This window comes from Canis lupus, chromosome 27 (assembly GCF_011100685.1).
Source record: "Canis lupus familiaris isolate Mischka breed German Shepherd chromosome 27, alternate assembly UU_Cfam_GSD_1.0, whole genome shotgun sequence".
In the NCBI taxonomy this organism is placed as follows: Eukaryota; Metazoa; Chordata; class Mammalia; order Carnivora; family Canidae; genus Canis; species Canis lupus.
In genome coordinates, this window is record NC_049248.1 from 14,332,719 (window position 1) to 14,458,709 (window position 125,991).

The 125,991-nt window shown below is 38.6% G+C and overlaps 7 protein-coding genes across 27 annotated transcripts; 2 read left to right on the top strand and 5 right to left on the bottom strand.

Annotated features, from left to right (window-relative positions):
* Window positions 1-7,828: 7,828 nt before the first annotated feature.
* On the bottom strand, window positions 7,829-8,366 carry H4-16 (H4 histone 16). Its single transcript, XM_038576140.1, has one exon. It carries the CDS (start codon window positions 8,299-8,301, stop codon window positions 7,990-7,992), a length of 312 nt encoding a protein of 103 aa, XP_038432068.1. The 5' UTR covers window positions 8,302-8,366; the 3' UTR covers window positions 7,829-7,989.
* A 3,844-nt stretch (window positions 8,367-12,210) lies between these two features.
* On the top strand, window positions 12,211-12,918 carry H2AJ (H2A.J histone). Its single transcript, XM_038576872.1, has one exon. The coding sequence runs from the start codon at window positions 12,338-12,340 to the stop codon at window positions 12,725-12,727; it is 390 nt and encodes a 129-aa protein (XP_038432800.1). The 5' UTR covers window positions 12,211-12,337; the 3' UTR covers window positions 12,728-12,918.
* Window positions 12,919-25,762: 12,844 nt separating this feature from the next.
* WBP11 (WW domain binding protein 11) lies at window positions 25,763-42,800 on the bottom strand. Its single transcript, XM_038576873.1, has 12 exons — window positions 42,640-42,800; window positions 40,551-40,662; window positions 40,052-40,083; window positions 39,151-39,244; window positions 35,634-35,830; window positions 34,428-34,561; window positions 34,020-34,219; window positions 33,255-33,446; window positions 30,559-30,660; window positions 29,840-30,133; window positions 28,665-28,847; window positions 25,763-27,650 (listed from the first exon to the last, which is right to left on the bottom strand). The coding sequence occupies exons 2-12, from the start codon at window positions 40,612-40,614 to the stop codon at window positions 27,217-27,219; spliced, it is 1,926 nt and encodes a 641-aa protein (XP_038432801.1). The 5' UTR covers window positions 40,615-40,662; window positions 42,640-42,800; the 3' UTR covers window positions 25,763-27,216.
* On the top strand, window positions 42,336-73,616 carry C27H12orf60 (chromosome 27 C12orf60 homolog). 17 transcript variants are annotated; one of them, XR_005379896.1, is made up of 4 exons: window positions 42,338-43,382; window positions 47,630-47,714; window positions 69,307-69,456; window positions 73,472-73,616. XR_005379896.1 is itself a non-coding variant. In XM_038576875.1 (3 exons), the coding sequence occupies exon 3, from the start codon at window positions 55,492-55,494 to the stop codon at window positions 56,221-56,223; it is 732 nt and encodes a 243-aa protein (XP_038432803.1). In that variant the 5' UTR covers window positions 42,473-43,382; window positions 47,630-47,714; window positions 55,468-55,491; the 3' UTR covers window positions 56,224-56,410. The 17 variants fall into 17 exon arrangements, 11 of the variants coding, with proteins under 11 accessions (XP_038432809.1, XP_038432808.1, XP_038432811.1 ...); XR_005379899.1 differs by lacking the exon at window positions 69,307-69,456 and having other exon boundaries at window positions 42,336-43,356; XR_005379897.1 differs by lacking the exon at window positions 69,307-69,456.
* Window positions 44,681-53,153, bottom strand: SMCO3 (single-pass membrane protein with coiled-coil domains 3). Of its 3 annotated transcripts, none has more exons than XM_038576888.1 (3): window positions 52,831-53,153; window positions 48,869-48,962; window positions 44,681-45,990 (listed from the first exon to the last, which is right to left on the bottom strand). In XM_038576888.1, exon 3 carries the CDS (start codon window positions 45,972-45,974, stop codon window positions 45,297-45,299), a length of 678 nt encoding a protein of 225 aa, XP_038432816.1. In that variant the 5' UTR covers window positions 45,975-45,990; window positions 48,869-48,962; window positions 52,831-53,153; the 3' UTR covers window positions 44,681-45,296. The 3 variants fall into 3 exon arrangements, with proteins under 3 accessions (XP_038432816.1, XP_038432814.1, XP_038432815.1); XM_038576886.1 differs by having other exon boundaries at window positions 48,869-49,088; XM_038576887.1 differs by lacking the exon at window positions 48,869-48,962 and having other exon boundaries at window positions 52,831-53,152.
* On the bottom strand, window positions 53,174-72,642 carry ART4 (ADP-ribosyltransferase 4). Of its 3 annotated transcripts, none has more exons than XR_005379895.1 (4): window positions 71,833-72,642; window positions 69,090-69,798; window positions 62,215-62,514; window positions 53,174-53,203 (listed from the first exon to the last, which is right to left on the bottom strand). XR_005379895.1 is itself a non-coding variant. In XM_038576874.1 (3 exons), the coding sequence occupies exons 1-3, from the start codon at window positions 72,016-72,018 to the stop codon at window positions 62,423-62,425; spliced, it is 987 nt and encodes a 328-aa protein (XP_038432802.1). In that variant the 5' UTR covers window positions 72,019-72,642; the 3' UTR covers window positions 61,886-62,422. The 3 variants fall into 3 exon arrangements, 1 of the variants encoding a protein (XP_038432802.1); XR_005379894.1 differs by lacking the exon at window positions 53,174-53,203 and adding an exon at window positions 56,365-61,403; XM_038576874.1 differs by lacking the exon at window positions 53,174-53,203 and having other exon boundaries at window positions 61,886-62,514.
* Window positions 73,617-109,814: 36,198 nt separating the features above from the next.
* Window positions 109,815-113,187, bottom strand: LOC100856382 (matrix Gla protein). Its single transcript, XM_038576142.1, has 4 exons — window positions 113,030-113,187; window positions 111,545-111,577; window positions 110,630-110,705; window positions 109,815-110,199 (listed from the first exon to the last, which is right to left on the bottom strand). Exons 1-4 carry the CDS (start codon window positions 113,088-113,090, stop codon window positions 110,058-110,060), a joined length of 312 nt encoding a protein of 103 aa, XP_038432070.1. The 5' UTR covers window positions 113,091-113,187; the 3' UTR covers window positions 109,815-110,057.
* Window positions 113,188-125,991: the final 12,804 nt, after the last annotated feature.

Below are 125,991 nucleotides of genomic sequence, written 5' to 3' on the forward strand. Positions count from 1 at the left end.
TTAATTACACACATATAAGCATATGGGACACTAGTATAAATATGTGCCATTTGTGTCTTTTCAGAAGCAGAAGTCAAGCAGCATAGGTTGTAGCTATAACGTTACTACTAATTGGCTATGGCAGCTTGAGGATTATTCAAGGGACATGAATCTGACAAACGACAAAACACAAGAGTGATATTTGCACACTATTTTTAATGAAGTGTTAGAAGGAACTGATAATAGATTTTGCTTTGAAAATATAAAGAGGTCCAAGAAGAAATAAATATTTCTCCAATGACTTAGGGATAAAGAGGAATCAAAAAGATGTTAAAGAGGAACAGATTTTGCTTTCAGTCTCTCCGTGCTTGAGTAGTTTATAAGCTAGTCAGAACTCCCAAACTAGAGTCAGTGTTATCTTTTTTAATTGTCATAAAATGCTGAGAGGTAGGGACACCTGGGTGGCTCAGACACCTTGAGGGTCTGCCTTAGGCTCAGGGCATGATCCCAGGGTGCCAGGATCAAGTCCCGCATTGGGATGCCCGCAGGAAGCCTGCTTCTCCTCCTGCCCATGTCTCTGCCTCTCTCTCTCTTTGTGTCTCTCATGAATAAATAAATAAAATCTTAAAAAAAAATCCTGAGAGGTATTATTGCCATGTTATAGATGTGGAAAATGAAACTCAGATTTGTTAAGAGACTTACCCAAAGTGAGTATGTGGTGTGATGCTTACTGGAACTTTCTGGTTGCCCCACAACTGGTAACAAGGGGCCCCACTAAATTCCAGGTCTTTTTAAAGTGGGAAGGAAAGGGAAAATACAAACCATCCCATTCCCACTCCAGATCTACTGATCTAGCCTAGCCAGCCATGGAGGAAGGGAAAGTTGTTGTTGTTGGTTTTAAAATTTATTTATTTATTTATTTCAGAGAGAGAGCACACAGATGGGAGAAGCAGAGGGAGAGAATATCAAGCAGATTCCACATTGAGCAAAGAGCCTGGTATAGGTCTCAAACTCACAACCATGAAATCAGGACCTGAGCCAAAACCAAGAGTCAACTGCTCAACTGACTGCACCACCCAGGCACCCTGGAAGGAAAAGTTTTTTATAAAGTAAGACATGGAAGCTTTAAGTAGACTCGACTTTAAATGATTGCGAGTAACCAAAACGTAATGGAATCTTTTCAAGATATGAGGTTAAAAGACAGAGAATGGATAGCATTTTCACAGTTATCTCCTAAATCGAAAATATTTGATAAACCAATTACATCTGTGGGTGGGAAGTGGAGCAGTTGTCCAGGATCCTTTAAGAATCTCCACACAGAAATACATATGTGTACCAGGTTCATCAAACAATTATAAACACAAAACTGGAATGGGAAAGATACTACTTAATAGAGGTAAGAATAACCAATGGAAAATATTCAAAGCTACACATATTATGAACAAAAATTACCTGTGGGTTATAGTATTTTATGAAGATGTCAGAAGATGTTGGGTGAATCTTCTTTTGTTGTCTCAGAATTGATCACTGGGGCCACTAGGAGCTCAGTTGTGGATAAAAAGGCATCAGTACCTCAAATTCCAAAGACATGATTGCGATCAGAGGTTGCCTTTCCAGGCTTACTAAAAGGAGGCCAACTCAGCTCCACCACCAGAAAGCCACTTCTCCATTGGGGAGACAGGAATAATCACAGTTATGAGTTATCAGTCCGGAGAAGCATTTTACAGCTCTTTTCTCCTCCCTCCTTAGAGGATCCTGCAAGAAGAGAATTAATCTCCTATTCTGGACAGACATTTCCACAGGCAATCAACTTACTGTTCTGCCAACAGCTACCAAAGCAGGAGAAAAAAGAAAAGTGTCCACCAATGGTAAGGTTGACGGAAGGGATGGCAGCGGTTATCACCTTTGGGCTACAACCTGAACCTTGACCCGACTACCTTCTTTCTCTGAGAGCTGAATTTAGAAACCACTGCAAAAATCTTATTTTATTATACATTTAAGCAAGACCTGGCATAATTTAAATGCTAATGATTATATTTAGAATGCTTACCTCCCTTCTGGGTCTCCCACTGTAATTCAGGGACTCTTTTTTCAAAGGGACCGTTGGCATGTCTACTAAACCCCTTTACACTCTTATCTCTTACATGTGAAATGTAAGCTAGGTAGGAGATACAGACAAAGCTATTTTGATAAAAGTATATATAATCTATAGATGATATCATATATAGTAGAGTCTAGTAGTGTGAAAGATATATTCCTCTCACTTGTAGTCTACACATACACATGTACATGTGTATATGTATCCTTTCCTTATGTAGTATAGAACCTTCCCATTAATTCTCCAGTCATGGGGCACCTGGGTGGCTCAGTTGGTTGAGCAACTGACTCTTGGTTTTTAGCTTAGGTCGTGACCTTGGCGTCATGGGATCAAGCCCTGTGTCGGGCTCCCCATTCAGTGGGGAGTCTGCTACTGCCCCCCACAACTTTCGGCTCACTCGTGCTCTCTCTCAAATAAATAAGCCTTTTTAGAAAATCCTCTAGTCTTATTATGTTTGCAAAACTTCATTTCAAAATGAAATATTTTTAAAATACTGTTTTAATTATGAAGTATACTTGTAGAAAACATGGGAAATAGAGCAATATTTAAAGATGAAAATTTAAAAAATAAAGATGAAAATTTAAAAACATCATAAACCTCTACCCATTGATAACCACTTAACATGTTGGTAAAGGGAAAGATCGACTGTAGTGTTTTACAATATCAGTAATATGCTAAATGCAGTTTTATATCCCATTTTGAAATTCTTATACACATATTCATGCTTTCTTATTTGTGCTTACAAGTAAAAGACTTGAAAATAAATGTTTCTGAATGTAGAATACTATCTATAGCAGTAATAGCTCTGGGGTTGGTAACAGAAGATGCATGAACAATAACAGATTTCCAGGTTAAGAAAGAGACTTTAGAAATTATCGAATGATATTTAAAATATTTAACAAGTCATTATGATAAAGTCATTGATCAGAATGGACACTAGGCACAAATAATTGGTTTGTCTCCACACTTGTATGTCTGAGTATTACTCCTGAATAAGAGAAGACAAAAGCCTTGAGAAGCCCAATAATCAAAGGTCACACGATATTTGGCAACAAAACTATGACTACCATCTAAGCTCAATTTCCTGACCAGAGTTTTTCCTGCTATATCCAGTTGCCTCCCTATATGAAAGCTTTTTGAAATGTGTAAGGTGCTATTTAAGTGCACATTCTAATTAATATTATTAATATGGTTAAACAAATACATAGAAATTAGTATCCAACCTCTAAGGTGCTATTAGGGAGAGCAGTGAAGTGTTTTTCATAAAGAAATCTGAAAATTCATATGGCTTTTATTATAGATACACCACTTAATATAAATTCTTGCTGAAGGCAATATTCTTTAACTTTTTGTATATATTTAGTATTTCACAGTAATGTGATGTAAAATTTTAATTATAATTGTTCATATCATGAATAAAATACCTTTTTCTAAGTTCTCTGTAAATTCATCTTGACTTAATATTTAAAGAAATAGTTAGCAAAGTGTTTTTTTTCTTTCTAATTTTCTTTCTCCAGCTAACTCATTCTTACATGTACCTGTGAATTATTCCACTTGTAAGTATAATAAATATAGCACAGGTTTATTTACTATGTTTCCTGGCTATGTAGTCTGATAGAAGCAAACCTGATACATTTTCAAGAAACAGTTCAAAGATTCGTATTCATTGGATGACGTTTATTGAACACCTGCTTTGTACAATGCATTCAGCTAGGTGCTCAGTATAAAGGGGAAACAAAATAAGGTCATCCTTGTCCTGGTGGACCTTAAGGTCTAAAACATCAAAAACAAACAAATAAACAAACGAACAGCAACCACTCTGAAATACTACCATGGAGATCACCTACGGTACCAGAGCTTTGGAGAGCCTACATCACAAACATTCTCCATCAACATCGTTCTGGAAGGAGACATGTTCTGTTCATTTGATCTTATCTGCCAGCCAAATGCATAATAATTATCTCTCTGTGAAACTATTACAACAAATTGTAAAAGAAGTAGGAAGTGCTATCCGGGGGAGTTGAGCTGTTAATACATCCTGTTATCCCTGATGCATTTATCATATGAAAGTGGACATTTGAAACCATAAGCATAATACTGTTAGGAGAGCTCTACAATAGCTGTCACAGGACTTCACTCTTGCCTGTGCCTTTCTGGGGCGGTTCTTGAGCATTCAGATAAATCACGGACACTTCAGTTTTTCACTTGCACAACTACAAATGAGATATTAATATCTACCAATATCTGAAGGATGATGAGCTGTAATAATAAAACTTGTACAGTTTGTCAACTTCCTACTAATCCACACTCGCATTTTTGTGTCGTCCAACTCTGCAACTTCTTCCCCCATCAGTCCTCTAATATACTTAGTCTGTGGCTTACCTTTTGAAATTGAGTTAAAAAAAAAAAAAAAGAAATCGAGTCAATCTCACCATTGTTTAATGGTATTGAATACAGTAGTATATTTTCTATTAACCAGGGTAATCAGTCAGAAAGAGAGAGCTAATAGCCTCAGATAGCCCTTTGTTATGGTCCCATGACACTATTTCTCCTCTTCATACTATTTGACACATTGCATTATATTTACTTACTTGTTTGTATCTCCCACTAGACTTAAATTCTGTGAAGGCAGCTAATATTTATTTTGTTCACCATTGTGCATCATTATTTCTCTAATGCCTAATGTATCTGGCACAGATAAAGAGCTTGTTCTATATTTACTTAATGAATAGATGGATGGACAATATTGCAGTGGACTCTAGGACTCTAGGACTCCAGGACTCTCTAGGACTGAGTCCTAGAGAATGGGGAGCATACACATATCCCCAGCATCTAGCATGTTGCCTAGAACTTAATAGATATCTGTGAATGTTCTAAATTGAAATGAGGAAGTTGGTCAAGCTCCTTCAGATCAAAGATTTTCAGATTGATGGAACCTTTAACAGTACATGTTATCAGTTTCCAGGTAGTTGAGCACTATCCCATGAAATATAAAAGTCAGACCAAATTGAAGTTAAGGCCTGCAATAATAGTTCTTTGAAACTATCTGTGAGGTAAAGCTATATCTGGTGTTAAAAGTTTAAATCTGCCAGTTTTATTCATTTTATGAAATCTGGATGAAGAAAAACTATTCCCAAAGGCTTATGGTTTTCCATCTAGCATCTTTTTGCGATTTTAAGTGAGGAAATTTCATTTCTCTCAAATATAAATATTCTGTATATTAAATGAATAATAAAAGGCTAATATAATTTTCAGTTGAAGGTCACATTGCAGGATTATTAAAGGAAAACACAACCTTTAATAGTTGTACTAGGAATAATTTTGTATAGAATAGCTCAAGACAAACTTGCATCCATTTAAGGAGTTGCCTTTTCTTATTATAAGGAACTAAATCAGTATAAATTATATTTAAATGAACTCTTCTACCTCTGAGGCCACTTTGCTCCTTGTGCTGCTTAAATTATTGCATATATATATGTTCTTTATCCCCCTCTCCTTTATTTTACTGAGAAGGTAATGGATACCGTAAATTCAAAGCGTATAGTACATGCTCACCTTTCTTTCTTTCTTTCTTTCTTTCTATTTATCAGCTCATTCTGATTACCAAATACTATCTCACTATCATTTTTTCATCCACCCTCTTGTCAGTGTGCATTTGGCTTCTTTGTTTTTGCTACTTTAAATAGTTCTAAGGAAAACTTTTTTTTCCCCCGAAGGAAAACTTTAGTGAACATGTGTCCTGATGGATAAGTGCAATAATTTCCCTTAGGTAAACACCGAGGACTGGAACTGCTGGTTTAGCATATATGTGAATGTATCTTTAAGTTCACAAGATAACCTTTTTATTTCAAAAATAGTTGAATGTATATTCCTACTAGCAATATAAGAGATTTTTGTGCAGCACTTGCTGTTGTGACTTAAGTTTTTACCAATCTAGTGAAGGCAAAACTGTATTTCATGGTTTGCCATTTCCTCCTGACTAATCTTCATCCTTAATATTTTTTTTAATTTATATGAGAGGAAAAAGCAAGCACAAGCCAGGTGGGAGGAGGGCCAGAGGGAGAGGGAGAACCAGACTCCAGGCTGAGCAGGGATTCCGGGGTGGGGCCCAATCCCAGGACCCGGGGGCCTGGGTTGCTCAGTGGTTGAGTGTCTGCCTTTGGCTCAGGGTGCGATCCTGGGGTCCAGGAATCCAGTTCTGAATAAGGCTCCCTCCAGGGAGCCTGCTTCTCCCTCTGCCTCTTTCTGCCTCTTTCTGTTTCTCAAGAAAAATAAATAAAACATTAAAAAAAAAATCCCAGGACCCCAAGACTATGACCTGAGCCAAAGTCTGTCCGGCTTAACACACAGAGCCACCCAGGTGCTCCCTTAATAATTTGATTCATGTTAAACTGGAGATTTAATAGGTACATTATCCATCTATCCATCTACTCAAATTCACTTATTCACATTCAACAAATAGAGAGGCACAAAAGTGTGCCAGATTTTGCTGTTTCTTTTTAAAGCATCTGAGTTTTTTCACTTGGATTAAAAGAAAGCAGAGCTTCTGGGACGGTCTCACTGCCCTAGAGAGTTAATTAATACTAGAATCACGAACACACTTGAGTCTTTATGGAATAGGGGAAAGTACTTGGACGTGAAAGCTCAGCAAAAGGGCCAAGAGGTCTCCATGGCAGAAGCAGTGTCACAGAAGGGCTGCGGTCAAAGGGTGCGGTATCCAACAGGGTTGGGATCAAATCCTGCCTCCAGTTTACACCCCCATGACCAGTTTCTTTGTCTGTAAAGTAGTAATAATACTGCATTAAGTTTGCTAGACAATCAAACGCAGCAATGGAACACAAAGTGTCCCGGGGTGCCGGACCCCCAGTAACGGTAGGTCAGCCTCGGCTGAAGGAATGCTAGACATTTCGGAGCTCGGTTCCCGCCTCGCCCGCTGGGGCCCCTGCCGGCAGGCGCCTGGGCAGAGCGCTGGGCAGGACCCGCGACCGCGCAGCTATCTCGCCCACAGCATTTTCGAGTTTCTCCCTCCTACGGCCCCACGGGCAGCTCAGCTGCGACCGGGTCCCACGACACGGTCTCCTGAGCAGCAGCAGGATGCTGCCCCGCGCGGCCGCCGCACCGCGAGCGCGCTCCTGGACCTCCGCGGGCAGGGGTTCGAGCGCCGCCGCCGGGGACTCGTGCGGGTACGCTCCCCCCCGCCTGCAGAGGCCGCGCGCTAGGCCCCGCCTTCGACTTCGCCCGCCTTTGCCTCCTTCATTTAGCGTCTGAGCTCGGGTCACCTCCTACTCAAACGTCAGCAAAGACAAAATATTCGCGTTCGGCAGCACCCCGGAGCGCCGCACTGGGCCAGGACGCGGCACTTTCCGCGCCAGCCCGCTCCCGCCTTCTAAGGGCCCGGGCCACGCGAGGAGCCGCCCCCTCTGACGCGCGACCTTCCCATCCAATCGGAGGCAGCATCTGCTAGTCCTAATTTGCATAGGAGCCCTTATATAGGCTCAGGGACCGAGCCCGCGGCTCCGTGGAAGCCCTGCGCTCCCCACCAGCGCTCGTGGTCTGGGAATTCCCTCTTACCCCAAATGCAACCCGGAGCCAAGGCAGGAGCCCAGTCTGCGTGCGCACAGGGGAGCGTGGTCTCTACGTGGCACCGCACTTTCCAGGCTACGTCGCTGCGAGCGGCGCTGGGTCCCCATTCCGAGTCCTGCCGCTCACACCTCCCCCTGCGGAGCCCCGAGCCCCGAGCCCGCCGCCTGCAGCCGCCCGCAGCCCGGGGCGGGAGCTTCCACGGCCCAAGGCAGGGCGTGCTCGAGCGCCCCTACCCCCGCCCAGCAACTACAGGTGCCAGCTCTTTCCCTGACGTTCTGGGGGCCCTTAAAAGGGCCTTTAGGAGTCTGGAGGGGAGCGGCAGACGCGGCTCAGCCGCCGAAGCCGTACAGGGTGCGGCCCTGGCGCTTGAGCGCGTAGACCACGTCCATGGCGGTGACCGTCTTGCGCTTGGCGTGCTCCGTGTAGGTCACCGCGTCGCGGATCACGTTCTCCAGGAACACCTTGAGCACCCCGCGGGTCTCCTCGTAGATGAGCCCAGAAATGCGCTTCACCCCGCCTCGGCGGGCAAGCCGGCGGATGGCGGGCTTCGTGATGCCCTGGATGTTGTCCCGCAGGACCTTCCGGTGGCGCTTGGCGCCTCCCTTGCCCAGCCCTTTGCCGCCTTTCCCGCGCCCGGACATTCTGGCAGCTCGGGAGCAGCCGAGGGCCGAGGAGCAGGCAGCTGGCGTTCGGGGCCGTGCAGACCGCGGCTTATATTTCCTGGTAGCGGACCTGTTTGAAAACCTCAAGGAAGTGGGCGGGGCTCGAGGCCCCAGGAGACTTTTGTCCTTCCAATGGCCAGCGAGGGAGCCGTAAGCGGGACAAGACTGATTTTTTTTTTTTTTTTTTTTTTTTTTTTTGTGCTTTCTGGGAGAAACTTTTTAATTTTTGCCGTAAAATGGAGGGAAAAGTCACTGGAATGTATATTGCGTTTTGTCAACCCCTAAATCAAAAGAAGCCAGATCCTATGCGCGCTCGTTTCCTCTCTCCCCTCCCTCCCATCGCCTCCCACCCCCATCTCGCGCGCGAATTCTAATTATTTTTCAAAAGGATCGCTTCTCTTCACAATACCATTCCTAGACTAATATGAAAATAAATAGTAACCAGAAATGCGTGACATCTTGTTGGATTTCAAAGCAATTGTTTTACACCTTTTCTTTCATCTGTGGATCTTCAGTCAGTAGTGGGAGGGAGAGGAGATTTTTTAATACATCTCTTTTTCTCTTTTTGTGACCCCCGCAGAGAATTAAAATTATTTTAAAAAGTCTAACCTTACTCCTTCCTCCCTCCCCTCTCCCAGACTTTTTTCCCTTTCAGCGGCTTGTGCGCCATTTGCAGATTATCTGGCCTCCTGTGTGCACCCCCATTCCCCCAAACCCGTGCATATTTGCTTTTCAACCAAGTAACGATTTCTATGGTAATTTAGATGAAATATTGTAAACTTCTTCTCACTGCATTCAAACCCGAGGTTCTCACATCTCCTTACAAATTCAAAGCTCTTAAAATAATAGATGCCTCCACGGTAGCTTTGAAGAGTGATTTGTACTGCAAATCACCCATTAGGAGGCTCTCCATCCTTTTTTAAGAGAACCCCTGAACAAAAATGAAACTTTCAGTAATGTCACCGTTCTAGGTTACAGGACTCTGTCTTCCCAAAAGGGTTTACTGCAATAAAAGGCACCAGTATTTAGAGGATGATTCGTAACTCTTTCTCAGGCACTTAACATCTGAAGGAGGGAATATTACTAAATTCTGCTCCCTGGCAGGAGGCCTGAAAGATAAGCCTTTCCAGAAAAGTTTTATAGTTAATATTTATATGTGTGTAAATGCTTATAATTTACCCATCCTTACCCATCTGCACAACACAGAAAGTCCTCCTTTATTAAAGAGGGGAGCCTGGGTGGCTTATTCCATTTAGTGTCTGCCTTTGGCTCCAGTTGTCATCCCACAGTCCTGGGATCCAGTTCCACATCAGACTCCTCTCTCAGCGGGGAGTCTGCTTGTCCCTCTCCCTCTGCTCTCTCTCAAATAAATAAATAGAGTTTTTAAAAAACAAAGATAAAAGAGTCCTCAGAAGGGTGCTTGGGTGGCTGAGTTGGTTAAGCCTCCCACTCTTGATTTCAGTTAGGTCATAATCTCAGGGAAGTGAGATGGAGACCCAACTTTCACCTTCAGCAGGGAGTCCATCTGTCCCTCTCCAGGCACCCTGCTCCTCCATTCATTTGCCCACCCACATGTGTGCTCTCTAAAATAAGTAACTCTAAAAAAAAATAATAATAATAAAGCCCCCAGAATACTGTTTGTATGGCTACAAAGAATCCTAAATAGTCATATTGTACTATGTGATTTTTCATCTTTGACTCACAGGGAAGAAGAAAAAAGTCTATCAGATCTGGAAGAGATCAGAATTCTAATAAAGCGTAAATTGATTATATTTATTAAGACTAAAAAGTCATGGTTAGAACATTTTCTTTTTTTTTTAAAGATTTTTATTTATTTATTCATGAGAGACAGAGAGAGAGCGGCAGAGATATAGGCAGAGGGAGAAGCAGGCTACCTGTGGGAAGCCCCATGCAGGACTCCACCCAGGACCCCGGGATCACCACCTGAGCTAAAGGCCGACGCTCAACCACTGAGCCACCCAGGTGCCCCTAGAACATTTTCAAGTTAGAAATCCTTCTTGTTTACAAAAATAAAAGGAAAAAGTGTCCAAAATAATAGTAAAAATAATTGTTAAAAGTTTTCCTTGATAGTAAAAATTTAAAATTTACAAAGCTCATGTCAGAAACATGTTAATAACTGCATCAGACATTTGTATGTCATTTATTCAGTTTAGCAGTTACTAGATGCTTACTAAAGTATTTAATCTTCAAAATTACATTTTGGGATAGATACAGAGCTTATCCAAGGTCAGCTGGTAAGTGTGGTAGAGCCTGCATTTGGACCAAGGCAATCTGGCTCCAGGATGACTTAATTATGACAATATGCTGTTTCTCAACTCTAAAGACGTTTGTTGAGTTCCTACTATACATAGGCTAATCATTTTTCTAGGCAGTAAGGCATGTACAAAAATCACTGAAAATGTGATTTCATTGAAATGAAGTATTTATTAGGATGGTGGGAGGGTAAATTTTACCTTTTTTTTTTTTTTTTTTTAATTTTACTTTTAAACCTGGGCAGCTCAGTGGCTGAGTATCTGCCTTTGGCTTAGGTCGAGATCCTGGGGTACTGGGATCCAGTACCGTATCTGGCTCCCTGCAGGGGACCCTGCTTCTCCCTCTGCCTATGTCTCTGCCTGTCTCTCTGTGTCTCTCTCTTGAATAAATAAATGAATCTTAAAAAACAAAACAAACAAAACAAAAACAACCTTACTTTGTTCCAAATGCTCTGGCTCTGCAATTTAGGTAAGGACGGTTGCTACTATTCTTTTGTCTTTTTCATGACCTCTGAGCGCCGCAGGGGCAGTAGAGAGCTGGAAAAAGGGACCACCGAGTGCCACCACAATGTCTTAGGCGACCTTATTTACCTCGGGGCTCCGAGTCTCCGTGGAGAACATGGTCAGCCCCGCAGTGATCAATAAGGAGGAAGCCAAGGCCCAGACTTTGTGTCTCAGAGACTGATCCTGCATCCTCCCCCTGGCATCCAGAGACTTTTCAGGCTCACAACGTCGAACACAAGAGACGTTGAGTTCTGGCTACGCGAGCTTGTTCTGCAGTCTGTGAAGAAAGCATTCGCGTCTAGTGCAGCGCTCTAGTTCCGCAGAAGCGAATACTGGCAACCTGGGAGCGGCAGGGCACGCGGGGAGCCCCGTGTCATTTGGTCTGGTTGAGAAAGTTCAGGTGGCCAGTCCCAGGCACCTTTCGGAGCCAGCTCTCCACACTGCTGGGCAAAGGGAGCATCTGGGCTTGCAGGAGACAGGCGCTGGTTTAGAGAAATGGCAGGCAGAGGAGCACTGTTGCCCCCCACCCCCACCCCCCCAAGCGCGGTGTCTGGAGTCAGGTTAACTAGCTGCTAGGATGCTGCTGTACTGTACGGTGCGAGGAAATCCGCCTCGCGGGCAGGGCACCGTGGGGAAGGAAGTGGGGCTCAACTTGCGGCCTCAGGTGCTTGAGGCTTTGGTCGCTTGAGTGCTTTATACTTGTACGGGGTAGCTCTTCCGGAGTTTGCAGTTTCTTTCTTTTTTTTTTTTTTTTAATTTTAAGTTTGATTGATTGATTGATTGATTTATTTATTTATTTATTTATTTATTTATTTATTTATTTGAGTTTGCAGTTTCTTAACCGTGGTTCCTTAATTCTTAAGACGTCCTTTTCCTAGGAGCGAACTTGGACCCTGAAACCTCAGGAGCCGGTGAAGTCAACGGAGGCTCCGGATGCGGGGCGCTGGGGTCCCGGGCATTCATAGGAGAGGCTTTGTAAATGAGGGCTGGGAGTTTGCTCCTTTGACTGGACAGAGCTGGAGAAGGAGGTGCCTCTGCCCGGAGCGCTGGTTGGGAGCGGAGCCTGCTTGTCATTGGTCCCAGAGCCCCAGATGTCGCTGCGTCCAATGGGAAGGCGCTGCCCAGTGTCAGCAAAGTGGCAGAGGCAGTTCCGGCGGGGTACGTTGCAGTGAGCCACTCGCTCAGACCCCGCGGCTGTGTCTCCCGCCCTCGCAGGAGTTGTAGGCGAGGAGGTAACCATGTCTGGTCGCGGAAAGCAGGGCGGCAAAGTGCGGGCAAAGGCCAAGTCCCGGTCCTCCCGCGCGGGCCTGCAGTTCCCGGTGGGCCGAGTGCACAGGCTGCTGCGCAAAGGTAACTACGCGGAGCGAGTGGGCGCCGGGGCGCCCGTGTACCTGGCGGCGGTGCTGGAGTACCTGACGGCTGAGATCCTGGAGTTGGCCGGCAATGCCGCTCGTGACAACAAGAAGACCAGGATCATCCCGCGCCACCTGCAACTCGCCATCCGCAACGACGAGGAGCTCAACAAGCTGCTGGGGAAAGTCACCATCGCGCAGGGCGGCGTCCTGCCCAACATCCAGGCCGTGCTGCTGCCCAAGAAGACCGAGAGTCAAAAGGCGAAGAGCAAGTGACCCTGACGCCGCCACAGGGGAGCTGGCTTCCCCAGCAAGGGCTCTTTTCATGGCCACCCCGCAGTATTCTTTTTTTTTTTTTTTTCCCCCCCAATATACTCGATGTCCTGGAAGGCTGGCGCGATCTAGTGGGGAGGTGGGTGGCAGGGGGCCCGCGGAGTCCGAGGCCAATAAAGTCGGTGAAAATCGTGTGGTCGAGAGAGCTATGTAGTGTCGGGGACCCTCCGGATGACCCGGGGGGCGACCAGGAGACCTCTGGAGCAGGTACTGGGGGGTCGGTTTCAGCCGCTTGTGGACTACTTGGGTCCGCACCCCCGAGGTGTTTTGTGGGCGGATGAGCGGGACCGCGGGGGGCGCACGGGCTGGAGGTGGGCAGAGCTGGGATCCCCTCTCGCCTTAAAGCAAAGGAGGGGCAGAGTGGGGTGCGCGTGCGGGGGCGGCAGGGGGGTTGTTTGTACGTCTCATTCCCAGGGCCTTCACTCTCCTGTCCTGTCTGGGCTGCTCCGGAGGACCCAGTTCCGGAGACGCAGTGGGGGGTTAGCTGGTGTCAAGCAGGAAGTTGGCTCCCTGACCGTACTTTTCAAAAGGTGGAGTAACTTTCCGTCTTGGAAAAGTAGACAGTGTCAACAGATTTTTTTTTCTCAGCCTGGTAGCTGTCGTGTTTTCATGTTTTGGATAGCAGGTTATTTTAATATACACGTTTATGTGCACATTTCTTTAAAATGAAGGGAACATCCAGTGATATGTATAATACAGAAGCATGAGTCATGAGTAAATTTGTTCCCCCAACACCCATGTTGCATAACAGTGCAGTGTCTTTAGTCATGAGCTACTTATGCTTAGGAGCTTTTTAAAAACGATTTTCTCATGATGGTCTTGTCCCCATCATACTATACTTCTTTGGAAATGTAATTAGTTTGATTTTGCTTCCTAACAACAAAAAACTTGCTTGAATGCTCTTAGGTTCCCCCACTGGCCTGGAGTAATGACCTCATTCCAACAGTCCGATAGGGGTCGCATTGCTTAGTTGTACCGCAGTGCTTTAGTAAACGTGAAATAAGGATAAATGACCGAAATGCAGGCAGTAACACATTTCAGATCAGGAATCCACTTTTAAAAAGTTAAACACTAGCCATCCTGTTCTGTCCTTAACTGATCCTTCCATTTCACCTTTTCCCACAAGTTTCATTAAAGCCCACAGGGCCCACAAGACAGGTTCCAGTTCTGATCTCACATCTTTGGAGTCATCCTTCCTATGAGTCAGAGTTAAAGTCTTCCTGAAAAACATTATGGTATTTCTTCATCCTTAGTAATGGGTGGCCCTTTTTCCCACACGGGCTTTCTTTATTTCTTCCCCAATATTTATTGAACTTTTAAATATGCCATGTACAATATTAAGGTGATGGGGGAGTACAGCTGTGAATAAGGCCAACTAGATTTCCACTCTTTTGGAGCTCACTTCTTTTTCTTGGTACCTGAAGACAGGCAGAACAATGAACAAATAAATAATATCAGAGAAAGGATTCACCTTCAGCTTCCATTGACACTTGTGTCTCTCTGCTGTTTGTGCAATGAATGTTGGGATTATTTCTCCCACATGGTCATCTTTTTTGAGGTATACAAAGATCAGGCTACACACACTTCTGTTAGGAGTCAGATTATCGCCCCCATATTCTGGAGACAATAGACCCCAAGGGTACCATGGGCAGGTGCCTAGATATCCACAGCTATTTACTCCACTCCTACCTTCCATACAGAAAGCTTCTTCATATGTGAAACAGTCATAACACCAATTTTGAGGACAGATTGTTCGTTTATATACACATTAGGCATATATGTATAGATATATCTATATCTATATCTATCTATATCTATCTATCTATCTATCTATCTATCTATCTATCTATCTATCTATAATGGAGATAACCAGTGCTGGTTTTGACGTTTAAGTCTTAATTTCCTATAAGATTTGGGGGGCCTGAAAGATTGATCCCAAAATGGTGACAAAATAAAAACAAGGGCCACCAGACATTTATAAGAAAAAAAAAAGCAATTTTTCCTTTCCCTCTGAAGATCACAGGAGTCTATCTAACTCTGTTAACCTGAAGAGCAAAACAAGCAAAATATTAAGTACAGTGACAGCGCCCTCCCCACGCCATCTCCACTGCCCTAAGGATTCTGTTTCTTCTCAAATACTTTTCCTGCTGCAAGGCTCAATCAGTCTCTCACGATTTCTGTTGCACCATTTCTGTTTTGGATGGTTTTTAAAACCTGAATAATTTATTGGCAGTTAAAAATGCATACCTCCTGCAAGATCAATGCAGCCTGCGATCCTTGATGAACAAACAGTTCTTGCCAACATATGATTGTTAATTTAAAAGGACAGTATTGCTTCAAGCACAAGACCACATAGAAGAAGACTTAGAGCAGAACTGTGTGGGATATGAATTCTGATTTTTTTCTAATGCATTTGTAATCCATAGTTGTATTTATAGACACATGTACTCTTTCCTGCCAAGATAGGCCATTCATATGGCAGGCTGTGACTTGGGCAGGATTTGTGCTTTGCTTTTCCTGTGGGGCCAGTCTTGTCTTTGTGTCTCTGAGAACTGGTCTGTTTAGTTTTGCCTGCCTGGAATCAAAAGGTTTAGTCTGTCCCCATAATTTGTGATGACTGGCTTACTATATGCAAGCTTCACAAATGCCCTTGCAATGTCATATAACATGGTGCCTAAGGACTCCAGCTCTCTGGAACAAGACTTAAGTTCACATCCACTCTGCTCCTTATTAGATGATTTGGGAAATGTTACTCAATTTCTTTAAACCTCAGTTTTATTTATTAAGTGGGCATAATAGTAGAGTTTATATCAGTGGATTTTGCAGAGGATTCATTGAGTTAATGTGAATTAGGGCATTAGAGTTTCCCATGTAGAAACATGCTCAGCAAATAGTAATTATTCTTATTTCCATGTTCAACTGGATTTTGAGTGAGTTGCAATAATTATGGGACCTACCGAAATAGAAAAGCATGGCATTCTAGCAATCCTATGGCTTTTCTGATAGCAAGCCATAAAAAACATTTAGTGGCTCTTTTACCAATGACAAGACTCCACAACTCAATCTATAACAGGAAAGAGAGTAATCAATAGCTAAAGCTTATTAACCATTCAGGTGAAAACCTTGATTTGCATCCCTCCCTCCAGACAACCTAGTTCAAGATTAATGGCTTAGGTACAGCCACGCAAGTTTAAAAATGCAACCTTTTTTGTTTAACAATTTATTGAGTATATATTATGTGTGAAACCTATTATGATTGCTGACCAGCTGTTCAGAAAAATGACTATAATATAATACAAAGATTATTACAATATAGCAGGCTACATTGTAAAGAAAGGGAGATACCCAGGGCGTTACAGTAACAGGGAATGGAGACACTTGTATTAGCCTCCTGGGGAGAATGGCACCTGAGACAGGTGTAGGTGTGCCAGTTAGCCTACATTGCTAGACTGTTCTGGGCAGAGAGGCAGCACACACCAGGCACAGGAGTCAAAGGATGATGGCTGCAGCTGGATGTGAGAGAATCTAGGGGCTAAGGTCTTTTGGGAGTCAAAACTAAAAATAGGCAGTGGATAAAATCATCCAGGGGGAATATACTTGCATAGAACCTATGTATAGATGTGTAAGCAGAGATATCGAAAAAAAAAAAGCTCAGCTGAAGAGGGGACATGGGAGATCTAATGGACTGGCAGAGGAAGGGGAGCCATGGACGTGGAGGGAGGACATGGCCTGAAGACTTCTCACAGCTTGGATCCCTGCACTCCTGGACACCCCCTAATTTGCTTATATTTTGCTGTATAATTAGAAAATGTTCTTTAAAAGTTATTACCTTCTATCCAGGCAATGCTGACAGGCTGGCTTAACTTACTAATGGTGATGGAATGGATATACATTTTTACCCTTTGTGCTTTTACTTTACACATACAGAAACCAGGGGCATATACAGTGACAAGAGCATTGTTTTACAAAGCTGAGAACAATGTTGGTAAAGAACCCTTTAAAAATATGTCCTTTATTATCATAACATTTAGTTGAATAGGGTTTTTTTTAACCTGCTTTAATTTTATTTGAATTTTTGCTATTAATTTAAGTAAGTTTTACTTTTAAAGAAGTTATAGAAACAGTGATGACTTACTAATTCATAAAACGATGTAATTAACTAGGTAATTAATTTACTTTCTTAAGGGAAGGTATATTGCTTATAAGTATCATTTGTAGAAAGTTACAGTAAGTTTTATTGAGGCATAATTGATATAACATTTTCAGGTGTATAACGATGATTTGATATTTGTGTATAAGTAGTTAATATCTGTCACCATTCATAATTACAATTGTTTTTCTTGTGATAAGAACTTTTGAGATTTATTCTTGTAGCAACTTTCAAATATGCAATACAGTATTGTTAACTATAGTTACCATGCTGTACATTACATCTCCATGACTTAATTATTTTATAGCTAGAAGTTTGTACCTTTGACTCTCTTTACCCATTTTCCCCAACCCTCCCAATACACTCCCCCAGCTCTGGCAACCACCAATTTGTGGTCTGTATTTATGAACCTGGTGTGTATTTTTTTTTAAGTTCCATATATACATGAAATCATACAGTATTTGTCTTTGTCTGGCATATTTCACTTAGCATAATACCCTCTAGGTCCATCCATGTTGTCAAAATGGCAAGATTTCATTATGACTGAATAATGTGTGTGTGTGTGTGTGTGTATGTACCACGTTTTCTTTATTCTTTCATCTATTGATGGACATTTATGTGTTTTTCATATCTCAGCTATTGGAAATAATACTGCAATGAACATAGGGGTGCACATATCTTTTCCAGTTAGTGTAGTGTAGGTATTTTCAAATGTTTAAAACAAGAGAAATTTGACCAGGACAAATTGAAATTTTTTAAAATTAGCTAATGTTTGTTTCCCAAGGGAGGGAAATGGAGTTAAGAGGAACAAAAACAAAACAAAACAGAACAACAAAAACAAACACAAAGAAAAGAAAAGAAAAGCCAACTGGCTTACTGCAGATACAAAATAACCACTGTAAAGCTTTACTTTGTTTTCTCTAGAAGGAGAGGGAAAAAAGTTTAGGTGTTGAAAAGCAGATTTTAACATATACATACAGAAAAGAGAATGGTAGCACATTTGGATAGTAACTCGGGTCCTTGATAATTTTATCAAGCCATGCAGTTAAAAAGCCAATACTGCTTAACTCCAATGTATGGAAACAAAAGAGCGATAAGCCCTATACTAAGTTACCTATTTTTTAAAGGCAAATCAGACCAATGATCTGCTCATGAGGGTTTATCTGCTTTTGGTTTTAAAGTACTTCTCAAATGAACTATCTTGTTCATGTCAAAAGCCCAGGTGGTACCTGCAACTCTAAAATATCCCTGGTGAAATTGTGTTTTTCAGGGAGAGAGGTGTACAAATTTTTGTTAAAATGAGAAAATATGAAGGAAGCAAATGATTGGCCTGGAAGAGGTGCAGTGTTAGATTGTGATGGCTAGGAAAAATAATATGGTTTATAAAAATGGGTAATTTCTGGTCCCCACAACTTGGAGAGTGGCCAGTCATCACTGATCATAGGCCCAGACAGACAAAACTAAATGGACCAGTCCGCTGAGACACAAAGACAAAATGAAGCCGAACTCTTTACCTGATTTAGAAATGGTGACCCCAAGCAGTTTGTCCTATGGTTTCTGGTCTTAAGAGAATTGAATGCTTCATCTCTCGAGGGTTAGCATGAAAGCAGACTTATCAGACTTATGTCCACTCTCTCCCATGGACTTTGCCTCTTAGGACAACACAAAATACCAAGCAAGCCAACAAGCAATGAAAGCAGAGAACAGAAGACCAAAACCAATTTTATTGAAGAACACTAATGTGAACAATCAAAAAAAAAAAAATTCCAAGAGCTCTTATTCAAAGGGAAATAAAATTAACTCAACACTGAAGCTTTAACAAAATATAGGAACTCAATTCAGCATGAACTTATCTCCAGGCCCTAAGCAGGTGGCACCTTATCCATAGAGACTCACAAGGGGTCTCAGATGTACACAGTCTTACCAAGTTGAGAGTCTTGGTCCTAGCAGTGGGAGCTTTAGCTGAATCTGTATTTTTGTCTATGCCCTTCAGCCAAACACCACGAGGAACACACTGGTAGTTGAGCAAGTTGGATTTTTGCTTGCAGAATGGGAGACACATACTGTGGGGAAATGTGGGGTGTCTCACTGAGAGGATATTAGGATTTATTATAGGTTTCAGTTTGTGATCATTGGTGTAGGGGCTTTGTATAGGATTGCATGTGGGTTGGGTAAGTCTGTGGGTTGGGTAAGTCTGATTTGGTAACTTAATACATCTAAATAAGATGTAAGGAATGTAGTGAGACTGTAGCTGTCATTGGTGAATCTGGCTAATGTACATTGGGCTGTTTGGTCATTTTTGTGATTTGGATAATGCTAGTGGTTTTGTATTCAGACGTGATTATAGAGTATTCTTGTTTTTGTTTGATTTTTCATGGTCCAGAATGGCCTTGTCTGGTGTTGATGTTCTATGAAGTTATGTTCTACAGAACAGCAAGGTGTAGCTGTCAAGCCAACTCCTAGTAGCACCAAGGCCTGGCTGATAGTCGAGGCCAATTACAAGCTATCATGGGCTGCTTTCACCTTTCTCAATAGCTAAAGAATGAAATGTGACACCCAGAAGAGAGCTTGCTGCACCATCTAAGTAGATAAGAACATCTCAAGATAAATGTTTGCAGTGTCCAAGCACCATCAAAAGAGGGAGCTACTGACTATGGGTATTTCATTTACATAGTTCAAACATCCAAATCCTCTAACAACATCCCCTTGTTTTCATGTTCGTCAAAGAACTTTTTATCTTGAATTTAACTTTTTGCGTGTGTCTTTGTATAGGTTGTGGTTTCTTTAACATGATAATCCATGTATTGCTAATAATAAATGATGCTTTAAATTTAAATGATATTTGTATATACCTATATATGTTTTTTATGTATTTAAATGTGTATATTAAGTAAATGCCATGACCTCACTTTCTTCCCGTCTTCCAATATCCTGCTCCCCATTGCCCAGCCCAAATACAAATCAGTAAGTTATTCTGATTTGAACTCATGTCAGAAAAAAAACATTAAACTCAATAAAAAAATCTAGACATTTATTTATAAGCTTGCTAAGCCTCTGTTTTCTTATGCATTAAAAATAGGATAATCACATCCATGCCTATCATAAAGCAGTTAGGGAAGAGTGCATGGTAAGGGCTCAGTAAGTTCCTGTGATTGTTATGTTCATCACTTTACATCTTCTATGTGGCTTTTCTCTTTCCCTTTTGTATTACCCTGTCTCTGAGTCAGTGTTTATGATCCATATTACCTACCAGCCTGCTGCACTTCATACTTTCTCTGCCTATTTCAGGTTCCCATAAGGTTTTCTCCCAGGGACCTCAACCTGAGCCTGTTCCAATCTAGACCAGTTCCCTTCCTTCTACTTCCCCCTTCCCTAGGTCTGAATTTCTGTTCTGATCATTGGATACTCTGGGCAAGTTATTTAATCATTCTGTGCCTTGATTGACACATCTGTAAAATGAAGGAAATGACAGTGGCTGCCTCACTCGGATGTAGTAAGGACTGAACAAATTCATGCACAAAAGGCAGAAGGCGTTCCAAGAATGCCTGGCACACAGTAAATGTTCTGTAAGTGTTAGCTGTTGTTATTATATGTTTCCTAATAAACTGGCACACCCTTTATAAGTCCCCTGAATATTGTCAGTGCCATGCCACCAAAGCTGTCAGCTAGTGATTCCGTTCTTATTTCTCTTTCTGCCTCATCCCCTATGTCACATGGATTATTCAGGATTGGGCTTTCTGTCTCTGAACTAGATCTTCAACTCCTCTCCTCCACCCTCCTATGCTAGTCTGAGTGGTCTCCTCTTGCGTACCCCAGCTCTGGTCTTTCACCCTGCAGCCAGACTATTCCCTGCCTCACAAAGCAAATGTTATTCTGGCAAGCACATTATATTTCCCATGTGCCAAACGCTACTCTGAGAGTTTTATGATTTAACTCATTTGTTATCTATGTTCAATGACTTTTCCTTCTTTCATATGTTATTTATTTATTCCATAAATCTTATATTTATTCAATAAATCATGAGCTCAATCAGCCAGGGTCTTGCCAGGAAACAGATGGCATGCCCAAATATGGTGATTTGAAAAAAGTGTAATGATGGGATTATTTACCATGATGGGAGGAGGGTGCAGGGCAACTGCATGGAAGAGTTACTGACAGCTGGGCTCCACTATCACTCCTATGCTTGATGGAGTGAAAGGAAGGAGTGCTCACCAGATCTGGTAGGAGGTTGTGTGGAGGGAGCCTGCATGACAGGAAAAATGGAGGGAGTCTAATCTAAGACAGCCAGTAGGGAGGGGCCAAGGGAGTCATTCCCACGGCCTCACTTTCCTTCCTTCCTCAAAGCTCCTGCTTCTCATCAGCCAGCCCAAGTGAAAGCCAAAAGACAAAAAGGACCCCTTGATGCAATCGCTACAATTCAATTGCCTGGGGCCATAGAAGAGTGGAAAAGTGTAAAGTGGAGTTCATGGGGACCAGACCTCTAGGTAATTCAAACACAAAGTGAGCAGGTCCCCACTGCCATAGGGAAGAATGTTAACTGGGCCTTGCCTGGCAGGATGAAGGTCACTCCCTCATAAAACCCTTGACCTGCAGATTGCCAGCAAGAGCAGAGAAGATGAGATCTCTGTGTTCCTGAAACTTTCATAAGAGCAGACCTTGAATGAAGTTATGAAACCTGGAGATTCCAGCCTGTTCTGCCACTTTTCATATATATATAAAAAATAGTGTAGAGTTCACACTACAAATACATATGCATATATATGTATATATAAAAATATATATACACACCACTCACCATCCATATAAAGCTACGTCCCATCTCTTCCAGCAGCAGAGGTAGAGGCAAAGGAACTCACACCCACTCTTCTTTGCTTCAGCCCCTTGAATAGAACTAGCCCCATGTTTAATCTAACTGCAAAGAAGGCTGGAAACTGTAGAAGAGCCATTAGAAAATTTTAGTGAGTACCACTGTCTGTCAGGGTTTCTCAGAGCATTTTTTGCTCACCTCCTAGTTCTGAGCTTTGTTTTATTTAATGTACTGCTGACATGGAGACTGCCAGTCAACCAGGGTTCTCTTGAGATCTTTTAAGAACAAAAATGACTCCCTAAAAAACCTTTTATCATTAGCTAGGGCACATAAGCTAACTGTGCCTAACCGGTTGCCTGGAAGAAGCAGCTTGAGAAATACTCCATTTGTTTTTGTCAGAGAAATCGGTGCTAATAATTTTGTGACTAGGTTTTGACAGAAGGCTGGGTTTTCTTCACACTCAGTGATAGATGTGTCAGTTATGGATTTATTGCCTCTGAGCTCCACATTCTAACTTCAGTACTTGCTCTGTGAAAAGAGGCAGAGTTCTTTTAACAATTTTTCCATTTTGGTAAGTATGCTGGTCTCTCTCAGTAGAAGGTATGGGAGCGACTTCATAGGAGGAAGGGATATGTCTTGCTGGCTCAGGCTGCTGGTGGTAGTGGTGGGTAAGCAGTGAGGTGTGAGGACATCAGGTGGCCATCTGTCCCAGCCACGTGTCCACAATGCATGGTCTGTCTGTGACCTGGCAGCCCCAGCTCAGTCTGGGGACTACCTTCTTACAGCCTCCCACCGGGAAAACACTCTCCAGGCCTCTGGATTTTAGCAGTGCCCAGACTCCCTCTCACACCAACCCCCCAGAGCGGATCTCTTATGGTCCTTTCCTTGAGGTCAGGGAGTGTGACGGGCCACCTGCCTGCAGTGCAGAGTTCACACTACAAAGGCAGCATTGAGTCAATGTGACAGAGACTCTATGGCTCACAAAGCCCAAAATATTTACCATCTGGCCCTTTATACAAAGTTTGCTGATCCCTGTCCTAGTTGAAAGAAGAAACAAATAGAAATACAAAATAAAAAACCAAATTAACATAAGTCATCTATCTAAATAATTGTTCTAATTTTTCTCCAGAAATGTGGCATTTTCATGTTATTCTTTACTTTTTAATGTTAACCATAAGTTTTTTCTCAAACATGTGTGTTATGAATAAATTCTCAGAGTACAAATATAGATTTTAAAATAGGCCCTCCTGTGATCTGGGTTACTCAGCAGTACAAATGGTTGTAGGAGATGCTGGATTTCTACATTATCTGCACTTTGATTCTCTTTATCACTCAAAAAAGCCAGCAAATATTATTTGAAGGTATGGAGTTTTTTTGTTTGTTTGGGGTTTTGTGTGCAGTATGTTATGCCTAAGTATGGCAACCTTTAATTTTTCTTGAGATTCTATGATATAAATGCTACTGGATCCTAATTTTCCTTCCCAATATTGCTATACAAATCCTTAAAACACTTAAAAAAATTTTTTTCGGGATCCCTGGGTGGCGCAGCGGTTTGGTGCCTGCCTTTGGCCCAGGGCGCGATCCTGGAGACCCGGGATCGAATCCCACATCGGGCTCCCGGTGCATGGAGCCTGCTTCTCCCTCTGCCTGTCTCTCTTTCTCTCCCTCTCTCTGTGACTATCATAAATAAATAAAAAAAATTTAAAAAAAAATTTTTTTCTTAACAGTATTCTTTAAGTGTTAATTCTCCTAGTTATCAGTTCTCCTACTTATTCTCCTAACTTATCAGGTAAATGTGATAGAATTCTTACTAAATAAGGATTCATTATGGTAAATTGCAATAGTAGCTTATTTTTAGGCTTCGATGCCTAATGGTCTGTTTGAATAGGATAATAGGTCAAGGAAAACATGTATTGGGGAAGTGGTGGTCTTTTGTTTGCAAACTTATTTTTTTTTTAAACATAATGTTTCCTCCTTGGTTGCAGCAAGGAGCTAACAATTAAGGTAATTTGTTAACCTTTAGAGAAAACATTTCCATTTTTTTTTTAAGTTTGCACCTTTTTTTTTAAGATTTTATTTATTTATTCATGAGAAACACAGAGAGAGAGAGAGAGGCAGAGACACAGGCAGAGGGAGGAGCAGGCTCCATGCAGGTAGCCTGATGTGGGACTTGATCCCGGGTCTCCAGGATCACACCCTGTGCCGAAGGCAGACACTAAACCGCTGAGCCACCCAGGGATCCCCAACATTTCCATTTTTTTAAAAGCTTCTTTTAAAGGCTTTTAAAGCATAAAAAGATTATAAAGGTATGATGAATTATATCTTCACTGGCACACAGCATATAATAGCTGTCAGATTTTTTTCCAAGTTTTTCATGAGCACAGGTTAAGTAAAATAAATTCTTTAAAAAAATAGCATTGGTAAATACTGTATTCAAGGTATGAGATGGAAGTATATAGATGTTGAGGCTTATCTCTTGAAATTTCTATGAGGATCCCGAGGATAGGAACATCTGATTTTGCTTGCCACGGTTTTCCCAGCACCTAGCTCACATTAGGAGCTCAGAGACTATCTGCAGAAGTTTATGATGTGCATGCCTCCCCAAACCCTCAGGTAGCTCATTCCATCAATCACTCTTCATTCTCCAACCTGTCCCTCCTTCCTTGATCTTAAGCCTCAGCAAACTTGCACATGCTGATTGAGCAAAACCCCTGTGCTTGCTCAGTCCTTAGCCACCTGCTCCGTCCTATCTACTTTCCTTCACAGCCACACTCATAGGCATTCTTAGAAATAAGAGAACTGTGGTAGGGAGACAGTTATTTTGGTCTCACAGAAGTCCCAGCTCCGACCTTTGCTAAAAGCTCTTAATTCCAGGAATGTAAAGAACAGAAAAACTTCCCCACAGCTCACTTATACCTGAACCCAGGACTCGGTGGATAGAAATTATGTACAGCTCTGCTCAGTGAAGGTTTTAACTCCAGGAGTGCTGCAAGGCCTGTCCTCCAAACCAATCCTGGTGGATGACCATTTCCACGTATTAGACCTGCTGCAGTTGGAATTGAAGACAAAACATGAGTGTGCAGTTCCATATGGGGTGGTGATTGTGGCATCTTGTGGCCTTAAGAATTACTTGAAGTAAAAAAGAGTTTAAGAAAATATTAAAAAATACCTCCCGAATCTGTATAAACAAAGCAATGTTTTATAAGGGGCACAAATTGGAATGTGCAAAAAAATTAGAATCGAAACTAAACTGACCTTTGGATGTCATCTAAGGCTTTATGCTGATTCCATGCCTTGGCAGACTGTTGTGAAAACGACTTTAAGGGGCAATTATTGTATAATAAAATGACACTGAGAAGGAAACAGTATTTATCCATATTATCTGATTAAAGATTTTTACCAAGCTTAACATTGATCCAAGCATTTTTTTGAAATCACATGTGAATTATGATCATGACAAATGCCGACTCAGAACCTATCCAAATTTTGAACGGGTTACCCTTTCCTGCAAATAGAGGTAACATACAAATGTGCCAGATTTTACAGCTGACATTTCAGAAAATAAAACTAGCGATACTAGGAAATGACTTTATGATAAACTGAACAGCCTAATAAATGTGAAAACAGAAATCTCAGAAAAAATATAAACTTCAAGCAAGAACACTAAAAAATATTACAGACCAAATACCAAATAATTGTTTACATTTAAAGTATAATATTGACTTAATGATGATAGAATGGTGTTCCATTCCTAGCATCTAAATGATCAAATATTCAATTCACTTACTGGTTATACTAAATGACTATACTGAAAAAAAAAAAAAAAAAAAAAAAGCCCAGGGCACCTGGGTGGCTCACTAGGTTAAGCATCTGCCTTCGCCCTGGGATCAAGCCCCAAATCGGGCTCCATGCTCACAAAGGAGCCTGCTTCCCCCTCTCCCTCTGCCACTACCCCTGCTTGTGCTTTCAGGGTCTCAAATAAATTCTTAAAAAAAGAAAAAATCCAAAATGACCTATAGACTGGTTTGACAAGACTTGCTTTAATCTGAAAGAGTAATTTCCAAGAAAAGTTTCATACACAAAGGATCTCAGAAGAGAAATCTAAAAATCCATCAAGGAATCACTTGCAAGAAAATAAAAGCCTTATCATATTATTGTACTATTTTTTTTAGGATACCACCAATTTTTGATGACATGGGATCATGTGACAGGTATTTAAGATACAAAGTAAGAATAGGTATGTCTAGTCTAAACTCAATGCACACATTGTCTCACTGTGCATGTGTATCTTTGTTCATAAAATATTCATACTTTGGGCCACTGGCTAATTCACACAACTCCTTTAGCTTCAATACTCTCATCTATAAGATGGAAAAAATATCTGTGAAAATTATTAGGATTACTGGCTAGCTGAACTAGCTATTAAAGCACTTTTTAAAGAAAATGATATCAATGTAAATTAACAATATTGAGCATTCTTCATTTTGTCTTTTAATAATAAAAGCTCATAAAACTGACAAATTCAATAAAATAATAGTAGTCACCTTCTCTAGCTATCTAATAATTTAGACACGGTTTAAAAGAAGCTTTTCCCATCACTAAGCTCACAAAGCTCTGGAAAAGTAAATAATCCTTGAGAAGATTCATGTTCTATACAATAAATAACCTTTCAATTTCTCCAAAGCCAGTATAATCCCGAAGGAAAATAATTCTTTTCTTTATCCTTAAAATTTAAAACTTAGTTTTAACAATATTTTCAATAAGATTCTTATTCTGTACCAGCAATGGCAGTTCCCTAAAACAGATTTTAAATCCTTGCTTCTTTTCTGCCCCTAACACAGATACCATATTTATATATCATCACTAACACAGAGGATATCTTGGTGTAGAACATTTATTTATTTATTCCACGAAACACTCAAAGTTTAGGTCAGTGGGAAATAATTTTAATCAAAGAATTGTACATTTTCTTCCCACATATCTTGCTTTGTATTAGGAAATGACATTGCGATCCATTTCACTAAAATATTACAAAATATTTACAAGAAAATATTAAAATAACTCAAACACAAAAGGCAAGATGGGGTAAAATAAACTGTTTTTTTTTTTTTTTTTTCCAGAAATCTCTACTCCAGTGCCCACTGCACACAAGAAGAGAATCAAAACAAATAAGTAACAAGATCCCCTCGATCACAAGTTTCCAAAAAACTGGAGAAGGGGAACAAACCGGATGAAAACGGTGGTATGAAAGGGAATGGATGTTAGCAGCACTGCTTCAATAACCAATTTATTCTGAATGAAATAATCCTCTCTTATATGCAATAAATTCTGAACAAGGCTAAACTTTAGGATATTCCTTGAACTGAAATTTAAAAATACCCTGACAGTGAAAGTCGCTCTTTCACTAAGTTTAGTAAGAGCCTCTTTCCCCACCAACCTCTGGTATGAACAGAAACGCTCTGGCATTAAGAGCTGTCACAGTAGCCCTTCCATCTCTTTCATGAAAGCTTCATAAACATCATCCTTGGTCTGAACGGAGACAGGAACAGATGGACCAGATTTGGGAGCTGCTTTGGCAAGAGGCACAGCAGAATCATCCTCTGACTTTCTTTGGGGAGCAGCAGCAGCCCCTTTATTCTCCCGACGTACCCTTAATGCCGTGGGCACGAATCGAGTAATCTCTGCCTTGGGATTAGTGATCTGTGGCTTGGCACTGATGGTTGCTGTGGCTTTCTTCTCAATGGTGGCTGCGCTTGTATCATCCGCCTTGGGTCGCTGAATCAAGTTGGGTGGAGCACTTAAAACCCCCGGGTTGGGCAAGGGAGCTGGTGGGAAAAGCCCAGGTGGGGCAGGTCCAAGTGGAGGCACCAAAGGTGGGCGCATCATGCCAGGACGAGGTGGAGGGATGCCTAAATGAAGGAGAAAACAGGCAGGTGAACACCATGAGAAACAGAGGCTGACAATTTTTTAAACATGGGCAATTTACAGAAAACAAGCTGAAACTATGATGCTCAGGAATAGATTGTGATAGTAAGGAATATTTTACTGTGAAATAGTATTCACTTTCAGTCTATACCCCTGTACTTAGGTTTTCTTCCTGAGTAATGCACTGTCTTACAATACAAAGTCGACAACACTAACTGGTTTCAAGTATGATTTCAACTCTGAAAGCCCAAGACTCTACTCTAGCTGTATACTAGACATGTTATCAAGGCCAAGGTTGGGAGTTACATTCTCATGCATTATTTACTGATTTCCACACCATTCCTCCGCTGAAAAAGGTAACCCAATGGCCAGGAAATGAAATTTTAAACATCAAAGGACATGAATGTAACTAATCATGGTATGTTACCATCAATGGAAAAGAATTCAAGTCCTTTGATGGTTCAGACACCACCACTGTCATTTACCCAAAATTGCAGATTTGATTTTCTTCAAATGCCACTTTTAAGACTGAATAAAAATGCCAAATTTCGTGGAATCTAAGATACTATTGCTTATATAGACTCATAATTATTCCAGATACCATGGAGAGTCCAAGCTGGGGAGCTTCAAAGGAGGCCTTCACATTAGACTGGGACAGTGTAATAAACCAGAAATACACTGGTACACTATGATAAAAGCACATGGAAATGTGCCTTGTAATTTCAAACTTTAAGTTGGTACATATACTTAAGAAATATATGGAAATACATGGAATGACTTTATAATTGTCCCCCACCCCCACAAAACACACTACTCAAATGGAGAATCCAGTGCAAATACTCTGTGGAAGAACTCAACTTCAACCCAGGCCAAAAGCTGTTAAAAAACATCATTTTAGGATACCCTTTGACTTCAGGATATTGGTATGTGAAAATATGTCTTAGAGCAAATGAAATATATAATAGTTAAATTTTTGTAGTAGAAATTAAAAGCTTCACCTGGAGGTGCAGGGGGAGGTAGCCTTGGTGGGGGTCCCCGAGGAGGAGGGCCAGGAGGCAGACCTGGAGGTGGACCCGGGGGAGGGCCAGGGGGTCGGCCTGGTGGTGGGCCTGGAGGCAAAAGTCGGGGTAAAGGCCCCCGGAGTCCTGGCATTCCAGGGGGCCTCAGGAATGGAGGAGCTCCTGAAAAGAGAAAAATGACAAACTAATGTAAGAGAAATACATACCAAGTCGTAACTGGTATAAAGATAACTCGAATGTGGTCTGACTTAGCATTTTAACTTGAAATCAGGTAACTTCAAAAACTGATCAAAACACAGGTGGAAAAAGAATTCACTCAACAAATATCTGAGCACCAGAGATAGAGTGCTAAACTTGTTATGGATCATTTCTCTTTATTTCCCAGTACTGATAAAAAATACAGCTTTTTTTAAGCACAGCTCTGCTGGGCTAGAAACTGAACAAAGAGGAAAAGATTTTTAAGTGGGTTCAAAATAAGCTGAAAATGGATTATAAAGCAGAATGCTTTAAGCATTCCCCCTGAAACACAGGAAGATATGTAGGCAAGGATGACAGAAGATGACACAGGAGAGGTAATGTGCTTTGCAACACCAATCAAAAAGGGATGAACTCAAGCGAAGAAAGAAGAAAACCTAACTGGCCAACTGTAGGATGAAGGATTATAAAATCATAAATTGCCAAGTTCAAACTTCAAAACAAACTTCTCATTCTTATATGCCAAAGATTATATTAATACTGATCCCTTTTGTCTCTAAAGACTGACTTCCAACAATTCCCAACCAAGGAAGGATGCCTGATAGTATTTACTGCATCCTAATCTCATTAGCTATCAATTTTGAATTGGGTCAACTTGTCATTAAAAATAACAGTACTAAAGAAACCCCCAGGTTCAATACTCCTGTTTCTGCCTGCTAACCTCAGAGCTACAGAACCCTGCAAAGAGAAGAGCTTTGGAGGAAAAGAGGGCTGTCAGAAGTACTATGAACTGTGAACAGTGGTATAGGAATAAGTAAATTGTACTATCCTTTATCTCCTAGCGACTTATACTAGGAAAAACAAAACATCACTACTAATAGATATTTTCGGAATGACTTCGTCACTCTAATCACAGGTAGACTTAGTTAATTATTCACAATATATCAGTGTTTACTTACCTGGAGGTGGTCCAGGAGGAAGGCCAGTAGGTGGTCCAGGTGGCCGTAAAGGTGGAGCAGGTGGTGGTCCAAGAGGAGGTGGTCCTGGCATAGGAGGTGCTTGTATCTGAGAAGGAGGAACAGACTGTGGGGGAGCTTGCTGCTGTGAAGAAGTAGTAGATGTGCCGTCAGAAAGAGATTCCTCTTTATGCTGTTTCTGTGATTGCTTTTCTGCTTCAGAATCATCAGAATCATCTTCGTCATCATCCTCTGAAAATTCTTCTACTTCTCGTCCTTCCTCAGGGATTTCCTGACCTAGAAGAAATTTTAAACCAGGTGAAATGGAGTTGATTCATTTTTTACAGCCTGCAAAATAGCAATGCCTGCAGACACATGCTCAATTAAGTGCTTTTTAAAAATTAACAAGTAACTACCCTTCTTTAATAAACTAGATGTGAAGGAATCAAGATAGTATTCTACTCATCTATGCTACTGGAGCAGTGAAACAAGCCTGGGCTTTAGAACAAGACAGACCTGGATTTAAATGCCAGTTTAACCACTTACTAGCTGGGTAACTTTGGGCAGCTTAGTCTCCAAATGTCTCCAAACCTTAACTTTTAAAAACAAGGATTTATTACTTACTTCAGAGTTGTTGAGACACTAAATAGGAAAATGTATGTAAAGGAAGTGGCAGGAGGAAATACTCAAAAGGTGATTTCACTCTTCTTTCCCTGTCTTACCTGCCATTCGAAGCATCATGGCTTGAAGAGGAGTCAGCTCCTTCATGTTCTTCTTTTTCTTCCTTGATTTTCCAGGCATATCTGCAAATCTTACACTCAGACCTAAGGGGTAGAGGGAGAGAATAGGGTGGATTAGAACAACAAAACTCAGCAAATATTTCCTATATAATGTGATAAAGCACTAGATAGGATGCTGCTCACTATTTGGCAGAAGTTAAGTATAGAAAACAGCCATATAAAGAAAGTATAAGAAGTGCCAACTGGTGGTAAACATGTTATTGTGATTTAAAATCTATAAATTTCAAAAACTTAAAGAATACCATTAACATCTTTATGCCAGTAAAACTGAACACCCAGATAATAGACATGTCTTTAAAAAAAAAAAAAAAATTCTAAAAATTGGCCACAGAAGTGTTAAGACTACAACACATAAAATTGAAATGGTAGTTAAAAATCTATTTTTAACCTGGCCCAAATAATTTTATAAAGAAGTTCAGCCAAACATTAAATTACAGAAATTTCCTATAAAAGGGAACAGAAAAGATGGAATGCAATCCAGAACATATGAAGCTAGCACAACCTTGATACCAAAACTAACCAATTGTAAAATACAATTGACCACTGAACACAGGTTTGAACTGAGTGGGTACTTGCACAGTGGATTTTTTTGTGATACAGTACAGTACTGAGAGTGTATTTTCCTTAAAAATTCTCTACCTTACTTTATTGCAAGAATGTAGTATATAATACATGCAACAACAAAACGTGTTAATTGATTATTCATGTTATCAGTAAAAAATCTGGTCAACAATAGCTATTAGTAGGCTAAACTGTGGGGGACTCAAAGTTATACACAGATTTTTGATTGTGCAGAGGGTCAGTGTTCCTAACCCCCATGTTGTTCAAGGGCCAATTTTCTAACCACATTGAATCCAACAGTGCTTTAAAAGAAACACATCATAAACATATAGGGTTGGCCCCAGAAATGCAAAATAAGGTTGAACATTAGAAAAGCCATGAATAGAATTCATTACAGTACACAACTTAAAATCCATAACATCTCAACAGATGCTTATAAAATATTTATAATAAAAATTATTAGCAAACTTGGAATAGAAAGCACCTTTTTAACCTGACAAATCAGGCTATCCACTAGACACTATTAAATTAAACATCATGCTAAATGGTACGAAATTAGGAGCAGTCTTAGTTGGTAAACATTTACAAAGTTCCACGTGGGCAGGGCTTTAGTTTTATCTATTTTGTATTGTTGGTCTAGGAAAATTCCTTACATATAGTAAAAACTCAAATTTTAGTTGAATGTCAAATCACAGGATAGCCACTTTCAGCACACATCCATTGATAAGTATGTAGAAGTAAAACAAGTTGGCAGAAAAAAAGAAAAATGAGGCAAAGGATCACACGATGCCAGAGAAAAATGAAGCTGCTGTGGCTCTAAGAACTCTGTACTTTCTAGTACTAGCTCCTATATAAGTCGTCTATAATTTTTGTTATGAGCTCCATCCACCCCTTTAAGACAGCTTTTTGGTTTGCAACCACGATTCTTATGAAATATCAAAGCAAAGACTTGTCATCACTTCAAATACAAACATCAGTAGTATTACAAATACATAAATATGCTGTTGTAGACTACAAAAAACAATTTTGCTTTATTTTTAAAAGATCTTATTTATTTTAGAGAGAGAGCAAGCACATGTGAGCACTTGCATGTGTGAACAGGCGGCTGGCCTTGATCCCACAATCCTGAGATCATGACTTGAGCTGAAATCAAGAGTCAGATGCTTAACCCACTGAGCCATGCAGGTCCTCTGACAAAAATAATTTTAAAAGAAACTCAAAGACTGCAGAGGTGTGGCAGATTATACATTTTGTATTGCTCAGTATCTATCATGATGCTTAAACTTATCTTGATGAATGCCTTAACTACTTTTTAAAAGTACACATAACTCAGTTTGATTTATAATAATCAAATGGACATATATCATATATTATGGGTACTTCCATTAAATCATGAGTCTACTTGCAGGTGTACCAGAATTATAATTATGGTCTGGTTGATGTGAGACGAAATGAACATAGAAATTTAAATGGCTCCAGATAAAAACATTTAAGTAGGGGGAATCCCTGGATGGCTCAGCGATTTAGCACCTGCCTTTAGCCCAGGGTGTGATCCTGGAGTCCCAGGATCAAGTCCCACATTGGGTTCCCTGCATGGAGCCTGCTTATCTCTCTGCCTGTGTCTCTGCCTCTCTCTCTCTCTCTGTCTCTCATGAATAAATAAATAAAACCTTAAAAAAATATTTAAGCAGACTTACCAAAAAAACCCCAATGATATGGATATGGCTTTCTCAATCAACATAGTTACGTGGTTATTCTTTTGTTCCTATACAGACCCACAAGAGCCCATCTGTATGCTGTTGAATAGCTCTTTTTCTCTCAAAGTGAACTTTATTACATAGACTTCTTTATCACATACTCTGCTTAACTTTTTTCCCCTCACAAATGTCCACTGAGGACTATGTATCAAGAACTTTTGAGTTTTTTGATATAAAGATGAATAAAACTATGACCCTTCTTTTCAAGGTGCTCACAATTACTTTCACAGATACACTAATAAATCAGGACCTTCATCTTGTCTGCTACTATCAATACCATGAACTTTCATTTGCACATACCTGACTTCTTTTCTTCATTGTTGTCTCTCTCGTTATCATCACGGTGCACAAATTCATCCCCTTCACTTTCTCCATCTGACCTGTCAGTGTCACTGTCATCAGTACTGTCATCATGCTTATCTTGATCCATGTCCTCAGGATATCCGTCATCTTCACTGGTGCTGGAAACATCATCATCATGACCCCGTTGAGCTGAAAAGGGAGAAGGGAGCAGGAAACAAGATGACTGGATCCTCCACTTCATGGTATACCAAAACACAGAAAACTGCTAACTCAGAATAGCTTCATTATTTAAAATGACTCTGTATGTAATAGTTCTTCATATAATCTGACAATATTTCCGTTTGGTAATAGTTTTAAAATCTTTTTGATAATGTAAAATATTTAAAAAGTTTAAATTTGAAAACAAATTCTACTTAGAAACTGGTATACACACACACACACACACACACACACACATCAATGACTATATACAATTATGCTCTGGTGTGATAGCAATAAAACTGAAAAGGAAACAGGTATCCAAGGCTTAAGGAATCTCAAAAAAAAAAGCCTAATTTAAAACACAATAAATATTTCTGTACTTCCTAATGTGTGTTGGTTTTTCTTGGGTAAATTCTATGATTTATCCATCTGTTAGTAAGTATATGTAATCATGATTTATCTCCTAAGTTCTGAGGATGGTGAACAAGATGTTAAACAGGACCAACATAAAAAAATGACAGTGGAAAAGCTGCAAGAGCAAAAGGAACAGTCACTCCTTACCAAGTTCTGGGCTATATAACATGTCTTCATCCCGCCTGCGAGGGGGAAGATCTAGGGCAAAGCCCACTTTACGGCCATACATTTGCAAGACTTGAGGAGGTGGTGGACCAGGGGGAGGACCAGGAGGTTTTCTACCAGGGGGCAAACGTGGCACACCATGTCCAAGAAGAGGAAGTATAGAAACTGCCCGTGTCGGAGGTCTGTAAAGAAAATTTTACAGTAATAACATTAGCAATATTTATTTCTTCTTCTAAAATATGTTCAAGGGATTTCTTACCTCACATTTAATCAAGTAAGGCACTGCTTACATTCCCATTGCCTTTTAATTCCCACTGCAATAATTTTGGCAGTGGACAGTCAAAAGGTACTTTTAATAAATATTATTTAATTATGCTACTGCTTCCTCACCCATAGGCTGAGGTCTTTTTAAGGATGGAGGGTGGCTGGGCACCAGGAAGTGGAATGTCCTGGATCAAGATGTTGGAAGGAGCATGTGGCATATCTGGCAAGGGAATACTCTCCACTTCCACATGCTGAGCATTCTGAAACAGAGAAAAATCTTTCAATAGTATAAGAGCAACCCACAAACTCAACAGTTAAAATTCAGTATCTGCGGTTTCATAACCTGGATTTGCTTTCTACCTAACATTAAGTATCAGGAAAAACAAGAATATCAGTATTTGTCAACATTTCCAAAGTCTGTTGATGAATGGAAAGAATCTCTATCACCTTTAAAAGAAACAAAACTCAGCTGCTTTTCTCCCTTACTATTAACTTATCCTTTTGGGTTATGGTTAACTGTTAAAAGTATCTAGCACCAAAGCCATCCTTTTAAATATTCTGTATGATAAATAAGACTTATCAATTAACTTATAAATACTATATATCCAATGGTAGAGCTTGGATTTCTAAAATTAGTCTTTGTTGGATTTCTGCCACATACTAGCTATATGACTAAGCAAGTTCCTTGGTTTCCTTATCTGTAAAAGGGGACCTATACTACCTGCTTTGCAAAAATTATACCATTTGGTTTTTTTACATTTTTGAGACAAAATTCCCAGTGAAATTAAATTCTGAGTTTTGACAAATGCATCTAGTTCACATTTCTTCTCAATCATCCCTAACACTATCCCAAAGCAACCACTGTTAACAAACACTTTCATTCATAGATTAATTCTGCTGGTCCTACAATTTCATACAAATGGAATCCTAACTATGATAGAAATTCAACATGCTTTGAGATTTATCCATTAAATTTTTTTCTTAATTCCTGTTGTTTTGAGTATCAGAGCATTTCTTTATATTGCTGAGTACATTCAATTTTACAAATATTCTAGGTTGTTTATTCATTTTCCTATTAATGGACATCTGGGCTATTTCCAGTTTTTGGCTATTACTATACTGGCAGATGGATTAATTTCTCTTGTATAAATATACATCACTAAGATTGGTTGGTTCATGAGATAGTTTGACAAGAAATTGCCATGATGAAGTTTATTTGATAGGAAATTGCCAAGAGGAAGAAGTTCATCGTGACCAATTCTCCCATTAACAATTTTAAAAGCAAATCTAAATATAACATTTTAGTTTACCTCTCTAGAGAAACTTGATTACCTTGACAGCATCAAAATATTGGCTAAGTTGAGCCCTCTTCTGTTCATATTCCACTTCTAGCTTTCTCAATTCTTTGTAAATGTCTGGATTCTCTTTTTCATAGAGTCGTAGAATACGTTCAAAGGTTTCACGCAGCTTTTTACGCTTGTCTTTCAGCACCTTCTCATTTAACTGTGGTTGCTGCACTGGGTTAAACTCTGAAAGAAAAGAGCAGATATTGAGATTCAAAACAAAGAGTCACTTCATTTAGGGATCAACTAGCTATATCACTTAATAAAATCTCCTTTACGATTATACTTATTTATTCATGAGAGACACAGAGAGAGAGGCAGAGACACAGGCAGAAAGAGAAGCAGGCTCTATGCAGAGGGCCCAATGTGGGACTCAATCCCAGGTCTCCAGAATCACGCTCTGGGTTGAAGGCGGTGCTAAACCGCTAAGCCACCCAGGCTGCCCCATAAAATCTCCTTATATGATAAAGTTTTTAACAGGGATTTATATCTTAAATTTTATTAAATTAAATTTTATTTAATAAAATTTTAAATTTTATTAAAAAGAAGTGCAATAGGTATTTTTTTAAATTCCACCCCTTTAAGATAGCCATTAATTTTACTTTCTTTTCTAAGTCTAATGTCATCTAATTAGTTGATTTTCATCATTACTGTAAATTTTTATTACATAAAAATTACATAAAAATAAATTTTTATTTATGCTAACAACTTGCTATAGTATAGTGAGGCTTCAGCCAGACAGATTAATTATGTCACTTAATTCTGAGATCTTAGGCACTTGAATTCTCTTATGTTTAGCTTCTTCATCTGGAAAATGTGGACATCAACTACTCACAACAAAGCTTTGATGACTAAGTGATCACAAAATATCCTGTGGTGTTTAGCTTGCAGCTTAATTATTTTTATAACAGACTGATATTGTCTAACTACCATATAATTCTTTCTCTTTCCATGTGTTCAACAGGGGGCTTAATTTCAGGTCCTTTACCCCAAAAAGGATTATTAGCACAAGACTCCCGAGCTTGCTTGCTCAATTATACGTGCCTCCCTCTGTTCTCCTCACCAGTGACTGACTCAGAGATCAACTGGCACATGATTCAAGTTGAAACCAGATCATTCTCTGAGACTTTGTGAATGTGAGAGTGTGACGCTCCTTTACAGGAGGGATAAAATAAACCTAGAGTTGTAACCTTGTCTCCCACCAGTTCCAAGCACATATTCTTACTTCCCATCCCAAGCAGTTCATTAGCAATATGCTGAATGAAGCTAACAAGAGAGTAGACCAGGCAGATGAACAGTCTCAATAACCATACCTGTGTTTTCTAGGAAGGCTTCCTTCTGGGATTTTCCAATTATGGGAGTCAATATATGTATTTCTTCTGCCTAAACTAGTTTGCACTGAGCCCTGAACAGTATTCCCTTCTCCCTTTTCCTTTTTTTTTTTTTAAACATCTGGCGTTTATTTTTTTATTACTATTATTTTTTATTTATGATAGTCACAGAGAGAGAGAGAGAGAGAGAGAGAGAGAGAGAGAGAGGCAGAGACACAGGCAGAGGGAGAAAACAGGCTCCATGCACCGAGAGCCCGACGTGGGATTCGATCCTGAGTCTCCAGGATCACACCCTGGGCCAAAGGCAGGCGCTAAACCACTGAGCCACCCAGGGATCCCTCCTTTTTTTTTTTTTTAAACAGATAACAAGTTTAATTATCTTCTTCCCTAAATCCTTTTAACCTAGGTGATTTATTCAGAAGAGGATAGTCTTACATCATACACTATTCTTGGTGTGATTAATGAAAGTGTTGAATGCTTGAGTTTTAATCCCAGTTTGCTACTTCCTAATAGCATGACCTTGAGAAAAGTATACAATCTCTCTGTGCCTGAGTTTCCTCATCCATAAAATAGGTTAATACACCTACCTGAAAGTTGTTTTAAGGATTAAATAGCATATGGAAAAAACGGGTGCATAGCAAAATAAGAGCTCAATAAACCTCCATTACTACTATTATCTCCTTTTAAAACCACATAAATCAATCTGAATTTAACAGGTCATTTAATGTCTTGACACTCTAGGGATAACAATTGCCCACAGTAATATTTATTTATTTATTTATTTTTTAATTTTATTTTTTTTAAATTTATGATAGTCACACAGAGAGAGAGAGAGGCAGAGACACAGGCAGAGGGAGAAGCAGGCTCCATGCACCGGGAGCCCGACGTGGGACGATCCCAGGTCTCCAGGATCGCGCCCTGGGCCAAAGGCAGGCGCCAAACCGCTGCGCCACCCAGGGATCCCGCCCACAGTAATATTTAAACCAGAGGCAACAAATGGGATCAGTTAGAGCTGAACTGGGAAAGATTTGGGATCAAGCAATCTGATCCAGAACTAATTATTAAATAAAATTTAATTTAGCCCAGGCTAAATGCACAAGCTACATTACATTATTAAAAGAACCTCTAACACCATAACCCCACATAACTGGACTTTTTTATTTTTAAAGATTATTTATTTATTTGATGGGGGAGAGGGCACAAGCTGGGGGAGCAGCAGGCAGAGGCAGAGGGAGAAGCAGGCTCCCTGCTGAGCAGAGAGCTCATTATGGGGTCCACTCCCAGGACCCTGGGATCATGACCGGAGCCAAAAGCAGATGCTTAACCGATTGAGCTACTCAGGCGCCCCTGGATTTTTTTTTTTCAACCCATTTAATGTATTATTGAGATCCACTGTACCTTTTTCACCTACTATCTGATCTTTGGCAAACCACTTAAACTGAGTACCTTTGAAAACAAATCTTGTCAAGATCATTTCATTATGCAAAAAAAAAAAAAAAAAAAGGAGCAGGATGCAAAACAATTAAAAATCTCATGTTCTAATGTTAAAAATATTAGACAGGTTGCAATAAAATTTCCTATGGGAACATCACACAGAGAATTCTGAAGCAACTTGGAGGCAAGGATTATCTTGTGTGATTCCAGTTATGACAAAAAGTAGTGATACTGAAGATGTATGTGAAGAAACTAAGTAAAATCATTCAAAAAAATGTGAAAAAATGAGATATCCTAACGATATATATGATATTCTATAAAATTAGATTTTAAGTAGTTCACGATTTCTTCTACCACCTTACTTAGTGGGTCAAGTGTCTTATCTTCTCACTGGAAAAAATGGGGAACTGATAAATTCATGGTAGCCTAACATTTAGATTTACATGGTAGTTGCCAACATTAAAAAAATTAAAAACTCCAGATTTCAGTCTTCTCTCAACAACTAGTTCAAGCTAAATAACAGCATCCATCTTACTCTAGAGGAGATCCCCAGTGTGCAACTGCTCCCCATCATTCCATTGTTTTTCTGATGCTAAAACTAAACCCAAAGTGTCAAATGTCGTCATGCTTTTCTGTTTTTCTTATATCTGTGCTGCTTTACTCATTTTACCTGTTTGCCTGCCTCTGTGTATCAGACTATACCTCTGCTCTAAAATCTAGCCTTTTAAAATAAACTCTTACCCATTTCATCCAATTTCTCCATGTCCCGGATAATCTGTTTGGGATCCTTCATCTTCAAAACTGCAGCTCGTACCATCATGCGCTGTTTTTTGTTCTTAGGAAAAAAAAGAGCACTGTGTTAAAAAATTGGACCTTCCTGAACTTCTACTTCAATTTGCATCAAGAATCTATTTAAAATGAGTTGAACTTCTTGATTTCTGGTCACTTGTTTCAACCACCATAACAAAGCCATGTCATTTTTAGCTCTCAAAAAACGTTTCAACTTTAGACAAAAAGATAATCACTATTTAGTACATGTGCTTTCTAAGGCAAAGAGTTCTTTTAATTTTGTGAGATCTTTAGCAATTACTTAAATTAAGATTTTTTTTGGGCTAAATTCTAAAACTATATATACTAGAGAATAGTTTTACAGGATTTGATGCTAACCAGTGCAATAGGAAAAGTTCAATTAAAAACTATTAAAAATCTGTATTCTTTCAGGTATTAAAGAATGACACTAAAAAGTAAATACTGTCTTATTCTGGGAAAACACTTTGCCACAAACTCAATAGGTACACAATAAGGAAAACAAACCCACAAAGCTACTCAGAATCACATTTATTTTCACTCACTAAATCAGTAGCTTTTAACAAAGTAGTATGCTTTAATAGCGCAATAAAAAATCCTTTCAAAGATATCTATTTAACTCAGTGGGAAAGATAACCAAATATACAATATTAGAATATCATGAGCTTATCTGTAAAGTTATTTCAGTTCAGTTTCCAAGTACAGTATTTTGGCTTAGTAAATTTTATTGTTTGTTATAAGAAGCATAAAGTATCTTTTCTGACAAATAATTGTAAATGTTGTTTTAAAATCCACTAACACACTTAGGGGTAATAGGATGCTTCTGAAATCATACCTTCTTTAATTCTCTCTTCCGGGCTTCTTTTCCTTGAGAGAGACAGAGAAAATATAAAACTTTCAAATCCTGAACACTAGCATTTTCTCTAATTTAATACAAATAATAATTAATGGAGGCTATCCTGTGCATTGCAGAGTATTTAGCAGCATCTATGGCCTCTACCCACTAGATGCCAATAGCAGCCTTTAATTATGTCAACCAAAATCTTAGGAGATTTTTGCTTTAAGTTTCTCAACACTAGTCTGTCCAAAATTTCAAATACAAAAAGAAAGTTTCAAGCCAATTATACTTGGCAAGTCAATCAAATTAAAAGTATGAGTATTAATTTTCTTGCATGTTTAAAGCTTTCATCATGCGCCTACAACACTGGATAACTTTATAAAACTAACCTGACTCCTAGCAACGCTGATTTTATAATTAAGACATAATAGATTCTCCAGTGCTTGCAATTTTTATCACTCCTCTTCTTTATCATTCCACACCAATGGACACTTACGGGCTTGGTCTGTGGGGTTCATAAATTTTCCACTCTTGGTGGATGATGTAGATCTCCGTCCCATGTTGACAACTTATATGGTTTACCGGGCTCATTAAAAAAACAAAAAGCCCTGCAAAGACAAAGACAGAGTTTATTCTTCTGATAATTACAAAATATCTTCCTTCTTATATTACAAAATTTCTTTCTACCAATCTCTTGAAAAGTAACATTCCTTTTGTTTTTTTTTTAAAAAAGGTTTTATTTATTTATTTATTCATGAGAGACACAAAGAGAGAGAGACAGAGACATAGGCAGAGGGAGAAGCAGGCTCCCTGGGGGAGCCTGATGCAGGGACTTGATCCCAGGACCCCGGGGATCACGCCTTGAGCCAAAGGCAGATGCTCAACCATTAAGCCACCTATGTGCCCTAAAGGGTAACATTCCTTTGATTGTTAACTTTTTTTAATGGATCATGGACTAACTCTGAAATTGAAAAAAAAATCACAAACCGCTTTAACAATATAGGATAAACCATGAATATGAAAAGCCATAGTCCTTTTCCTACACCCTCCCCTTGTTTTTATGTAGGGTGAAAGAGGAATAAAAAGGGAATGGGGGGGATCCCTGGGTGGTGCAGCAGTTTAGCGCCTGCCTTTGGCCCAGGGCCCGATCCTGGAGGCCCGGGATCGGATCCCACGTCGGGCTCCCGGTGCATGGAGCCTGCTTCTCCCTCTGCCTGTGTCTCTGCCTCTCTCGATCTCTCTGTGTGACTATCATAAACAAATTAAAAAAAAAAAAAGGGGGAATGGGGTAATGATCTGGGTTCAACAACAAATGTCTCCCTTGTCTCTCCCCATGGAGAGAGAGATCTAATCTAATTCAGATTTAGTTCTAATTCACATGTAATTGTTGACTCGCAAGAGCTAACAACGTAACTAAGAGTGCAAATACTAAAAATGAAAGTATTACACGAAGAAGTGTCCAAAAACGTCAAGACATGAACTATTCTACTAGCACCTACTTGACTCCTGACTTCTATTTTTTTTATGGTAACCGAAAGGGATGACTGTGTTTCAGGGAAAATATCTTGCAAGTCAATATTTTTATTAACCTAAGACACTGCTATTTTACTTCTTTCTCTTATTCCGATTGTTTAACTTTTTCATACTTAACTCTTTTCCAACAATAAAGTTGACAAATTCACCCCCTTTAAAGCAGACTTTTAAAGGGTGTGAAAGGGACGATCATGAGGTCAATTTTTCCAGTAGCCCACACAATTAATTATAATACCCTCCCTTCTTCCTTGAAGATTTTGTCAGAAAAGTTCATTAGTTAACGCCTCTTTCAGCAAGTGCTCAAATGCCTTCATGTCTGCGAAACGCTTCAGAGCTGTTCCAGTGGCAACTAACTGACCCTGTCCAGGGTTTCCTTCTCAGAAAAAGTGGGAGAAGGTGAGAAGGTCGGCGGAAACAAGCGAAATTAATATAAATACAGCCTCTCTTCTTTTTTTTTTTTGATGGCCTGTGATCTTCCTTGCTGTCCCCTCTCAGTTACCCTCGGGCTCCCGTTCTGACCCTCCTCTCCCACAGGTGAAACAAAAAAACAGGTAGGAATTAGAAGAATTTCTACAGGAGACAATGCAGCCCTAGTCTGCACAAACCGCTTTTTGTCTAAAAGAGAAACGATAAGGAAATCGCGCCACAGAACCGGGGCGGGGCGGGGGGAACCCCTATACTGAACCGAAGAGGCCGGGGTTCAAGCGGGATTGAGCCCAGGTCCACCCAGAGAGACAGCGGCACCAGCAACTGCCAAAACCATAGAGACGGTCGATCCTGACTCGAGGAACATGAAGACGTCAAAGCTAAAGCAACCCGCCAACGGGCCGGCAAGAGGCGGCGCTAACCGACTCGGGCGAGCTGCTGCTTCACCGCTACAAGCCGCACCGCTCCGGGCTCCAAGATCCCCCGGCCCCCGACCCGGGAGACCCACGCCGCGGAGAGGAAGAACGGGGCAGAGGGGCCTGGTGTCCCCGAGGCAGCCGCAGGGCCCGGGGCCCAGACGGGAAAGAAAGATGGAGAAACGGAGTGAGACAACCCTGCACACTCACACTTCTGCTGGGTTCCTGGGACTGCGAGAAGCGGGGAGGGAACGATTCTCGGCCTCTTCTACTTCGTAGGGGCCTTCACCTCAGCCTGCCGGTCAGCCACCCAGCCACCGCCATCTTGAAACCTCGCGCCCCTCCGCCATCCTTACGTCACTTCCTATTCCTAAGGACCCAGGATCTTAGCGTTTCTTGGCCCTGGCACCATAGAGACGAACCAAGACCCCCAGGACCAGAGTCTCTTCCGCTCCACATCATACCGTATTGGTTGATTCAGTGCTAAGGGCCCGCCCCCATGGCGCAGAACCGCAGTAATTGACACTTCTTTAGACCAATAGAAAGAAAAACCTAGCGGGTCGGATAGGTGATTGGCTGATGAGAGGACTACTTTGCCTCTCCGACCGAGAAGATTTGACTTAATTTCCGGAAGCTCTTGTTACGGCTGTGCAGGATACCGGCCTTTTCGGGCCAGGGTGCTGTTTTGCGGACAGTCGGCTGGACTTGTTAGTTTTTGTTTTTTTTTTGTTCTTTGTTTTTTTTCCTGATGTAAGCAAGTGTGGTCTCTTGAGAGTGTCTGTCTGAAAACGGATCCCTGAATAACATTTGCTAGTGTGCCTGTTGCGCTTTGCTACCATCACGGCCGTTCCCAAGTTTATAGGCACAACAGAACGTTTGTAGACCTGAGCGAACGAATCATCAGTGCCCGTGTGAAAGTCCCAGATTGTTCGTAAACTATAGATTAATCTACGGTAATCTACAATAAGGGTTTTTTTTTTTTGTTGTTTGTTTTTTGTTTGTTTGTTTTTTGTTTTTTTTGAGGTGGAAATGGGATACGTGTGCAAGTTTTAAATTTACGAGTGACGAGGCTGATGGGTACTGGCTTCTGCCTTTCGGTCTTTACACCAGCGAGGAGTCCTTTAGGGTATCACTGTACCTATGTGCGGATTATCACTTAGGTGCAGTCTTCGTCCTCTTCCTTATGTCCACGACTCTTACCGCCCCCCCCCCCCACCTCTTCCCCTTAAGGGTAAGTTTAAACACTTAACAAATTTGACTTCTAAGAGATACCCTTTGTTGTCACTGATCTTAATATCCCTTATAGGAAAATATGGGAGGCAGAGGTCCGTTCTTAACTATCCTTTATAAACACTCCAAACTATCGAAGGAGATAACACGTTGGTTTTTAACAGCAGAATATTTACATGGTGCGCTTAAACGTTTATAATCAGTTCCTTACCTACACTAGCCTTTGTCTTAGCAAATTCTTGATTTGGTTTTAGGCCGAATCTTGAGTCCCAGAAAGAGCAATAACATGGTCTTGTAGTTCAGAAGTTGTAAGTTAGGTAATTAAAAAAAAAAAAAAAAAAATCAAACTTAATTTTTTTTTTTAATTTTGAAGATGAACTACTTTAGTTTTCCGACTAATTTTGAGAAGCAGTGACAGAAGAGAAAAATGAAGAGTACATCTGAAAAGTTGGTCTTTCATCTAGATTTTTAATTTTTGAGATACACTGAGCTCTTAAAACTTCGAGACATTTCTTGTACCTGGATGCAAGAATCAGCTATAACAAACACATTCTTGCACCAGCAACTTATTAATGATTTTGTAAGTAGAAGCTAAGAGTCACAATGGGAAGTTATTAGTTGGTGAAGGATTTAGAAAGCACTTGTGTGTGCAGATATTAGCTGAACCAGTAGGCCTCCTTAGCCTCTGGATTTTTCTGAAATCAGGTAATTAATGAAATGGGCCACCTGAAGTTTTATGAAGCAGAAACAGCTTCCTTCATCCTGCTGTTGTAGAAAATGAAATGTCATTTTTTTAAAACTCGTGGAGGTAATATATTACGACTCCTTTAAATGGCAAATTCCTAAAAGAGTAACAACTTCTCCCTGTATCCTAAACACATTTTATGCACGTGTAGATGGGATTTGCATGTTTGTTTTTTTTCAATGTCCCAGAGTGTTCAAACATTCATATGAGGGTTATTTAATCATCGCACCACTGTTGGCCAGGGTTGATTGCAATGACAGAAACAGAACCTTTATCTTTTTAGTTTTAGCTTTTATCTCTTAAAAAATCCATTCAAATTTATAAGGTGTAATTAGTAGAAGTTACAGAACCATTGTGTCCTTTTATCACTGAAGTAAATTGTTACAACCCATATGCCAGTGTCTCCCAGTTTATTAAAAATTAGCCTTAAAAACTGAGGGTCAAAATTATGGTAGTATTTCTATTTCACTCAAAGTCCACAGTTAGTGTCTAGGCAGAAGTTACTAAGTACATCCCCTTAGTACTAAATGATGTCTGAAGCTAGTGGTAGAAATAAAACTCTCCTCATTCAACATAAATTTTGATGATTTGGGGAGTTAGAAAAGGGAAAGGTAATCCCCACACCCATAGCATTTAACCTAAAGTTGATCTGGTAGAGCAAAGTAAGAAGCATCCTGGGATATAATCTTTTACCTCTAGCACCAACCAATGTAGGCATTTGTTGTTGATACAAAACTCTGGAGTCTTCTAATTTTAGCATCTCTTAAAACATCTTTCCAAGTTGTTAACTGTATTTCTGTCCATGTTGGAAACATACAGAAAATGAACCTAATCAAAGGAGCAAAACACTATATTGAGAAGTAGAAAACTATTCCAGGGGCACAGTGGCTGTTCATTTCATTTGCTGTTTCACTGTGTTGGTGACCTCAGTAATGGCATGATGATATTTTTCTGAAGCTGACTTGAATTCCACCAGATGCGTCTCATAACTTTTAATGGCTGCTTGAAGCTGTGTTTTCTCCACTGCTCCCAGGATGGCACGGAAGATCATATCTATGCCAAGGCCAAGAACAGCAACTCCTATACTACCAAGGAGAGAAGCACCAATTTGAGCTAACACAGTGACCAACTTGTTAATGATGCCAGTTGTGACATTTGAGCCTACAAGTTTAACAGCGACTGCACTGGCTGCAGAAGTAGCTTCTCCCAGGATGACTGAAATGACCTTTTGTACTATTGCAATTTTCTCTGTTTCCTTTTCTTTAATATCTTGAAGTTTTCTGTAGAGGGTTGGCTCTAGTTTATCTTTTAGGGCTTCATCAACCTTTTGCAATTCCTTTTGGATTTTCATCATGGCTTGGATGATGATATCACAGTTTTCTTTGATGGTCCCATCTCTTTTCATCTCAATGGAGGCCAGCTTGCACCCCAAGTGCATGTTTAAAACCCCAATCAGCTTATTGGTGGCATGGAAGCTATCAGATAGGCAATCAAGTAGCTGCTGGTGAAGACGGTTTACTTCTTGCCTTCTCCGTGGGTTTTCTGGATAGAAGAAGTCACTCTGAGCCATATTTCAGATACAATCTCTGAAAAATAAAGTCGTAAATCCTCACTAAAAATTTTGAAAAATGTCTGCTGTCTGTGTGCATTTGACCATGAATCTTACTTTACAAGTGGAAAAAAGCACTGTGCTAAGGAATTCCTCAGAAAATTCAACAGGTTCTTCAAAACAGTTTTTATGAAACTTAGTTTATATAAATATGGGAAACAATGCAACCTCCTGATGCATTAATTAAGGCACTAATTTTTTGTGGTTGAGAGAAATCCTGGATAGGAAACATGTGTTTATCAAGCATCTGATTAATAATAAATAAATGTGATTATTTCCAAGTCATATTTAATAAGGTTTGACATAGACTGCAGTTTGATATGGTTAGGTCTTGATTACCAATACTCCTTAATTTTCCCAAACCCTAGTCACCATACTGAATAGATCTACCAGATTGATTTCTCTAATATTTGGAGATAAATTAGTAGGGCCAGAAGAATATTAAGATCTCTGAGTTTACAGGGCTATTAATATCTAATTTTGTTTATATACTGTTATCTTAATTTATAATATTCCAGTCACTCTATATGTCTTTACAGGCAAATTATTTGTTCTCTAAGCCTATGGACATTAAAGACAATACACATACTAGAATCTTTACAAAAAATTTTCATGTTAAGCGTATGTATTCAAAATTCTTTAGATTAAAATTCGCTTGGGGAGAGTGAGACCATGGTGCAGGGGACAGTACAGTTATAACTATCTGTGGTCTCCATTTGCAAAGCTTATAACTTAAATTATTTAGACTGGCTTATAATGCACTTGGGCACGATGGAGATTAGTTAGAATTAGCCTTAGTAAGAAGATGATGCCGTTTCACGAAGGTATTAAAAAATAAGTAGCAAGAGTACACCATAGAATGAATAAAATGTATCAGGTAGGAGCCTTGTGTCTGTTCCACTGGCTCAGAGAAAAAAAGCACAAGCATCTTCCGAGTTTATTTGGGTAAAAAAGTTTGAGCCCTGGTAGAACAATGTCACAATATGCATACCTTGAATAGGCTTACTATGTGCCTGGCACTTTTATTTTTAAACTCTTGGGAGAAAAGAGAAAATGAAATCTGTGTGGGAGCTGGCACATTCTCTCGTAAACAACATTCTGATGAATTTGGCCCCTATCTATTCCGAGACCATGGCTGCTAGCCTAGATATGGGGACTCTCATAAGCATGGGATGAAAGAATGAAGATATTTTTCTCTCATGAAACATGAAAATAGCCTATCCTCCAAGTCATAAAAATATAAGTTGGAAATAGAAAGGGGAAACATTTTTTTTTTAAAATGGATTGGAAACATAATCATTTATGTTGTTCAGTTTAGAAAAATGCCTTGGTACCCCTGATAGGATAAACCTTATCATGGTCAGAAATTCATTTTTATCTTTGGTTCAGATCCAGCACACACACACACACACACACACACACATCCACGTGTTACACAAATTTCCACAAAACTGTACTTAGAAAATAATTTCATTTAAAAAAATTGTAGAGGGTTTGTTAAATATTCCCCAGCTCACCTCCTTTGGGTTGCAAACTGCACAAATCTGAACTTTGATTTCTTTGTTTTATCTTCCAGAAATTTTCTATTCAACTTTTTCTCTTTTTTTGACTCCTAGTTCTCAGATATTATCATGAAGTGAAAACTCCAGTTTCTGACTGAGTTTGGAAGACCATCAGCAACATTCCAATTCAGATATTTAGGTGAGAGGAGTCTTTCTTAGCCTGAGAAAGTGTAAAATATCTCTAGCAGCTATCATCTGCTCTTATCTGAAGGCATAGCTTCCAGAAAAGATATGTGGTTCTATTTGCCTAACAAAAGGAGAGATGAGCCTTCCTCCTGAATGAGTAGGTTGAATGCTTCCAAATGGTCAGTTTCTTCCCAGTTAACTCATTGTTTTAACACACCTTGACAAATTAATCATAAAATAAAAAATCAGGATGCTATTTACTTGAAGAGAAAATATACCCAGATCCCACACAGATATAAAAACTCCATTTTCTCTTTCTTTTCTCCCCAGAGTTTAAATAAAATTAAACAAAACTAAATAGGTGAGATTTCTTATTTTTTTAGAAAAGTAATAATGGGACTTTTCTTCCCCAAATATTAAAACATTATAAAAATAATATTTAGTATTGTATAGGTACAAGAGTAGATGGAATCATGGAACAAGATAGTTCTGAAAACAGACCCTTCTATACATTTAATACATAATGAACATAGACTCTCAAATTGATAATAATTGAAATTATTGTTCTATAGATGTTCTTGGCATAATGGGCTAGTTTTGGGGGTGAAAAATTAATTTTAAGAAGTTAGTGTAATGTCTGTAAAAAAATGATAAAACAGCCAGAAGAAAGTGGATAATTTTCAAATGTCTATATGGAGGAGGGCTTTATAAGTTTAAACCCAAAGGAAAAAAAGTCTCTCAAAAATTTGACTAACAAAGATGACCATACCATGTAAAAAGAACTAAAAAGAAATTGGGAAAGGTACACAAAAAATGAAGTATGAATTTCTAAAGACTATTGCTATCAATAAGAAAAACAGTAGTTATCTAATAGCTAAATGAGCAAACAACTCCAGACAATAAAAGAATAGTAGCTAATTAAATTGATGAAAAGAGTTCAATCAAAGATCACAAATCAAACATCCAGCCCTTTTTCAATTATATTTTCTTTCTTTTATATAACCAACCATGGCCCGGCACATGTACTTTTATACTCTTCTTCCCAGTTTCCAGATATCAATCTATAATTCTGTGCCAGTAACAAGTTTGAGTAAGACATCATGATGTGCTCTGAATTACTTTTCAAATCAATGAAAAAGGACTTTTATTTTTCTGAGTTGGACTTACCTTCCTAGCTCCTTTTCTCTTGGTGAAGGGCTTTGGGAAGATTCCTTATGCAAATAGATCTTCAGCAGGCCTGCCAGCTGATACTTTTCCAGTACTGAATACAGTTCAAAATTATTTCCATCGCAAGGATGAGATAAATGTTAGAGAATTAGGTGGGGGAGAGGTAGGATTTGAAGGTGAAACTAATGAATTATTTTTGGACAGGTGAAATTTGAAGAGCCTGGTGAAGGAAACAGTTTAATAATTAAGTAACAATCTATCTAATGGACTAGTCCCTTACTATGTATTAGATAACATGCTGGGCTCTATGGAACACACAAAAATGAAAAGGACATGGTCCCTGCTTTTATGGCATTTTTATCTAGTTAGGTAGTCGAGACAGACTTAAAACGACATGTTGAGTTGAAAGTAAAATGTCCTTTGAAATTATAAGGTTGGTGGTTGATTTGTGCAAATTCAAATTTCAAACAACCCACAAGTTAACATGTATTAACACTAGGGCCATATGGAAACATTTAGTCATCTGGGAAGGTTAATAACTTGTACCCTTATCAAATTGTTACTCTTAATATGTACTTGATATTTATTTATTTATTTATTTATTTATTTATTTATTTATTTATTGATAGATTTATTGATAGATTTATTTATTTATTCATGACACAGAGAGAGGCAGAGGGAGAAGCAGGCTCCATGCGGGGAGCCCGACGGGGGGAGGGGGGGAGCTTGATCCCAGGTCTCCAGGATCAGGCCCTAGGCTGAAGGCGGTGCTAAACCACCGAACCACCTGGGCTGCCCTGTACTTGGTATTTAAATGAGAGGTTATACACCACGTGGAAAAAGTTAGCCTTGTACTGCATTTCCATTATTGCCCATGACAATTTAGCTCTGACTCTCAAATTGCTTACTTCACTCAGCAAAACAAAAGCCTTGCAATTAGTTGGAACCACCTTTCTTGAAGATCATAGCTGTTACCTACGCAAGCCTCAAGTGATGTCTTACCAACAATATATAGTATTCACCTAAGAGGAGTTCTGGGCCATATACTTTTCCCTATCTTACTACATTTTCAGGGATGACCTTTTAAATATCAACTTTAAAATTCAGTCTTTTAAAAATCATTTCTTTTGGGGCACCTGAGTGGCTCAGTTGGTTGAGCATCTGGCTCTTAGTTTTGATTGAGGACATCATCTTCCATTCCTGAGACAGAAGCCTGTGTTGGGCTCCGAGCAGCTGGGAGTCTAACTGTTCCTTTCCCTCTGCTCCCCAACCCCCTCCATGAATAGATAAAATCTTAAAAACAAACAAACAAAAAACAAAACAAAACAAAACAAAAACAAAAAACAAGAATCTTTTTTCCGTGTCCAACACAGAGCTTGAACTCAAGATCTTGAGGTCAACAAGAGTCATGTGTTCTGCCGACTGCGCTAGCCAGGCACCCCTTACAAGTCACTTCAAAGTCACTTTATAAATGAATTTTAAAGATTGGTGCCTACAGGTAGCTAAATGGTATTCTCAATCCATTTCTTACTACTTGCACCTTTGGGTGGTAAATGTGATTTTTACATTATCACGTGATAGTGCTCCCTGTCTGAAAAATTCGCTTTGCACAGTTACCATCCACTTCTGAACTGCAGAGTTTGTACTGTTATTTGAGTATTTTATTGCTATGGTTCATGAAGGCTCTAAAGTGCCCTAGGGCGTGCTGACGGAGAATTGCTGGCCAGCAGGCGGCGCTCCTGTCTCTGGCATGTCTCTTTCACCCCAGCGGTTGCTGAAACAGTTGTGCTTTCTTGTTGCTCTACTTGATTGTGGGTGCGTAAAATTTTCTTTGATGAGAGAGTTCTGTTGCCAAAAGGAAGTTTGGAAATCACATGTATTTTGACTTGTTATTTCAATAAAAAAGAAACTTGTTAATGCCGACACCAGTGGTCAGCCTGGAAATGGAGATTGGAATGGAAACAGAGTAACTTCAAATAGATTCTTAACAAAATTAACCTTGTCAATATTGTTGCAACGAGAAGTCAACATTCTCGAGCGTCTAAGAAATAGTAGAAATATATTGATGATTGTATCTAAAAGTTAAAATTTATGTGATACTATACAGTTATTTTAGATTTTGGGGGGAAAAATGCATTGATTATCACATATTCAAATGAAAAATTCTCAGGATACTTTTGCAAATAACAGTAGCTAAATGTCAAATGTTACAGAAATTTAAAGAGGGAAATACACTTGAGGTGTTTAGAGGAAGCTTCATGGAGAAAGTGACATGTGATCTGTGTTTTGATAGATGATAGAATTATAACATGAAGAAATTGAAAATAAAAGATTTGATTTAAAAAGTACTTTAAAGCACAAGATCAATATAAACACTTGAAAAAAAAAGAAGGAAAAACACCCATAAACCTACCATCTTAATTTTTTTGGTTGTTCCTTTCTAAGGTTTGTTTAAATGTATAATTATTTTTACAAAGTTGTAATAATAGTGTAAATAAAGTTTTCATCTTATATTTATTTACTTAATCATATTTTCAGGTTCCTGATTTTATAATAATTTTATTATACAAAGTATTCTATAAGATATCTACCATAATTTAATAAATACCTAATTGTTTCCCTATCATAATATTGTAGTGGGCCTTTTAATAAACATTTCCCCCCTCCTTTTCAATTATCTGGATTATTTCCTCAAGATAAATTTCCAGAAGAACTATATAATCATTGGGAATTGAAGTTTTTATTACTTTTGATATGTATTGCAAATTGCATTCCAAAAGCTTTTACACCATCATCAAAAATAAATTTTTGTAGAAAGGCACTATGTGTGTTTCAAAGCCAAAGACAGTTCTATTGAATACTGTTATTTTGGGAGGCACAAAGTTACATTTCAAAAAGAACAGTTTTTGCTTTTGTAGAAATACATAGTGAATAGGTCAATGATGAAATGATACCCATGATCTCTGAGATTTGCTTCCAAAAAATCTGGGAGTGTGGAGTAGGGTTAGGGAGGAAATAAGATCAACCTGTTGTCATAATTTTTGAAGCTGGGTTCTGGGTATATGACAGTTTATTATTTTATGATCTCCACTTTTATGTATTGTTGAGCTTTTCCCATAGTGACAATTAAAGAAAGAGAGACAAAGAAAACATGTCTCAGCCTCTAATGTTTAGTCATTAGTGCTCCCTGAGGTTTTAAGCTATTCTGTGCTGCCACTATCCTCACTATCCATGTTGGGTCCAGCTATCCTGCAAAGTTCACTTTATTTGGGAGTTTGGGGATAAAGAATAGATGAAACCAGAAACTTTTCAAAAGAAAATAACAGCTACTAACTAGTTCGGAGAGTCTTCTTTAATTTAAATAAAAACCCTGGCTTTTTTTTTTTTTTTTTAAACCCTGGCTTTTAATTAAAAAAAAAACAAAAACAAAAAGTTGATAATGATGTGATGACACTCTTTCTCATATAAATTCTTCTAAAGAAGATTCCTGACCTTGCCCTCAAGTAGATAACAGTCTATTTGGAGACAGGTGACATTTAAATGTAATTTATAAGGGAGCAGAAACACTATAAATTAGTGAGTATCAGATTGCACATTTCTTTCACTGATGCTGAGTGCTTGTACTGATGTTAGAGACATAAAAAGGAATGTTACAATCCATGTAAACAATACACAGGTGTCATTTTGTCCTTAATCCTTTCTAAATTTGATATCTTTACTGCTTCGTCTTCCCCTCTGACTTAATCAGTCATATAAGCTGTTAATTTTCTTCTTTATCTGGTGTCTTCAGAGAAATAAATAATTACAAGGAAGTGCCAGCACCCCTCCTAAAACAAAGTCATTTTGTGACTTTATCACATTTATGGCTAGGATTGAAGATTAACATGTTACCTCAAATACCCTTTAATCCGGAGAAACAGAATTATCATATCAATACAAGTAGAAATATCCACATTGCTTACCTTGCCGTGTTTCTGAGTTCAGTAGTCCCAGCAGTTGGTTTAGGAGCATTGTTGAAGAGCTTTCTCATCTGGTTTCATCTGGGTGTTTCCATGGAATGTGATGACTTACAGCCTTTGCTAGTCTCTGCTGGGTCCCTCTGCCTGTCTGGTTTATAGCGTACTTCTGCATTCCTAGTTCTCAGAATTCTTCTGTTTCCTGTATTAATATAAAATAAGTATGGGGATCCCTGGGTGGCGCAGCGGTTTGGCGCCTGCCTTTGGCCCAGGGCGCGATCCTGGAGACCCGGGATCGAATCCCACGTCGGGCTCCCCGTGCATGGAGCCTGCTTCTCCCTCTGCCTGTGTCTCTGCCTCTCTCTCTCTCACTGTGTGCCTATCATAAATAAATAAATAAATAAATAAATAAATAAATAAATAAATAAATAAATAAATAAATAAAATAAAATAAGTATGTATGAAACAGTCTAATTTGAAAAACTAATAACACAGTAAAACATTTAATTTTCTGTTCTTTCATGGACGTTAATTGTTGAAAAGTGCTGTACAACTGAGCTAATTCAGTTCAGCGGAGAAGATGGCTCTTTGATTGCAGCTCTCAGCTTCTGGCATTCTGTCTTGTTAGCTATTCCAGATATTAAGTTTCCTTCTAGTTTCTATTGCATTTATACTACATCTGTTGCTGATGCCTCTGTTTACGTTCTTGAAAGAGACAGAAATCCAGATTATTTGTAGCCAAATGCAGTTTTTGTGTGTGTGCTCTTCTTTCCTGGCTAGTTCTGCTCTTTATCACCGTCTCTTATTATGTTGGTGAATGCCCTGATAATAGGAATGCCTTATAGATCAACTTCTTTCTCTTAAAGCTTCTCCTTCTAGATTCTCCTTCTAGATTCTCCTTCTAGATTCTGTTCTCATCCTCATTGTTTCATCTACAGTGGGGACATCTCAGAAGCAGGAAGATCACCCAGTCCCCATAAAACTTTAATGGAAAAAAACACAAAGGTTTTAGAATTGGACAGTCCTTATTTTGTGTACCCCCAAAATAATCACTCTCTAGCCATGTAGCCCTGGGAAAGTCTCTTAATCTCATTTTTTAAATCGGTGTGATATATTAGTTTGTAATTTATGGATTGTCATATGGATCAACTGAGATAATGCATGTAAAGCATTTGAGATAGTGCTTAATATATGGCAAAAACTTACTGAATGGTAGCCATTCTTCTTACATTAATAACAATAATTTCTATTGTTAATGGGTGAGTAGAGGATTCAGAACGGGGACATCAGCTAGGAGATGTGTAAAATCTAAAGTTCTGCTCTATAGTTTTATTTTATTTTTTTAAAGAGTTATTTATTTTTATTTATTTATGATAGACATAGAGAGAGAGAGAGAGGCAGAGACACAGGAGGAGGGAGAAGCAGGCTCCATGCCGGGAGCCCAACGCGGGACTCGATCCTGGGACTCCAGGATCGCACCCTGGGCCAAAGGCAGGCGCCAAACCACCGAGCCACCCAGGGATCCCCTGCTCTATAGTTTTAAAGGAGGACCAAGCGGGGTGTTACTTTACTTTGGCCCAGTGTGTCATTTTGCAATTGACATATCTTGGGCTTACTGTATATGGGCACAGAGGAAAAAAGGGAAGAAGGGTGTGTGGATGGATAAGTAGGATTTCAATAGGTGTGTAGGTAGTAGGGCAGGGAGGAGTTAATGCAGGTGGAGGGAATACTGTGAACAAAGGAGCTAATGTTGTAGAGCATTTTCAGGGAACAAAATTAATCCACTATGCTAGTGGCCCAGGATATATGTGAATGCAGTGAAGGGAAGGGAACTAGTGGAAAATTAAGAGCAGTTTGTAGATTACCTTAAATGCCATGCTAGGAAATTGGATTTTATTCTCTAGGCAACACTGAATCTTTGGAGGTTTTGTTTTTCAAACAAAATACATCTGCTGGTCAGACTTTGCCTGCAAATTGCTAGTTTGGGATCCCTGGATCAATGTTCACAATCCTATCTTTTTGTATCTCCCCCAGACTTCTACTTGTGAACATTAGTTAGAGACGTCAACACTCCCCTCTATAGCAGAAGAGGGTGAGTTACAGTGAAAGTACAGATACATTCTTAGGCAAGACAGAAATCTTGGGAGTCTGCATCAGATGGCCTTGATCATCTTGAAGTGTCATATTCTATCCTTTTGGTCTGCTGTTACCCACCCTTCAGAGTTATCTGAGAATTACTTTATATATTCTGTTCAGGATTTTTGGTTGTACTCAGTGTGCTTGCTCTATCTTAACAGGAACCAGAGCCTTTCTATGTAAGTTTTAAGCCTTATACAATCTTTTCCACCAGATTGGATAGTTATTTAGGGTGATACCTAAGAAAATATCAGCATATCCAATTGAGAATCCAGTACCATCCAAAATCTGATATGTGGCTTAAATTCTTTGAAACATCCCTATTCTGTCTTTTAGTTATTTTTGTTGTTATTTTTATTAAAGCACAGGATCATTTCTGCTTTATAGCCTGTGTGGCTTTCCTACCCTTGACAGTAGTTAATTTCACAGTTAGATTATACTGTCAATCTCTTTATGGCTGACAAATATAATTTAAGTTTTCATCTTTATTACTACTTTATTTTGCAGTACTGAAACATTTTTGTTGGAGAAATGTCTTCAGAATCAGAAGAGGATAAAGCGAGGCTGGTTCAAGCTGCCAAAACATTTTTCCTTCACATGCAAGATCTTGCTGCCTTCACTAACATGCTTATTGAATTGTTTAACAGCACTATGAATACTCAGATCCAGTCCATAACTGTGAAAGAAGATGATAATGCCAAGGATGTCTTTGAACAAATGTTCAAAATTTTTAAAGAGATGCAATCTGTAGTGGAGACAAAGTATGACCAAATGCAAAAGGAACCTTTATATTCCAAGATTGCAACAGCTGTTTGCTCTGTGGTTGAGAATACCACCAATGTAAAGGAGTTGCAGCAGTCAGCTAAAGAAGTGTTCAAAACTGTTCAAACACCAGTCATTCTCTCTGCATTGAATAGTAGTAACATCCTTAGGATTTTGGAATCTTCTCTTTCACTCTTGATGAAATATCCCGTCATGAATCTTCAGTTAGGTGACCTCTATAGAAAAGACACCAAAGAGCAATCAGATGCCAACACATCCAAGAAAAACACAAGTCCGGGTCCATCCAAAATTGGTACAATAGACATCTTGAAAAAATTGCAGGATGCGCTAGAAACTGAGGATTCCAAGAATACCATCAAGTCAATTGCAGTTCAGTTGGAGGAGGTTGTCAAAACAATAGCGCCTATCTTAGAAGTCCTCCAAAAAGCCATAAATACTATGGAAACCAAGGTTTCTGTGCCCAAGAAAGCCAATTACTAGTAGGAGTGCAACAGAACTGCTCATTTCTATCAGAAAATCATTTCGTATCCTGTGAATATTTGGAGTATGTTTTAAGACCTTTGATGCCACAAATGAGTTATGTTAGGACAGAAGTACAAAGAGTAGTCACCCAGTAGACCATTTACCTCAAGTTTTGCTTTATTCAAATAAAAATAATCAAAGAAAACCTACTTGAAATGGCAGTTACTAAAAATAACATATTGTTCAGAACATCAAGGAAATGTATTACATTTGAGGATGTCTCTAAACATTACATATCATCTTAAAGCATAATTAAAATAACCCTAAACTAATTTCTACTCTTAGTAGTCCTATTTCTAGATACTACAGTGAGAAGTCCAGGTAAATGTTAGCATTATCATTAGATAATCTGGCAGAAACTACTGTTCAGGCACAGGAAACATATAAAGTAATTTTCTGCATTTTTAAAAAGATTTTATTTAATTGAGAGAGAGAGAAAGAATGAGCAGGGGTAGTGGCATAGGCAGAAGCAGACTCCCTACTGAGCAGGGAGCCTGCTGTGGGGCTCAATCCCAGGACCCTGAGATCATGACCTGAGCTGAAGGCAGATGCTTAACCAACTGAGCCACCCAGGTGCCCCTACCTTCTGCATTTTTGTCACTCATATACCAATCTCTGTATCATCAGTGCCTTACCTATCATAAGCCATCACTAGATTCTTTTGGTATGACTTATCCAGGAGTAAATAAGAACAATCAATGAAGAGTAATAGTTTTCTTACTTGGATAAGACCAGGGCAAATGGTTTATTCTTGTCTGTCTCCTATTGAGGTCTTATAATTAGGAGCTATTGGAGTTTCAAAAATGGAGGTGCTCTAACCTTTCACAAAGAAAAGACTGTAACACTCATAGAAGTAGGATTTCTGAGATGTGCTTGTATTGGGGAAGGAAGGTTAGACAAATCCCTTGCCTACCAGAAAGTCTTTGGCCCTTATCTATGGGAAAGAGTGTATGCTTTCAAGATGGCCCTATTCTACATGATACCTAACAGGAACTTTGTTGAGAATTTTAAAAAAGCAATGAATAACTCTAGTTCTTTCTTGGAATTTTTCTTCTGAGAATACCTAAGGTTTGTCCTCATTCAAACATGTTCTCATCTCAAGTTTGAAATCTCATTTTCTCCTCTACAAATAAAATATATTTCCCTACACTTAAAAACTAGGCTGAAATATGAAAAACTGAAAGAGAAAAAAAAAAAACTGTGAGCATTTGATGGAGTTGGGGAAGAAGACACTCTGTTTATGTACTTTGAAGTCTACGATGCAGTCACATCCACCAAGGTTGCCACCATGACCTCCTCAGTTGTGGATACTTTGAAGTTGCATTTTTGCTAGCCTGAGTTAGGAGCTCAGCTCCCAAAGCCAAGGCTGTCATTGGAATCACCACTGTAATTTTGAATTAGGAATCTCTTCCTTGCCCCCTAAACAGGAAGACCTTCAGAATGTCCTGTGGCAAGAGCCAAGGGGATTTGAAAGTTTCAGGACTTAGAGGGCTTGAGAAAAGGATGAGTTTCAAGACGTGAACTCTACATTATCTCTCAGCTCCAAAGCTGAAACCTTGCGCATTTGAAATAGGTATCCATTAGTAGATGGCTTATTATTTTTTTTAAGATTGTATTTATTTATTCATAAGAGACATGGAGAGAAAGGCAGAGACACAGGCAGACATAGTCCTGATGTAGGACTCGATCCCAGGACCACAGGATCACACTCTGAGCCGAAGGCAGGTGCTCAACCACTGAGCCACCCAGGTGATCCTCTAGCTGGCTTATTTTGAGGACATTCTTGAACTCTGATTCATTTGCTACTCTGTCCTCAAAAATAAACGTATATAAGTGGGAGAAGGGAGGTGGAGCTCTCGCTTTGTTACTTTCTCTGAACCTGTGTGTGTTCAGGTCCTCACTTGCCTGCTCTTGGTCGTTAGACTGTCCAGGGATATTGCAACAGCTGGGGGAGTCATCTGGAAATGAATGGGACAAGGGCCAGGAATAGTCCTGGGCAGAGTCTTCCTATGAAATGACAGGAAGCATGACTAGTGGCAGTTCAAGTGGGGGGGTCTTCACCACACTTCAATGGGAATGGCAGCTAGTATAGCCCTGTGAGGTTAGGAAGGGCCATACATACTTCAGTCACAGCAGGGGTTTTCAGAGGCAGGTGGCTCCTGTGAAGCTGGCCATCACTGACAGGGCCTCTCAAAGGCCTTGTCTCACCACCAAGGACTTCTAATCTGCCTACTCTGATGACTGCCTGTCTGCTGTTGCTTCCAGCCGGTGGATATACTGGGGGTTTGGGGGGGAATGCACTCTTCTCAAACCTATTACTCTTATTGCATGTGTCTTTCAGATTCTTTATTTTGGGTTCTTCTCGTTGCTGTCAATTCCTTCAGGTTTTGAAAAGCAACCTGGGGGAAGACTCACTAGTTTCTACTTTCTATCTAGTTTCATTCTTCCTCCGCGAGCACAGTGTGACCTCACTGCTTGAATGAAGCATAAGTGAGGAAGAAAAAGTGAACTGCCATAAAGCAAAATAAAAAACACATGGGCATTTACCACAAGAAGATAAGGAAGCCAGTGAGGGAGTCCTGTAATGCTTGTAATACCTTTTTTTCCCATGTTCTATCACTTGCCAATGTTTTGTACATTTTGGCATCTCTGAAAGCATCTAGCTCAATAAATGTTCAATTTTACCAAATGAAGATCTGGTTCATAAACTATAATTCAATTTGATTCAGATCATTGGACAACTCAGGCCAAGAGTCCTGGCTCTCTAAGCAAATCAAGCTCTATAGGAATTTTCTTTCACTGGATTTATTATTTTTTAAAGTGAGAGCAAATAGGGAACTTTGGGACAATCAGATAGGCATATTAGAACACTGAATCAAAGGGACACCTGAGTGGCTCAGTGGTTGAGCATCTGCCTTTGGCTCAGGGCCTGATCCCGGAGTCCTGGAATTGAGTCCCGCATCGGGCTCCCTGCATGGAGCCTGCTTCTCCCTCTGCCTGTGTCTCTGCCTCTCTCTCTGTGTCTCTTATGAATAAATAAATAAAATCTTTTTTTAAAAAAGAACATTGAATCATAAAGATAAAAATAAAACAAGTGAAGCCAGATTATTTTTTCATGTGCACAAGAAGGGAGAAGCATTAATAAAAGTTACTATAGGAGATGAATACTATGCAACTTTAGTGTCAGCCCTTTTAGCAATCCATGTGAATTTATCCATTTTATCTTCAAAGATATCTCAGACTAAAAGCAGAAATTACAGTGAATTTTTTTTGAAACTCATCTCCTAAGATTTCATGAACTTTGAATTGATTTAAATAAATGTCCATTTCACTGGCTACTTGCACAAAAATTTAGGACTATAGGGAGAGATTGAGGGAATGTAAAATATGAATATTCATCCTCAACCCACAAATCTATACCACTCAAGAGAATAACTTCGATCTCTGGAGATTTGCCCTATAAAGCAGCAGCAGGAGGAAGAATTAAGTTATCTTTTCAAAAACCTGGTTATTCCTTTATGGATCATAATCCCATAAGTCATAAGCCTGAAGGGCTTCTTAAACACAGGCCCTGGGTTTCTGATTCTACGGATTTGGGATCAGGCTCCAGACTTCAAATTTCTAACAAGTTCTTAAGGGACACTGATGCTGTGGCTGTAAGAGTCATTTATCTAGAATGTCTTACTCAGAAAATGGATTTCTCATGAAGATCCAATGCATTAGGCTGACTTTTTAGCTTGGGTGGCAATTTCCTCTCCAGTCCACATTACAGCTTCACTCTGTCACACCTATTTCCTGACCCTTATGTACACTGATCATTCCTATATCCTCTGTTTCCTTTCTACTCAGCTCTCTCTTTTCCCTCTGAAGCCTTCCCTTGAGCCTCATTTCCCATAGAAAGCTGTTTCCAACCATAGGACAGTGGGATCTCACTTTTCTCTAAATTTGAAGTACTTACTATTTGTATGCATTTTGGCTCTAAGCGTTTGACACATACCTACACTCACTGTCTTCTTCCTCTCATCTCTCGCTCCCACCTCAGTGTCCCAAGGCCTTGCTCAAATGCTGCCTCTTCCCTGAAGCCTTATTGGTTCTTCCCTTGCCTCAGGAGTTTCTCTCTTGAACTCTTGTGAACAGAAAACTTGACTTGCCCCTTTCTTTTGGTATTCCTCTGTGACTTGTTTGTGTTCTTAATTTCTCCCAAGAGACTGTAAACTCTTGGAAGATCTGGCATATTACATTCAACATTTAATCCCCAAAGTGTTTTGTACATAGTCTGGCTCAATAAGTGCATCTATATGGCACAGAAACAAAATATGCAAGATGTTGGGAGGCTTTTCTCTGCCTCACTAAAGCTCAGAGCAAAGCTTGTTCCCAGAGCCAGGCCCACAGAATTCTCTACTCAGGAGCTACTAACTTGCCAAGGTCCCTGGGCAATAAATCATGTAAACTGTGTCTATGGAAATTATATGCTTGCCTTATTTGGTGTAGAGGCCAATGTAAGCTAGATGATAGAGATGCCCTTGGCCCTATTCTCAAAATGCCATGTAAATAATGACAGTACTAGATGCCTAAATTCTCTACTGGGTGATTTTATGCAGCTAACTCCCCATTGTGTCTCTTCTGTCAAGACACCATCCCTTTAGACATTCCTACTGGGGTCAGATGAACTGATTTCACTTTCATTGTTTATTACTCAAATCTCAGGGGGGCTAAGTAGCATAGACTTTCATAACTCAAAGGATAGATCTAGTCTCCCCCTTTACTCCATTTAGCCCAATACTAGGGTCTTTGGAAATCAGGAGAACAACCCCTGTCACCCCCTGAGGGAAGTAAGAGAATATTCCCAGCTGTGAGGTTTGGTGATTTATACTTCCGTTTGTTTAATTGTTGTCACATAGTGGGGACTTGATATATCTTTGATATTTGCTTGGTTATCAGATTTTTTTCTCCCATATCTTCTCCTTTAAAACCACACACATGGGGATCCCCGGGTGGCGCAGCGGTTTGGCGCCTGCCTTTGGCCCAGGGCGTGATCCGGGAGACCCTGGATCGAATCCTACGTCGGGCTCCCGGTGCATGGAGCCTGCTTCTCCCTCTGCCTGTGCCTCTGCCTCTCTCTCTCTCTCTCTGTGTGACTATCATAGATTAAAAAAATAATAATAAAAAAAAAATAAATCCACACACATGCATGTGCTTTCCTAATAAATGTACCTAAAGTTTTGAAGATGACTTAAAATCCAATTTGCCATAAAGTCCCTCTGTAAATTAACATATGAATTTAAATTCTAAATTTTGTAATACTGTAGAAATAGGTGTGGCATCCCATTACTGCCAGTGAATGAGATTTCACTAACATCTTTTATTAACTTTCCCTTTTATTTCTCAAGTTTTCACATTTCCTCCTATTTGAGACTACACTGGCTTGGCTTTGAATGCTGATTAAAAAATCTCTGAAGAAAATTTGCTTTAATTATTTCTCTGGGGTTTAAAGCTTTTCCATTTGATGAAGAATTTGTTCTGTGCTTTCGAACTCAAGCTTCTCGATCTGTTCCCATTTAGGATGGCTAATAAAAGTAATGGAGAATCCTTGTATCCATAACTCCAAAAAGTCCTTTGATCACTTTAGATAGGAGATTTAATTCAAATTACTTATGAAAATATACAATTTATTGATTTATGTAATAAAAAAAGCCCAGGATTCTGACTCAGGCATAGTTGGATCTAGGGGCTCATATATTCTTATCAGAACTGTTTCTTTTCATTTTTTAGTTCTTCCTTCATTGTGTTCACTCTATTCTCAAGGAGATAGAGTTTCCCCTACTGGTGGCAAGATAGCTGCCAGCAACTGTAGACTCATACTCTGCTTTCATTAATCTTCATTCAGTAAAAAGGCCCCCACCCCATTTCCGATCCGAATTCCAAAAAATTACCATGACTGTATCTCACCAGCTTTGATTGGGTCCTTTTCTATCCCAGGATAAATCTGTGTCCATGAAGAAGAAATACACTGAGTTCTAGGTCCACTCACAGGCAGTAGGCTGAGCCAGCGCTACATCAGTTGATAACCAGGCAGAGTGAGTCCCCAAGGGTATTCAGGGTGCCCTGGCTGGCATCAAGCAAAAGGGCACAGCAAAAGCAAAACCACAAGTTTCATTTATACTCCACTTTTGGAAGAGATGACAACACTGGTCAAAAAGGAGAGACAAGCAATAACCATAGGAGCAGGATTGTACTTTTTGCCAGAACCTGTAAAAACAAAACAAAGTTAGAGATCTTTTAGGTAGCAGACTTTTTTGTTTTTGTTTTTTGAAAAACTACCTTGGTACACCTGGGTTGCTCAGTTGGTGAAGCATCTGACTTCAGCTCAGGTCATGATTCCTCCTGGGACAAGCCCCACATCAGGTTCCCTGATCAGCAGGGGGCTTTGCTTTTCCCTCCTGCCTCCCCCCTCCTCATTCTGTCTCTCATTCTTCCTCTCAAATAAATAAATAAAATCTTAAAAAACTCCAAAAAACTATCTAATTTGTCCTTTGATTCATTTTTTAATGTAGAAGACTCCTAATACAAATATCTGCAGTTAGCTGCTTTAAAAAAAAGTATCCTCTTAGATTGTTTTCTAACTAACAGAACTCAGCTTGTTTATTTTACGGTAATGGAACAGCACCAAGAAGTTCATAGATTTACCCCAGGTGACCCATCTCTTCTTTAGTGTGTGAGATCTCCTGATTTTCCGTCTTTATTGTCAGCAGCAACACCATCATCATCACCAGTATCCCCATTTTAATTACCATCATCTTCATCACCATTATGAAAGCTAACATTGATTAGCAACTTGTTCTGTGCTGTGGTCTGTTTTAAGCAATGCTATCAATTAACTCACTTGATCCTCACAGGATATCTATGAGGTATTTATTCTTATTCTCCTTATTTTCCGCTGATCAAAAGGTGACATTTTGATTTGTGGAGAAACTTAACCAAACATCTCACATCTGGTATGTAGTGAAGGCAGCATTCCAACTCAGGCAGTCTGGCTCAACTCTATCTTTTTAGCCACAGTATTGTTTCTCCATATATGGCATGTCCACACATAGGCTTGCTTGCTTTCTTTCTTTCTTTCTTTCTTTCTTTCTCTCTTTTTTTTTTTTTTTTTTTTTTATTGCAAAGTGGGATGGGATGTCTGGGTGGCTCAGCAGTTGAGTATCTGCCTTTGGCTCAGGACATGATCCCAGGATCCAGATCAAGTCCCACATCGGGCTCCTTGCATGGAGCCTGCTTCTCCCTCTGCCCATGTCTCTGCCTCTTTCTCTCTCTGTGTCTCTCATGAATGAATAAATAAAATCTTAAAAAAAAATTACAAAGTGGGCAAAAAGTATTCATACAATCCTGCTTGGTGTGTGTGTGTGTGTGTGTGTGTGTGTGTGTGTGTGTGTGTGTATGTACTTCCTATACATACATGCTCTTCATGGAAAGATGGAGAAGATTGGCAACCAGTTAGGGTATGGCTGATGAAAGCAAAATAAATACAAGAAACTAAAGATTGGCAATATGCTGGGATGAGGATATAGAATGAGATGGAAGATGGAAACCTTTAGAAAATGCTCTAAATAGTGAGTGGGATCTCCTTTTCAACCAGCCTTCAGTGACTATTTAGGGTAGAAAAGATGTTTGATTGAGGAAAACTTCAACTCTGTGATTGCCTCAGCATTTGAACATATTGTTCAATAGGATGATGAGATGACAGAGAAGTATTTTTCCATTGTTTTCACATAATAATACATAAAATCCCTTGTGTTTTCTGAAATTTCTTGGAATTCTATATATATAAACAATATTTAAAATCCCATTTTTACCAGTAAGAGTAGACAAGGAAAATTAATAGTGCATACATATTTCTTAGTCTATTTATAAGCTGAATAATCTCACACAAACCATGTAACCTCTCTCAACCTCAGTATTCAAATCAGTGTAGTGGGGTCAATAACCAATGTACAGGGTAGTTGTAAGAATTAAACAGATAATGTGTGTGAAAACCTTCTGTGAATGAAATTTGCTACATAAGTATCATTTATTTTTGGTGGATTATAACATAAATTTGGTCATCTCTGCCTTAGGGTATACAGTTTGGGGAGAAATACATAATTATTATACCTTGTATTTCATGAACTCTGAATCTGTGAATTATATTGGATTATTCAGAAAGAAACAGTCAACCCCTTGAAGAAAAGCAGAAGCTAAAATTGATATGCAGTATATCTAGTTAATCTGATATTTGGAGGGAAATGCTATCTATAGCCTCTTTCTGTTAGAATGTGGAGATTAACAAGTGTTATTTTTTTAGATAGTTATCTATGAAAAAGTTGGCACTTAAACAATGATAAGCATTGTTTCTTCTGTCTCTTCTTTGTTTTTTTCTTGCCTGTCAATACCAGTGAAGCACACATTTGTGCCATGAAACTATTATCCCACTTCCACATGCAAAGTGCTTTCCCAGGGTCTTTCTTTTCTTTCTCTTTCTTTCTTTCTTTCTTTCTTTCTTTCTTTCTTTCTTTCTTTCTTTCTTTTTCTTTTTCTTTCTTTTCTTTCTTTCTTTTTCTTCTTTCTCTTTCTTTCTTTCTTTCTTTTTTTTCTTTCTTTCTTTCTTTCTTTCTTTCTTTCTTTCTTTCTTTCTTTCTTTCTTTCTTTCTTTCTTTCTTTCTTTCTTGATTTATTCATTTATTCATGAGATACAGACTGAGAGAGAGAGAGAGGCAGAAACACAGGCAGAGGGAGAAGCAGGCTCCTCGCAGGGAGCCCGATGCGGAACTCGATCCTGGATCCGTGATCCCTGGATACCGGGATCACGACCTGAGCCAAAGGCAGGCGCCCAACCAGTGAGCCACCCAGGTGTCCCTCCCAGGGTTTTTCAATTATGTTTGAGAGGGTGGACGCCAAGTACTTGCACAATGTTCTTTTTGCCCCCATTTTATAAATGAAGAAACAGGCTCAGAGGTTGTCATTTACACAAGGTCACATAGCTACTAATATATATGCCCAGCCCTTCCTGGCTCCAAAATCTATTCTCTTTCCACCCTTCCTTCCTCCCTTCCTCCCTCCCCTCCTTCCTTCCTCCCTTCCTCCCTTTTCTCTTTTTTTCCTTCCTTCTTTAAATTTTTTTTTTTTTTTTAATTTGAGAGAGAGGGAGAGCGCGAGCCCGACTGGGGCTCAATCCCAGGACCTCAGGATCATGACCTGAGCTGAAGGCAGATGCTTAACCAAGTGAGCCATCCAGGTGCCCCTCAATTACTCATTCTTTCATCCATGCAGCTCAGATAGACACTCCATTTCAAGGCTAATGTGATGGTACAAATAGGGAAAACTAGTTTGAGATAAAACCCAGAGTAAAAAAAAAACAAGAACAGGAAGTTAATAAAGTAAATATGTCATAGTAGTAGTAGCTTAGGGAAATTTTGAGTACTTACTAGTGTCAGAATCTGTTCTAAGAGCTTTAACACGCATAGGTCATTTTATACTCACCAGAATCCTATAAGGTAGATTTTCATTAGATTTTTCTCCCTATGTTACACATAATAGAGGCACACGGAGACTAAACCATTTGCCCGTGTTCTCACTGTTAGTAACTGGTAAAGTTAATATGTAAAACCAGGCTTACTACAAAAGTTGACTGTATTTTTTCTAGAAACATGCTTAAGAATTTTGATTATGTGAAACATTTTAACAAATAAATCCTTCTTTGTGAATCCAATGGTACAGAACAGAGTATGTATTTGTGTGTTTATAGATTTTTGGCATGGATTATTTTCCTGAACAAAGCAACATTTAAGGACAAATAACTAAAATAACTTATTTTGAGTCTTTCAATGGGCATGAAAACATCTGTTTCTATGGTAACCACTATAGGCCACAAGAGGGGTGAGAGAAGAATTAGAAGGGAGAGCTGTTAGTTTAGAATGTCTTAATTTTTCTTTTGCAAATGGACTTGCTTAAATATTTTATGCTACCAATTTGACCTTTTGATTCTGAGGTTGACAGATTCCTGAGTACTCTTTGAACTTGAGAACTGTAGTTACAAGTAAACAGAAACAATTTTGAAATAAATCAAAGGACAGGGAAACTGTACTCTTGGATCTATTGTCTTTTCATTGGGAGAATTACGGTATCCTGGCTGACCAATTTTAAAGGTCTTCATGTTGTCTTTTAAGTATGATATTTGTCAGATTAAGAGAGAACAGGAAAGGAAACAAGTCACTGACTCAGAGGGATCTTTTGAGATGTTAAAATAGCTTGTGGCTTTTGCATGGGAAAAAAATTGAAGGGATAAGAGACAGCATCTTAGGGACCATTTGTGAATCTCTAAACTGAGGTTGATGTCGGCGCAATAAGAGTTATCTAGAAAAACAGGTCTGGAAAGAGTCCACTGATCCCAAAGAAGGACTCCCAGAAAAGAAAAACACCACCTCCCTCCTCCCATTTTTCATGTATGGATCAATCCAATACTGCTCCAGGATGGTGGGATAGGTAGAGTGTTACTTGTCAGTTAAGACACTTATTTGCCATTTATTACATGGTAGGTCATGTAGAAGTAATTTAGTATTTTATTTATTTTTTAAACTTTCACAAGAACCCTGTGGGGCTCTATCATGATGCTCCTTACATCGTCAAAGAAACATAGGGAGTTTAAGCAACTGGACTGATGGTACAAGTTGGATAGCAATCCAGAAAGAGTGGATCTGGAGTCAAACTGCCTGGATTCTATGCCAAACCCTTAAATACTATGTAGTCATGTCCCTGCCCACAGAGAGCTTACAGAGCAACAAAAGATTACGGATTCCCTCACGTATGATTTGTGATTTCAAATATCCAGTCAAGACCAACCAAGCTTCCAAGGTCTAGCAATGTGCATGGCTGCTCCAACTAAGCCTTAACTCAAAGTTGTGTTTGAGCAGCTTCCTGACAGGAAAGCAAAGATCATTAGTTTGGTGGGGGAGGGTCTTGAAATAGTTTTCTTTGAGATTTACAGAGTAGAGAATATGGGTAATAGTTTCTATTACATACTCTTTTTTCCTCCTCTTTGATGTAAATATTCTACAACTTTTTACTTAATGTATTTTACTGTGCTCATTGAATTGACCTAGAGAAAAATTTTTCTCTCTCAACTTCATCATGATGAGAATAAAGCAACAGTGCCTTAGTCAAGTGTAGTTCCAGAGAACCCTGGAAAGTAGCTATGATTGTCCTTATTTATTATCAGAATCTCACTGTTTGCTTTATACTCTAGGTTTTCATTCTCCTCTGCAAACACTAATCTCTTGGTTCCATGGAACAGACTGAGTTCGCTCATATTGCTGCCTGTCACACTTCCAAGGGCAGGCAGGAGGAGATAAAAGTGTTGATAGGTCACCTCTTCCCTGGTTTGTGTTTGCAGATAGGCCAGAGTAAGCAAGCCTAAGACCTCAATATGGATGCCTGTTTTAGCATCTTTGTTACACTGCAGCCCCCAAATGCTAAGAAATGCTGATAGCTTGAATTACTAACAGTAGCAACCATGATGGAATAGAGAAAGATTTGGGGATATTTCAAAGGCAGAAACTGCAGTTAAGTGTGAGTGTGAACAAGTGCACATGTGGATAAGGATGATCTTCCTTCTAAATCAAACAGGGCATAGCACTTGCCACAGAACTACCATTTTGTGCAGGGACTGTGGCTGGCATCATACAGAGATGGAATGGAGTTAGCCACATATTTTTCTAAAAAAGACCTGAACAATATTTTTTTGTTTTGTGATATCTCCAATTTCTCCTGCTTCAGTTCATTTTTCACAATATTGTCAGAACTCTTGCTAAAATACTGATATAATTGATGCTCCACTCCTCCAATGACTTCTCATTACCTCTAGCATGAAGTTAGAAAGCCCTTAGTATAGAATACAATAATTTTAACCATCAGGCCCATCAGAAGTCTCCCCACCCCAATCAATCCCCTATTCCTTTTCCATTCCTAGCCTCTTCCTGCGTCCTATACATCCTATTGTGGAGATTCCCTAAAGACACTGGCTGTTTGAAATCTCTTTGATTCAGCGTATGTTGTTTTCTGCTTAAAATGACTTTTCCTCTCTTCTTTTACAACCCTGTCCCATTCCTTCTTCAAGTCCCATGTGGTCCTCTATCATTAAGACTTTCTCACTTTCTCCAGAGAGAATGAGTAGCTTCCAGCACTGAGAAGCCACAACCATTGCTTAAACATCTGGTGTATTGCTTAGTGCTTTTGCGTGTGGACATTTGCTCATATTTCTATGTCTCAGTAGACTTAAAATCCGCCTACGGCAGTGATTTTGCTTTATTCATTTCATATTGCCTGGGGCCTCCCATCCCAGTGCTTTGGAACATTGAAGATGAGTAATAGATAAGGGTGAATGAATAAATCATGCCTCCTGCTTTACTCTTAGCACTCCGTATTCCTGTAGTGACCATGACAAAAACGAAAACAACCCCCCCAAAAACAAAACAAAAAAACCCCCAAAAAACCAAAATGAGTTTGAGGGTGAAGGTAATAATGCTATATTTTTATGTGCTATCTTTTTCAGTAGAGGTTTACTCTCTGTGTCTAGAAGTCTCCACATATTAGTGCCATTGAAGAAGCACAGTTTTTCTAGAGATAGAGAAAGAAGGGGAGGGAAAAGAAATAAGGTTTCTAATCTGTCAGTTCTGCCATTCCTGAAGGTCAATTTTCCCCCACAGACCCACTCAGAAAAATAACTTTTTAAAAAGACTGGTGTTCTGGGATCCTGACACAAGTAGATTTGATTTAGAACGATAACATAATACCTTTTAGCAGCTGACAGTTGTATGTGCTCAGGTTCCCAGCTGACTGCAATTGCAACCAATTTCCTTGAGGGTGGTAGCTCATATTTACAACTTTGAACACCTCATAGGGAGGGACCAGGACTTCCTTCCTGAGAGAGAATTCTTGTACAGGCACTCCCAGGCAGGTAAATATGGTGAGTAGAGTTTGGTTCCCAACCTTCTGTGCCTCTTCTTGTAGGAGGGAAGTGGAGAGGAACTGGCCAAATCGGATGGTGGCCCCTCTGTTGGCTTTCAAATAGTTACCCTTCATCTCATGATGTACCTCATAACATGAAGAGCCATTCATCAGGATCATTTCTTCCCTTAGCAGCTGGACTGCTGAAGTCAGGTAGTAGTGGAGGTATTTGAAATGGAATGAGTGTTTATACTGCTGTGGGGACCTGCCAGCAGTGGCCATGGCTCTAGTAAAATCTGTGCGGACAATGTTGTTTGATGTATAAGCCAGGATGGCCACAGCATGTGTAATATTCATGCTCCTGGGGAGATCTTCTGCTCTGTTCAACCAGGTTAAGTGGGCGTTTGCCCAGATCCTAGAATAATTCCTATGTGCTTTTAGTTCTTTTGCAAAATAATCCCCTTGATTTAGCTTCTCCATGACCTGTGGGCTGCAGCCTTGGTACTGATCATCAAAGGAATCTGGTGTCAAGTCAAAGTCGATGTTAACTGCAACCTATAGGAAAGGAAAAATCTTCATTTTAGCTTTTCAGATCAGATGGTAGGCTGTGGTGGCTTGCTGTCTATTTTCCATAAAGCCGAGTCTTTTCCTCAAAATTTATTTGCTGAAGTTTCACTCATAATCATTACACTGCCCTAATACCTCCTGGATCAGTGACTTGTGCCGGAGATTGAATTTGGTTTGATAAATATTACTAGAAGCTTAAAAAACCCCTCACCTTCCCAGGGAGGGTGTGACCTTCTTGTATAAACAAAAACAGTATTTTTGCATAGTGCTTTGAAGAAAACAAATGATCATCTAGAAGTTTATGTATACTTTCTTTTTCCCTGCTGACCCCCCTTCATATTCTCTCATGGGGGTTAAGAAATATCTCTTTTTTGAATGCCTAAAACCTATATTAAGTCTCTGAACCATATTTAAGAAAAAGCTTCAGTGATGAGTAATGTTGGGTTCTCCCAAGGGGTCCCCAGTAAATAACAGCTCTCTCTTCTGACCTGGATCTGAAAAATTTGGGGGAAAAGAGTATATGTATGAAATTTAAAATATCATCTTTACTACTGAATTGCTGAGGCACACATATTTACGTCTGATGGCAAGATTTGTTAAGAGTAAACCCTGGAACAAGGCAAACTTGCCCACTGAGCTGCAGAACAGTGTTGGATTGTGGCCTGCCCAAAGGTAAGAGTCTTGTCATGAGGAACACAGGGCTCAGGCCCTTTGGCATGTGCCTAACTCCCAGGAGGATGAAGAGCAGAGTCAAAGTCAGAATGCCCAGTTATTGTTCCTGATGTTCCCAGTCAACTAACTGTTCCCAGGCAACTAAACTTGCCAACCACCAGGGGAGTGGTATAGTGGTTAGGAGAGGTGTGCCTAGGACCATCCTTCCTCTTAGAATCCAGGATTGGGAAAAAGACATTTTCCCATGGGTAGTCAATTAAATTCTACTTATCAATATCTAGCCCAGATTAAATTGAAGTTAGAGATTTGAATACAAGCTCATTAAGTATCATCAGTCTATTTTTTAGAGCCATATTTTCAATTATCTAAATTCCAAGATGTTTTCTTCTTGACAAAGAAATAGTGCTTTTCTAATGAACAGTGCTTCTTATATATTAGGAGATAAGATTCCATTCAGTCAATGTCAAAGATGCTGCAGTTGAAACTCAGAAACATACCTTTTTGTGTTTTTACTGTTATTTATGATAAGAAGACATCTAGTTGTGTGTAAAATGGAGATTTTTAAGACTGCTTAAATGATTTTCACCAACAACTCTTTACAGAAGGTTTACAAATAGTTCTACAGAATCTATTTAAGCCCAAACAAAACAAAATCCATCTCATTATGTGCTGTTAAATCTTGTGAGCTCTAAAAACTTTAATATATTATGAGATCTCAAATATATACTCTATTATCTCTCAACATTTGGTTATTTTTCATTATATAGAACTTTAAATGATAATACTTCTTTTGGAGTTGATCCATATGAAACAATCTAAAGCAAACAGACTATATTTTGCATCATTTGAAATACAGAAGCAGTATTTTACTTAAATTTTATGGAGAATCAAGAAAAGAACATTATAGGGATGCCTGGAGGGCTCAGCGGTTGACCATCTGCCTTCAACTCAGATCCTGATCCCGGGTTTGGGATCGAGTCCCACATCGGGCTCCTGCAGGGAGCCTGCTTCTCTCTTTGCCTTTGTCTCTGCCTCTGTCTCTGTGTCTCTCATGAATAGATAAATAAAATCTTAAAAAAATATATAAGTAACAGTATGCCTCTAGCTTCCATAATGCCAAATGTAGAAACTCCAAAGAATCCCACAATTTTTAACAATTGCTTTCAACACCCTTCACTACTCTTCACTACCACAACACCCTTCATCATCCTTCAACACCCTTCAGCATTATTTGTTAAAATATCTGAATGAAATCAGATCCCAAGTGACCACAGGTCACTTAAAGGTTGTCACCAGGAAAGTGCCCTGGGGAGCATGGACAGTGAAGAAATCACCTGAGTTGTGCCCTACCTCAGAACTCCCGGTGGGTGTCTGCAGGGCCGAGAACAGCATCAAGAGAGGAAGCTGCCTGGGAAGAAGCCAGATCCTTAGAGCAGGGGCTGCAGTAGGAGTTGGGAGAAGAATCCTCCTGCTTCTGTTGGGCACTGGACGGTATTCATTTGTGTTAAAAGCACTTCTCTGCTCTTGAAGCTTCATGATGAAATGAGTGCTCAGCGCTCTTCTCTGGGGTTTTCTCTGGGTGGGTCTAGGCAAGAACTTCCCTTGTTCATGTCTTGTTGAATCTTCTGCTGACCACCCCCAACCAGATTTTCTGAGGAAAGGTATCAGCTCCCGCTCATTGGCAGAGCTGAAATCTCCGTGAAATAGCTAGATCTGTGCACCAAATAAGGGATGGTAAAGTAAACGCCTTAAAATTTCCAATTAAAAATAAATCCCTTATCTAGTCTGTGTCGGGAGGAATTCCAAAGGCTTTTCAAGGGTCAGGCTCAGCAGCTCAACCTCAACTTTCTCAGGAAGACAGGAAAGGCACACACTGTACAGTGTTTGGGGCCAAGTGACATTATCTGGAGCTGCAGGTTTCCATTGCGATGATATGATTGGCTCCTGCGAGTGGCTGGGAAGATGCCATCTCAGAGGTGGGCCTCTGTCGCGCTCATTTGGTGCTGCTGATAGGCCCTGGCCAGAGGGGGCTGGTAGGAAGCAGCACATCTTTTCTGGATTTCTGTCAAAAAGAAAGCTCTTGTTGCAGCTTTTCCATTGTAACTTTGAAACTCTCCAATTCAGAAATTATACCTTCTGGGTCACAGGTCTTCCCTGTGTTCTCTTCTGAAGGCGACGGACCCACTGTCCGCACTAGTTCAGTCTATAGTGAATCCAACTACTGTCAGAAGACAGCTTCTGAACAGCTGACATCAATCAAAAGTAGGATCCAGTAGGCTAAGTTAATGCCACACATGTGTTCTTTAAACACCCTCCCTCAGGCACTTCCCTTTTAGTTTCAACATCCTTCCTCCATTCCCCATCATTGGGGTAATTGTTTTTCTTGCAAATCTTTCCCATGTATACTTCCTGATTCATTATTTAACTGTGAATGGAAACTAAAGCCTGTTCTTAGAAATTCTGTATTTTTTAGCACCCTAAAATAGTTTTTCATCTAAATTTTCTGATGATCACAGCAGTTCGGTCTCATTACAAAAGTTCAGAATATTCAGAAAAATATGAAAGAGGACGCAAAATTACTCATAATCTATAACCTGGAGAACAGTACTATTTAGATTTAGATACTACACACACACACACACACACACACACACATTTAGACTGAAATGATATAGTATGCAATTCTTCATACTGTCTTTTCCTTAACATTTTATTATTTTATTTTTAAAAAGATTTTATTTATTTATGAGAGACACAGAGAGAGAGAGGCAGAAGCAGAGATATAGGCAGAGGGAGAAACAGGCTCCCTAAGGGGAGGCTAATGCGGGACTCAATCCCCGGATCATGCCCTGAGCCAAAGGCAGACGCTCAACCACTGAGCCATGCAGGCGTCCCTACCTTAACACTTTAAATGTAAGCACATGTCCATATAATTTAATAATTATTGAAAACATGATTTTTTTCACTGTTGCACAATATCCCACCATAGGTGTTACCATGCAATGAAATATGGAGTGGATCCCTGGATCTGTCTCAGAAGCAGATTGATCAGTGACTAGAACAGAACAGCACCTACCTCATTGAATGCTTTGATCTGTTCCTAATTGTTACAACAGCATCCGGCACCGAGAAATAAATGCATAAATAAGTAAAAACAGTTGTCATTATTTGTACAAAGGTTTGTTGCATAAATATCTTATGTTTAGCTTGACTTGAACTTTGCACTATTATAGGTAAGGCTCTGTGAACATATTTTGGACACAAATCTGTGCTTCTCACAATTTTAAGACGTAATTCTGGAAGGTATGACCACAAATCATTGAAATGCATATTTTTTTGGATTTAATGGAAAACACAGATAATGTTGGAAAATATCCCCTTAAGACTTTTAAAATTCTTAAGATTCCTCATTATCAACTGTTAATTTGGGATACTGAGGTGTGAGGATGAACACTAGAGAGTCTGAAAACTTGGATTATGGGCTTCGTTCTGCAGTTCGCTGGCTGAGTTAACTTAAGATACTAAGTAAGCCATGCTGAGCCTCAGTTTCCTAACCTTATAGAGCTGTCAAAAGCAAATAATATTTACCTTTTAGTGGGAGTGTACTGTGCTTCAAGACCCTTTAGTATATTATCTCAATCCACAAAACAACTGTGAGAAGGAGATAGTTTAACTTCTTGGTCACAGGTGCATTTCCTGAGGCCATGTGACGTTAACTAGTCTGTCTGTGATCACAGGTTCTTTCCTCTCACCCTGTTGGCCCCTGTCTCCAAAAAACTCTAGAGGAGTCTAAAGTGTCATTTTATTACTCTCTGTAAAGTTTTGCTATTTTCCTAAAGTGACTGCCAGGTCCAGAATTTTCTATGGTGACTGCCACTTCCAGACCAATACCACTAGGGGGAAGCAGAAACCTTTGTAACCTTTTTATACAACTGTGTCCAGAATGTCAAGGAGGAAGAAGAGAGAAAGGGAAAGAAGAAAGGGAACTCTGGGAAACGAACTAGGGGTGGTGGAAGGGGAGGTGAGCGGGAGGTGGGGGTGACTGGGTGACGGGCACTGAGGGGGACACTTGACGGGATGAGCACTGGGTGTTATTCTGTATGTTGGCAAATTGAACACCAATAAAAAATAAATTTATAAAAATTAAAAAAAAAAGAAGAAGAAGAAAGGGAGGGAGAGACAGAGACGGAGTGCAGAGAAAGAACCAGAGATTGAGAGAGAGAGAGAGAGAGAGAGAGAGAGAGAGAAGGCGGAAAGGAGGGAGGGAGGAAGGGAAGAGAGAACACTGATCATGAAATGGAATAGGGAAAGACAAAAAGTCTGATACGTGAGAGTGTGTACGTTTTTGGATTAAAATGAAAATATTTTCTGACAATGTTTAGAGTCATTAAAAAATCATCTTTTGCCTTGGCGGCTGTTTTAGGGAAGTTCCCATGTGATAATTTAATATTAGTTAATTTAGACATTTAGAGCTTGGGATTCACTTAGTTATCACTTTCTTGATGATACCCAATTTTTCCAAATGTAATCTATTTCTTGCTGCGTGTGTGTGTGTGTGTGTGTGTGTGTTTTAAGATTTTATTTATTTATTCATGAGAGGCAGAGACATAGGCAGAGGGAGGAGAAGCAGGCTCCATTCAAGGAGCCCGACGTGGGATTCTATCCTGGGACTCCAGGATCAGGTCCTGAGCCAAAGGCAGATGCTAAACTGCTGAGCCACCCAGGCATCCCTATTTCTTGCTGTCTTGATGAGTAAAAGGGATATGGGTTTTGAAATCGCACATAACTATGTTGATGTTTTTTGCCTCCATGTCTTCCTCGTTTTTGTGAATTTGAATATGTTAGTTCCCAGTAGCATTTTCTTCACATGTAAAAAGGGAGATGGCATCACTCTTATAGGGCTGTCACCACGATGACATGGAGATACTTCTATGAAATATCATGGAACGGATCCATGAACCATACTGGCTCAGAAGCAGATTGATTAGTGAATAAATATAGGCTTTTGAGAGAGACACTTTGGTTTAATTCCTAGATCTATCATGTCCTTAATGTTTGATCTTGGGCAAGGTATTTTACCTCTCTCTTCCTCAATTTCCTGTTTCCTAGTGCCACTGACAGCAGCTTCTCAAGGCATGCTGGCTCCTCTGTTGCTCTACAAAGATTTGTGAAGACCAACTCATAGGTATCCAACAAAGTGAAAGTCAATTTTTATTAATTTTTTAAATAAGCAGCTGTTTAAGAAAAGGTTTTGCCCATTTTCTAAACATTCTAGACTAGTTTTCTATTTTTTTAAAAGATTTTATTTATTTATTCATGAGAGACACACAGAGAGGCAGAGACATAGGCCGAGGGAGAAGCAGGCTCCTGTGGGGAGCCTGATGCAGGACTTAATCCCAGGACCCCGGGATTACATCCTGAGCCAAAGACAGACGCTAAACCACTGAGCCACCCAGGTGCCCCTAGACTAGTTTTCTAAAACTACTTTTGGAGCATAGGTTAAAGTAATTGCTAGAAGGTCTTGTCCAGGGGGAACTGTATATTTTGCTGCCAGCCTAAAGGTTTTGAAATGGCACTTAGTATTTCCTGTTTGGATCTTATTAAACTCTTTTGGACCCGTGTCAGTTTAATGGGGATATTTTACTGCCAAAAGTCCTTGTTATTCAAAGGAAGGTAGTTTGATAGAGCCCCCCAAATTTGGTAATTCAGAGTGGCTTTAACATTTTAACTTGTCAGTTCTTTTTTACCCTCAATACTCTTACAAAAGTGAGCAAAATTCCGTTTCAAATTTCTTTAACTTTCATTTAGATAAAAATTTAAACTTACAGAAATGTTGCAAGTCTGTACAAGGAACATGCATATGTCTAAGGAACTCCCATATACTGTATCCATGTTAGGTAACACATATGTTTAGATTTCTAAATTTTGCTGTACTTGATCTATCATTCTTGCTCTTTTTTCTAAACCACTCAAGAACTAATTACAGACATCATGTCCCTGTGAAAAGATGAGGCATATTAAAATTTTAAATAGTTTTTTTGGGCAAAAATAGATTCAAATCAGGCAGCACCAGCACAGAAGTGATTAGGAGAGTTCTACCAACATGAGTTAGGGGCAAGATTTTTATAGAAAAAAAGGGAAGCAAAGCAAGGACATTATTTGATTGGCCACAGATTAAGCATTTGCTTCATTTGGGAAAGCCTCGTTGGCTATTTGTGATTGGTTGCCTTTAGGTTTTGATTTCTTAAATTTGAGGTCTTTACACACTTAGGTTTTGGCTTGCTTACAATAGACTGCTAAGGTATTAGAACCATCTCAGTCAAATGGCCTCCTTGTTTCACTAATTTAACACACTTTACCATCAAATAGCTCAGAATTTATTTCTTAAAAACAAGGGCATTATTTTACATAACTACAATACAATTACCAATATCAAGAGATTTAACATTTATAGAATAAATATATTTATTTATATTTATATATTTATAGAATCTGGGGCACTTGAGTGGCTCAGTGGTTGAGCACCTGCTTTTGGCTCAGGGAGTGATCCCAGGCCCCCCACAGGAAGCCTGTTTCTCCCTCTGCCTATGTCTCTGCCTCTCTCTGTGTCTCTCAAGAATAAGTAAATAAAATCTTAAAAAAAAAGAGAATACTATTATCTTATGCATAGTCCATACACAAATTTCATCAACTATTCCTATAATTTTCTTTCTATTTTCCAGGACCATCATTTGCATTTAGTTGTCATGTTTCTTTAGTCTCTTTAAATTGGAGCATTTCCTCAGTGTCCATATTGCTTTTTGATCTTGGTGTTTTTGAAAATTATAGGCCAGTTATTTTGTAGATGTCTCTTGTTTGGAACTTACCTATTATTTCCTGATGATTAGACTCCGGTCATACACTGTTAGCAGGGAAATTGCAGGAGAGATGTGTATTTGCATCCATTATTTCAATGTATTTGTAATAATAGTTGTTAGATCAATAGCTTCATTATGAAACATGTTATCTAAGCTTTCTCATTTCCACTTTTTTTTTTTTTTTTTTTTTTGAGTATAGGACCTCAGTGTTGGGAAAGCTTTGTTTTCATCATCTACCCACTGTGAATTTCCTCCTCAACATTCTGGACAGAACACTTCCATTGTGTGTTCCTAGGGTATTGAGATATTGAAAAATAAATATGTATTTGCTCTTGTCTATGGTTTATGGCACACACCTCCTAAGACCTTTGTAATTTCTGAAGCACTAAGAGCCTTTAGGGGCATCTTTTCTGGTTCCTGAAATAGATCCAGAGCCAAAAGGCTAAAATGGATGTCTTTTGTTATTCAGAACCAGACTCTTTCAACCACCCCTGAGTTATGTTAATGAGGTGGTGCTTTATTATTATTATTTTTAAAGATTTTATTTCTTTATTCATGAGAGATACACAGAAAGAGGCAGACAGGGGATCCCTGGGTGGCTCAGCGGTTTAGCGCCTGCCTTTGGCCCAGGGCGCGATCCTGGAGTCCCGGGATCGAGTCCCACGTCGGGCTCCCGGGATGGAGCCTGCTTCTCCCTCCTCCTGTGTCTCTGCCTCTCTCTCTCTCTATCTCTCTCTGTCTATCATGAATAAATAAATAATAAATCTTAAAAAAAAAAAAGAAAGAGGCAGACATAGGCAGAGGGAGAATCAGGCTCCCTGTGGGGACCCTGATGTGGGACTTGATCCCAGGACCCCAGCGGGGATCAGGCCCTGAGCCAAAGGCAGACATTCACCCACTGAGCCACCCAGGCACCCTGAGGTGGTGTTTTAATGCCCTTTAGGAGGTTCTGGATGATGATATAGAAAGACTCTGAACTTACTCCCTTGAGGGCACACACCAAATTATACCTGTTAATAGAACCATTCCTTCTGGAGATGAACTGAGGGCTGACTAAATAGATACAGAGCAACCAAAGGTAGAGAGAATGGCAAACTGAAGCAAGAGAAATAGAGGCACAGTGACGAAGGGAACCTCCACCCTTGTGTAAACACAGTGAGGAGGGACAGTACTGAGGGCCTGGGAACAGATCCCTGTGTCCTGGGGCACAGGAAATAAAAGTCCTGGTTTAAAAGAGCAACTAGCTTATAAAAGAGACAGTGCTAGAATTCTGCTCCGAGAAAGCTTTCCTGGTCAGAGGGACATGGTTTCTGTTCTCACTCCACCTAGATGGGAGCAGGGTCTGGATACCGTCAGGGGCAGGTCCAGCTGTCTCAGTGAGCTTGGGACTTCAGTGAGCCCAGGGTCCACCAGCCCACATCAGCACTAGACACGCTGGGGCACAGAAAAAGAAGCCAGTTTTTAAAAGCGCGAAGACAGTGGAACACTCTCCTTATGCCACTTAAAAAGCCCAGCCTGGGTCTGGACATCATAAGGCCCTGGTTGGGATGCCATAATTAGTAGGTCCCGTCCGGAAACTGGTGGGTCAGATTGGCACAGAAAGTTTGCAACCTCAGAAGCCCAGGGTCCACCAGACTACACCAGCCCTAGCTGTGCTGGGACACAGAAAAAAGCCACAGTTTAGAAGTATTCAGAAATTGCAGGAATTCTCTCTCTATCCACCTTAAAAGCACAGACCAGAGCAGGGTCTGGACACCATCAGGTGTGAGTTTGGTTTCCACCAAAGGCAGATTCAAATTCCATAATTGGAGGGTCTGGAGGAACTAACAGGCCTGTTCAGACACCATAACTGGTGAGTCCAGTCATCACAAGGAGTTTGTAACCTCAGCAAGCCTAGAATCCTTAAGCCCACACCAGCCCTGGTGGCACTGAGGCACAGTAAGATGGCTGAGGTTTAAAAGAGATGGGGGGGGGGACACTGGGTGGCTCAGTGGTTGAGCATCTGCCTTTAGCTCAGGTTGTGATCCTGGGGTCCTGGGATCAAGTCCCGCATGGGGATCCCCACAAAGAGCCTGCTTCTCTCTCTGCCTATGTCTCTGCTTCTCTCTGTGTCTCTTATGAATAAATAAATAAAGCCTTAAAAAAAAAAAAGAGGACTGAGGAAATGTGGGAAAGTTCTCTCTCCTTACCCACCTAAAAAGCCTAGACCAAAGTAAAGACCTTAGTAAGATCTGGGTACACAAGTCTACTTCAGCCACCCTGTTGTGCAAAAACAGACTGTAATTTTTGTGGGCTTTTAAATTTTTTTAAATATTTTAATTTAACTTATTATTTTTTATTTTAAAAATTTGTCTTGTCTTTTTTTGTTTTTATTTTTATTTTTTGGTTTTGTTATTTTCTTATTCTCTTATTTCTTCTTTTTCCCTTTCTTTAAAATTTTTTCTTTCTTTTATTCATTCATCATCATCATTATTGTTATTTTTCTTTATTCTTTCTGTAAGAAGCCATGGTTTTAAAGGGTAATTAGCATATATAACCATAGCTCCAGACACCCAGCAAAAATCATCAAGCACACGTAGGCTGCACAGGGGACACCATACACAAGACCACTCCTTCAACTCGTGATTGTTTTTTTTTTATATATATTTTTCTATCTCTTTAGGTCTCATTGAGTTCTTCCACTTTTTTCTCCAGCCCAGTGAGTGAGTATCTTTACGATTATTACTTTAAATTTTTTATTAGGCATATTATTTATCTCTGTTCCATTTAGTTATTTTTCTGAGCTTTTCCTTATTCTTTCTCTTGGAGCATGTTCCTATGTCTCCCCATTTTGCTTGACTCTCTGTGTTGGTTTCTATGGATTAGGTGAAAAGGCTACATAGGAACATGCTCCAAGAGAAAGAATAAGGAAAAGCTCAGAAAAATAACTAAATGGAACAGAGATAAATAATATGCCTAATAAAAAATTTAAAGTAATAATCGTAAAGATACTCACTCACTGGGCTGGAGAAAAAAGTGGAAGAACTCAATGAGACCTAAAGAGATAGAAAAATATATATAAAAAAAAAAACAATCACGAGTTGAAGAATACAATAACCGAAGTAAAAAACACAGTAGAGATAATCAACTGTAGGTTAGAGGATGCAGAGGAATGGATCAATGATCTGGAAGACAAGGTAATGGAAAACACACTAGCTCAACAGCAAAAAGAGAAAAGAATGAAAAAAAATGAGGCTAGAGAGCTTTTGGACAATATTAAGTGAACAAACATTCACATTATAAGGGTCCCAGAAGAGAGGGAGAAAGTTATGGGAAACTTATTTGAAGAAATAATAACTAGAAACTTCTCTAATCTTAGGACAGAAATAGACATTCAACTCTAAGAATCACAGAGAGTTCCAAACAAGATGAATCCAAGGAGGTCTACACCATGGCACGTAATAATTAAACGTCAACGGTTAAAGATAAAGAGAAAATCATAAAAGCAGCAAGAGAGAAATAAAAAGTTGCCTATAAAGGAAAAACTATAAGGCTGTCAGCTGATTTTTTAGCAAAATTTTGTAAGCCAGAGGGGAGTGTCATGATATATTCAAAATGCTGAAAGGAAAAAATCTACCACCAAGAGTACTCTATCCACCAAGGTTATCATTCAGATTTGAAGGAGAGGTAAAGCGTTTGCCAGACAAAAGATACAGGAGTTCATCACCACAAAACCAGCCTTACAGGAAATGTTAAAGGGACTCCTTTAAGTGGAAAAGAGATGGCCATAATTAGATGTAAGAAAAATATGAATAAAAAGATGAAAAAATATGACAACATATACATAAAATGTGGAGAAGGGAGTTAAAAGGGAGGAGAGGAGAAGAAAAAGATTTCTTCTCTTCTTTTCAAATTTTAGAATATGTTTATACTTAAATGACCATCAAATTAATATGGACTGCCATTTACTTAAGATGTTGTATATGAACATCATGGTGACCACAACCCCCAAACCTATAACAAATACATAAAAAATAATGATAAAGCCAAACAAAACACTATAAATACTTGTTGACCACTCAGAAAGTGCAAGGGAAGAAGAAAGGAACAAAGAAGAACTATAAAAGCAACCAGAAGACAATTTTTTTAAGTGGTAATAAGTAGGAGCACCTGGGTGGCTCAGTCAGTTAAGCATCTGCCTTTGGCTCAGGTTGTGATCCCAGGGTCCTGGGAATGAGCCTAGCATCAGGCTCCCTGCTTAGTGGGGCATCTGCTTCTCTCTCTCCCTCTGTTCATGCTCTCTCTCGCTCTTTCTCCCAGTCTCAAATAAATAAATAGAATCTTTTAAAAAAATGACAAGTACATATCTATCAACGATTAATTTAAATGTAAATGGCCTAAATGCTCCAATCAAAACACATGGAGTGGTGGAATGGATAAAAAAACAAGACCCATCTGTATGCTACCAAAAGAAACTGACCTCAGACCCAAAGACACATACAGACTGAAAGTGAAAGGATAGAGAAACATTCACCCTGCAAATGGGAGCAGAAAAAATCTGGGGTAGCAATACTTATATTAGACAAAATAGACTTGAAAATAAAGACTGTAGTAAGAGACAAAGAAGGGCATTCCATAATGATAAAGGGGTCAATCCAATAAGAGGATAAAATGATTGTCAATACCTTTGTACCCAAATACAGGAAGCAAATATTAACAGACATAAAGAGAGAAATTGATGGTAATACAATAATAGTAGGGAACTCCATTTACAACAATAGATAGATCATCCAGACAGAAGATAAACAAAGAAACAATGTCTTTGAATGACACATAGGAACAGATGGGCATAACAGAAATATACAGAACATTTCATCCAAAAACAACAGAATACACATTCTTTTTCAAGTGCACATAGAACATTTTCTAGAATAGATCACATATTAGGCCATAAAACAAGCCTCAAAAATTTAAGAAGACTGAAATCATACCATGCATCTTTTCCCAACCAAACAGTATGAAACTAGAAATAAATCGCAAGAAAATACTGGAAAAAAACACAAACACATGGAGACTAAATGGCACGATACTAAACAACCAATGGCTCAATGAAGCAATGAAAGAAGAAAGCAACAAATACATTGGGACAAATGAAAACGAAAAAAAGAAAAGTCCAAATTCTCTGGGACACAATGAAAGCAGTTCTAAGAAGGAGGTATATAGGAATACAGGCTATATCAAGAAACAGGGAAAACCTCAAATAAAAACACTAAGCTTACACTGAAAGGAACTAGAAAAAGAACAAACGAAACCCAGAGTGAGTAAAAGAAAGAAATAATAAAGATGAGAGCAAAAAGAAATGATATAGAAATAAAAAAAAAACAGAAAAAAATCAGTAAAAGCCTAAGCTGTTCCTTTGAGAAGATAAACAGAATTGACAACCCTTAACTAGATTTATCAAGTAAAAAATAGGTGAAAAGACCCAAATAAACAAAATCAGAAATGAAAGAGAAGTAAGAAGTGATAGCCCAGAAATAGAAAGGATTATAAGAGAATACCAGCAAAAAATTATATACCAATAAACTGGACAACCTAGAAGAAATGCATAAACTCCTTTAGTATATGTGCTGCCAAAGTGAGCATGAAATATACAATCCTTTTTTAAAGATTTTATTTCTTTATTTGAGAGAGATTGAAAGAGAGAGAGAGAGAGAGAGAGAGAGAGCAGGAGAGTATGAGCAAGGGGCATGGAGAAGCAGGCTCACTGCTAAGCAGGGAGCCTGAAGTGGGGCTTGATCCCAGGACCCTGAGATCATGACCTGAACTGAAGGCAGATGCTTAACTGACTGAGCCACCTAGGTGCCCCTACAATCTTTCAAAATGGAATAAAAAAATAGAAAAGGGGTGCCTGGGTGGCTCAGTGGTTGAGTGTATGCCTTTGGCTCAGGGCATGATCCCAGGATCTGGGATGGCATTTGCATTGGGCTCCTTGCATGGAGCTTGCTTCTCCCTCTGCCTCTCTCTCTGCCTCTCTCTCTGTCTCTCATGAATAAACAAATAAAATCTTAAAAAAATAAAAAGAAATAGAAAATTTGAAGAGATGGATTACAAGTAACAAAATTGAATAGGTAATAAAAAATAGTGCCGAAAAATAAAAGTCCAGGATCAGATGGATTCACAAGTAAATTCTACCAGACACTTAAAGAAGAGTTAATACCTATTCTTTTCAAACTTTTCCGAAAAACAGAAGAGGAAGGAAATAGTTCAAATTCATTCTGTGAGGCCAGTATTATCCTGATACCAAAACAAAAGATGCCACAAAAAAAGAAAACCACAGGTCAATAAATATCTCTGATGAACATAGATGCAAAAATCCTCTACAAAATATTAGCAAACTGCATACAACAATGTATTAAACTCATGAATTGGAAGAATTAATGTCAAAATGTCCATATTACTTACAGCAATCTACAGTTCAATGCAAGCCCTATCAAAATATCAACAGCATTTTTCACAAAACTAGAACAAACAATATCAAATCCGTATGTAATCACAGAAGATCCCAAATAATCAAAGCAACCTTGAGAAAGAACAAAGTTGGAGATATCACAATTACAGATTTCAAGATATACTGCAAAGCTGTAGTAATCAAAACAATATGGTCTTGGCACAAATACAGACATAGACCAATAAAACAGAATAGAGACCCCAGAAACAAACACGCTTTTAGATGGTCAATTAATCTATCACAAGAGACAAGAATGTACAATGGGGAAGAGATAGTCTTTTCAATAAATGGTGCTGGAAAACTACATGGGAAACAATAAAACAAAACTACTTTCTAACACCATAGGCGAAAAACCTCAAAATGGATTAAAGACCTACACTTGATGCCTGATACCATGGAAATCCTAGAAGAAAATACAGGTAGCAATTTCTCTGACATCAGCCATAGTAAATTTTTCTAGTTATAAGGCTAGGGAAACAAAAGCAAAAATAAACAATTAAAAAGGTTTTGCTTAGCAAAGGAAACCATCAACAGAACAGAAGGATAACCTACTGAATAAAAGAAGACATTTGAAAATGAAAATGAAACAAAAGCAAAAATAAACAATTAAAAAGGTTTTGCTTAGCAAAGGAAACCATCAACAGAACAGAAGGATAACCTACTGAATAAAAGATGACATTTGAAAATGATATATCTGATAAGGGATTGATATCCAAAATATATAAAGAATTTATACAGCTCAATACCAAAAGACCCTAAATAATCTGAATAAAAGTGACCAGAGGACCTGAATAGACATTTTTCCAAAGAAGACATCCAGATGTCCAACAGACACATGAAAAAATGCTCAACACCACTGATCACCTGGGAAATGCAAATCAAAACCACAATGAGGTATCACCTGATACCTGTTAGAGTGGCTAAAGTCAAAAAGATGAGAAACAAGCGTTGGTGAGGATATGGAAAAAAAGGAACCCTTTGTGCACTGTTGGAGGGAATGTAAATTGTTATAGCCACTGTGGAAAACAGTATGGAGGTTCCTCAAAAATTAAAAATAGAAATTCCATATGACCCAATAATTCCATTACTGAGTATTTACACAGGGAAAATGAAAACACGAACTGGGAGGGATATATGCAACTCCCTGTTTATTACAGTATTGTTTAAAAAAGCCAAGACATAGAAGAGACTTAAGTGTCCATCACTAGATGAATGGACAAGGAAAATGTTTTATATATATATATATAAAATGTTATATATATATTACAATATATTACATATATAAAATATATAATGGAATATTACACATCCATAAAAAGGATGAAATTGTGCCAGTTGTGACAACATGGGTGGACCTAGAGGGTTTTATGCTAAGAGAAATAAATCAGACTGACAAAGACAAATATCATATGATTCCACTCATAAATGAAATCTTTAAAAAGAAGAATAAATAAACAAAAAGCAAAAACAGAACTATAAATACAGAGAACAAACTGATGGTTGCCAGAGGGAAAGGGATGGAGGGGTGGGCAAATGTGTGAAAGGAGAGAGGAAGATACAGGTCTCCAGTTATGGAATGAGGAAGTCATGGGAATATATTGAGGGTACTGGAAGTTAATTATATTTCTAAGGAGAGGTCTATAACTCCAGAAAAATCCTGAGATCAAGTTCCTGGATGGGAGAATAGTAAATGAGAAAACCTGCATCCAACACTAGGACCAATGTCCTGTGTTCCTCAAGTTTTCTTTTTCCAGATTCAATATTCTGACTCAACTGTTCCTCAGACTGTCTATCATCCTGGCCATCTTCCTCTTTCAATTCCAGTAACTCAGTGATCCTTGTGAAATGTGGCAACAGGACACCACACATGAGTCTAATCAATGGGACTAAGGCTTCTTTTGTTCTGAACACTCTCCTTCACTGTTGCAACCTAAGACCAAGCAGCTTTTTGGGGCAATTACATCATTTTTTTGGATCACCAAACTTGCACCTATTAGAAATTATAAGTCATTTGCACATCAACTTCTACCGTTAAATCAGATATCACCAATGCTATGCACCTGTAAATCTGAGGTAGATTTAGTAAGCTCACTTTTAGGACCTTACATTTATGCATATTTAATCTCTTATTTTAACCTGTCAGTGACTTCATGAATCCTGATTTTGATATGAAGTGTTATAGCAAGAACTTTTTGTTTGATTTTATGCAAAAATTGAAATACTATTCTTTTTATATCTTCATCAAAACATTAATTAAAATATTAAAAGTAGTATAGGACTAAGTAGAGATTCCTGGGCATGCTAGTAGGTACTTCCTTTTAGGTTGAAATTATGCATTTTAAAGTTCTCTTTAGTTATGTATCAACCAGTTCTTAACCAGGTTTGAACACATCTAATTCTACTAACATCACAATTTACCAGGTGAAATAAGATATTTTGGTTTACCATCCATATATTAAAAACTTTTTAAATGGCATTATGTGGGTTTGTATTCTCCATTTAGCCAAACTTTATACCTTTTACTCTTAGACTAGTTTAATAACATATGCTATGTACTTGCCTGGACTCTTCAGACATTTAAATTGCCCAGCCCTATGTGAGTCATTTCACTTAGCATGTAGAAACATTAAGCAAATATCACTACCCCCCAACTAAAAAATGAGAAAAAAAAGCCAGCTAATCTACAAAATCATAAATTTCCTGGAATCCATGAAAGAGCCAAGGTCATATGACAAGCAGGTCAACCGAATGTTAAAGGGTCACAGACCTTCTGAAGGCGGATATGACACATAAGTTGCCTCATCTTTGTCAAAATAGATGAGAAAGAGGCAGATGCTATAAAAGTGGGTAAAAAGTAAATAGCCAAAATTTTAAACAAATCCTTCAAGGTCAAATGTAAGCTCACAACACAATTTAGAATCTGCTACAGTCCCTGACTCAAAGAAAATTGGTACTAATTCTCAAGTTCTCTTCTGAGCCTCCACTTTTTTATTCCCAAGAAAAAATGGGGACAGGACAAGATCAGAGAGATTCTTCCTTAGTAATGAAAACAGGTTCACAGCATTTCTCATTTAAAAGAAAAGGCCAAAAAATTAAAAATTAAAATTAAAAAAAAAATAAAACAAAAGGCCATCTGCCTTTGAGGGACAGGCAAGGAAACCCATCTGACTCAGGTGCCTAAAATGTTAGAAAGCAGAAGTCTACTACCCGTGGGAAGGGGCAGGAAACTGCCCAGGCAAGACCCTTCATAGATCAAGACAGAGTTTGACTGTCACGAGAGGGGGAAGAAGGGAAAGTTAGAGGAGATAGAGGGAGTGCTGAGATAACCCCATCTCAGAGGCCAGGCCAAGAGTCCTTCCTAAGTTTGAGGTCATACCAGGAAGACAGACTTCTCGCCGTACAAGGGCTTAACTGTCTTAATTCTCTTAGAATTTAAGACAATTCTAATTGTCTCTTTCTTAATACCTCTTATGAGGAGGTATTACAGTCTCTTATTAACAGATGATTATGTTGAGAGTCAGGCAATGTGCCTTGCCCAACATTGCTCACTTAGTACAAAGCAAACAAAAGATTTAAACCAGGTCTCCCAACAACTCCTAGTCACATTAAACTGCGCTATATTAGAAAGCTGATGGTAACTCTCTAAAACAATAAGACCACTACTAACATTTATTCAATACTCTCCATATTTCCAGATATGTTCAATTTCATTTAATTTTCCCAAATGTCCTTGTTGGTAATAATATTATCAGTATTTCAAGTTTGCTTATTGAACTGAGGTTCAAAACAGCTAAAGCAATGTTCAATCTTTTTCCCTAGTTTCTATTACCTGTTGTTTTCTAGATCCATTGTTGGAGTAGGAGGTCAGGACATGTTTGGTACTTTTATCCTCACTCTTCTGACTTGTGTTATTGATCCCTTGTACTCTAAATCTTGCTTTCTTGGGGTGGTGGTACAAGGCTGTTTTTTTCTATGTTTGATTCTTACTTAGCCTTATGAAATGATAGTACCTAGTATTTCCTTTCTGACTCAGCTTGTTTCTCTGAACTTGACAGAGTCAGTCAGTTTCCAAACCGTGATGTGCATGGTTTGTGATTCCCTAATCCAATCTTGATGCATTATAGCCACCATTTTAACATCTCTTGGCCAGACTTAGGGTCTTGATGTCTAAGTTTTCACTGGCCTCATCCCTTTCAAGTTCCTGCAGGATCAAAGGACACAGTGCTTAAGAAACAGGCAGACATAGGCCTCACTCCTGATTCTGCTTTTTCTAGTCTGATGAGACTGAGCAAATTATTTACCCTCTTTGTGTCTCAGTTTACACTTTTGGCAAATGGAGATTATACTATTCATCTCATATGGTCATTATTAGGACTGAATGAACAAAATGTGTGAAGTATTTAGGGCAGTGTTATACAGGGAATGCTCAAGGGACGACGATTACTACTATAGTTTTTATTACTACAATTATTATGGTTTATGAGGAGGTTGGCTAGACCCAAATTTATAACTTCATTGTTCTTAGCACTAAAGGTTAATCATCAGGTCAAACCAGCCAAAATCATCTATCTGTGTAATAGTTTCCTGACAAGTGAACCTCACTTTTCATATATCCATATTTTCATTTGTATTCAGTTGGTTGAATGCTTAGCAAAGACCTTCGAGACAGAGGTGGAGGGAAGAGGATAAGGACCCATTAGGGCTCTTACAAATTTTAAATTATATAATTCCTGTAAGTTGCAACTGCTCAACATTTTATTATGTTCACTCTTCCTTTTCTTTTCTTTCTTTCTTTTTTTTTTAAAGTAGGCTCCATGCTCAACACAGAGCTTGAACTCATGACCCTAAGATCAAGGGTCACATGCTCTACTGGTTGAGTCAGACAGGCACCCTTCTCACTCTTCCTTATTTATTTATTTGATTTACTCTTTTAAAAATATTTTATTTACTATTTGAGTGTGAGAGAGACAGACAGAGAGAGAGAGAGAGAGAGAGAGAGATTGTGTGTAGGGGGTAGGGTAAAAGGGGAAGGAGAGGGACAAACAGACTGTGCTAAGCCCAGAGCCCAGTGCTGGCATGATCCTACTACCCTGAGACCATGACTGGAACTGAAATCCAGAGTCACATGCTCAAGCAACAGGCCCACCCAAGGGCTCCAACACTCTTCCTTTTTTAAAGAAATTGTGAATGTTATAAAGATTATTATTATCTTTTCATAAAAGAAAATATATGTACATAGTGCAAATATATGCTTTGTAATTTCAATGTAGATTTAATGGCAAAAATGTTAATTGATAGACACCATGTTATTGTTCAAATGTAGAAAGCAGTAAGAATATTTTAACTGACATATAACATAGGTTTTCTGGGCCTGGCATCCCATTTCATTGCTTAATTAATAGTATATTTTTTTCCCTTAATTTAAAAAATATGCTTTTAACTGTTGCTTCGGCCTGGAAGACCTTTGGGTAAAACCCTAATTGCTGTCAAGGAAAACATAATTTTCCGGCCAACTTAATATAACCACACAGTTCTACATTCATGTAAGTTGTGTACAAAAGCAGAACTGTCCTGTAATATTGAGAAGGAAAGTTTTGGTCAAGCTGGTGCCTCTGGATTTTGACTGTAGGTGCACAAACATTGACATTTTGTGACTAATGACCAGGAAAACAGCTACTCACACCAAAAGTTCAAGATTAGTGTTGTTCACTTACTGGCCTAGAAGAATGACTTACTATAATTCTCTCAGTGATTTGAAGTCTGAGGTCCTAGAGCCAGTGGGCCAGAAGGGGTAGACAACTGAGCTCACGAGTTCTACTTGCTTACTTGTACCTGATCTTCCTTAAATTATAGGGGCGAGGCTGGCAGGCTAGAGCTAGGGATACATCGGGAAAGGTAATTATCTATGAAAAGGATGAGGCCTTGGGATCCGTGGGTGGCTCAGTGGTTGAGCTCCTCCCTTCAGCCCAGGGCGTGATCCTGGAGTCCGGGGATCGAGTCCCACATCGGACTCCCTGCATGGGGCCTGCTTCTCCCTCTGCCTGTGTCTCTGCCTCTCTCTCTCTGTGTCTTTCATGAATAAATAAATAAAATATTTTTAAAAAATTAAAAAATAAAGGATGAGGCCTTGATTTTCATATACCAAGGTACACATGATTGATTGCAATTACTTCCCAAGGGGAGATTTTGGATTAGAGTATGGGTTAAAGAGGCTGGGACAAGGTAACCCTTTACCTAGAAGTAAGGCGTGGTAGTGGAAGGAAGGGCAAACAAAAGAGAAATGAGAGACAGTGAAGAAAAACAAAAACAAACCTATTTTAGGATTTTACCTTGAATTGGTCCTTTTTTTTTTTTTTAATTTTATTTATTCATTCGAGACAGAGAGACAGCACAGCGGGAGAGGGAGAAGCAGAAACCCAGCTGAGCTGGGAGCCTTGATCCCAGGACCTGGAGATCATAATGTAAGCTGAAGGTAGATACTTAACCATCTGAGCCACCCAGGCACCTCTTGAGTTGGTCCCTTGTATAATGAAGTCTTCCATTATCAGATTTAGGTTAGAAGTGTTGAATTATCAGAAAACAGAGATACATAAATTAGTATATTTTCACATTTTTTTCTGCTTATAGCATATAGAAAATGCCAATTTTAAAGACTGGTGTTAGAAATTTTTTAAAAAAGAAAGTGATTTGTGATCTGCTAAAAAGTGCATATTTTTACAAGTTATATATCCAAAAGTATGGAATAGTGTAGATAAAAATCTAACTTGGGTCAAGAATTCTTTTTTTCCACATTTTTCCCCCTTATATACCAAATATACACTTAGCACTTTAAAATGTTCATTATCTGATTTAGTGATAGTAAGTGATAAAGTAGGTAGAACAGACATTATTAGCCTTATTTTCCACAGTGAAGAAACTGTGGGTCAAATAGCCCAAATGCTTCTGTTAGTAACATATAACTACCATTTGTTACCATTAGGCATAAGATCCTCATCTATTGTCTATTGTTCCTTTTTTTTTTCATTTAAATTCAAGTTATTAAACATTTTTTTAAGATTTTATTTATTTATTCATGAGAGACACACAGAGAGAGGCAGAGACACAGGCAGAGAGAGAAGCAGGCTCCACGGAGGGAACCCCGCGTGGGACTTGATCCGGGGACTCCAGGATCATGCCTTGGGCTGAAGGGAGGCGCTCAACCACTGAGCCACCCAGGTGTCCCAACATATAGTGTATTATTAGTTTCAGGGTAGAGTTTAGTGACTTATCAGATGCATATAAAACCCGGTGTTCATTACATCATGTGCCCTCCTTAATGCCCACCACCCAGTTACCCCAAGCTCTACCCACAATCCCTCCAGCAACCCTGTTTGTTTCTTACTGTTAAGAGTCTCTTATTGTTTTCCTCTTTCTCTGTTTTTCTTATTTTATTTTTCCTTTCCTTCCCTATGTTCATCTGTTTTGTTTCTTAAATTCCACATATGAGTGAAATCATATGGTATTTGTCTTTCTCTGAATCATCTACTTCTTAAAATTAGACTAAACCCAGATTCACTTCTGCTATATCACATGGACCATAGCAAAATAAAATGTGTAACACATGTTTATATTAGTTGAATTACATTGAAGATTATCAGACATAAGCTGTTTAGAGAGTAGTAGAAATTCTTTCTTCCCTTCCTTATCAAATTCTTGAATGTTAACCATGTCTGACCGCATTTATTTCACAACTCAGAGCTGTGGTTACAATGAGACCTAAAGAATTAAGTCAGCTATCTGAAAAATAAAATTCAAGCTCCAAATATGCTCACTTCAAACATATGTTATCTGTGCACATTCATGAAGAGTCAAGATATAGGCCTAAGATGCCAAATAGTTACTTTATTTTATTCTGTGACCATTCACCCATCTAATAGCTCAGTTGTAATCATATCCTTTTTTGCCCATTCTCATATGCTTATTCTGTCTGTCCTGAGTACCTCACTTTCTGCAACTTTTTTTTGGTATCTTAGAAAATTTTTTTTTAAAAAGATTATTTATTTATTTATTTATTCATGAGAGACACACACAGAGAGAGGCAGGGACATAGTCAGAGGGAAAGCAGGCTCCCTGCAGGGACTGTGGTGAAGGACTCAGTACCAGGACCCTGGGATCATGCCCTGAGCTGAAGGCAGATGCTCAACCACTGAGCCACACTGGCATCCCCTTTTTCTTTTTTTGCATTTTACACTGTATAATCCTCTCCCTATTCTGAGCAGAATGGGGGCTAATAGCTGGTTTTATGGATATAAGTATTGGCTTCATATATCTTTCCTCTCTGAGCATGATACAAATCAGAGTATTAAGGGGATGTGTCTGACTCTTGATTTTGGCTCCGGACAAGATCTCAGGGTCATGAGGTCAAGCCCTGTGTCATTAAGATTCACTTTCTTCCTCTGCTCCTTCCCTAGCCCCCCACTCCTCACCCTCACATGCTCTCTCTAAAATAAACAAATGAATTAAAAAAAAAATCAGTGTATTAAGGTTAGAAGGCTCATTAACAGACAATCCACTCCAGGAATTCCCTTTTCATTGCCCCTGCCACGTGGTGTTATCCCCATGTTTAAATACAATCTGTGATGAGAAGCTTCCTGCAATAGCCCTTTTCAAATTTGAGCTTGTCTCTTAGATTTTCTGTTCATTGAAACAAAGTTTTTTCTCCCTTTTTTACCGTTTGTCCATAGTCCTACCATTAGGATAATATGTAAGTCTTTTTCTTTTCCCACATGTTATACCTTTGCATATTTGTACCTGGATGTTATATATATCTTCTCTGCTTTGAACCAAACAGCACTCATTGTATCAACCACTGGTCATATAGCTTGCTTTTAAGTCCCTTTAAGTCCCTTAAGTCCCATATTTATTCTCCTCTAGACATGATGCCCCTGATAGAGCCCATTTCTAGGCTATAAAATAGAACCATAAAATGAGCCAGGACAGAGACAGCAATTCTGATTTAAGGGATATGTACGTCTGAGCTTTATAAGGAGGAGAGATGGGTTATGTAAGATTATGACATGAAGAGAGGTCAAACAAAAGAAGGGGTCTGCTTTTCTAGTTTTGACCCTTTTTGTCTCTAGTGATGAGGGCACAAGAAGGCATGAAAAGGGATAGAGAAAATAAGCCCCAGTTAAGCTTAGAGGAGTATGATTGGGGTGAAGGTGACTTACATTTCATGCCCTCTTATGAAGGAGTATGCTTTTCAATATACCCTTCTCAAAAAGTCACATGCTCAGTAAAACATCAGCCAATGATGAATTATGGAAGGAATGTCACAACCAAAAGGGGTGAAGCTCCAAGGCTTCATTTTGGTGTATCCACCCATCTCTTGAATTATTTTGCATTTCATTTGGTGTTGAAGACAGAACGAAGGCATTTCACTAATTTTCTTTGAAAGCCCAGATTTATGTGTACCAGGATTAGCATAGTTATCTGTTAGATAAACTAACTGTACTGTGGGGTCGCCTCTCATGAAAGATCTTAGAAAACTGGAAGCTTAAGAATATGGATACTGAAAAAACTTTGAAGTATACATAGGGCTAATTCTAGAGCTTGAATATCTAAATACCTAACTGATCCAGTCAAGATCTTATTTAGCCTCTGAAGTCATATGTATTTGTTTTTAATATGAAGGTAATAAATCATGTTATTGTTTAAAATTGTAAGGTATGTGTACACCAGGCAGGCACAGAGCTGAATTATGACTTTGAAGCCTTTTAACTGCAACATTTAGAAACCCAGCTCAGCTTGTGAAAAACCATGGACATATTTTGGTTTGGCTCAGAGCCCTCTTTTCATCTTTCAGGTCACTGAGTGCAAAGGGGGAAAAAAAACCCAAGTTGTAAATATTTTTGAAGTACAGGTTTATTTTTCCCTCTTGCAAAACTAAGATTGAATTATTTGATTTTTTCTAAGGGATCTAGTTTGTTCCAAGACAGGGGACTGAATCTTTATTACTGAAAAGAGCTGTTCAGACTGATTTCAAACGTGTGACTTTGTAATTCCCAAGAAATTCTTATCAGAAACTGGAAGATGACTGTGAAGAATCTTTTCATCCTCAACATTTCTTCCTGCATTAGGGTCAGATCTTCTCTTTTCATGCTGTTGAAAGTCTGGTCAGTTTGCATATATTGTCTATTCCTAGTTTTGCTTTTGCAAAAAGAGTCCTTAAGCTTCTCACCTATAGTGAATAAAGGAGTATTAAGACATTGAAAACTGAGTTTCAGTGCTGGTTTTGGTTTTAACTTACTTATGACTTTAACCTAGTAATGTTTTAGTTTTCACATTTCTTGATTATGGATAATAATAACTGCTTTGCTTATAACCTATAGACGCTGTTAATACCAGTGGAAATGGTGTATATGTATGAAAGCATTTAAAAGAAATTCATTTACAAAAATGGAAAATTAATACCATATATCCATGGCTCCTTTGGCAGAAGTAAGGTCAGAGCTCATGTGGAGAAGATCTTGATTGTGTTTGCACTGAGCTGGGGGAGAGGAGGTTATCTGCATTGATATTGCTTCTCTTCTTTTTCTCATGACATACATTCAGGCATACATATGCAAATACCATTTCTAGTTAGGTCTACATCTACACCTGACATTCTAGGTATTAACCCTAGCCTGCTTCTCTTTCAAATCAATTCTGACTTCTTATATATACTGGGAAAATGTAGGGGCTCTAGAAATGAGTACTTCCCAGGGGTCCAGATAAGCTTCAGGTTCCCCTTCATCTAAAGAATTACTCAGAGACCAGGTTAGTCTGAGCCTCTTCTTTTCCTTACTCTTGAGAGACCTGCCTACCTGTTCAGCTGGCAATGAGCCTCTTTACTTGTCCATAGACTAGGTTGCTACTTTGTCATATGATTTGAGATGTACTCTGGGAGCTCAAAACATCTTTTTCAGGAGCTTGTCTTGCTGTCTTTAAGGTCACTATTTGAGACTAGTGTGTGTGTGTGTGTGTGTGTGTGTGTGTGTGTGTATAATCCTCTCCAAATTCTATTTTTAAAATGCACACATCTCAGAAAGACAAAGGCAAACTTGTTTGGGCCAGTAGTGGGGAGGGAGTAGATAGAAAAAGAGACAACTGGAAAGGAAAAGTGTGGATGCTTAAGATAATATTTTCCTTCTTTGTCAGAGTTCTAGCTCAGGCTGACCTGGTCTCAGGTCTTCCTATGCCAAAGCACATGTTGGTCCCTTCCCAACACCAACTCAAATCTCTGGGGTGGGGAGGAGTGAGTAAGGCCTACTCTGGGAAATCCTCTAAAAGACATTTCACCTGGGAGACTTTGTCTGACTATAAACTTTTAATGACCTTTCTTTGCATTCTGTCCTTTTGGCCCAATTAGTGGGTTTATAGTGCATTATATGTTAGCCAATCATTATGTAGCACCTAATAACTCCTTCAGGCATTTTGAATGATAAGAGAATAAAGCAAATGGGGTCAAGCGATGACCTCAGATAGCATATGTAATGAATTTATTGGCTCCCTAAATCTGCAATGGGAACTCCAATATAGCAGGTTACATTAATGAGAATACAGTGCCACAGCAGGTGATACGATTAGCTTTGAAGTGAATTTTAGTGCTCACTCTTCTTTCCTCATGCTGCCTTTCCTCACCCTTTTTGGCTCATTCCTTCTGATGAATCTGTTCCTAATCTTTATTGGAGAAGATATTTTATTCAAAGGTATAAATGACTTTCATCAAATTTTCAAGCAAGTCAGATCTCTATAAAGAACTAATAAGTGACAAAATTATCTCAACTATTGAATTTAAGATGACATTTGAAAAACAATAAAATCTACTTTGCATTTAGATTATAGAATGTATTCAAAAGGACAGGATGGGTGAAGATATGGTTTGCTAGCAATTTGTGTCAAAAATACCTGAAGGCTTTAACAGGCCAAGAGAAGCAACCATGAGAGAAATAAATGAAGACTTAGACTCCCAATAAGTGCAATAAGGTTAGGGTCATGAGCAGTCACAGTTAGTTGCACTCTAAAGCCATCAGACAATGTTTTGTGCTTCATATTGGGTCCTAGAGGGCAGATACTAATAAACTAGATTGTATTTAGAAAAAGATGAGTTAAGTGTGTGTAACATAAGCAAGATGGTGAAGTGGAAGGCCTTGGACATGCCTTCTCCCCATAAACACCATGCAGCAACAATTTACAAATTCCCTTTGTGAGTAACCCAAAACTAATTGAAAGGCTGCTGTACCCAGAGCAAACACAAAGCCAGACTCACAGAAGCTGGTAGAGAAACTTGGGACCCCCCTCACACTGGAGTCCCTGTCCCCAGCACAGCCATATGATCTGGAGAAACTCTTCAGCTCCCAGCTTATCCCAGGGGAGGAAAGTTCTTGGTTTGTAAATTCAGCATCCCAACTTTTCTGAGGGGGCTACCCAGAAGCTTGGTTTCTGTCTTACAAGTCTTGTAAATCTGACAAGTTTGGCACAGCCTAGCCACCTGGGGGAAAATGGAGATGACAGCTAGGACTGGTAGGTGCAATAGATCCTTCTCCCTGCTCAGCATAGAGTGATTAGGATCTGGAAAAATGCCAGCTCTCAATTATACCTCAGGGAGGAAAAAGTTGATCCATGTGTCTAGTGCCCAAACTTTTCTAAGGCTGACCAAAGAATTAACAACTGTTGGTCTTGCCAGTCTTGGATATCTGATGGGTCTGGCACAGTGTAGCTGCTGAGGGAGGATGAAGATGGTGGGTTAAAGTATGTAGATGTCATAGATATTCTCCCCAGCTTAGCATAGGATAAGCAGATGAAAAAAATCCCAGGTCTCAGCTTCTCCCACAGTAGGAAAAGAGTTGATCCATGCATTTAGCATCCCAAGCTCTCTGGGACTTCCCCTAAAACTGACATCTATTTTGCCAGTCTTAGAGCTTTTATGGGTCCAGCACAGTCTAGCCAATGAGGAAGGACGGAAATAATGGTTTGGCCTGGCAGTCACCATAGTTACACCTCCCTCTGCTTTCCCAACTCAGCACAGAGCAAGAGTATAAAAACCACAGCTGTCTACTTCTTTCTGAGGAGGAAAGGAATTAATAAAGACCCCAGAATCTTTGGCTTGGTTGATAGATGAAGCTGTTCTTCTATATGAGGCCTGTACATGAAGACTGGGACAGGTGCTTGCTTTGTCTAATGTGCAGACACCAACAGAGCATTAAGGGAAATGAATCAGGCAAAGTTGTTTTAAACAAAGAAACAAGATAAATCTCCAGAAACCAACCCTAATGAAATGGAATTATATGATCTACCTGAGAGAGAGTTCAGAATAACTATCATAAAGATGCCCATTGAGGTCAAGAAAACAATGCATGAACAAAGAGAATTGCAACAAAGAGATAGAAAGTATGAAAAAAGTACCAAAACAGAAGTCATGAAGCTGAAGAACACAATTGAACTGAAAAATTCACTAGAGGGGTTCAATAACAGACTAGATCAAGGGGAAGAAAGATGAGTAAACTTCAAGACAGGTCATTTGAAATAATTCATCCAGAGAAGCAAAAAGAATGAAAAATAGTAAAGAAAGCTTTAGGAACTAACTGAGCACCACCAAGAAGACCAATATACACATTATTGGAATCACAAAAGAAGAAGAGAAAAAGAAAGGAACCAAAAGTTTATTTGAGGAAATAATGGCTGAAAATTTTCCAAATCTGGAGAAGGAAGTGGGCATCCAGATTCAAGAAGCCCAACAAAAACCCAAGTAAGATAAACCTTCAAAAAATCTACAGCTCTTCCTCAATTTATGATGGAATTATGCTTTGATAACCCATTATAAGTTGAAAATGTATTTAATACATTTAACTTATTGAATATCATAGCTTAGCATGGCCTACCTTAAATATGTTTAGAACACATACGTTGGCTTATAGTTGGACAAAATCATCTGACACAAAGTGTAACAAGTATTGAATATCTCACTTTAACTTATTGAAATTTATTGTAATTTATTGACTATGTACTGAAAATGAAAAAAGAATGGTTGTATAGGTCCAGAATAGTTGTAAATATACTCTTGTGATTGTGTGGCTGAGTGGGAACTGCAATTTGCCCCACATCATGAGAGAGTATCATACTACATATCACTAACCTGAGAAAAGATTAGAATTCAAAATTCAAAGTGTAGTTTCTACTGAATGTATTGTCTTTGCACCACTGTAAAGTTAAAAAAAAAAGAAAAGTAAGCCAAACCAATATAACTTGAGGACTGCCTGTATTCTGAGACATCAGAATTTCCAAAAGTCAAAGACAATGAAATTTTCAAAAGTCAAAGACAAGGAGGGAATCTGAAAGCAGAAAAAGAAAAACTTGTCACATAAAAGGGAACCCTCATAGGGGATTTTTCAGCAGAAACTTTACAAGTCAGAAGGGCATGGGAAGATATATTCAAAGTGCTAACGGGAAAAATCTGCCAACTAAGAATAATATATCTGGCAAAATTATCTTCTGAAAATGAAGGAGAAAAAAGGCTGAGACCAAAAAAATGTATACAAAGAAATTCCCACAAAAGACACAGACACACACACAGACACACACACAAGAGTGAGGAAATTCATCACCATTAGACATATTTTATAAGAAATACTAGAAGGGCACTTGGGTGTCTCAATGGTTGAACATCTGCCTTTGGCTCAGATCATGATCCCAGGGTCCTGGGATTGAGTCCCGCATCAGGCTCCTTGCTGGCAACCTGCTTCTCCCTCTGCCTATATCTCTGCCTCTCTTTCTCTCTCTCTCTCTGTGTCTCTCATGAATAAATAAGTAAAATCTTTAAAAAAATACTAGAAAGTTTTTCAAGTTGAAATACAAGGATTCTAAATAGCAAAATACTGGAATAAGAAAGTTTTAAATTCACTGGTAAAATAAATATATAGACAAATACAGAATACTGTATTACTGTAATTCTGGTTGATAAGTCACTTTTAATTCTAGTTTAAAAGTTAAAAGGGGGGGGATCCCTGGGTGGCTCAGTGGTTTAGCGCCTGCCTTTGGCCCAGGGTGGGATCCTGGAGTCACAGGATGGAGTCCCACGTCGGGCTCCCAGCATGGAGCCTGCTTCTCCCTCTTCCTGTGTCTCTGCCTCTCTCTCTCTCTCTCTCTCTCTCTCCCTTTCTCTCTCTCTCTCTCTTTCTCTCTGTGTCTGTCATGAATAAAGAAATAAATAAATCTTTAAAAAAAAGTTAAAAGGAAAAAGTATCAAAAATAACTAAATAAAAACACGTTAAAAGATACATAATATGAACAGATGCAAATCGTGACAACAATAACATAAAATGCATGGAGGGAGAGAAGTTATAGTGTAGGGTTTTTGTATGTGATTTTTTTTCCCCTCACACTGCAGAATCTGAAAGGTGGGTGAGCCAATCCCACCCTTCTGCCCATCTCTGGGCAAACTGGAGCTCAAATGAAATGAGGAGACACTCGGCAGACACGGACTGGGCGCAACCCTGTACTCTGGGATCCTCTTAGGCAGTGAACTCCCGATTTGCTGCCGCCCAGAGAGCCCCAGCCCTGGGGATAGGGTGGGATGGGGGTTGGGGAGGGTCAAGCCCGAATAGAGTCCACTTTTGAGGATTTCTCAGACACCCATAGGAAACCTTACTAGTTTAAAATAGCTAGTTTTAAGCTTACTAGCTTAAAATAGACTATTACAAAGGTAAGATATTTTGTGTAAGCTCCAAAGTAACCATATATATATATATATATATATATATATATATATATGCAAAAAGATATATATATATATTGATATATAAAAATATATATATATTGATATATAAAAGATATATATATATTGCAAAAAAGGAAAATAGAAAGGAATCAAACCATATCAAGACAAAAATACATATATAAACATATACCTATAAAATATATATAAACATATGTATCACATGTATATGATATATATGATATATATCTATATCAACACAAAAAAGACAGCAACAGAGGAAAAGACAGACAAAAGAACTGTAAAATTAAGAGAAAATATTTTAAAAATGCCAGTAGTCAATCCTTCTCTATTAATATTTACTTTAAAAGTAAATGATTTAAACACTGTCCTAGTCTATTTGGGCTGATATAACAAAATATCTCAGAACAGGTATACATTTTAATTTAACAGAAATTTATTTCTCAGAGTTCTGGAGTCTATGATGTCTGAGATCAAAGTGCTAGCATAGTCACATTCTTGTGAAGTTTTCTTTCTGAGTCATAGCCAGCATTTTCTTGCTGTGTCCTCAGACAGCAAGGGGCTAAAGATCTGTCTGGGACCTCTTTTATAAGGCACCAACCTCCATTCATGAAGTCTCCACCCTTATGATTTATGCAGTTCTCAAAGAGTACTTACTAATACCATCACCTTTGGGAATTAGGATTTTGACATATGGATCTATGGGAGAGGACACCTTCAGATGATAGTACTCCTAAATCAAAAGGCATGGAATGACAAATGAATCAAAAAATCCCAACTATATATCCTGTCTGTAAGAAACTCTCTTTAGATTTAAGGACATATATATAAGCTGAAAATGAAGGATGGGAAATGATAATCCAAGCAAATAGTACCCAAAAGAGAGCAGGAGTGTCTATACTTATATCAGACAAAGGATACTTTAGGTCAAAAACTGTCAAAAGAGATAAAGAAGGACATTACATAGTAACAAAAGGGCCAATTCAACAGGAAGATATAACAATTATAAATTTATATGCACCTAATATCAGAGGACCTAAATTTATAAAGCAAACAGTGACAGAACTGAGAGAAGAAATAGACAGCAATGCAATCATAGTAGGAGACTTGAATACTCCACTTCAATAATGGACAGAACATCCAGGCAGAAGATTAATAAAAAAACAAAGGACTTAAATAATGTGATAGACCAACTAGACCTAATATACTTGTACAGAATATCCCACCCAATAACAGTGGAATACACATCCTTCTCAAGCATATATGGAACTTTCTTCAAGATATTAGTTCATAAAACATATTCGGTCATAAAATAAGAACTAATTTAAGACAAATGAATTGACAGATTAATGGATGAAGAAAAAGTGGTATATACATACAATGGAATATTTGACCTTAAAAAGGAAGAAAATTCTTCAATGTGCACATGGGTGAATCTTGTGATATTATGCTAAGTGAAATAAGCCAGTCATAGAAAAATATCACATTATTCTACTTATATAGGGTATCTGAAAATAGTCAAATTCATATAATTGAAGAGAAGATAGTGATTGCCAAGGGTTAGGGGGGTTGGTTTGAGGAGTTATAAATCCAGGGTACAAAGTTTCTATTAAGCAAGATGAATAAGCTCTACAGATCTGCTGTACAACATTGAACCTATAGACAACAAGACACTTAAAAAATTAAGAGGGTAGATCTTATGTTAAGTGTGCTTACTACAGTAAAATAAAATAATAAAAAGGAATTTTATAGCTTTTCTGTCCTAGACTCATGGTAAATGGAACATATAACAGTGGATTATTTTTGGCATTAACACAGAAGAAATATTTGAATTGGTAAGTGAAATAGACCCCCATTCCTGAGAGTTGTGACTTCCTGGTCACCATGTATTTCTCAGACCATCGCTGACGTACCAGGTTAGCATGCTCATGATTAGAAAAGTTTATTTTACAAATGAATGAAACAAAGTGTTTCTGTTTGCTAAAGAAAAAGAGGGGGGGGGAATAGAAGAGATGCATGGAAGTGTGAATGTGTCTGAGCAGCTTATTAAATGTAGAAGTTTGAAAAGAAAAAACGAGAAATGAGGCAATTGAATATATGCATATATATGTACTCCGTTTTATTCTAGAGAGAATTAATACCAAAATGTTCAAATTGATTCGATATAAGAAAATTTTCTTTTTTTAAAAGATATTTTTATTTTAGACAGACAGACAGAAACAGAGACTGCTATATATTTCATATAAATAAATATATATATCTTTAAAAAGAGGTTATGTAAAAGCAATAGATTATGCAAAAAAATAGAAATTGTTTGGGTATAAAACAACTTTTGGCAAGACATTGACTGGAACATCGTTCTTTAAGAATACTTGTTTGGGAAGCGCTAAATTTGCTTCATTTTTTCTTCTGACTCTTAATTCCTTTTATGTTTTCAAAGAGATGGGTGCTACTAGCCCTTATGCTTCTACTAAACTTCATAATTCTAGCCACCTTTTCCTGGATAGCATGTGTGTGTATAGAAATGTGTGTACCAGTTTAGAAACTTTATCTCCTCTTTCTCAGCTCTATGGCGACTTCTTTGCTCTCACTTTTGAGGTCTAGTTCACTCTTAGGGGTAAGTCATAGCACTTATGATTTTCCCTCAATATTTTTATAATACAAAATCACTATCTTTAGGAACTTTTTCCAAGACTTCTTGTAAGGAGGAAACTTCTCTCTCAGAATGTTTAAAAACTGTATCTAAAGGCAGAATGCAGATTATTTTTCTATTATGTTTGTGGTCAGAAGTGGTGGGCATTATCCTTAGATGAAATGGGTAGAGACAAATTTTGTGTATTGCTTTCTCCAAAGTAAAGGAATCAGAGTGTTTCTAGGCAAGCACCATAAAAATCTTCTGTATTAACTGTGAAAAGAGCACATTTCTTGAACAGTATTTTTCAAAGCTTAACCTCATGTTTTAACAACCCCAGATGACTTCTGTTCCTGGCTTTCTTGTTTGTTGGTTAGCTTTCAATGCCTGAATTCAGAGAAATGAGAGATGGAAAAACCCCCAACAGGTTACCTAGTTTATTTCTCTAGAGAAATTAATAGATGAGTCTCATAATGTAGTCCCTAGCATCAACCTAAGGATAACTTGAGGGGTGGGGGGTTACATTTTTAAATCAGAAAAGGTTGGGGCCAATTTCAATCTCAGGATGAATTTAGAGTCCACCAAAAGATTTCCATATCCTACCTCTGCTGTATTTGTGTGTGTGTGTATACATATAATCATAACCTGGGCAATTAAGCCAAGCACATCCTGACATTTTAATATTGAGCTTGCAAGGGGAAGGGAAGATAAGAAAGAAGGAGTCACAAGACTGGAAGAGACCAGCGTCAGGGGAAAGGGTTGGCCCTTGGGTTAGTCAGTTTTGAGATGTGGGCTGTTTCATGACTTGGAGTGAGCTGTTCTCTTCAGCTGAGGGCAATTTTGGGAGAGGGACTCAGCCCACTGAAAGCTCTCAACTGCTGGTATATGCGGGATTGAATGCCTCAGTCCTTGAAAGGATCTGAGCAAAGCACCATAAAATCAATTTCAATCCACACTTGCCCTGTTACATCTACTTGTTTCATACAAAATGTTCCAGAATTCTACTGAATTCCAGTTGGTCTCCTTTTCAGGAAAAAATTACAATCTAGTCACTTTTTCCTAGATGCTGTGGCTGTTTTATAGAAATGTATTTCCAAGTTTTAGTGTAACAATGATCTCTTTCTCAGCTCTATAATTTCTCCTTTAGTATATTCTCATGTCTGAAATTTAGTTCAGTACTGGAGCAAGATAGAATACTTATAAAGGTTAGTAGGACAAGCTATAGCCCCTGTTACTGCAGATGGTTGTAAGGTCACTATTAAGATTCCTTTCACTCTTCAACTACTCTTAGTTAACACATATACTGGTCTATGTGTTTAATTTACTAAATGAAATTGATCCCCATTCCTGAGAGTTGTGAACTCATCACCGTGCCCTCCTCAGACCTCTCTGGTGTATTTGTCCCTTTGCTATCACAATTGGGCAGAGAAATGCCAAGAGATATTCCAATAGATTACCTAGATATCCGATGTACTCTACCCTTCTTACAATTAGAAGCCCTATCTTCTGTTGATAAACATATTCAATTACCCCCTTGAGAAAAGATGACCCTGTTACTTGCTAACTGTTCTCTTCTCATGAAGAGACTGATGTGAACAGCATCTAGAGTTTAAATGGGACTTTTTCAATGTCTTGCGGTAAAATTGTTCTCTCTGTATGAATCAGGATTTCCAACCCACAGATACTAAAATTATAAGAAGGGAAAGTATAAATTCTTCATGTGGGTTACAAAAACGACAAATAGAGACACTCCTGCTTCTTTATCTTGGTTCTCAGACCCAAGTAGTCTTCCTACTATGGACATACCTCTGCATAATGTTGGTAGTTCAGAGTGTTTAACACATCATGGATAAAGATACCTCATTCTGCAGAGAAAATGGAGTGGATTAATATGTTCTGTTCTGAATTAGCACCAATCGCCAAGGATTCTTATTGCTGTGGTGGTGGTGGGGTGGGCATAGCAGAAGATATATCCAGTAGTCAGAGAGGTAGCCATGTCTGGACTCCAGAGGAGGGCCATTTAGGATGAAATAGAACCCTAGGTCATGAATAAAAAAACAGAGGCAATCTAGGCAAAGTTTCAGGGTTCAAAATCAAAATAAATTCAGTATAGAATTTTCTTCCATTAGAATTCTATTTCTAATAGAACTGGGCTAGAGCATTAGAATTTAAGAAGTGAAAGAAAGGCTAGAAATGATGGAAAATCAAGGTACTCAAGAACTCAGAGGTAGAGCAACAGATTACTTGCAGATTTTCTTTATTGAAAAGGTAATCATAGGGATTTAAATAGTGCTTAAATATGCCACTAGTACTACTATTTAAGTATATAATTTTAACTCTTCTAATATGTGTGATTTTATGACTATGTAAAAATACAGCTGCATGAGTTCTAAACCCAGTTAAACATAAAAGCTGAGATAATGAATTTTCTTTATGTAAAAATGAACTTCCCTGGCTTATTATTTTGAAACTACATGTTTCATCAGCACAGGTATATATAGCACAGGGAGAATTGAGGAAGAGAGGAATAGGTACAAGCTGGCTGGTGCTATCAGCAGTTTTTGGCTGTAAGTCCTGCTGGCTGCTTTCTAAGTATAAGTGAGAATCCTCAAAGAAGAATTGTCTTGCCATTTCTTAATATGCAGAGTGTAGTACATTGCAATAATAGTAATAGTCCAATAGACAATAACAGTAGAAATAGCTAACATTTATTAAACACTTGTTCTATGCCAGACAGTGCTTTGTGTACTTCACACATATTTCACTTATTTAATATTTACAACAATATTAAGATGGATACTAGAATAATCTTATTTTACAGATAGGGAAATTGGGGCCCAGTGAGATTAATTATCTTTCCCAAGAATTTCAGTTCTAAGTGGTGAAGCTAGGAGTTCCAAAGTTCTTATTCTTAAACACTATGCTAAAATGTAAGATGGCTTTAATGGGGTGTAAGAAGAGTACTCTGCCCATGTTTAAGCATTTTTGGTTCCCAGGATATACTACTCCATGAAAGGCCTTACTTACCAAGCACATAAAAGGGGAAGAAAATAAGGCTTGTGACCTGTCACTTCATGTGTCCTAGCTCTGAAAAACAAAAGTATCTCAAAAAAAGAAATGGAACAGAGAAGGTGGAGAGATAAAAATTTTGACTGACTTGAAACTACATTAAGACTAGCTTCATCAGGTTGGAAAGTGTGACTCTATACAATGAAAGGTTGGTACAATATAGGGACCATTTGTACATAACCCTTTCTGAAAACTGGCTGTTATGAGGTCAGTACAAGTGTATTTCTCAAGAGAATAAAATTACCTGCCCTTGGAATAGTCATTTAGTCTCTGAGCTCTCAAATTGCTCAGCATAAAATGAGGAGGTTGAATTAGGTTATTGCTGAGCATCTTGACAGCTCAAAAACTATTGTATAGTTGAAAAAATAAGAAGTCTGGATCTGGAAGACCCTGGTCCCCCTATTTACCAACTAAATGACTGTCACAGATCTGATTCCTGGTAAACAGACTCTAAGACTTGGAGATTTGTGTGCAGATGGTTTATAGGGAAGTACTTTTGTGTCCAACATGAGAGAGATGAGGAACATAGTTCTAGGCATGGTGAACATTTGAGCTTTTGTACAATTCCAATCAATATGTCAGTCAATTCTAGGAGGAAACTTTGAGGCTGAGATGACCATTCGGAGTAGTCTGATAGTGAGCTTTTAGACAATATCTCAAATGGGATTTACTCTTTTTTTTTTTTTTTTTTAGAAATAACTAAAGAAAACAGATAATACATATGAAACAATGATTTTCAAGACCCTGTACATCAAGCAATGAAAGATGATGGTGATCCCTAAGGGATGAGAAACAAGCAAATTGAGTCCCGTGATTGGCTCAGTTTATTGCCTTAAGAGAGCTTCCAGGGCATGGCTCAGGGAGCAGGGAACCAAGGTGAAATATGGTGGACATTTTAAGTCAAGGTGAATTGAAAGTCCTAGGAGAATATGGGGGTTACAATTTACATGGAAAATTGCTGGAGAGGAGAGAGTTACTGAGAGGGGGATCTCTAGATATCTGGCTATGCAGAAGAGAACTGATTGGCACATAAATATAAGAAAATAGTCATCCAAGAGGAATAGAGGGAACAGCAGCTGGCACTAACTCAGTGTTGGTATTGTTGCCTATTCCTACCACCCAGTAATGGGATATTGGGTGCAGCACTCAGAAAGTCTTTCCTCAGTGTGGAGGAAGCAATTAGCCCTAGACTAAATACTGAGTTGGTCTCATTTTAAAAGCAAAATTTAAAATGATGAAGCTTTTCCCAGGTGATTTAACCGCATCCCACAAAGCTTAAGAATACTTACAGAAATACAAGATTATCCAGAAACAAAAAATAAAATAAAATTTACAATGTCTTGTGATTACCCAGAATTCAAAGAAGTAGGAAATTATGATCCATAACAAGTAGAATGATCAACCAATCAAAACCAATATGGAAGTAACACAGATATTAGAATTAGCAAACAAGGACATTAAAATAGTTATCCTAACTATATCTGAAATGTTAAAAAAGTTAAGACATGGAAAATATGAAAACACCCAAATCAAACTTCTATAGGTGAAAATTATGTCTGAAGTGAAAAATGCACTAGATGGGATTAACAGTAAATTAGATTATTGAAGATTAAGTTAGCAAGCCTGTAGACACATTAAAAGAAACTGTCAATAATTAAATACACAGAGAAAAAGCAACTTATAAAAATGAAAGTATTTCCAAGCACATGGATGGAAGTAGAGGGCATTATGCTAAGCGAAATGTCAGTCAGAGAAAGATAAATATACGATTTCACTTATTGTAGAATTTAAGAAACAAAACAGATGAACATAGAGGAAGGGAAGGAAAAACAAAATAAGGCAAAATCAGAGAGGGAGACAAACAATAAGAGATGTTTAACTATAGGAAACAAACTAAGGGTTGTTGGAGGGGAGATAGGGTAACTGGGTGATGGGCATTAAGGAGGGCATGTGATGTAATGAGCACTGGATGTTACATGCTACTGATGAATCACTAAATCCTACCTCAAAAACAAGACAAATAAGGAAAAGCATAACAAGGGACATTATAATAACTTTGGTCAAAACCAGTGATAAAGAGAAAAACTTTAAAAGCTGCAAGACCTAAAAGACACAGTACATACAGATGAATAAAGAAAAGAATGACGACAGATTTATAGCAAAAATAATGCAAACTATAAGACAGTGGAACATCTTAAAAGAGAAACAATTTACAACATAGGATTTGATATGCTGTGAAGACATATTTCAAATATGAAGGCAAAGTTTCAAAACAGAAAGAATCCAGACGACCTTCACTATAACTAATGTTAAAGGAAGTCTATCTGGCAGATGAAAAATGGGACCAGATGGAAATCTGGATGCATACAGAAGAATGAGGAGCTGCGGAAATGGAAACTACTATGGCTAAATGCATGAGATGTTCTTTTGTATTATCTAAGCCTTTTAAAAAATAATTGATTGTTTAAAGCAAAAATAATAAAAAATAACCAATAAGATCTGTACTATATGTAAAGCCAAAAAATAACTGGACTGTTTAGACTATATATAATGAGATTACTGTGATAGGTTTAAGTCTATCATTTTGCCCTTTGTTTTCAATGTCCCATTGGTTTTTTTTTTTTTTTTTTTTTGTTCCCCTGTTCCCCCATTTCATGCCTTCCTTTGTATTCCTTGACACTGATGCAAATGAGGATGAGTCCTATAGGTACCTCAATGTATTGGAAAGTTTACAGGCCGTAGGATAGAAAATAGAACCCAGTAGAACTTTATGGTCTTTCTAAATTGAAAGAGCAGAGAGTAAAGAGAAGTGGCTGATGATCACAGAGAAGAGTACAAGAGGGGAGAGAGATGCACACAAGAGAGCTCTAGAGATCTGTAGAGAATTGCACGCATGTCCTTAGCTGGGAATCATCAGCTGTCAATATATCTGGTGGCCAGGGGAATAATATCTTAGCCTGAGTGATACACCACTGCATTTACTAAAATGTCTTCAGAAAGTTACCTCTCTGAGTCTCAATTTTACCATCTAATAAATATCATCTATCTTCTAGTCTGTTGTAAGACCCAATGAGTTATCACATGAAAAATAACTCAGAAAATGATAAAACACTCATCATTATATTAATATGATGATGGTTTAAATTAAATAACACATGCTATTATGATGAATGTAACAGTTTCAAAACTGGGTGATCACTCCCAGGGATGACTAGCCAGTCTTTTTTTATTCAGCTTTCATTGAAAATCCTTTGTGAACAGAATATGGTACCAACCAATAATTGCCATTTCTCACCATAATGTTAGTCAAAGAAATATACATAAAAAGAAACTTTAATTAAACTATGAATTGGGACGCCTGGGTGGCTCAGCAGTTGAGCATCTACCTTTGGCTCAGGCATGATCCCAGAGTCTCGGGATCGAGTCCCACATTAGGCTCCCTGCATGGAGTCTGCTCTCTCTCTGCCTATATCTCTGCCTCTCTCTCTCTGTGTCTCTCATAAATAAATAAATAAAAATCTTAAAAAAAATAAAATCTGAATTGAGGGCACCTGGGTGGCTCAGTGTTTTAGCATCTGCCTTTGACTCGCGTCATGATCCTGGGGTCCTGGGATCAAGTCCCACATCAGGCTCCCAACGGGGAGCCTGCTTCTCCCTCTGCCTACGTCTCTACCTCTCTCTCTCATGAATAAATAAATAAAATCTTTAAAAAATATATGAATTGAATACTATAATTGTAACTCGACTCTTTATATGTATCCTTGTAAACTAGATACTGGCTTGGGTAGTGTGATAGGAGGTGGGCAGATTTAATCATTACTAATTCCATAAAGTACTTGAGTTTTGAGCTGGATTTTGAGGAATAAAAAAGATCATTCACTAAGGAAATGAAGGCAGTGGGCCTACCAAAAGGAATGGATGTAAAAGTTGGGCATGCACAGTTGCTCTTCTCATGGCATAGAAGAGCAAAATCTGAAGTGGGATTGAGATGTCCTGGGCTCTGTCTCAAGCTACCAAGCAGGGGACTCTTGGGCTTCATTTCCTCATTGGCAAACCAGGCATAAGGGAGTTATAGAATCTTGTCCAGCTCCAAAATTCCACTATTGAATTGTTAAAAAATCTCTGGCGATTGTGAAAACAGACATTTTCTTGGCCCAAGTGAGCTGTGACATCTTAGGAAATGATGGCATTCAAGAAACTGTGATGAGAGTGCTGAACCAGGATAGAGCCTGGAATCTACACAGAAAGAATTTAGGACCATTTAAAGTTTGGGAGCAGGAAAATCATATGATTAATCATCTATGCTGTTTGAAAAGCCTGGAAAACAAGAAATAGGAGGCAGTCATTCACCAGTCCCAAGGTAGAGTCTAGACAAATTATGGTTGAGTGTCTTCTGAGTTTCATTCTTCTATGTAGTTAGGTTTCTAATCATCACTAGGATATGATTAAGAGAATGTGCTATTCTGGATTAGGTGGGCCATGACTGAAATATCTCAGCATTTTTTTTTTCCACGAGAAATCAGACTCACAAAATGAAAGTATCCATCCAAGAGTTTATTATGTAATAATAATCACACATCTTAATTCTCTTTTGACCTTTCACCACATTGCACTTTCACTGCTTATTGATCTGGGGGGCAGGAAGGAGGGCAACAGCCAGACAAGAACATTTAAGAAATAAGCAATTTGTATGTGTTTATGTAGTTCGATGATGCTACTGTAAAGGAATACAAAACCAGGCACCAGGCTCTGGAAGGAAAGAGACTTTTTTCAATCTCATTTGCCTCCTCGGCGATGCCGGAAATAGCGATTGTAGGCAGCATTGTATCCATAAACCATGGCGTAGCGTTCGCAAAGCTTGAAGTCATCACAGGCTTCCCGGTTGAGCTCATAGGCGGGCTTGGTGGTTTCTCTGATCCTAGAAAGTAGGGAAGAAAAAAAGAGGTCCAAAATGAGAAGCATAAATAGAGTAAGAAAAAAAAAAAAAAAAGAAGGGGGGGGGAGAAAGAATAAGAAAATATAGGAGAGAGATCCTATTCAGCCCCCAATATTGGAGATACTTAACAGGGGGAAAGGTGGAACAGGGGGATATATATTTTTTTTTTTTAACAAAAATAGAAATTTTCTTTCTGTCCTTCTTTCCCTCCTCTCTACCTCTGCTTTCTGGGTCTTTCACAAGCTAGTCATTTTGAAATTCAGTTGTCTGTATACTGTTTTTAAATTCTTTGATTTTGGGACACAATTAGAAATAATATGTATGATTAAAACCTGTTTCTCATTCCGTTCAGATCCAGGATGCTGGATCAATGTGGAACAATTATCTCCCCTCATCAAGTTTTGTTACCCACCTCTCCTGGGCTTTAGCTCTCCATCTCTGTTGCGGAGATATAAATGTATTGGCATTTCTCCTGTTAATGAAGGGATCTGAAAAGAAAAAATAAGTAGTTGCAGTTTTAGGGGAGCAGTAGTTGAAAATATTTCCATAAATATTACCTGACGTAAATATATTTGGAAACTCATTCATTCATGCATTTTAGTTAGGTAACTAGAGATCTACAAAAGTTAGAGGGAAAGATAAAGCAGATTGCACAAACTGCCTAATTAAAAGAGATGAGCATATGTTTTTTAGAGACTTGTTGCATAGGCCACAGCAATTTTTGTTTGCTTATTTCACCTCAGGCAATCGCTTTGCCTTTCTCAATTTGGTATTCCTAGTCGGTGTTTTTAATTCCTGTAAGGAGAAATTCTCTCTGTCCTGAGGACTTAGAAAGCATAACTTTAGATTACCAGAAATGGACTATGTAAATATTATGACAATAATGAACAAATTGAAAATGAGAGTGATATGTTACTTCTTCCTCTACTCAGTCTTTGTAAGTCCGGATATTCAACAACATTCAACATAATGCTGACGGCTGCGGTTTCCCAACTGACTAGGCCTCTAATTCCATACTTTGCCATTTGTCATTACTTCTTGTTTTCCATCCATGTGGTTGATGTGATGCCAGCTTAAAATGTCCAAATGCCTCCAACTCTGATGAATGCAGTTTTAATGCCACATTACACTATTTCAAGCTTCAACAATTGCTCATCTGGTGATGTTTACAGCCATAAGATTTTAAAATTTATTTTAATTTTCTAAAAGAGGCCCTCATTCCCTTCCCTATATTAGCTCCATATATTACCATTTTGTCTATTTAAGAATAGGAAGAGGGATTCTTTGATACATGAGGTTTAAATAAAGAAATCAGATATTCACTTACTAATTTCATAGGATTCCATACTTTCATGAGATTCTGGAATAAAAAACGAAAGATTCCCATGATTATTATTTATCACACATGGCAATGGCCTAAATCTGGGGAAGGAAGGAGAGAAAAGAGCCAAAAAGATGTAAAGAATATATTTAGCAGTGTGGTTATTACAAATTTCAGGCATTTAGGATTTATGAGTTGTTTTTCTAGCTCTGTCCTTCATGTGAGTATCTCTACATTTTAGTTATTTTCTGATGTTGAAGGAGCTAGTGGCTATGGTCTTGGCTAAAATTTCCCAGAACTCTGAGGTCTTCAGGCTAGCGCAAGAAGATAATTTAAGCGCTATATACAAATTTCCAGAGAGACTTCTCTGATTAATTTGGGACCTGTCCAAGAGCAGGGTTGAGAAAGGGACAGAAGTGTCCAAAAAATAGCCCAGGTCCTCCAGCCAGTGTGGGGAGATGGTCAGCCGGGCTCTACCAAGATAGGTTTCTAAGAGGTTCCTACAGCCTCTTAAGAACCTGTGTTAACCTGGCAGCCACAGAAACCACTGGCTCCAGCTGACAACTCACACTGGGCCTGATGCCAATTGGAGAAAACTGAGATGACGCCAAAGCAAGTTTTCTTCTTTCTACCACTTTCCTGTGCACATTAGGTAAATTTGGCAATCGGAGGTTTCTATTTGTAAGCAAGTGATTTTATTTAAAAAGTTAAAAAGGAGACGAAGAAGCCAAATCCTCTGCTACTGAAAGCATGTGAATAATTTCAAGAGTCCAAAGCACAATACAAATGGTTGTTAATGTAATTGAGGTTTAAGGACATCTAAATATCCAGATAATTGAAACATAAGATTGACCAAAAATAATCTTGCTTCAGATTTTCTTTCATAAGCCTTGAACAGACACAAATATAATTGACAACACAGAGAAACATAGAGACAACATAGAGAAACTATAGAATTTATCTTTTGACAATCAAAATTATACCATCTATTTTTCTCTGAGATTCTTTAAATGCAAACTTTGTTTCTAAATTAATTCACTGAACACATGTAGTAAGTTTAGGAGATTGTCCTGTCCCTGCTGAGGGCTAAACTTAATACCTCCTGTGAAAACTAATTTCCTTAAAGGTGAGTGATTTAACAAATATCTTTAACCAATTGTTACCAAAGTATAAATAAACATCCCTAAAAATGAGAACTCGGGGGCTGGGAATTTGATACCTTCTTTCCCAAACAGCAAAGTTTCTAGGTGTACAATGACTTACTATAGACAGGACGTGCCTGTTATGTTGCCTACCAAAGTCTGGATATTTAGGATGTAAAAAATACTTGATGGAACAAATCAGTGTCCACAGAGCTTGGGAAAAATGTTAAATTAATGGTACTTTAAGATTATATTAGCAAAAGAGGGAAGAAGAAGAGGAGGGAGAGGAAAAAATTGAAATAAATGGAAATCAGAGGCAGAAAAGAAAAACCAGAGAAAGGCTTCTCACCGTAGCACAAAGCTGCCACGGCCAAGGCAGCCAGAATGGAGAGAAGGAGCAGGCTCTTCATGGTCTCTCCGTGGTCCTGTGGGTTGGTCTCACTGGCTTGTGCAGCAGCAGAGGGGAGAGAGGCTCCTGTAGGCTGTTAGTGAAAGGTTGTGGAGTTTTTATAAGAACTGGAGCCGCAGAAAGGGGAGGAACCAGTGGGAGGGGGCCAGAGAAGGTGGAGACTGGCTGGCCCTAAACTAGCACTGGGACTTTTCCCAAATACTCATTCCTTCCAGATATTATCTACTCTGGGTGGGCAGTTTTCCCTCACTCCTGGACCTGGCTGTGTATAGCAGGATGCTGTCCTGGTACAGAAGTTGTGGCCGCCCTGTGTTTGGGGCCAGCCCCGGGCACAGGTCCGCAGAGAAGGGAGTTGCCACAAACACGTGTTTGCCTCTCTAATTCCTTCTCTACTCTCCTGGCCCTGATTACAAGTCTGGTCTGCAGACAGAGCTGTAGTGTTCTGCTTGTTCCCCTGATGGATGGACGAGAGGTTATGGGGGCAAAGGACTTCACCTCATAAATTGGTTCTAATATCAACTTATTTTCCCAGCAGGGTTGAACTAACAATCCTGCATCAATTGGATATGTGTCTGGTGATAGGCACCTTTTGCATTTTTCAAGTGCTGAGCAGGGCATCAATGCCTACCGACGCCACGAGTTCTGTTTCCTCAATTGGCTTCATTGTAACTTGCTCTTCCAGTTTTGTGACTGGAGTCCAATCCTGTGCCCCAGGGCTCTCTTCGGCTGGATATCACTGATCTAAAGTGCAACAAGGATAAGAGGGTACCCATCCCTCATTTTCTGAAGGCATTGTCCTGGTAATGAACTAATCCAATATGCTCTTAGCCAGTGACAGTTGAGAGGCAAGGAACTGTGCTAGGTGCTGTGAGAAATCTAGAGACAAACAAGACACGTCCCTAAGGAGTTAAGTAATAGCTACTTACTATATTCATGTTGTGCTTTGGCTGTCATGTATCCTCAAACATAGATTGTCACAAACACATACTTCCATTATACCCTCAGTAGAAGTGCTGTTTCTTTTCTTATGGGAGGAGGATTGTAATTTGGTGCCTCTGGTTATCTTGTAGACAGAGCTGTTTTTTTTTTTTTTTTTTTTTTTTTTTTTTTTCCCCTTCCTCTTGGACAATCAATCAGAAAACCTTTTCTATCAAGATGTGTCTATGCTGTCTGGTACCCAAGAGTCCTCTTGGCAGACAGAGAGATTTCAGTCATAGAGCTGCAGATTGTGTATGAGCTAAAGTAGCAGGACCTCTCCCTTGGGTTGGAACAGCAAAAGGATTGGGATGGGAGTGGGTGGATACAGTTTTCAATAATAATTTGTTTCAAGGAGCAGTGATGAGTAACAAAGTGAACTGTAATGAGCCAACAACATGGCTCATTCTTTTTGTCTTATTGGGATGGATTTTCTCCCAGATTCCACCTTCTGAAGAGCTTTTGTAAATACCAAAGCATTCCCTGTTAAAGGAAATAGTTGGGAATCCTTGTGATCTGAAGGATTTGTGAGTTGTGAAGGACCAATAAAAGGTAGGGTTTCCCTCCAGATTTTTTTTTTGGTATTAAGAGATAATATTCTTTATGATAAAATCTTAAAGAAGACCTCAAAAAGAAGACAATGTATGTTCATCCCTGACAAATTCATCCATCATGATTCTCAGTCCCAAGATTGGTGGTTGTTTCCCTCTTTAAATCACAAACTTGCTCTCAGGTTTGGCTTCAGTGCCCTTTTTCCAAGATAAATCATCCAAATTGTTATATTTGCAAAAGCCAGTTTACTACATTGCATTTACTACATTTACTACGTTGCTTGTTTTGGGAAAACAAGCTAGCTGTGGCTTGTTCATGTAGCATTTTATATGTATTCAACTCAGTTGCTAACCCCCAATTTATATGAAATGAAGCAAATTTGGTTTCAATGTTTCATCCCTAAAATCAGTACAGTAATTCACCTCCCCCTACCCTATCTCCAGAATTAGAGAATTCTCTTTTTCCAGTACAAACATGTGCTTCACAATGTATACTAATTTGGTCTTTTCTGGCCAGATTCCACGTCTCCTCCACTCCCAAGTTCAAATGGTAACAGTGCTCAGTTTCAGCCCTCTGACATCACAATTGTTTATTTTACACTCTCTGAATCCAAGTGTGAAAATCTTACACTTCTCTTTCCAGTGTAAGATTCACATTTTTTCACAAGTTGTTTTCATTTCTGCTTCCACTGGCTTTCCTAAACTTTTAAGCATTTTTCCTTATCATCTTGCTTTTTTGCAAGGCTAATACTTTCTGTTGGAAACTATATCTCTCTCTCACCAGTCACTTATCTTCCCTTTCCACTCTTTTCCACTTATTTATGGGTTTTCTTATGCTAAAAACCATTTTTATATAATTTGTAAAACTTAATAATGTGTGAAAAGTCAGAGCCCTTCTCCCTGTCTCAAAGATAATTTTGTATGTACCAACTCCAGTCATGTGTTTTTATGAAGAGGATCAGACTAACTCGATGGGGACTTTGTATTGGAAAGGATTGAGATTGACTCATCAGAAAAAAGAGAGAGAGAGAGAAAATGAAGGTAGACAAAAGTGGAAGGAGAGAAATGAGAAGAGCCTTAGAGACTTGGTTTGCTGGATGGGAGAGGTTTAGGTAGAGATTGAGCTGTAGAGAGAAAAGCTCTGAGGCAGCTGTAAGACTGAGATGTTAAAAGTGAGACATGGGAAAAGACAAATCAGAGGTGTTTGATTATGATTAGGCTTGTCTGAGACTGTAAAAGATTGTTTGAAAAAAATAGAAGATTGAGAATTGCGAGAAAATATAAAAAAATTTTAAATTAATGTTGGCTGCTAGTTTTTTGTTTTGTTTTTTTTGGGGGGGGTTTTTGAAGCAGAGAGACAGAGCACCTGTGCACACACATGAGTGAGTGGGGGTGGAGGGGGCAGAAGGAGAGGGAGAGAGAGAATCTTAAGCAGACCCTATGCACAGTACAGAGCTGGAGGCCAGGCTCGATCTCCCGACCCTGATATCATGACTTGAGCCGAAATTAAGCATTGGACGCTTTATGGACTGACCCACCCAGGTGCCCCTAATTTGTATTTTCTTAATTGCAATATCTTGTAAAGACTAGACCACATGACGCTCCAATTTATATTTGGGTGAAATACAAGTTTCTTATAAATGAAAGACATTTATGTAGATATTTCTCCCTAAATAAAGAGGAGTATTCTTTAGCAGAGAGACTATTTGCAGATACTTCCAGGAGTGACAACAAAGGGAGTAGAGATAGTGATATGTTTGGCAGCATTTTTAGATTGTACAGGAATCTTCACAGGTGAGATTGGCAGTGTGGTATAACACAGACCACAGAAGCCACAGAGCAATATAAGATTTCCTATTCCACCTGCCCTCACGAGAAAAAGAAAAGTGTGAGCATGCCCTCCACAGCCAGAAGTAGCCTCATATTTTAGTCAATATTTCATCCATCCATCCATCTATCCATCCATCCATCCATCCATCCATCCATCCATCCATTTAACAAATGTATGGAGTATCTTCTATATGCCAACTCTAAACTGTAAATATAATGGAGAAAAATATAGATATGGACCCTATTCTCATGAATCAAGTGTGATCTTAGATCACAAATTTAATTAGTGGTTCCTCTTTTTTAAATATTTGCTTAGGCAGCCAACTGGCCCTAGAGAAGTCTAAGCGATAGGCTTTATCATTGCACTGACTTTTTATGGGTACTCAAGAGCATTTATTTGCAGAACGTTGCAGAAGGCACTGATGATGAGATCAGATAATTCTGAATTCAGGGAAAGAAAGGAGGAGAGGAAAGGCTGGCAGACCTGCCAGGAACTATTATTGTTGGGAGAAGCTTTTCAGAAAAGTATTTACTGGAGGACGTGCTAAAAGAGTTATCCCCTTTCCTATAGTGTTTCTGTGACTCAAATCATGACATTGTAATAAAAAAGCAACTATTTCCTACCAATTCTACTTCCTTGGGTCCGCCGTCCTTTCTTATCCATTCTTTCTTTTTTCACACTAGTAGGTATTTTGTCTCCTTAAGGAATTTTCTTGGCTCCACACCACCCCCCCCTTTTTTTTCTGTTCCATGAGATTCAGCTTTATTTTCAGAATGTTGGTTTTATGAGTTCACAGTACTATTTTACTGGCAGCACTAAAGCCCTTAGTCTTGCCAGTAAAGGAAAAAGGCAAAGAGGAGGAGAGTTAGGAAGCGCCATCCCTGAAAATAAAAAAAATCACTTTCTAGGATAACAAAAGGCAATGAAATGAGAGACAGAAAAGTAGGCAGTTTCCTAGGACATCGCTGACCTCTTAATTGTGTTCTTTTATGGAAAATCCCTTGAGTCTTCATATCATCAGTTAAGGAATCTGATATAAAGATCTTAGATTCCTTAACTGACAGAGCTTTCCAAGCACCAAATCCCTAAGTCCTTTCCTTAATTTGTCTCAGCTGAACTAAGTGAAAAAAAATGTTTGTTAAACTCAGGTATGGGAGGGACATCTAGGGAATCTGGGGAAAGGCAGAGAAGCCTGGATATTAAATAAACTGGGCTTCTAGCTGGAAACAACTGTCACATTTTGTTTTCTCCCCACATAGATCATCTCTTCTACCCTTTTCCTTCCCATTAAAAGCTTCAATTTTTAAATAAGATAGCAGATGTGAAATAATAATTATATAACTATCCAAGTAGAATTATCATATGTCATAGAGGTACTATGATAAATTTTTTATTCATTATGTTATTTACTTCTCATAATAATCCTACAAATTTAGTATAATTAATTAATTATACTAAATTAATTAAGTTATAAATGAGAAAATTAGGGCTCAAGAGGTAATATATTCTTTCCAAAGTCACATTGTAACTAAATGGCAAAGAGCTATTTGATTTCAAGAGTTATCAGGGGATAACTCTTTTAGCACGTCCTCCAGGAACACAGGGCTGTATGATTTCAAAGAACATGTCTTGAATCATTGATACAACCATGCCCTATTTCCCAAGGTCTGACACTTGCTAGAGGATTCTGTGATTGTGTCTACAGGGATTGTTGAGTCTAAAGTATCAGAGATAAAGTTATAAAAAAATACATATTTAAAATGCTAATTTCTTCAATGTCTTTTGAAATAGGACAACAGGAATTAAAGATTTGCATATGGCCAATTACACCCAGATAGTTTAATGACTTACAAAATCAAAGAAAGAGATGACTCTGGTATTCAAAATCAAGTCCCCCATTTCTCTGTTCAGTACTCTGCACAATAACTTGTCTGTCCAAAGAAGCTCTAACTCAAGTATGTTGCTTTCCAAGCCTTTCAGCTTACTTTAGAAATCACCACATCTGTGAACACTCATGTTTGCTGTCTACTGACACTAATAACTCTGGTTTGGTATGAGAAGAATACAGTCTCTGCAGTATCTGCAAAGTCCATCCTTACTGTTATTTAGACTCCAAGCAAAACCAGAATCTAGGCTCAATTTACAACCTGCTCCTTCAACTCAAAGTAAAACAGAGAAAGCTTCTATGTCTCCCATCTTGGCTGGACATGAAGTTGAGAAAGGTTGGCCATTTACTCATTAGGCTCTCACTGCTGCTTTTGAGTGAGATGTGAAGTTAGACTGTGGGGACTTTCTCCCCACAAATGATGGCAAGGTGTCCTTTTTGACCTTTTGACTTTTTTGGGTGATTTTTCCATTTTAAAAATAAGTCTCCATTCTCCCAAAGACTTTTAAAAATACAGTATGTTTGAATTAAAATAATGAACAGAATCCTGCATTTTGTTACTGCATAGCTGTTAAATAGCCCAGTGGTCACTGGGAAGGTATATTCAAAGCAAAGGCAGTTTTAATTTTAAAGGCAAAAATCTTCATAGGAATCTATTTGTAATCTGAAATTGCTGCTATAAAAGTTTCTGGTCTGTGAATAAATCAATCCCCTTTCATGACTGATGATGGTCAACATTTCCTAATGCTGGGAGCCATTCCCTCCAATTTAGGAATCAGTGTGGCTGCTATTGCACACTCATTCAATTGCACACTCATCGGTTCCTCTGTGGATCCGGAACTAATTATCTTCACCCCACCTACCGCCCCTTTTTGAGGAGGGAAAGGAGACCTTTCAGATCTCTTCTGCTATCATCCCATACTTGCCACATCCTTGTATTCACCTTTCATTATTCCAGCTCACCAACAGAAAATACCCCTTCCTATATTCAGGAACTTTATGACAGCAAGCAATGGACTCAAATAATGTGTAGGAGTTGAAGAAGATGTTGGTGACTTGCAGGAACAGGAGACTCAAAGGTAGAACTGGCGAGCTGGGATAGGACATGAATGAACCCATGTCTGCATGAGTGAGGTGGACACAGAACAGGAGTATAGTTAACATTTGTCAAGACGGGATGGGAAGAAAGAGGATGATAGCTTTGCTCATCAATCATGGTATAGAAGAACTTGAGAGGACAGTTATAAATTGTAACAAGTAGTTTGGAGGAAGATTAGACAATAGCTTCAAACAACAGCCAGTGATTTAATAGAAATTTAGCAAACACAATAACAATAACATTATTTATTAAGAGAATTAAAAAAAATCTGATGTGAGAAATGAAAATATACTCTTTGAAATCCTTCAGTTAGAGATAGATGTCTGGATGGATCTTGTATAATCCAAAGGTATTTCAATTAAATGAGGATTTAAATCATTCTGGAAGTGATTTTAACTTTAAGTAACTGACTAGAAGAAGATCTGGTGGCTAGCTGCATGAATCAAATCCACCAAATTCCTTTGTACTCTAGCACATTTTCGCCTGCTTTTCCACTGATCTCTCAAACAAAACAAACACCATATTGGGTGGGTCTTCCAGCCTAGGGATGTGCTTTTTGGAATAAGAAAGCCTATGAACACAAGTGTTTGTTGACAGATAAATGGATAAAGATAATATGATGTAGACACAATGGAAAATGATTCAGCATTAAAAACTATTTGCAACCATGTGAATGAAACTGGAGGACATTGTAATAAATGAATAAGCCAGACACAGAAAGACAAATATTGCATGATCTCACTTATATGTGGAACCTAAAAAAGTTAAGACAATGGAATGGTAAGGGCCAGGGGTAGAAAATGGGGAGATGTTGTTCAAAAGGTACAAATGTTAGTTATGAGATAAATAAGTTTTAAGGATCTAATGTATAACATGGTAAGTATAGTTAACAATATTGTACACTTGAACTTTGCTAAGAGATCTTTAAAAGTGTTCTTACTGCCCTAAAAAAAGAGAGAGCTCTGAGCGGTGATGGATATGTTAATTAACTTGATCATAGTAATCATTTCACAAGGTATTTGCATATCAAACCATCACACCTCAAATATATACAAGTTTTATTTGCCAATTATATCTCAGTAAAACCAACCAAGACAAACAAACAAACCAAACCAAACCAAACCAAAACAACAGCAACAAAAGCCTGGATTTGAATTCTGGTTCTGCCACTTACCCCTTGTGTGACATTCCACAGGTTAAAATTCCTGAGCCTCACATTTTTCAGTGACACAATTAAGGAGTATAAAACCTGACTCACAGGACTGTTGGATGGATTAAATAAGACAATAAGAGTAAAAAACCAAAAAAAAAAAAAACAAAAAAGAAGACAGCAAATGTAGAGCTCCTTGAGTAATGGCCGACATGTAATGCTACAGAAGTATACACATTTAATAAATGTGATTTCAAAAAGATTGGCTTAACTCCATTGGTTTACTTTCATGATTTCCCCAGCAGTTGCAGACTAGATCACAAAGGATGGACAAAGCAGAGGAGTGAATGCAGAGTGGGAGTGACTCAATCAGCAAGTTTTCCTCCAAAGGAAACCAAATTAGGAGCTGGGAAAGCTCAGTTTAATTCTGACACCACCATGTAATGCCTCTGTGATTTTTGAGCAGATAATTTAATTCTCTTTTCAAGCATAAATTGTAATAGACTTGTATAATTTTGTACTTCCAGATTATTTCATCCTTGAAGAAGATAAACAAGATAGAAAATTATCCTATAATTCGGCATTTGAAGGAACACTATGTTCTTAATGCTATTTTACCAGTAGTGCTTCCAGGGCTGACTGGTGTTTGGATGTCAACATTTGGGCCTGAAAACCGCCAGCAAGATGTCTTGCAAAAGTTCCATTCAAATCACTGTCTGCTAGGAGGCCCTGGCAACCGTTGTTTCCCAGTGTAGTCAAATATCTTCATACATTTGTATCAGATGTGGATATGCTTTGAAATCTTTGGGACAAAAAAGATTTTTAGTTTTTTTTCAGCCCGGGTTTGGTCAGCAAGAGAAAAATCTCATCAAAGAGATATGTAATTCTGCAATTTCTCTCCTTTGTTTCATGATCTAGTCATTGCCAACCTCAGAAATAATTGGATGAAATTCAGAAAAATGGTATTTAGAGAGAACACAAAGGAAAAATTTCCAGGTTACTATTAGGGAGAGCATAGTGCAGAACATGCCTTTGCTGATCAAGCTACGAAGTGAACAGGCTATGAAATAAGAGATTGTTTCCACATCCGATTTCTCCCTGAAAGAACCATTATGGAAAATCATGCAATGAAATGTGGGTTGGGATGACCTTAGGAAATCCAACTTGGTTCTGCCTGCTGGGGCATTCACTTAACCATTCAATAACCAGTGCTTATCTGAATTTCGGTGACCTCATCCCTACTCTGTCCCTTCCAGTTTATCATTCTCTGTGTTTCCTGTCTTTCTCATAATCTTAGATTATTTATTTCCTGTCCCTATGGAATTTGGAAAGAAACTTTTATATTGTTGAGGGAGTGAAAGGACTTTTCACTGGAGTTCTTCCTCTGGTGTTCGACAGGAGAAAATGAGTGGGTGTAGGAATGGGATCCAAAGGAAAGGAAGATAAACTTTTAATAAAACAAGATGTAATGCAGTTTTTGTTTTGTTTTGCTTTGTTTTGTTTTGGGAGAGCCGTAGAAGGGTAGGGGAAATGAACATGGGCTGGGGTGTGGGATTAGTAATGATGAGAGATCGGTGTGAACACTTGTTTGTCTTGCTCGTTCTCCAGACTTCTAGGTCTTTGAGGTTAGCCTCTGCATCTTATTCATCTTTAGAACATACAACTGTGGCTGTGCACTGCTTGAATTAAGCAAATTTCCCTCTCACAAGTATCCCCAGTTCTCTGGTGACATAAAACAGTGGATAAGAGCATGGGCTTTGGAGTCAATGGAAAAGAATGTAGATTCTGCTCTGTCACTTAGGGATCTCTTGCCATTTCCCTAAGTCTCATTTTCTTTATCTAAAAAAAAAAAAAAAAATAGAAGTGATAACAGAAAACTTAGACAGTTGTAGCTTAGATAGTTGTAATGAGGATTAAATGAGATAATGCATGTGAACATCTAGCTGGCATAGTGCTGGCATATAGTAAATATACCATGAAAGTAACTATTATTATTATTATTATTATTTCAAACTAGCTATGTGACCCTGGATAAGTCATTTTCTTACTGTAGCATGTGAGGGGTGACAATTGTTACACACACTTTCATAAAGATTTAATGAGATAATACTTGTAAAATACTCAGTGTCTGGTTGGTCATAAAATATTAGTTCCCTTCCCATTACTCCTGGTTGTCTTTTCTGTTCTTTTCATTTACTCTTTCCCCGCATGTAACTAATATGCTAGCTAAAAGGAGCAACTGGTTCCTGAGATGCCGCTTAATGTTTGCTATCACACCTTTGCTCGTTTTATGGTTTACTCTCTTTTTGGCATTTCTGTCTTTGTCCCTAGAAACCTTAGGCATCTTTGGAAGCTTATCTCAAAAACCTCTGACTTCAGGAGATGGATTACTTGAGTTAGTTTCCAACTGGGTTATTTTTCTTCCCGTTAAACACTCCCTTAATACTCTGTTTTATTTCTCTACTACTACGTATCTTCCTTTTTGAGTTACAGGCATTTCTGTTCTCCATCTTGCCTCTTACCCTCTCCCCAGCTGTTGAGGGTACAATCACTAGTATCCAGACACATTCATTCACCAGACTCTAGCTCGTTATCTAGGAAACAACCATTTCTAGAAGACTGAAACCTTTCCATCTGGAAGAAGAAAGAATTCTCTTGCTGAAGTCACGTATTGAGTTAAACGTCTCTTGTATGCTCTCACAGTAACCCGAGTAACATTTCATAGATTTTTTCGGATTCAGTTACAGAAAACTGAAAATGTTTGTTCACATGACTGCATTCTACACTGAACTTTAGACTTCTCAAGGGAAGTCAGGGCTTGTATTTTATTCATCTTTGTAGCTCTTCCTAGTCCCATACATGTCATCTTATCTGCAAACCTAGTACAGTGCTTGAAAACCACAAGAGCTCAGTCAAGTTGTCCTTAACAAGCCACTCCAACAGTCATAACACATACTCAGAATATCTCTGGCCTTTAATTAAAATAGGAATTTAATTCTTGTGAAGACAAGGAATTGATATAATTTGAAACATGAAATAATTATATAGCATGCTAAAAAAAGGAAAATGCTCTTTTAATCATATTTTTTCTATCTTTGCATTATGCAGCAATCTAAGTATTGAATTAGCTGATTATCTTCATTATGAAATAGAAGTATTCCTGAATGGTTTCCAGATAATAACATGGTAAAATTAAATTACAGCATAAATACATGAAAAAGTATATTCTATCTTCAAGGGAAGTCACTTGAAATGCAAGAATTCCTCGGGAAGAATAAAATAAATAATGTACCCTTGCTGTGTGTGAAATGTAAGTTTTGCCCTTATGTGCTTTTTCTTTTAAATTTTTACGCATTAATCTATTGGAGTAGACCTGTACTTGGAACATGAGATAAAGAAACTGACTCCTTGGTACAGCACCAAATGTTTGCCAATTATAGGTGTGAGAAAATTCAATGGAAGGAAAACAAGAATATGTGAAAGGTTGCCAAAGGCAGAATTAATTAATTAGTTAATTAAGTGACAATTTCCACTAAATTAGAAGTGAATAATATTTTTAAAATAGTTATTTCATTTCTTTCCTTTCTCCATTTTTTTTTCTGGTTTGCCAAAACAAGCCTCTCATCTATGCCAAATAGCTTAAAACAAAGCATAATTTTTAGTTTGAAAAAGAAAAAGATGACTGACTTATCTATAATTAATACACAGAGAGTTAATTCTAAAAGAGAGAGAGTTGGGTGACCCAAAAGCTCCTCCTCTACCTCGATAATGAAATTTTTTTTTTATATTCACTGAACATTTTACTGAATAGCTGAGAGGAAGACACTTTTATATCATTTTCCCTTTTCCCAGAAGTTGTGCTGTATTTATTGGAATGAATTTCAGCACTTTCTTCCTATTTTCAGATGACTATGACATATGAACTTTCTCACAAGGTCAGCAGCCAGAGCTGGAGGATTTGTGGGGATTTGTATTTTGAGGCCAAAGATTCTTGGGAACAAAAAGAAACTTAGATAGAGATATTGGCTGTTCTCTAATGCTGCAGACTCTCCAGAAAAGCAGTTTTTAAAATATTTAATATTTTTTGTGCCAGAAAAAAATGGACAATGGCGCAAAAGTAAAAAATGTTCCTGGAACAACTGGAAGCCTTTGACCTTAGCAAGTCTGGCAACTTTAAGTTGGATTCTTCAGCCCCCACATTTGGTCTTCATATTGGGCTTTGTACCTGGACTCACCCCTTCCCAGGCCAGGCACAGTTCATCTGGCTGTGCTTTTTCCTGTGTGGGCTCAAAGATAAGTAACTAAGTGGACTCACTGCTCTTCTTGCCAGTGTATTTCTCTGCTGCCCAAAAGAAAAGCAACAACATAGGCTGTCATGAGTAGATTTCGCAAGTCTTACTTGAAACAATGATTTCCATATGGTGTAAGATTAATTACTTAGACACGAGGCAGTTGAAGGACCCTAAGGGATCTTAAGTGTCCTGAAAGAAAAGGTCAAGAAAGGAAAGGATGTGGAGATGTTTCAATGAGCTGCTAAATAAATTTATGCAGGTCATGACATGTAGCCTATTATTTAAACTACCTAGACCTTAAATTATTTTTTAAGGAGAAAACATTTCCACTAATGGTGTGCATTAAAATTGACCAAAAAAAAAAAAAAAAACAAGAGAGAGAGAAGAAAAGAAAAGAAAGAAAACATGCATAAAAAAGAGACAGTTCTTACTATTCTTTAGAGAGGATCAGGAATAAAGGGTATGCAAACAAGTGAACAAATCTATAATAAAATTCACATATGCCTGTAAATAAAAAATATGGCCTAAAATATTATCTTGGTATAGGAAATATAATTTATTTGTTTTTATAAAGTTCTTATGGGGAGATGAAGGCTTAGAACTCTCCACTGACTTGTCTAAAGGGCTTGTATGCCTTGGGCTTTATCTGACTTAGAACAATTCCCTGTGTGTGTATTTATATGTCTGTGCAAGTACCATTGTGTTAAATTATATGTCACTTATATTAGATTGTAGATATCTAAAGAGCAAAGATTATACTTAACTTATATCTGTATTATAATGTAACATATGGCAGGTGGCCTGGCTAATAGTAAGCCCTTAATAATTATTATATGTAAAGCAGGTTAACATAGTGACAGGTTTTTAAGTACAATAATGATAATTTGTTCATTTATTCTACAAATCTTATAAACTGCCTACTCTATTCTAGATACTATATTAATTAAAATCCATATCTCTTCTCAAGACAATTACTGTCTATAGAGGGATAGGAGATACATAAACAGATAATTAAAAATACTGAAAATCTTTAATCAGTTGTATAAAAAATTATACTGTAGGAAATAATCCTAGTATGGTGACAATTTTAGTTAGTGTAATGGGCCAAGATCATCAATT

Excerpts from the sequence above, each read along its gene's own strand:
- H4-16 (XM_038576140.1), bottom strand. The coding sequence starts at position 8,301 with ATGTCCGGGCGCGGGAAAGGCGGCAAAGGGCTGGGCAAGGGAGGCGCC.
- H2AJ (XM_038576872.1), top strand. The coding sequence starts at position 12,338 with ATGTCTGGTCGCGGAAAGCAGGGCGGCAAAGTGCGGGCAAAGGCCAAG.
- WBP11 (XM_038576873.1), bottom strand. The coding sequence starts at position 40,614 with ATGGGACGGAGATCTACATCATCCACCAAGAGTGGAAAATTTATGAAC. Across the intron at positions 40,084-40,550 it reads GAACCCCACAGACCAAGCCC|GAAAAGAAGCCCGGAAGAGA; the intron begins GTAAGTGTCCAT and ends GTCTCTCTCAAG. Across the intron at positions 35,831-39,150 it reads GGAGAAATTGGATGAAATGG|AGTTTAACCCAGTGCAGCAA; the intron begins GTAAGAGTTTAT and ends CTTTTCTTTCAG.
- SMCO3 (XM_038576888.1), bottom strand. The coding sequence starts at position 45,974 with ATGGCTCAGAGTGACTTCTTCTATCCAGAAAACCCACGGAGAAGGCAA.
- C27H12orf60 (XM_038576881.1), top strand. The coding sequence starts at position 55,492 with ATGTCTTCAGAATCAGAAGAGGATAAAGCGAGGCTGGTTCAAGCTGCC.
- ART4 (XM_038576874.1), bottom strand. The coding sequence starts at position 72,018 with ATGAAGCTTCAAGAGCAGAGAAGTGCTTTTAACACAAATGAATACCGT. Across the intron at positions 69,799-71,832 it reads CACCCACCGGGAGTTCTGAG|GTTGCAGTTAACATCGACTT; the intron begins GTAGGGCACAAC and ends CCTTTCCTATAG. Across the intron at positions 62,515-69,089 it reads CAACTGTCAGCTGCTAAAAG|GTTCTGGCAAAAAGTACAAT; the intron begins GTATTATGTTAT and ends TTGTTTTTACAG.
- LOC100856382 (XM_038576142.1), bottom strand. The coding sequence starts at position 113,090 with ATGAAGAGCCTGCTCCTTCTCTCCATTCTGGCTGCCTTGGCCGTGGCA. Across the intron at positions 111,578-113,029 it reads CGTGGCAGCTTTGTGCTACG|AATCTCATGAAAGTATGGAA; the intron begins GTGAGAAGCCTT and ends TTTTTATTCCAG. Across the intron at positions 110,200-110,629 it reads AGAGCTAAAGCCCAGGAGAG|GATCAGAGAAACCACCAAGC; the intron begins GTGGGTAACAAA and ends CCTACTTTCTAG.